The sequence below is a fragment of the Zophobas morio genome, unplaced genomic scaffold (genome assembly GCF_036711695.1).
Source record: "Zophobas morio isolate AGI-343-1 ecotype UQ-CSIRO unplaced genomic scaffold, CSIRO_AGI_Zmor_V1 ptg000014l, whole genome shotgun sequence".
Classification (NCBI taxonomy): domain Eukaryota; kingdom Metazoa; phylum Arthropoda; class Insecta; order Coleoptera; family Tenebrionidae; genus Zophobas; species Zophobas morio.
The window spans coordinates 7,466,971-7,611,149 of record NW_026972119.1 but is presented as its reverse complement, the minus strand read 5'-3'; the positions used below and the strand labels follow the sequence as shown (position 1 = coordinate 7,611,149).

Here is a 144,179-nt window from a genome sequence, read left to right as displayed (position 1 = left end):
GCAACAGTTGCACATACATCGGATGGATTAATTCAAGCCAGAAGTAACAAAAAACACATGGAGTGTATTTATATTATTAACTCTTGAACAGAGGATCTAAAAGGCACACCGGCGAAAGATTCGATCACAATTTTTATCAAAGATCTTTTTAATTGTAATATCTCAATCCAAAGTTATGTTGTCATCATTCAGACAGATATTTGCTCAATAATTTCGTTCCAAAACTTAGCTACAGTGGTGGTTCGAAGAATTTGTAATAATTAAACGTCACCCAGTTACTTCCAGTATAGGAGAGTTGCTAATTAAATTTTGAATTGTGAAGAGAATACAGGCTTTCTATAAATGTTTATAGGGTCGAAGTACGTCTTGGAAACGTGCCGCCTATCACTTTATGCGAATTTTACTGAATACCCAAGGACTCACTACAGATACCACACACCTTTGTACAACGGATTGCCTAAATGCTTCATATCTTATTAATTTGCCAGTCCGAACAAATTTGTTGATTACATCTCTATCTATGTTTGACCAAATATTCTTGCTTACAAGCGGTTGCAGAATACACGCACTCTCTGTTTATGAATGTCCCATTGCAATAATAAGACATAACAATGAAGGTTTCTTGTTCAACAGAACAAAACATTTTCACGGTCTGCGCTTCCTATCACAAAAACAAAATTTTCGTACGCAAGGACCAAGAGGTTTGAAAACTACTGTTTTATTGTTTTAAGCTTGAATCAACGAGAATTACTGCAATTCACACTTAAGAAAAACGTCAGGTATTCCTTCTAAGTGAGGCTAATAAGCTTTTCTGGGCCCACAATGAGGCCCACGTAGATCCCCTTTGACTTCTCAAAACAGGACAAAATCACAGGGTAAACAGGTAAGTCGACTGTTAAGCTTGTGGTGTGCGCGGAAGCGTTGTCGTGATGGAAAAACAGAGCACGCATCCCGTCTTGGGCAGCTTGTTTTGATTTATTCAAAGATTTCTAGAAGCTTCTGTTGACTTTATTTGGGGAAATTTCTCCTGGAATGTGACTTCTTTCGTTTAAATTTTACCAGATTTTCTTTGCACCAGATCACTTGACCATTTTTCGTACTTCCGCAAAATTCTGTAACACTCAAGGAAAGTAATTTACCTCAAACCAAGGTTTTCGAGCATAATTGCTCCCATTTCAGTATAGACTTAGAAACTCTTTCTTCAGTATGGCTGTAAATAGTCTTATTATTATTATTATTAAATTCGTACGTTGGCCAAGAGGTAAAAAAACCCAATTATAGATCAACAGAAAGAAAAATATTTAACTTTGATAACAGCTATAGATTACTGTTACTCCCAAATAGGACAAGTTAGTAATAAGAATAAGTTAGCACTGTAGCTATAAAAAATAAATAATCATTATCTGATTACAACAATAAAATGTTTTTTTTTCACTAGCAGCCATGAAATATGCAAATGTCGACTCATTTAGAGGTAGCAAATTCAACTTTTGCGACCACGGGTTCAAAAAGAAGATTGAAGTTATGTACGCAATATTTGATGTGATTATTTCTTAAAAAATGAATAAATGTGTGCTATTAACATTACTTGAGTATACGCATGGTAGTTGATAGACGGTGGGAGATAAAATAATTCATTCAGCGACAAATGTAAACGGTTTTCTTTGTGTTGAAGATTTAGAATAAGTTTGATTAGAAATCAAAACAAAATCAAGTTGCGTCAAAAAATTTAACGTTTATTTTTTCAATTTATTGTCTTATGGTTTGTACTAGTGAAAAAAATTGTATATTAACTACGGTTGCAAAGCCATTTCTAGACCTCGCGTTCAGAGCCCTCGACGTTGGGCGTCTCGAGTTCTAATTTGCGCTCGGTCTAGAATGCTTGGTTTTGCAACGTTGGTTAATAATATACTATTTTCTGTTTAGTCCGAAATATCCGCATTATTATTGACAATAAGAAATTTGGTTATCATTTGATGTGTGGGAAACATTTGCAGAATGTTAGTTCTAACGTTTTTAAGGTAAAATATATCATACTTTCTACACTTTAATGTAAATTCTCGGCAACAAAAAAGGATAATCAATACATGTATTTTCTGTTTAGTCCGAAATATCCGCATTATTATTGACAATAAGAAATTTGGTTATCATTTGATGTGTGGGAAACATTTGCAGAATGTTAGTTCTAACGTTTTTAAGGTAAAATATATCATACTTTCTACACTTTAATGTAAATTCTCGGCAACAAAAAAGGATAATCAATACATGATACTATCAACTGCTCCAAGAATTTAATTGCGAACATCCACCGTCTACTTTGTAGTGTAGGAAGTTGTAAGAACTGTAAAAGATCACAGATAGGATAACTTTTGGGAGCGTAGCTATAGCTACTCAAATTATTGTAAAATGAAAATTTTGCAAAGCATCTCTGTATATTCTTCAACGTCCAGATATGAATGTCATGTATTTGTCACCAAAAAATATTTGCGTTTTCTAATTTTGATCTCACTAGTGTTTGAAGAGAATTGTTAAGGTGTTAAGGCTATTATAGTAATTTACACAACTAGTTTTGAAAGTAATACTTTCACACTTACTTGTACAACTAACCTAGCCGAAAGTAAAAAGAATCTGTCACTGACATTTCGCGAATTTGCTGTCACTCAAAAATTGTTATTTCTGAAGTGTTTTTAACTAATTTCTCGAATCTACAAACGCCAGAATGTGAAAAATTAACTCAATCGTCTCCTTTTCGCAAAATAAATCGATTCTGCATATCGCAGATACGTCATGTGGATCAGAATCGTCAAAACAGGATGAAATATACTTGAGGCTTCATAAAATTTGATTGTTTTCTTAGTATTTTCGGGCCCGTAGAGTGCCGGAAACAGTGGAAAACACAAGATAAACCTTGAAAAGTGACATTTCTGCTATGCTATTAGATATGCTATGCTATCATTTATAAAAAAAAAAAAAAACTGGTAGGCAATAAGACTAAACGCCAGTGAGAAGTTTATTTTTATTATATCGTTAAAGAGTCTGGTAATTTGATCACTATGCAAAATATATGTATGTCTTATTCTCACCAGCGAAACCCCAGCGTAATGGCTCCTTTTACAATTCGATGAGATCTCTGTTGTGTGCTTTTTCTTGGAAATGGTGACTGGGCACGACAATCACGTTTGAGATGCCCCTGGCGCCCATACCTATAGCATCCCATGCTTTGCTTACAAGGTTCTTCCATCGTTGAAAGAGGCCACGTATTTGCTGTAACAACTTTTCTAACAGCTTCTCTATCTTTGTCTTTTTTTCTTCCTCTGTTACTGCTACGCTGACTTTGTAGCACGTTCTTGAATAACTGTACGCCGCCTCCACATCCAACGCACCAATCGAGGCATCAGATGATGTTTGATACCTTGATATTTGTAAGACCTTCTTAACTTCACGAATGCCATTTTCGCAGGTTTCTGTCGCTAGCCTCTCTTCTAAAGTGGTGCTTCGGAATATGCTAGACGTACAATTTTTTTGACATCTGCTGCAAATTCTTGTAGAGATTCTCCAACTTTCTGTGTTCTTATCCTTAATTGGGCGGCTAAAACTTGCTTCAGATGTTCATCCCCAAATCGCAGTTCTACAGCAGCAGCTAAGGCACTATATTTGCTTATATCTTCGGTTTGAAGTATCTCTACCGCTACACCTCGCAGAACTAACACCAAGCCCGTAACCTTCTGTTCTTCTTCCCACGAATTTGCTGTCGCTGCGGCTTCAAACTGCTTCTTATACGATGACCACGGTGTCTGACTATCATAAGTGGGCGGTTGAATTGTTCTGGAAGCCGACGTCACATTACATGAACCAGTGGTAGCTGTAATTTTTATTATCTTTTCAAATTTCTTCATTTTGTTTTCTATTCTATATTCTATAATTTTAAGTCGGTCTTCCATACGTTCCTGGACTGGTTTCTCGACTTCTTTTATTTTTTATTTCATTTGTGCTTTAATTTCTTCTCTTTATTCTTGTTTACTTCTACGTCAATTTTTCCATTCTTGCGCCCATTTTCGCGTCCTTTTTTTCCATTCTTGCCCTCATTTTCTCGGCTATGTCCTTGTTTCTTGCGTCCATCTGTGCGAGCATAGCATAACATCATCTGCTTTAGTTATTCATCCACTTTCGCAGCTTGAACTCCAGTTTCAACAGGCATCAATCTTCATAATTCTTGTCCAATCTTGCCGTAGATCTTCGTAAAACCAATTTATTAATCTTGAATCTCACTTCCGAGACCAGTGTTACGATTACCGGTGACTTAAATTCGGCGTGGGTAAAACTCAACAATATATTTCTATAGTAACTTAAAATTACACCACTAATTACACAGCGATTATGTTCAGAATAATTCCGACTGAAACGGATTTGTCTAGACTCTCTATTTCTCCCATTGTCTGGACTTCACCGACTGCTCCCAACGTGGTTCCCATTTAAACAGCACGCGGTCCTTCTCAAAAGGTTTTACGGTTATCGTAGGCATAGTAAATCGTTATTCAAAATTTATCTGTTTATTAGAAAATAAAAAAAAAACACTCTGTAGAGTATTAAACTTACTAAAATATTTCTAAATGTATTAATATGTATCAGCAGAGCTGCAATTAACTCTAAGTAGTATAGAATTGTGCTTATAACTTATTGGTGGATGGTTAGTGTCCGTTAGGTATCCAACGAATTTCAGGAATTTCCTTTAAACCTTTTCTGACTGATCAATATGCATCGGAATCCAAATCAAAGAACAGTATTCTAACCGTGACCTTACTAGAGAATTAAATAACGTGATTTATGAACGAACATTTGAAAAGTCGCGACAGTTTCGGTAAATGAAACCATACATCTTAGAAGCTTTCGCTATACATTTAGAAATGTGGCTTGAGAAATACAATTCGTCGTCAAAAACAAACACCCACGTCTTCGAAATGACCTAACTTGCTTAACGTATCATTTACCACTGTGGAGTGTTAAACAATGCTAACATTTTTCCGGAAATAAGTGACTATAAAACATTTAACTCTCTTTAGAGGGAGACGGTTATTTTCACTGTTCAACATTTTTCGTAGTGATAGGAATGTTCCATACAAAGGGGATAGAGGCGGATTCTTAGCCGTTACAAGAATACTAATCCACTTAAGTTAAATATTACTGATACATATGAAGCGGTTAATGATGTTAAAAATATTGATATTTTACTTGTTAAAGTCTTGTCTAATCCGTATCAATGTCTCTTCATCTGTTTTGTTTGTATTCCTCCTACTTGTGATAGCAGTAAATAGTCGACTTTTTTGATTCTGTAATGTCACTTGGTTTCTTGTATGGATGCAATCTGATATTATTAGGTGACTTCAACTTATCATATTACATCGATTGGACAAAAGGTCAATATTCTTCGGCTTTGTCTCTTTTTAGTAACTTGTCTTTTTTTCTGAATTTCTTCAGTTTGTTGCAATATAACAATGTGGTTATAATAAAAAAAGAGAGATTGTTAGATCTTGTATTTTCAAACAAAATTGCCAAATTGCTAAAGTTACTAATGTACGAGTAAATGTTAAGAAGGCTCCATATCACCCAGCTGTGAAGGTACTCTTTGATAGAGAGCACAAAAAAATGATAATGACACTTTTCTGGAATGTTTCTACTTAAAACTGTATATAGCATCTGTGATAAGTATATATTCCAAAAAAATTGCAGTCGTTAGGTTCTTATCTTCGTGATTTAATGGTCGCTCACATTATTTACTCGCTTAAGAAAAAATATAAAGTATGGACCAAATAGAAATATTGTCATCAACGAAACTTTCTTGATAAATTCAAACAACTAAGAGCTAAGCTTAAATTAAGTATAGAGTGTTCTCATAATTCCTATATACAAACCTCAAATGAGGATCTTCAATCTAACCCTAAAGCGTTCTGGAAATATATGAGTTCAATGCGAAACACAACTTCACTACTAGTCTAATGACATTATTATCACAGATCCTCAACATATAGTGGATACTTTTGCCAGTCATTTTGTCAGTGATTTTGCAGTATATACTGGGACTAGACGAGGTGTAGATAACACAATGTCTACTAATGCATTTGCATGATGTAGGGACAACTCAGTAGGGTTCCAGGGAGGAGATTTGGTACGGCTTTATAACCCCCGAAGAGGGAATGGTCGTTGCCCGAAGTTGTCACCAGACTGGGAAGGTTAATACAAAAACAGAAATAGCACGAAGAATACCTAATAGGAATACGTAATTATTACCAGCTAAAGAAGACACACCTTTTTTATTAACATAATTAGAACCAAATGATGTGGTTCGAAATTTGAATTTATCAAAAGCTCAAGGTACGCGTATCTTGGTATATTGCAATTGTCACAAAGAATTGTCGCAAAATTTCTCAACTGAATTTCTTTCTTTCTTCAATAACATTGACAATTTAATGCCCACATTAAACTAAACACACGACAGAAAAGTGAACACTGTTGTTCCTATTCGACAAAAATACAACAAAATTAGCTAGAGAAACTATAAATAGTACACCACCGTTAATTTCAAATCTAGGACTATACTGTTTACAATTTAATTACCGGAACACTATTGTTTCATTTGTAAGTGGAACAGTAGGCCAAGAGATCCTCCCCTAGCACTAGTTGGGCCTGCCATTTTTTTTTTACCACCACTGCGGATAATATTAGGTTTGGTGAAAAATTTCTTCAAAGCGATGAACAAAGGGTGTAGCTTCTAATATCTAAACAAACAAAATTCTTCTAGAACAACGAATGCAGGAAAGACGGAATTTTTATAGGACTCCAGGTTAACAAAAATGCGAGACATAAAAGCATAACAAGAAAGCCAATTCAAAAATGATTCTGTACATTGTATACAAAAAGAACGAAGACCCAGGAATAAAAATCAAAACCTACTCACCGCATATACTTAGAACAAAAAACAAACACTATTGTAGCATTTCCAACTTCACATAAACGTTACAACAAAAGTTAAGGATCTTTAGCACAAACCCCATTTATACATTGTGCAACATTTTAACTAAGTTTGCACAAAAGTACATATTATTGCACCAGCAATTTTTCCTATTTCTACCCTTTCGTTTGTACACTTGCAAGATTAAGTAATCGTGGTTAAACCTGACACAGATGGGCGTGAAAGATTTGTCATTTAGTTAATGTGGACATCCACTTCAATTAAAAGTTCGAGCTCTGCCATCCCTAGTGCTGTGAGCATTAACCGCCACTGGGCAACCGATTGATGAGACGGAAATTATACTGACCTTACCCTCGGGTCGAATTTATTTTATTGCCTTAACTAAACTAACACCAATTTCTTCGGCTAGGCGCCACCTTGCATGTACGAGATGTGCAGGGTAAAGGGTTTTAGCTATACCGAACTTGGTTTATTATTCAGAGATATATGGTTTCCGGGTAGATTTAGGGTTTGCTAACGCGGTTTAACTTACAACTTGTACGAATAAAATACATTACGAACTCAAGGTTGCAACATGGAATATTCAACATTTCATCATTAAATTAATACTGAAGCCCGTTTTTCTCGTAAGGACCTTCCCGAGTAAAGTGAATTCCATGAGCTTCAACAGGTTTACAAGTTGGATAATCCTTAAACAATTAAATATTTGAAGGGGCGTTTTGATTTACGTAGGCACTAGCATTAATTTGAAAGTGATTAATTAGCAACTCGGAACTCTCTACTTACTTAATATCTAGCTCATGTTAGGTACAACGTTACACGTATTAAAAAGGATACAACAGCATACACATACAGTAATCAAATTTTGTGTTTACCATAACATAAAACACGTTAATTAAACATACAACTTATGATACAAAAACTAGTGTTTTTTTCAAAAATTTGCAATTTTTCAAAATTTTTAATTTTGCCTATTTTTACTACACTAAACCGACCTATAACATAGCTCACATAAACACTTGAAGATATTATCATTTCCTATAAACTTTCAGCGTCTCTTTGGCAGTAAATGTAAATTTATAACTTCGTGAATTGCAGATATTTGTAAATAAAATAGCTGGTAAAATGGCACTGAAATGGAGTTACTTACAACTAAGGTATAATTTATGAAATTTATTATTTAACATGCTGTCTTGTGGGAGCTTCTAGCAGTTTAAACTTTATCGGCATAATTTGTTTTCCCGTCTTGGACAATATTTTTCGCAAAAATTCCTCCCTTTCCGTCAAAATACTCAGAGATCCGAAGTTTTTAGCGTACTTTTATAATTAGCTGCGTCTTTTTACTTAATCTGATAAAGCTAAGCTTTTAAACTAATTAATTCCAATATCAGAAAAGAAGGTAAACAAAATGAGGAAAACATGAGCCTTTGAATCAGTCTCTTGAAAATTGTGTTAATAAATTAAACAAGTAAAACGCTATCTTGACGAATATTAAATTCTCCGAAAGAACGCTAAAATAATACAAATAAACGTCCACCCAGGGTTGAGAAAGCTTCTCTACTATGACTGTATATTTACCCGAACTTAATTAATTTTTTTTATATTTGTCATTCCTCGGAGTGAATTTTAAAAGAAACTCGAATTAAGATGAAACATTTTGTAGATAAATTTTCCATTCCTGACATTCTTTAAAAATTAATGTATTATAATTAAAGACGAATTCTTAGCTGTTAAAATATTCATGGAGTAAATAAAAGATGCAAAGTTAATGTATGCGTAAGAATTAATCATAGCAGGACATCCTCACGCGTTTCCTAAGGGAAACCAATTATCCTACAACATGGTACCAACTTGGAAATCCTGCAGTCTCTCGACGACCGCGCCTTCGAGGAAGTCCTGAAAGAGAGAAGTACACGTATTTACTTATGCATAAACTTTAAATATGTCTCTCTAGCGACTTGTGTTAAAATTTTATCTTGCTACTTGAAATATTAATAAATTACGACAGTTGTTGCTTCGCACCTTTATACAGCCAACTTTTGTAGAAATGTTCGCTCCGTTCGTCGACTTCTCTGCCATTAAGTAACACAACATCTCTTCCGTTTCACCGTTTTTATTTATGAAAGTCAACTCATTCTGTGAGTTTATTGTTAATGTTTTATTTAAGTGCTCGCTTTAACTAGTTGGCCCAAAATTAGTATTTTTTTTTAATTACTGTCTTAAGATGGAGACGAAAATAAACAAATACAAACCTTGAAAAACCATCAATCTTTTATCAACCCAATGTACCAAATCTAATTTAAAGTAATGTCGAAAGTAAGTAAAACAATTGTCTAACACGTTAAAATACAAATTATTATTTTTATTATTGTTATAATAAACAGCGTCACACTAGTTAAACTGACAATATACTTAAATTAATGCAATGCGCTCACCGATCTGATATTTCTTGACTTAACATCTAGTGGGAGAGGGCATACATCTTATGAACTAATATGAAAGTGACTTTTAAATCCCACGACTTCCGATTTCGTCATATTTCACTTTCTTTCATACAAAAAGACCAATTTTTATAAGGATCATTTTTTCTCATGCTGCATAAATTCTTCTCCATCATAATAAACTTAGAGGGTTCTCGAATGTAAAACCGTACTTCACCGACATTCATATCTTTTTTTTGTACTACAAATTCGCTTCTCCGAAAACGTCACAACATAAATTGTAACTGTGTCTTAAATGCGGAATTTTTAACAGAACTTTTGCGCTAAAGCATAATAACAATAAAGAATACGTACGTGCTAAAAGATTCTCGTTAGTCATGGTTTAGTTTACAACGAAGTGCAACTGTGGAAAATAAATTACACTTAAATAGGAAATTTGACGGTTTTTAACGTAACGAAATTGCATGTCAACGCGTACCTTTTTTTAGGCGTTACAAAGTGTAAGATGAATAATTTAAAGCATATATAAAACTTTCCCACCTTTTTTAGATCCAATCACGTAAAATATTGCCGCTTACGTTTCAGGCAGATAAAATAATGAAACGAGTACATTCTCCTCCGATATAATTGATTTTTGTGAATATAAAGTCGAAACATTCTTATGAGAAACATAACAAGGTGTTGAAATTTAAATTATTATTGAACAGTAGGGATGTCTCGCTTGTCTATAAATCATATTTTTAATTCGATTTCGTTCAATCTTACATTTAAATCATTCCACATGCTTCTGTTTTGAAGTTTCTTATTATGAATATTTATATGAATATGTAAAATAAATTACATATGTTGGCGCTACCTACATGTGATACTTGTTATAAATCACCTGTCGAAAGATTTTAATTTCGTTCTTTAAAAAAATTGGAAATTTATTCCAACGTTTTACTGCTGAAATATGAGTACACTGTGTCTGAGACAGTGGTAATATATCCTTTTAGTACGCAAGTAAGTGTCAATGCTGTAATTTATCGAAGACATTTTTTCCAAATTGCGAAGCTTTGGACCGCTTTATTGAATAAGAGCTGCCAGAAACTGACTGTTCGATATGTCATTTATTTACATAAATTAAAAGTCAGAAAACTGTTTTAAGATTGCGGAATGTTCTCACTATGATAATGAACAATAATTGCTTATTTGCTTTTCGCAAGTTTTTAAGACAATCAACAGAATGTAACGAAATTTGCACAATCCGAAATTATTATTTAATGAATTTGTGAAATTTACTACGTATTTTATAATTATCCGATTTAGTCAACGCTATTTTTAACGATTACTGTAATTTCAATTTTTACTCGACGTCTAGACCATCAAAAATCAAACACTTTTATAATCTATTGATTTGCTTCTGCATTTTTTGGGTGGTTTAGTTTTCTAAAAGTGTATAACAAACCTTTTACAATCAGTTCAAAAAAAATTAGGTTTCAAGAACGAGTATATTTTATATTTACCTAACGAACACGAGGATAAATACTAAAATGAAAAATAATAATTACTTTGGAAAACGTGTTACAACAGAAAAATATTGATGAAGAATTTAAGAAATTAGTCACTAATAACAATTAAAGCTACAAAAAAAAAACAGAAATCAGGTAGGAGGTTGCTTGGAAGATATCGAATATTATTGTATTATTTACCAGTTCCATAAGACATCATACACTAAATGGTGCATGAATCTAGCTCGACCCTACTTTTTTTGTATTTCATGATATGTACATTAAAACAAAATTTATTCTTTTCACATTATGTTAAAAATTCAATTTTTTTGCTCGACGTACGTACCTAAGCTAAGTATTAATATTTTATTAGACACGTGATCTCCGAAACTACTCGACCGATTGCTTTCGAATACTGGATGTACTTTAAGATTATCGTGTAAATGTTTCACATTCCAAAATCTTTATCCGCATTCTGATCAATAATAATTTGATGTCATTGATGTTTAAATTTATATATATTAAGATATATTTCTATGGTGGTTGATACCCTATAATTTTTTCCTTAATTGTGTTGATTAAAAAAAAAATCAAAATTGTTCATTAAAATTTGAAAATTTATCACAGAAAATATAAAAGCAACTGATGTGAAATCTTGCAAACTCTTTAAGCTTATCGTAAACCTGATAAATCGTGAATTAAAATTTCATTTTTACCCCACACATACAGATTTTTGAATAACAATAAAATTTTGTAACAGAATTTTACAATTAAACTTTTGAATTGAAAAACCAAATGTTTTAAAATGTTGCAAACATTTTAAGTTTGTCAGAAACATTAATGAAAATTTATTTGTTTATACACTCCTCTCAAAATTGAAGACGTCATCTTACAATTTGACTGAATAAATGTAATTGAAATTTTATAAAATAACATACTCCTACACTTGTGATTTATGAATCCGTCTTGCGTTTTCACCCTTGATATCCAGATGTTTGGAAGAAAAATCAAAACTGTAGAACAACATTTTACAATTTAGCTTTAGAAACGAAAAATGGAATAGTTAAAGAAGAAAGTTGTAATTGTAAGGACTATACCTTAAAATTATTTTCAACTATACAGAGTGTTCTATTTTAAAGGAGTAACACATAACTTAGTTTTTTTTTATGAAACATATATATTTTTACATATTTTTATTGACCTCTTCTTAGGATTTAAAACCACAGCTTACTTTTGAAATTCCGATGCGACGTTGCCACGTTATCCCAATTTTGTTGAAATTTTTTGGTTTACTTGCAAAAAAAATCACAATAGGGGTAATTTTAAAATCTGTCTTACAGTATTTTGTGGAAGGATAAATATAAGTACGCGCTTTGTTATGGTATCAAGTAAATCAAATTTTAGTATACAGAGTGTTTATCAAAAATCTAAAATTTTGCAATTTTCAAATTTCGATGTTTCAGTTTTTTCAAATGGGAGACCGTGTATTTTATTACTGTATCTTACTCTATTTTTTATCCTTATTCTTCTAATATGTCGATGTGTCTCCCAAAAAAATAAAAAATCGCAGTGATTATCAACTTTAAATATACAAAATACTGAGCAAAAAAGAAAGAGAACAAAAAATATAATAGTAATAATATAATAATAATAAGCTTTATTGCCCAACAGTTTAAATTATTTTACAGGACAATGTAAATTATGAATATAAATAATTGACTTAAATAAAAAAAAAATAATTTTTCTACATACCTAGTGAAATTACTAAATTATAAAGACTCAAATTAAAAAAAAAAAAACAGAAAAGTTAATAATAAAATAAAAAATAAAATAAAAAAATAAGATGCAGTAATAAAATATAGACTGTTTTATTTGAGAAAACTCAAATATCAATGATTGAAGTTATGTTTTACCGTCTCTTGAACGTGTGGAATGAAAGGCAGTTTTATTGCACCATGTTTCGACTTTTTATTAATACATTAGTTATCTTCAGATATGACAAACTAAAAGAGGTTGTTAAATAACATAGGTTAAGTGTCAAAAACCCACCAAGCGTGTAAAATATGACGTGGTTTGTAGTAGTGCTAATAAAATTATTGTAAAATAGGGTTATAATGATTAAAACGCAAATTTATGTAAAGAGAGAAGCAAGAACCTGATTAGCGTGGGCGAGAGAGAAAAATGTATATTCTAGTGGTCAATATTGCCAAATTGGAGAGGCTGAATTTATTAGCACTTGCAGCATTGTAATAATTATTTTTTTTTTATAAACAGTCTGTATATAAAAATTTATTTCTATTTATACCACGACAAAGCATGTACTTTTCTTTGTATCTCCACAAAATAATATTGCTAAAAAAATTTCAAAAATATTGGAATAACCTAACAACGTCACATCGTATTTTCAAAAGTGTACTGTGGTTGTAAAGCCTAAAAAGAGGTCTATCAAAATATGTAAAAATCTATTGGGCACTTCATTTAAAAAAAAATGTGTGTAACGCTTCAAAAACATAACACTCTGTATAGTTAAAAATAATTTTTGAGTATAGTTCTCAAGGCATCCTACAACTTGGGTTCTTGACTTTTTTACATTTATAATAATTAATGAGATATCAAGAAACATGCTCTTAGTGACTCACTCTGTATATATGTACCTATACAATTTTTTCGAGGGAAGCTCTGTCCAAATAACTTTCGATCATTTTTTTATTTTTTTGTCGAAATATTGTCCTTTTCAGTACAATATTCTGACTCTTGCATCATTCTTTCCGAACAAAACCAATTTTCCAAAAATTAGTTGGTGACTTATTACAGCAGTTACAGTATGAAAAACTATAGTTTCGGTTATGATCCTTACTAGAAGTTCTAGAAATTTTGAAAATAGGGTCTTCTTTCACTAATTTGATTTATTCTTGTTCTATTGGGAACATTAACTTTCAAAATTCTTAGGCTTTGAAACTGGATTTTGTACAAAACAAATTTGAGCACAACCCTAAACGAACACAACAACTATCAATGCTATATTTACAATGAGACAGATACTAGAGGTCACCTACAGTCGTTCGACAGCATTCGCTTCGAAGACATCATTTAAATAACGAAAAATAAAATAATAAGAACTGCAGCGGTTGTACAAAAAGTTTATTGATACCAGTACAATTCAAAAATAGGAATTGATCCTCTTGTGAATGTCAGGGTCTGAACGAGATTCCGCTATTCCCCGCCATTTGCAGTTTCTCGGGGCGGGTGGAATTGCGTCACTCTCGTGCAGTCTTCTCGTCACGGATTGAAAGCAATTGCGGCCCTCTGCGCAATTCTCTCTTTGCGGAAGGCTTTGTATCACTCCGTGCGATTCTAAGGGAAGCAGTGAGGATTACATAAGTCCTGTCAAGCGCAATCCGTCGCCGAGGAGGACTGAACTAGAACGTTACCTATCTTGCTATGCCGCTGCCATAGAACTCTTGACTACAAGCTCGGTACCAAATCGTAGTAGAAAACTACTAAAATCAAACTCTCCTGCCTTTGTTTAAGCCAAAAACAAATAGACAGTACGTCAGCTAATTTAAAGGTAGACAATGTAGCACTTGCTATTTAACGTGTGTGAATAGTGTGGGGTTAACATGATGCCTGCTATCTGCTGTCAGAAATTTCGAGCCCCGGAGCAGTTCGTCCCTTACCTTCACCACTTGAAAAACCCTTCGCTGTCTCGATAATAAATAAGCTTCAACTTCGTTATCGAATATTTAGAACGGACCAAACTAAATTTAAATTAGCACCGGGAACGGTTCGATAAGGTGTATGCCCAAGAGGCGGTAAATCATAGCGAGTGACACGATCGATGGTCCTAGTGTTTTATAACTTGAACATTAATTAAAGTGGTGGCTATTGTCACACAATAATAGGCCAGCCGTAGGCATTACCAATCAATCACTATGACTGAAGTTCGGTTAGGTGACCACACCCGATCTAATTACCAGCAGTGGCACATTGCACACATGGAGGCGGTCGGCTAACTCGATACAATTTACAACGTGGATTATTCAAAATATTTATGAAAACAAATCACCTCGTGCATGATGTTTTGATTTACAACAGCCATTCCGACGTACCGAATTAGCCGCCCCCGCGTGATTTATTTCTTGCGGTGACGAGTCGTGTCGACCCATAATCATTCTCGAAACATGAATTTGCTAATTAATGGCTTAGTGAGCCACAATAACACGCTAAGTCTAAGTCTCTCAGAGTACAAAGGAAAAATAAAGTCAGAGGGTATATACATACATGGTGATGGCTTACGAGCTTTGAGTGTAAAATATATAAATATGCCACAGTGAAGTATATTTTTTATACCTTTCTGAACTCCAGTGCATCAAAACTATTAGTGAAACTCTTTACTATTGAACCTCTTAATTAATGAGTGCTTTTTAAAAAGGTTAATTATTTCAAAATTTAAAATTTATATTGATCCCAGGATTTGTTATGAGTTCTAAATGTCAAGGTGACAATATAAGGGTTGTGATTGATAATTAAAACTCGTTTGTAATCAATTATTACTTTATTTCTTGTTTCAGCCTCCGAAGTGATACTGCTTTTTTTTTAATTTCTCAATCAAATAACTGAATTTGAGTTAAGTTGAAACAAATTCGTAAGTGTTAATTTTTCATTTTATGATAATATCTTGAAGTATAAAGCTTTCATAAATAATAATTCATACATCCAACTGGACTTTTCCGACTATTTCGGACTGAATAACTGTCTCATTTGTGAAAATAGTGAATAATCTAATGGCGTAAGATCAGTCTAATAAGTATTATGTAACTGACAGCTCGTGACTGTCTGATGTGGTGAGGCGATGATAGAAGTTTGACAATAATAGTAATATTACTTGGTCTTACTAGTAAGTAATGATAGAAGTCTTGCCTGAATACCGGTCATTCCCGGCTCAGTAGTAGGTCCTAATAATAATAATAATAATAATAATAATAATAACACCCATAACACATTGAATCAACAATGTTTTTACAAGTCAAAATTTTGTTGAAAGTAGCACTTTCTTGGAGGGATTCGGGAATAGTTGTTGTGTTCTTTTCTAAACGTTTTAAGCCCATGAAATTTTTAATGTGTACTTTGGAACTTTCATGTAACTTTGCACTTCGGATGAAATTCTTTAAATCGTTATATCCCGAGATGTTATGTAAATATTACGGCAGAGCCATTTAGGTATATGTTTCGTAGGTACCAAGTTGATTTAAAAGACTTGGAGTACTGACGATTCTGTCGCTTATCAATGGCAGTTAAATAAATTAACGATTTTGACTGCTCGATATTTAGCAAAATTTGCCGACGTCCTAGCTCGGTTCTCCGTGAAAACGGCGTTTCAAGAAGCAACATGACGATGTCGTACTCGGGATTCATTTTTCACTCACCTGTACCTATGAAAGAGACAATAACACAAAACACCAACACGTGGGTTTTTATTCACGTTCATGCTAATTACCCACGCACCCCGCAACCCTTCCGTTCTGTAAAGTAAATGGAAAAATGGTTTAATGAGTATGCCGAAATTGGCCGAGAAGCACCGAAGATATCGCCTCAGTTCCGAGCGAACTCTTGTATATGAGTATAGGAGCTGAGCCATGGAAATCCGTGTCTGTGATTGGGCTTCGCTGGTTCAAGTGAACCGACGTTCTGGCCGCTTCAGTTGAAGAACGAGGGGCATAAATCGTACGGTATTCAACGGAAAATGTTAGCAGGAAGTGTAAAAAATAAAAAATCATGTACAGATTTGTCATTTCAACATATTTTTGTAACTAAAAATGCATTGAAAGCTCTTTTTTAATTATAAATTAAGTCAATCTGTTCGTAAGATATATGCTGTGAGGCGCCGCCTCACTTGCCTCATCTGACGAGCCGCCACTGGTAACTGAATGCTATACTTAATATTAAAGTTTTTCCAAAAGAATTTTGTGAGTCACGCAATCAAATGCCTTACTTAGATCAAAACTTAGTATTGAGGAGTAAGCTTTAGTCTCAAAACCTTCTAAAATACTACAACATAGAAAATTTACAGCCAGTGTTGTTGTTCCTGAAACCAAATTGTGAATTATGTAGCAATATCTAGTGGTTTCAAAGTGATCATTAAGTTGCATTTTAAGAATGCATATAATGAATATTTTACCTGTAATAATCGGCACGAGTAATAAAGGCCTGTAATTAGAAACAACAGATGATTTAGCTTCCTTATACATCGTAATAACTCTAGAAATCTTCAATTTATTAGGAAAAAGACCCTACTGAATGCATTCACTGATTTTATTTGTCAATGGTATCAATATTACATTTGTTAATGTTTTAATTACTGTTGCATTTATCTCAAGCAGGTTTCTACTTGATGTCTTTTTCATTTTACTAATGGCTGTTCTGACTTCATTGTAAGTAACTTCCCTGAATTCAAAATTGTTGACTTTAACTACTCACAAGTAGTTAGGAATTTTGTGCTACCGTGCTGGTTATTACTAGGCCTGCAGACAAATTGAAAAAATAATCTTTGAATTTTTACAAACTTAGGTATGTATAACATTTATCTGATTTTTGGTCAACCATTGTTCATTTATACAAAATATTTCTATGGGTTTAGATGTATTATATAAGAAAGCGGGACTTCATGAAGTCTGACACTATTATTGGGTTTTGTAAGTGCAGTACTCACTGAGTATATGGGTAGAAAATTTAATTCACTCCTCCTCCCTCTTCCCTCTTGGTTCTTTTGAGAAAAAAAAAACGAACAAAGTAAGTTTCCTACGGTCATTTCTTAGGGTCCATGATTTTATCCCTATTTGTAAGTTGACAGTTACATTATCCGACAGGATATTGGAAATATCTGCAGTCAACGCGCTCCGATCTGACGTGTAACTAATTTCATCAGATTGGTTTGTACCAATAACATAATATTTATTGATATTTCTGGACCTCTTTGTTTCTATTTTAGTATCACTAACTCAAAATCTTTGTCATTGTCTTTCAGTTTAGAGTGAACTTCAACTTCAACTTTTCATTGGCTTTTATTTCCAAGTTAGTATTAGCTTCTCAGATTCGTCTGAAGATTCCTCAGAATCGTTTGCTCCAGTACTACCTTACTTGTTTATATTACCGAAATCAGACGTGGAGTTCAATAAAAAGTTGTCATTTCTGTGTTGTGGTTCTTTGGTATCATTTTTCGTGATCGATAATGTTGGACTTTCGCCGCAATAACCAAAAATATTAGAATATTTTCCTCCATTTAGTTTTAATTGCAGTACCTTAGATTTCAAAGTGATAAACCATTGTTACTTCTAAGTCACAACTCGAAACACTACTGGGCACTAGTTACAGAGTACTCAGTCTTCAGGTTCCTTTCCAAACTTCAAACTTCAAACTCTTGTAGCCAGCCTAGCAAGACTGAGACATGAGTTATCAGAAATAACATTTAGTTTAGAAAATTAACTTAAATCAAATTAATAACGTGAATTTACCTGATCTTCTACCTGAGAAGTGCTAATCGCAAGTCACAGAAAAACGGAAATTCTCTTACCTTTCGAAATTCAGTCCTTAAATCACTATTATTTTAATCAATCTCGGAGGGGTTGGCCGCAAAGTCCGCAAAAAAAGAAAGTTCAACTTTCAGTTGAAAATCCGTCACTATTATTTATTTATACACACTACTTGTTAAAAAAAAAATGAAATGAACAAACGGATGACTGCTCACGGTGATATCTACAAATTTGGAAAATGAAAATTCAAACACTAAACAAAAATGAAAATTTCAACACTATGGGCAAAAATTAAAATTAAAAGTAAATTACGCGCCGAGAAGGAACGAATTGAGCACTACAAAATCCTGACCAGAGATTGACTAACACTAAGTTTTATTACTTCGCCAAAAATTGAAGAATTCACCTGGCATCAGAGAAACTGACAAAGAAAAACCAATGGGATGCAACCGCTGTGTTGCAATTAACTGCCCTCTCGTTCTCTCTCAAACCATGCCAGCAAACCGCCAAAATTGCCGTCGATTTACGTGTTCTTCTTAATAATGAGTTCCCTAACAATACCATTTACACTACAAACAAATCTATCAAACAGCCACTGGTTCGCGACTTAATTAGGATAGCCAGCCATAGATCTCAAACCTATCAAATCATCTGTTACCTGTGAATCAGTTTCCCCTAGGGCGAATCACAAATTTCATTCCACTTGCAGTAGGCTAGATCTAGGGCTGCCATTCATCCACATTTCCAACCTTTTCTTTCATCAAAACATATTTACATATTTAGAAAACGAGAAAGTCGCATCACTCCATTTTGGTAACGGGATTTCTTGAACAAAACGCTTCTCTGTGCCGTTTACTTCAAATTGAACAAAATGAGCTAGGCACGCTTGAGTCGCAATTTATTTTTTAACGAGTTCTTCGGAAAGAATGTGGTAATATGTGGAAATAGCGAGATGGGTCAAAAAGGAAATATATGGATCTGTTTGTTGGGATTTTCTCAGAAGGTTAGGAAGACGTGGCTTTTGAGAGATCGTTAACAAGAATTCGACCCATGACGGACAGCCGACACAAATCAGCTCGCGACAAAGAGTGACACTCGGAGGTCATGTGCGATAAACTTGTTACACTCTTTAAGTCTACACTCACCTCCTCCATCCACCCTTTCCGTGATCTTCCTTTCTTTTTTGAGCCTTTAAGTTTTCTTTGCAGCACCAGTATTTTTTTCGGAAGTTTTTCGATGTGTTCCAGCCATCTTTTTCCCGAGATCTGATAATTGCAGTTATGGATAGGTCTTTGTACATATCCAATATCTTCTTCTCCATCCGTTTTTTATTAGTTTTCCACCAAATATGTTCCCAACACTTTTCTTTCCCACCTTTCTAGGATCTTTTCTCCTTTTTCCTTAACGTCCGTAACTCACACGCATACTTTACTGTTGTATTTCTCTTCTATTTCCTTAGTCTTAACTCCTCCGTGCTGTTTTTCTCTTTCTGTATAGGAATTTTACCTCTTGTCTGATTTTACAGTGTGTCTTCCTATTTACTTCTGTATTATTATTTAAGATTTGTTGTCTCATTTTGCTTTTTTGTTGCACTAAATATTTAATTTCTTCATTCAACAATTCTTTCCTGCTCTGTCTTTTAGCCTGTTCTTATTATGATTTTATTATTGATTCTTCTATTTTCATCCAATTCTCCGCCCATGCTTTGCCTGTTTTAAATGTTCATTCAGTTCTTCTTTGTATTGCTAGTCTATTTTCTCTTTTTTTAGACTCTCCAAGTTGATTTTTTTCATTTTCTCTTCTATTCTCACTAGAAAATTGTCGGAATCTACAGTTGTTCTTACTTAGGTTTATAACTTTAGGGTATTTGTTTTCAATCAAGGCATAATCTTTTCGTTTACGGTCTTACCATTTGCAGACATCCATGTGTCTTTATGTATTTCTTTTGCTTGGAAAGACACTATATTTCTTTCCAGTCCAAAGATAATTAGTCTAAGTCCATTATCGTTGGTTATGTCGTGTTTGTTGCATTTTCCAATAGTTGGGAAAATATGTCTTCTTTTTGAATCATAGCACTGCAATCTTCCAATACAATTTTTCTCTCCTTTGACGGTGCATGTACATATATGAAGGTTGTATTTCTGGTTTTCGCTCTCAGTCTTAACGCGCACAGCCTGTTAGATATTGTTCTCAACTGTATTATTTTATTCATTAGGTCTGATTGTATCTTGTATCCCAATTTTCTATTTGTGCCCCCACTTTTTAGGAGGGTGATACACGCCGTTTCTATAATTTCCTTACCTAGTTTTTTAATTCCCTGTATTGCAAATACTTATATGCCTATAAATAATGCATTTTTTGTTTTTGTACACCTTTTCTTATATTTCTCCCCGCTTTGTATTGCCCAATTCATTGCCCTTTTCTCACTTTGTTGTACTTATTCGTTATGTTGGGGACGCTTACGTCGCTTATCAGTTTTTTTTTTGGGGGGGACTATCACTTCCTCCTTTGCCTGTGCGACGTCTTCGCTTTCTTTCCAACCCAAGATCTTGTCATCTTGGATTAACTTCTTGTATGTTACCTTAATCACATGTCCTTTTATACGTTTTTCTTTAGTTATCTCCCTTAACTTATTCCGTATCTTTCTTTTCATCCGTGTATAGTCGCTATTCATGTAGATGTAAATTCTTGCACCTTTTCTAGTTTTATTTCAATGTCAGCTACTCTTTGTTATAGATCCTCTTTTCCCTTTCTCCAATGTTCCCTTTCCCCTGGAGTTTCTTAGTCTGTTCCTATAGTTCTTCAGTCTTCTTCCAAATCGTCTATCCTTCTTGATTTGCCCCTTTCACTGTTTTTCTTCATCTCTTCTTTAAGATCCTGCCTCATGTTTTCATCTTTTTTAATTCTTCCATGTCTAGAGTGCCTACGGTTTCTTTTCTACTTTTAGAGTTTGTATTTGTTATTGGCCATCTTAGTGTAACTTTACTTTCCTGGAACACTTTTTCTCTGTCTCTTTTCCTTCTAGGGCTTGTTTCGCCTTTTTTGTCCTCCATCTTTGTATTCAATTGTATATTATCGTTCGCTTGCCGGTTCGACCCTTCGGAGCGAAAGTAGGTTCTTGTAAAACGAGGCTATTCTTTATCAGCGTTACGTACTTCTTTTACTAAATTCCTAACCTCGATCGAAAGGATGTAAATTACACTTTGAATTAATATAATGTCACGAGTTTAGTTTAAAAAATTCTGTTAGTGCCTCTGGCGGGAGACCGTCCTTTTGGAACACAGGATAGCTAAGATCATTCTTCATCACTCAGTCATTCATCATTATTCCTTCATTCTTCAAGCACTCAACATCACTCACTCTATATGCATTTGTGAAGCCAACGGTCATATTCTAATCCTAGAACTTAGACTTGTTGCTCATATTCAACAATTCAACAAATTCCTTGATTTAAAAAAGAAACAATTTTACTGCAAGAGGGAAAATAACAAAAACGAAGTTTCAAATTGGGTAATTATTTTGACAAATGAAGTGCTCATCGTCACTAAGAAGTAAAAAATTAACAAAATTTTTACATTTTACTGGATGTACTGGATGTATGATATATTATGACAGCCCTAGATTTGTTCTCTGTAATGAAGGATTGGATCAAGACTATTTGTAACAGATAACCGCCGGAGCTATTACTGAAACACAAAAAAAAGTGGTTTAAAGAGTTTAGGCAATACTTCCCTCGCTGTCAAGCCTGAACAGATAAAAGGAACACCCTGTATAGTACTTGTAATTTAAGACAAATACCTATAACACTTATCAATCCGTAGACGTGACGGTGAAACACAAACTAAACTAAAACATGTTTTCTACTGGATGATAATGCCGACGGTCCAGACTTTTTTATTGCTCTGATTTCCGTTTATTGAATAAAACACTACATTTTTTCGGTTTTTGGATTGTAATTCACATTTGGTTAATTATAACTTGTCTAGACGTAGGGGAGCATCCCCTAGCTTACCCCTAGCTACGGTCTTGTCTAGAAGTTATGAAATATCGAGAAAATTTTAAAGTAACAAATTGCCCAATGGATTCCATTACTGTACGTCCTTAGGTTATCCTCGATAACAAAAACAAGTGTTTATGTTTATACATCGGAAGAATGTCACGTAGAAATTAGTTTGATTTGAATGAGTTCGTCCCCTCAAAACAGAGGATCAAAACAATTGACTAGTAAGCTACAATTCTTATTAAATAAAGATGTCTGCATTTTCACATTTTCGAGAAAATGGGGTCACTCGTTCTCAATTTGATCAATAAAAAATATGAATGCTGTGTAGTCATATTTTGCACATTTTGGGTAGAATTTATTCGGCAAAATTTTGAGATAACGTCATCAATTTTTTGGAGAAATAATCAGGTTTATTTTGATTAACAATTTACCATGCTTACAATGACCTTAAAACTTCTGCAATGTTTCAAAATATTCAGTTTTGCAATTCTTGATTAAAGCAACAAAATAAATTCACGCATTCATTAATTTCTTTAAGTCACCCTGTATATGTAAATACAAAAAATATGAATGGAATAGTAAATCACAACTACAGACTCATCATATTTTGCACATTTAAGATAGCATTTGTTTAGCAAAATTTTGAGGTGAAGTCATCAATTTTTTAGGGGGGATGAGCAAATACATTTTGACTAAAAATTTACCATGCCTATGATAACTTTCTCCAAGGTGTCAAATCATTCGGTTTTGTAGTTCCTGATTAAATCAATAAAATAAATTCACGCATTCATTTTTTTTGAGTCACCCTGTATATGTAAATCCAAAAAATATGAATGGAATGATAAATCACAACTACAGACTCATCATATTTTGCACATTTAAGATAGCATTTGTTTAGCAAAATTTTGAGGTAAAGTCATCAATTTTTTAGGGGGGGATGAGCAAATACATTTTGACTAAAAATTTACCATGCCTATGATAATTTTAAAACATCTCCAAGATGTCAAATCATTCGGTTTTGTACTTCCTGATAAAATCAATAAAATAAATTCACGCATTCATTTTTTTTAGTCACCCTGTATATGTAAATCCAAAAAATATTAATGGAATGATAAATCACAACTACAGACTCATCATATTTTGCACATTTAAGATAGCATTTGTTTAGCAAAATTTTGAGGTAAAGTCATCAATTTTTTAGGGGGGGATGAGCAAATACATATTGACTAAAAATTTACCATGCCTATGATAACTTTAAAACATCTCCAAGATGTCAAATCATTCGGCTTTGTAGTTTAAATCAATAAAATAAATCCAGGCATTCATTAATTTTTTTGATTCAACCTGTATAGGCAAATCCAAAAATATGAATGGAATAATAAATCACAAGTACAGACTCATCATATTTTATACATTTTAGATCGGCAAACTTTTGAGCCGACGTCATCAATTTTGTGGAGGGGATAAGTAAATATATTTTGATCAAAAATTTTTCATGCTTATCATAACTGTAAACCATCTGGAAGATTTCAAAGCATTCGGTTTTGCAGATTCAAAATTAAATGGCAAAACCTGGACGTTTCGGGTAAAAACTCAATTCGGAGTCATAAACTAAATGTGTAGGACTATGTTATTTTATACAATTTAAAACCCATTTACTATGTACAATTTTGAGGTGACGTCGTCACATTATTGGTGGGGATGATTAGGCAAATTTTAGTTATCGTTTTACCATCTACATGATATTCTTAAATAAATAAATAAATAAATAAATAAATAAATTAAATAAATAAATAAATAAATAAATAAATACATAAATAAATAAATAAATATATAAATAAATAAATAAATAAATAAATAAATAAATATTTATTGCCCTACAGATCCAATCCAATTACAGGACAATTTACAATTAAATAAATAAACAGAATATAATATAATAGACTAAATAATAATGCGAAATACATTATGACACTGTATACCTTATAATAAACTATATAACAAACTATATTCTTAATATAAATACAAAATTTCTCAACAATCAGTCCGGTACTTTGGGAAATTATCTGTCTAATAAAAATCCGAGAGGGCAGACAGACGGACAGACGGACAGACAGACGGAAACGGGAGACCTATTTCTTCGTCCTCTAAGGGTCATGAAAGGCCGAGAAAACGTAAAAGTAGAGAGTCGACCGACGGACTCGATTATAATACTTCCTTTGCTTACGCTCGGGAAGTAAAAATCGTTAAAAATACAAATCTATTCACTTATTCTCAACTGTAATTAATTACACAAGAGCTATTCATTAATAAATATTTATTTTCAACTAAATGTATTTGTCCAGCAAGGGTCCAGAGATTTTGGAAGTTTTTCAAGTCAAATTTGCCAAAAGGCAAACTGATGGAGTTTGTAAAACAAAAATTTATCCAGATAGAAATGCTCGACTGAGAGATGAGATAATTTCATGACAGCAGATGTGAAAAACACATATAAAATTGAAAACATTTTTTTAATCAAACACAAAAAACATATTTTTAAATATTAAAAAGAAGTCATTGAAAACACTATACTATATTTATTATTACTAATATTATAAATTATTTTCGGACTTCAACAGGAACTCTTAGGGATTGTTAAAATATTATTTTGAGTTACTGATGAACTAGAGGTTTGCTTTCCGTAGATCTTGTGTTTTTTAGAATGGGACTATGTAATTACTTTTTCTATAATATTTTCATTGGAAACATTTTAACTTTAATGACATTCACACAATTAACACAATTCACACTGTGGTTGAAAAATTACCGTGATGCAAACTTGTTTCAAAGATCATTAGATTTATGAACAAAAAGATTTTATCCGATTGCAAACTGACAAAGTGTATTTACATTGGAGTGAGATTATCGTAATAAGAACACACGTAATGAGGAAAACAAAAAGGCAGCTTAATTAAGTACATGTTTCACGAAGCACAAATATATTATATAAAAATATAAAAGTTTGTTTTAAGCTCGAGAAGTTATTTAATCAGCCTTAATACCGAGGATTATGCAATGATGATGGCATAATTCAAATTTCTGTTAGCAGGCAAGAACATTAATAGTACTCACTGTTTCGTAGTCATAGTTATAAATAAAGTTTAGGGTCGTTATTGTTAACGGCAAAACTATAGGGCAACAGGTGTAATGAGAAAATTTACGAGATTGAATGTGACGACATTTTGTAAGCTTACATCGAAAAAAAGTGGCACAAGCTTAAATGGAAATATGTTTTAAAGCAACAAGTACTATTGAGATCACTAACTATGTATTATATTAATTAGATATAGCTCTGTAAATACTTAAAATACGACAATTTTCCGCACTATCTAAAATTATATAAGTATTACTCGCAACGTCGCATTTTTCCTTAGAATGTTCTGAGAGACCATTTAGTGCACGATTTCAATTTTCAGTTTCAGAGTACTGTCGTTTCAGCATGAATAAAATGAGTGGGGCAGTTTTTTTTATTACCAACAGCATATCATTTGATAGTATAAGAATTTAGCAACTATTATTTTGCGGAAATGCTATAAAATTTACGTTTGTATACGTTTCTCTAAAACTTGATAAAGAATAAATTACCGTCATCAAGTTTTCATTTTGTTGCGGAGTGTTATTAATGGTTTAATTTTTAATTAATTTGTTCCCATTTTTCAAAAGTTCTCATACACTGTTTTATTCATCATTTAAACATATAACGTATTTATTTGTACGAAAATATATATTTTTTTCAAAACAGAAGCTACACGGCAAATACGCAATATAGTTTTTATTCAATAAAAGCATTAAATATGTATACATTTTCTCCTGGGCCATTACATTACCGGCAGGCATTACTCCCTGTGACCTTTTATCTTCATGCTCCTCAAATATAATTTTAAAATATTCTGCTTTTTTAGAAGGAAAGAAAGCCTTCATTGCCATTTTAGTTTCGATTTATATAACCAGTAACCACTCAGTTAACCGTAGACTCACAAACACCACTTGCATACTATTTAATTTCAGGCTGCAACGCTTTTCAACTTGCCCGTATAGAACCGTAATAGCGTTAGTTTCAGCCATTCCTGAAACCTATTCGCGTGTGCATACATAATAGCATTGCAGTCACTGGTAAAAAATTAAACATGGGAAAGTTAAAAAAGTTAATCTATAATTCGCTCAAGAAAGATAAAACTTAAGTTATTATTTTCGCTCGGAAAAATAAGCAATTCGCGTTTATGCGGCGGCATTTATCATCTCGGCATTATTTTCTCTTGGGCCCAGAAAAACTTGTCGGGTCCTAATTTATGCCCCGGTTGCCCGCCAACGTTGTCAGTTCCACACTTCTCCGCCGATACCGTCCTTTCCCAGCAAAATCTTCAAGGGTGCCTTGGGCCGCGTCCATCTGAATATTAAATTCGGCAAAAACAAGGGTGTTACGATTTTATTCGAGCCATGATTCAGACACGATCGATCCCCAACCCCTACTTTCGAACACTGTTTGGTTTCAAACTTTCCATATCTCTTATTATTATCGATAATGCTTGCCCCCTCCGCACGTGTCCCCTGGGGTTACGTTTCCGCTTCCGCTAATTGCCAGACCGATAAGGTTAACCATTTTTGCTGGACAATTAATGATGGCTTTTACGGCACGATTCAGGTATAAATTGAGTCGACCACGTGATACCATATAGGGTGTAGCATCAATAGACATCTATCTTCTTTATAATCCTTGTCAAAACATTTAAAAGAAAATTTTTCTCTACCTATTCCAGTAAAATTATTAAGTAAAATTAAATTTGCCAAGAGCTGTAATATCAATTATCTAGAAAATCACTTATAAAGACAAAGTAACAACAAAATTGTGTAATTCACCGTGTGAACCAGCGCACATGTTTGAACAAATGAAAAAACAACAATCTATAACATCAGAAAAAAATGTCTAAATAACGCCAGTTTTCAATGTTTAGATATAATACGTTCGAAAATAACAAAAATAATAACTGACGTCGAATCAACCACAAGTTTAATGAATTCTTAAATTGGTTATTTATCTTACTATCTCAACAATTAGAGGGATTTTTTTTTTTAAATCCACTCCACTCATGATCCGAATTGCCATTCAAAAAGTGCAAGAATTCGAAAACTGAGAATTTTCGGAAAACCAAACCTTCAAGAAAAACATAATTATTTATTCAGACTTAATTTGCCTCATGCGTTTGAAAAATAATTCTACATTCTGTAATTATATTGTCAAAGATAGCTACGATTTTCAGTATTTTTATTTTGACAATTTAAAAAATAAAATAATGCATGCGTTAAATGCACACTTTAAAAACGGAACATTTGACCACTAGTGCTATTTAAAAAAAAAATCAAGTTAGCCCTAGGTCTCAAAAACAAATGAAGTATAAAATTTGAAAAAAATTACAGAAAATAGAACTAGATTTTAAGAAATACTGTTGTTTTAGATATTTATTGTGATTAGGCAAGGATGTGTGTACTTACTTATGATATCGACGATTTGTTTTAACAAATAGGTATACCTGAACTTGCAAAAACTATAACAGTGGTAGAAATGTACAATTTTGAGTAACTGATACCTAGTTTGATTGAGGCTGTTAAAATGAGCCGTTACACTCCATATTAAAAAAATCCGTTTATGGAAATCGTTTATTTTTATCTTGTACGTTTTAAGATTTGAAAGCAGGAGTTTGACCCACTTTCAGTTTGATTGGAAGTTTTAACGTAAGGCGGAACAGAATCTGGTGATGAAAACCATTTGTTGCCATATTTTACAGTCCATTCAACCGACTAGGTACAAATTAATAATAAATATTATCATTGCTGAGAGAAAAAAACTGGTCAGTCATTTTTGATGTACAACTTAGGATTTGCGACGTTAAGTTTTATTATTTTATTTATTAAATTTAGCTCCGGTCGTAACAGCTATTTAGTCCATGACAAACCCGTAAGAAACAAAATCCGATTTCATGAAGCAAGTTCGTCGAAAAGGGGAAAATGTAGATAGGAAAAGCTTTCAACCTTGGGTGCAAACAATGCGTCATCAACAGTAGCTTAAAACTCAGTAACTGATTTAGAAACAAACTACGTTTCCCTTTAGCCACTGTACAACTAATAAGGGAATGTTCTAGCTTCGCACTTAGTCGAATTTCTGTGGGCATGTAAACACAATAAAGCGGATAGTTATATTTATATACTGACCAATAGTGTCCGACATTGTTTCATTTCTAGCTACTGCATAAATGAATGTCCATACTGATTAAAAGATGACAATTAAACTAAACTAATCTAATAATTGAAATTTCATTTTTACATAATTCCCCGTTTTCTAAAAAAAAACCCACAAAAATAACTACTGAAGTCAAAGACAAAACTTCTAAAATCTGGAGCAAAGAAGAGTCGATCCAAAAACCAGTCGAAAGGTGCTGTGCGGTGATTTGAGGAAAAGGAAAGGCTAAAAATGGGAAAGTTCATTTGCCAAAACTATCGCACATCGCAATTAGCAAGACAAACACAAAAAAATTACACAAAAAAATTAGTTGAAGTTTATTTATATTATATTATAATTATAAAATTTGATTTTGCAATTCGTATTCTGTGATAACAAAAACTAGTGGCATAAATTACACCCCCGCAGCCCCTGCACCGTGGGAGCACCAATAACCAACTGGAAAAATGTCTTCTCAGCAATAATAACATGCTTAATTTCGAATGATTATGTGTATATTGAAAGAATGTGACGTAGAAATTTGTTTGATTTGAATGAGTTTATCTGCTCAAAACACAGTACTAAAATTATTAATTAAGTCATAATCGAGCAAAAATAAAGTCTCGTTCTTAAATTAATCAATAAAATATTTGTAATGCCGTCATTAACATAGATAACGCTAGTTCCAACGCAAAAAAAAGAGAAACGGTCAAATTTAGCATCGAACGTGCGACCGCCGATTCGCATGCTGACACCTAAGCTGCAAGACTATGGTTTATATTCTGAGTTAGTGGTAAAATTTTTACTGTGTTAATTTTTTTACGAAAGTTTGGGTATTTTGGGGAAAAACTCAAAACGGATTCTTACGCCACAATTATAGGAATATATTGTTGCCTAATATTTAAATCATTTAAAAATAGAATTCTTTGAAATGACGACATGGCATTGGTGAGGATGATTAGCCAAATTTTGATTAGCCTTGAACCGTATACACGCTATTCCTAATATACCTGAAAATTTGACAACAATCAATCCAGTAGTTTCGGAGATTATCTGTCTATTAAAAATCGATACAGACAGACAGACAGACGGGCAGACGGGCAGACGGATAGATGGACAGCCGGACAGATGGACAGCCGGACAGATGGACAGCTGGACAGATGGACAGACAGACAGATGGACAGACGGACAGACGGACAGAGACATACAGACACACAGACAGATGGAAACGGGAGACCATTGTTTCCTACTCTGTGGTCCATGAAACGTCGAGAAAACATGAAACTGGCAGTCGCCCGTTGGACTCGATTACTATACTTCTTTAGCCTACGCTCCAGGTAAAAACGATTTACAGATCAAAAGTAAGAGCATGTGATGTCACAAGATGAAAACTGGTTCGGAATAAGCTTGAGATGGGATTTGAAAACTAGAAATGAGAATATTCCAATTCTTGGTAAGTACGAGAAACGTACTATACGTAATTATTTTTTATTATTCTAGGAACTCTAGAAAAAACTTAATAAATTATAGCTTACATAAAAGTTTTTTTTATGGAAAATACAATAATAATATAAGTAATAAAAACAAAGTTTAAACATAAAGATTGTTCTAAAGTTATTTATATACTACTGACTTCGCACCTGCAATCAAATATTCGTAAACACATTCGATGTCTTAGAAAAAAAGACGTCAAGAGGATTGGGCCAAGCGCTTGTTGTGTGCCTAAACCAGATGTCGGTTACGTAAAACACGTGGTAAATATCGAACAAACATTTTTGTAAAGCAACTGTGATCAAAATCAAGGTTAATTCATAAACCACATGTACAGGAATATGTTATTTTATAAACTTTAAATTATATTTACTATGCAAAATTTTGAGGTAACTCCAGCAAATTGTTGGTGGGGATGATCAGACAAATTTTGGTTAGCATTTTACCATGTACACGATATTCCTAACATTCGTCTAAAAATTAACTCACACGACACTCGACACCAAACAGACGGCAGACCGGCAAACATACGGGATTTTGTTCTCCTTTGAATGTTCCGCGGAAAATAAAATCTTTTATTCTTTTAAAAATCTTGCAGGAGAAGAAATTCAAAAAGTGGGTATTGAGAAACGTAAGTTAGCTATAAAAAACTTCGGAGCGGATTCATAAAGTACAGGTATAGGAGTATGTTCTTTTATAAAATTTAAATCCTACTTACTATGAAAAATTTCACATCGTTGGTGGGGATCATGGACAATACTTCTTTAGTTTGCACTCCGGCAGTAAAAATATACCTTAAAATCAGGTATTGCCAATACTTTAGTAATGATTTTTATATCCTTATATCTTACTAAAATGAATACCCATCATCGATTTATTAAAGTAATTGAAAAAAAAAGAAATAGTTAATAAATCTTTCTTAAAAAAAATTTCTTAAAGGCAACACTGTTTGTAAAGGGTGTTTCAAAATGATTTTCATCTAGTTAGCTTTGAAATCGCTTCGACTCCTATCTTTCCCTTGATGAAAATCTGCAGCCATAGGCGACTACATGAAAATCATTTTAAAACACGTTGCATTTCAGTACTTTATTTTCCAGAATTCGTTACACAGAGATTATTGAAAGCACGTGGTAAAACAAAATCAATATATTTAACCCCACCAGTTGTTAATGACGTCATCTCAAGGAATTATTAAAAAATTCTGTATTGAAATGTTGCTATGTTTCAAATATCTACTAATTTCATAAAAACAAGGTAATTTTCATTTTCAGAAATCTAACTGCAGAACACCGCATTGTGCATTTTGTGGAGTTGAGTTCGTTTATGGCAAAATATTCAAATTCGCCTGGCAAATACATCCTCTATACGGAACACTAAAATCTTAAAATAATAATTCTTAACTTTCTGTAAAATAATATGTTATACAGAGAGATGACATAATTTGTCGATTTTTTTGTGTTTTATGTGGTAGTTGTAAATTCAGAAAAAAGCTTCCGCCCGATTCAGACTAACTTTACATCCACGAGAAGGGTGAAATCCCGAAAACCTACTCAAAGGCAAATGACAAAACAAAATAAATTTTAAGCTATTTTTTTTTTAATGTTTAAATAATAATAATATTCCCATATACCTGTTTTTGTTATTAAAAAAAATAATATTATCGAAAACTTTTGGAGTTATTATTTTTTATTTCTATATGCATATGTACTTATTTTTATTGTCTGAATATTATTCCGTATCTTGTTATTTTAACCTGGATTATCATTTAACTGCCCCACTTGCATGGTGTACTTTTGTACAAACAGGATTTTCTGCATTTATCCTAATGCTATTATATCGCTTTTTTATGATATTATCACAACCCTCCGACGACCCCATCAACACTGTTTTCATCCCAGTAATAACCTGCACGAATCCTATTCTTCAAAACCGTACTGGATAAACCCGATGAATGAATTTTATTGGCCCTGGTATGGCCTTTTGCCGATACACCCTGTACAAAAAAACGCACCCCGCCTGAAATTGATTCGGGGTGGAGACCGTATAACGAAACAATTTCGCGTTCAAGAAACGGTTGTAATTGATGTAGTTCCGAAAATTCTGGATTTATGCTCCCCGGGTTGTTCCCATGTCAATTTCGGTGGAATTTATTTCGTTACGCCCCTGCACGTGGCTGCAGACCCGTTTGCAAAACACGATCCGTTTCGCTGTGTGTCGAAAACTGTATCGGATTTGATAGAGGATGCGCCGAGAAAAATTACACCCGATCGATTGCCTTTCAGTAATTTATCATCGGTCTGTAATATGATTATTATCGCAGCTCGAGTTTTAGAAGAGGTTAATGATGTTTCGCAAAAAAAAAGAGGATTTCAATCCCGTCTGACAGGTTCTTGCGTAACACCAGGAAATTTCTGGTCAGAAACATCACGAAGCTCGCCGAAACGTCAAGAGGTTAAATTTTCGAAATTCTAGATTTAGAGATTTACGACGTCGGATTCGGGCAATGGCGTAGGGATCTGAAGTTGGAAACGAACCAGGAAAATGCAGTTCTGGAGTAACTTTGTAATGTTTACGTTGTCTTACGAGTATTGTCCGAGGAATAACAAACTGTATGCATGTGGACGTTTGAAATACGGCAAATATTATTCACCTTGATAGTTAAAGCAAAGAGAGGTACTCTAACAGAGTTATTTTGGCGAATGTCTAATTTTATTCTTTGTTGGCGTTTCCCAAGCGTTATAATATGAAAACACAAGCCTTCCGTTGGAGTTTGTCTATGGACGTTAACGATTTTAGACGTTTAAAACAACCGAAAGCATTACTTCAAAATTTTAAAAATTCTTTATGATTATCGTGAAAATGATGACGTGCTAAACAAAACTTGTCTATTCATAGCCTCTAAAAATTTGATGACGTAATCTCAAAATTATAAATTAAATATCTCACGTTAAGTGAACTACGTGATTTGCTACTTACTTGTGATTTAGCTATCTACCACTAATTTTAACATTGCATACACAGTTGTCTCAAAAAAGAATAAGTGGACCATCAAATTTTGCACCTATTGGTACAGATTTCTTGCTTAACACACAGTTTAGTTTCTCAAATGGAATATATTACATATTTTTGTATATTTTGATTGAGTTTTGCTTTATAACTACAGTTTATTTTCGAAATTCCAATGCGACATTGGCAAATATATCCAATTTTCTTGAAATTTGTTAGTAGTGGAAGGATTCACAAAAATCGCAATGTGTTTTTTTTTTAATCTGGTTGACAATTGTGTGGAGATATAAAGAAACACACGCGTTTTACTGTCATATAAGTAAAATAAAATAAATAGAAAGTGTTTATAAAAAAATAATTATAACAGTTCTCAAAAATCGATAATTCAGTTTTTCACATAGAGCACCATATCTTATTACTGCATTTTATTCTTTTTTTGTTCTCTATATTTTCTGTATTTAAAGTTCATAGTTATTGCGATTCTTTATGTTTCTGGGAGATACATCGACATTTAAGAAGAAAGAGAACAAAAAATACAGTTAAATGTGGTAGTAAAACACATTTTATAATTTGAAAATTATGAAGTTTTTCATAAACACCCTGTACATTCTTATTTAATTGATATCAGAACGAAGTGCGTACCTCTATTTATCTTCCCACAAAATATTGCAACACAGATCTTAAAAATAACGTTATTACGATTTTTTGTGGACCTTTGCACTATTAAAAGAAATTCAAAAATCTTAGAATAACGTGGCAACATCGCATTGGAATTTAAACAATAAATTATTGTTATAAAGCCTAGAAAGATGCTAACAAAAATGTGTAAAAATATATGGGGTAATCTATTAAAAAAAAAAAAAAACTAAATTGTATGATATGAAAAACAGGACACTATAATCGAAAATAATTTTAGTGTTTGCTACTCCAAAAAGCCTCTACAGTACAGTCTCTGATTTTTTTTCTGCGGTTCGTGAATCATACTGTATATTAATTTTGATGGTTAAATTACACATTCTTAGATGTAATGAGTCGATTACTAGTGTTAAGAATCCGATGTTATCAGTTTGTTTTAATAATTTTTCGACATGACGTCAACAATATTCTGAGAGCGATGAGAGACAACACATTTTGGTTAACGTTTTGTAATGTCTTATACCACTTTCAAAAGATGTTAAAATTTAAAATGAGGCTATTTCAGTACGTACGTAAATTATTTAGACAATAATATGTACACACGTTTTTTTATGGAAAGGCAATAAATTCAAAAAGTCCTCAAAAGATTGCTAAAATAATAAATTATGTGCGCATTTCGTCTCACGTAAGGAATCGAATTGTTTCATATTATAAAAATAATTTTACGATTGAAACTTTAAAAAAAAAAAAAACAAAAACAAAAAACAAGCATCACAAACTTGGTCGTAGTAATCAAGAAACTGTTTTTATTGTCTTCTAAAGGTAAGAACAGAAAGTTTATATCAGAATATACTAAGTGAATCACTAAGCGCGCGTTCCTCGATATTTCATTAATTATTATAAATATAAAAAATATACTCTAAAATTATTTCAAAGTATACAGAATGTTCTGTTTTTAAGGCGTAATACACAATTAAGTTTTTTAAATGAAACATCCTATGTATTTTTTCATATTTTAATTGACCTCTTAGTAGTGGAAGTGTTCACAAAAAAAAATCGCAGTAGGGTTATTTTTAAAATCTGCATTACAACATTGTGTGAAAAAATAAAAAACGGTAGACGATTTGTTGTAATATAAATGAGATTAAATTTTCATATACAGAGTGTTTATAAAAAATGTTGTTATTATTACAATTTTCAAATATAGATATTTCAGTTTTTCAAATAGAACACCTTATCATTCAAAATGTCAAAAGTGTCAGAATCAGTCATATCTTATAAAATGCTAACCCCGCCCACCCCTCCTCTTCTCTTTCTAACAAGTAAATTTATTTCTGTTCATTGTATATAAGATCATTCATTTTATTCAGATCGGATAAAATCAATCACTGAAAAGGAGACCGGGTGGGTGGGCGGGGCTAATTATGTTCTTCTCTCCAGGGGGAGTGGAAAAACGGTAGGAATTTCCGAAGAAACGAAGCCGAAAATGACTTCTGGGTATCGAGAAATCTACAAGATTTCAATTAATTTTCGGAAATAGTTGAAAAATGGTCGAAATTGTCAAAAGTGCCAAAATCAGTGTTATCTTATAAAGCACTAGCCCCGCCCACCCACCCTATGTTTTCTTGGAAGGTATGTAATTTGCCAAAAACAGTCCTATCTTAGCCAATACTAGCCCCGCCCACCCCTCCTCTTCTCTTTCTAACGAGTAATTTTATTTCTGTTCATTATAAGATCATTCATTTTATTCAGATCGGATAAAATCAATCACTGAAAAGGAGACAGGGTGGGTGGGCGGGGCTAATTATGTTCTGCTGTCGAGTGGAAGTGGAAAAACGGTTGGAATTTCCGAAGAAACGATGCCGAAAATTACTTCTGGATATCGAAATCTACTATAGTTCGACTACTAATTTTCGGAAATAGTTGAAAAATGGTCGAAAATGTCAAAAGTGCCAAAATCAGCCTTATCTTATCAGTGATTAGTTTTATCCGGTCTGATTATGAGCAGAAATAAAATTAGTCTTTAGAATGACAAAACTGGGGGTGGGCGGGGCTAGTTCTTGAGAAGACAAGACAGCTTTAGGCAAAATGCAAATGACATATTTTCCAAGAAATTAAGGGCGGGTGGGCGTGGCTATCATTTTATAAGATATGACTGATTTTGACACTTTTGACATTTTCAACCATTTTTCAACCATCTTCGAAAATTAACTAAACATTTTCTTGCAGATTTACACATCCAGATATCATTTTCGGCTTTGTTTCTTCGAAAATTTTTATCGTTCTTCTAAAATCATTAATATAGCAAATTTTACAGTTCCAGTAGCAAATTGTATAACAAAAAAATTACGATTAGCGCTTTTTTTACTTTTTACTTCCCGAGCGTAAGCAAAGGAAGTATCGTAATCGAGTCCGTCGGCCGACTCTCTACTTTAAAAAAAAAAAGTACTGGACCGATTGTTGAAATTTTGTACTTATATTAGGAATATCATGTAGATGGTAAAACGCTAACCAAAATTTGTCTAATCATCCCCACCACTAATGCGATGACGTCACTTCAAAATTGTACATAGTAAATTGGTTTTAAATGGTATAAAATAACATAGTCCTACACTTGTAGCTTACGACTCCGAATTGAGTTTTTAACCGAAACGTCCAGATTTTTGGAAAAAAAATCAAAATTATAAAACAACATTTTGCAATTTAATTTTAAATCTGCTAACCCGAATGTTTTGAAATGTTGCAAATGTTTTAAGGCTATAAAGAGCATCATAAATCTTTAGTCAAAATATATTTGGTTATCCCCTCCAAAAATTGATGACGTCAGTTCAAAAATTTGCCGAATAAATCCTACCTAAAACGTACAAAATATGATGAGTCTGTACTTGTGATATATCACTCCGTCCATATTTTTTGGATTTGCATATACAGGGTGACCCAAAAAAATTAATGAATGCGTAAATGTATTTTACTGATTTATTCAGGAACTACAAAACCGAATGCTTTGAAATCTTGAAGATGTTTTACAATTATCATAAGCATGGTAAATTTTTGCTTAAAATGTATTTGGTCGTCCCCCCTAAAAAAATTATGACGTCACCACAAAATTTTGCTGAATAAATCCTATCTAAAATGTACAAAATATGGTGAGTCTCTTCTTGTGATTTATCATTCCATTCAAATTTTTTCGATTTGCATGTACAGGGTGACCCAAAAAAATTAATGAATCCGTAAATGTATTTTATTGATTTAGTCAGGAACTACAGAACCGAATGTTTTGAAATCTTGCAGATGTTTTAAGGTTATAAAGAGCATAATAAAGTTTTCGTCAAAATATATTTGGTTATCTTCTCCAAAAAACTGATGACGTCAGCTCAAAAGTTTGCCGAATAAATCCTATCTAGAATAAACAAAATGTGATGAGTCTCTTCATGTGATTTATCATTCCATTCATATTTTTTGGATTTGCATACACAGGGTGACCCAAAAAAATTAATGAATGCGTAAATGTATTTTATTGATTTAATGGGGAACTACAGAACCAAATGTTTTGAAATCTTGCAGAGGTTTTAAGGTTATAAAGAGCATAATAAATTTTTAGTCAAAATATATTTGGTTATCTTCTCCAAAAAACTGATGACGTCAGCTCAAAAGTTTGCCGAATAAATCCTATCTAGAATATACAAAATGTGATGAGTCTCTTCTTGTGATTTATCATTCCATTCATATTTTTTGGATTTGCATATACAGGGTGATCCAAAAAAATTAATGAATGCGTAAATTTATTTTATTGGTTTAGTCAGGAACTACAAAACCGAATGCTTTGAAATCTACTGCGAAAAAAAACATAATAGGCATGCAGTCGTCACGTTTCCGACAGCGAGAGAAGTACTGTCTAAACTCTTTAGACCAATTTTTTCTCATCTTATTCTGTTTTTTGTTCTCTTTCTTTTTCGCTCAGGGTTTTCAGTATTTAAAGTTCACAGTTAATGCGATTTTTTACTTCTTTAAGAGACGTATCAACAGATTAGAAGAACACTCACAATATTGTAAAACTATTGTGTTTTTGTTGTGTGAACCTTTCCATTGCCAAAAATATCAAGAAAATTGTAATAACTTGGCAATGTCACATCAGAATTTCAAAAGTAAACTTATAAAGCCTAAGAAGAGGTCAATCAAAATATGTAAAAATATATAGGGTGTTTCATTAAAAAAAAACTAACTTATGTGTTATTTCTTAAAAACAGAACACTCTGCATAGCTAAAAATAAAAAAAATTCTATTTCTAATGATAATAAATTTTTTGGATTAATACAAATTAAAGATTTCACTTTACCCAAAATTGTACCTACTTCGCAAATATTCTGTTAGACAAAAAAAGGCAAACGTTATGCAGAGTGCACGATTGTTTCAATTGTTGTTTAAGTACAAATTTTAATTTGATTTGAAAGTAAACAATTATTATAGTACATTTTTTATAAAACCACACAAAATATTTGTCGACGCGTTTCGCCAACCACGTTGGCATTATGTAACTAGACTGAACTCTAGGACTGTAGATTTACGATCTTTTATTAGTCTTTGAATATCACGTTTAGTATTCGAGATGAAGTCGAGGGCAATAATCCAACAAGAAATTTACACTTTAGTCCTGAGATATTATAATACTCTTTGCTGTATTGCCGGTATAAAAATTTTGTTTTGAATTAAAATAGTTTTAAGAACTCACAGTGAGTAGCTTTGATATCAAACAATATTTAAATCGTGCAAATCACTCAAGTCAATAAAGTTTGAATTTTCAAGTAAATTTTATACATGTTTTCATGTTGTGGACCTGTTTATTATTGCTATAGTGAAATGAAGAAAAAATAAACAAAAACTCTTTGAAAATTTCAACAAATATGACAATAGAAAAACTCACAGAAAACTCAGAAATTACAGCTGCTCTCACTTTGTTCGTCACGTTCAAATACTCCCAGTGAATAAAAATACCGTCAAAAAAGAGCTGCAGTGGTGTTACAACGCCAGTTTTTAATTTTTTGTCAAGCTTTTCAACGTCCACAAATTCTCGTTTCATTTAATTTGCGTTTCGAAAGAACGCTAAATCTGCCCTTTTGTTACAAGAGAAAAATAAGCACATACAATTTATATTCAACGTTGGCATCATGATGTATTTGAAAACCATGAAACGCTTATTCAGTTCGCTAGTTTTCCTCACAAAAGGAACAGAAACATGCAACCCTCCATGAGTAAAATACAAAATAGCTCGGAGGTACACTTTTTTGACGCAAATTCGTAACTACTCACCACTCTGCGAAATATACGTCTTCACCAATTCACATTGTTTCGGATGATTACGTGACCTGAAGCACAAATGAACATTGTGCTTTGTACCACCTAGGCTTTTTTTATTATATTTTTATTCAGGCTGATAATAACTACTATTATGGTAATAAAGGAAATGAATTATGTATCATTTGTTGCTATTATACGCTGCCAACATGGAAATGAATTATTTTTCAGTGTACGACTTCAGGCATTTTAGTACATGTACGGACCTCTGTTAACGAAGGCGGAAAGGACGAGAGAGCGTATAGTATTCTCGTAGAGAAACCTCTACTATAACTTTCAACTGGTGGAAACGCTGAAAAGTTGATCGCTTATTTTATCATGTTTTTACTTGCGAATTCTATAATTTAAAACAATAATTCGCAGTAGATTTCTAAACAAATTTATCCGAAACTCTAAACCACACACAAAAACTAAACCATCAACATCTTTAAGTTTGATCATAAATAATTTTAAAAAATACTAAAAGAACATACAGGTGATTCGACCTAATGACGAACATGACTCCTAGTAGATGTTGTAGGCAACCCTAAATACATTATTCATTTATTCCTTGATTAACACTAGAATTACAAAAATATAACAAACCCACGAAGTCTGTGGTTTTAAAAATGTCAAAACAAAGTAGACAATTAGCGAAATCACGTTCCGTAGAACGTTCAGTACGCAAAACGTAGAAAAAACTGTTATATCTATGGAAACATGATATTTTTTAAATTCTTCTATGAATCAAGGAACAGAAGAAAAATGTATTTTGGGGTGCCTATTGGAACAAACAAAATCCGTCATTTACACTGAATCAGCATTCTTACTCCAAGGAATCAGCTTATACAGGTGGTCCACGAGTAATAAAGAGCCTGAATAATTTTGAAGCGCAACCCAAAATACATTTTCACCACTATCTTAGATAGTATTATAATTACAATTGGAGCATTAAACATATAATAGTAACCTCAACACTTGTCAAAAGTTTTGACAAAAACTTCAAATTGAAAGATAAACACACGTTTTATTTTTTACTAATGCAATAAATGTTCGAAGTGTTGACCCATGGCAATCTGAAAATTTGTCAATTTTTGTCATACGTATTTCGAAAGAAAATGTATCCGAATGACGACAATGTAGATATGGTACTAATTTACAGTGAATGCCAACAGAAATTATCTCAAATATCTTGTATATATGTGGCCCTGAGTCCTCTGGCCTACACACCGATCCTGAGAAAATTGCGGTGATGGCCAATTATACTGAACTTACTTGACATACACCTACTAAAACTTTTGACTTTTTATATATATATATATATATAATAATGATTTATTTAACGGTTAGACCAGTTACAAAAATGGAAAAATATGTAAATAAAAAACATAGACCAAACAAACAAACAAACAAACAAACAAAAAATTAAAAACTAGTTTACAGTGTAGTCCGAATATTGCGCTTGAAAGAAGTGAGAGACACACCACACACCCACTATATCAATATCACTATATGTTAACGATAAACGCGATATACGACCAACAGGGCTATAAAATCTATAGCAGGTACGTGAAGAAAACAGGGCAAGCAGGTGGGTATGTCTGCCCCTTCTCTCAGGCACATGCAACTTAAATAATCTCAAAATATCAGGACAAACAATTAAGGAAGACAATATTTTAAACAAATATAACGTCAAACATCTTTCTCCTTACCTCTAATTGCAATAAACCCAAGTAAGTCAGTATATCACAGTCATTCACATAAACAATACCACATTTAAAGCAAATAAATTTTACAAATCTCCTTTGAATTGACTCAAGTCTATTTATAAGAATTCTAAAATAAGGCGACCAAATGAGTGTCTAGTATTTGAGATTAGATCGTATGAAAGCATTAAACAACAACAACAATGTACGAATATTAGAGAAGTCCGAGCACATCCGTATAACAAAGCCTAACAACTTAGATGTTCTGGACACAACATTGTCAATATGGGCGTTGAAGTTTAATTTAGAATCAAATATAACACCTAGATCGGAACATAAAGATACTTTTTTTAGGTAAGTATTAGGCAAAGAATATTGATAATTAACTGAACAACGTTTTCGACTAAAAGCAATAAATTTACATTTAGGAATATTCAGTTCTAATTTATTGCACTCACACCACATTTCAAAATTGTATAAATCAGCTTGAAGAGGAAGACAATCATTTAATGACCCTATACACTTAAACATTTTTACGTCATCTGCAAAGAGAAGAATTTCACTACTATGTATTAACAACATTAACAACGTCATTAACAAATAAAGAAAACAACACGGGTCCAAGATGCGAACCCTGCGGAACACCAGAAACAGCATCTATGCATCTGGATATAATCCCATTAATTAAAACAAATTGCTTACGTTCAGACAAATATGATTTCAACCAAGACAAAAGAGGGTCATTAAATCCCAGCCAAGCAAGTTTAGCAATTAATAAACTAACATTTATCCTATCGAAAGCCTTGGACATGTCAGTGTACACACAATCAATTGAATAACCTAACTCCATGCTTTCAATAACATAGTTAGTGAAAACAAACAGATTTGTGGCAGTCGAACGACCTTTACAAAAACCGTGTTGGTTGTTACAGATAATATTTTTAACCGCAAAGATATAATATCAGTGACATAGGATTCAAATACCTTAGCTATGGGAGATCCAATACTACCAGGTCTAGAACACACCATTGTACCAATCGCCTAGCGTTGACGATATGTGGGAGTGCTTTCTTTCTAGTATTATTCAATCTACACAGTCCTGCACTTCAACATATACTGCCTTAACTAACCCTTCTAAACCATGGATTACACAAGACCTTATCCGACGTAGTAAAATTAAACGGCACCTTTGGAGAAAATTTCAACAGTCGCACCATCAAGAAGACTACCTAACCCATAGACATTTCTCCAATGCTTTATCACACGACATCCGCCAATCTAGAGCAAATTACGAAAACAGGCTACTTAGTAAAGGTCCGAAAGCCCTATATAAATATACCAAAAGCAAACTAACAAGCAAAGTTTCTAAACCCGTAGTTAAAAATAAAGACGCTGAACTATGTGCAAACGATTTCTCAACAGCGGAAGCGTTTGCGGATCACTTTGAATCAGTATATGTAAATGAACTTTGCGATAATTTTCCGGAAATATTATCACCCCGAGTTTCAGAGTCGCTAGATACTATTGAATTTCCCGAAGACATTGTTTACGAAGAGTTATGCCGTCTTGATTCTGTTTCTTCTCCCGGACCCGATAACTTGTCTCCTCACGTATTACGTAGTTGTGCTAGAACATTAAGTAAGCCTCTGTCGCACATTTTTCATCTTTCTTTTACTACTTCCCGTCTTCCCTCTCTTTGGAAAAAGGCTCATGTCACAGCAATCTTTAAGAAAGGAGAAAAAACAGAAGCAGCCAATTATCGTCCCATCAGCTTGACCTCTGTGTGCGTCAAAATTATGGAAAGAATAATTGTGAAATATTTGCTAAATTTTTTACTCGAAAATAACGTTATACCCTCTACCCAACATGGATTTTTACCTCACAAGTCCACAGTGACCTGTCTTCTTCAGTGTGTTAATCAGTGGTCCTTATCTCTTGATGAAGGCAGTCCTGTTGACATTGTCTATTTGGACTTTGCTAAAGCTTTCGATCGCGTCCCGCACAATAGATTATTTTACAAATTAGAATATATTAGAATCCGAGGTCGTTTATTAGAATGGATCGTTGCGTTTTTAACCGCTAGAACTTTTTCCGTACGCATTGGCTCTTGTGTTTCTACTGAGCGTTCCGTGTGCTCAGGAGTTCCGCAAGGATCAGTTTTAGGCCCCGCGTTATTTTTGTCCTATATTGCTGATCTTAGCTTCCAGATTACATCGGATCACATATTCTATGCTGATGATTGCAAAATTTATGCCAATCCGCTAACTGATCACAACTCCTTACAATTGGATCTGCACTCTGTGAAAAAATGGTGTCAAAATTGGCTAATCCCATTAAATCTGGATAAATGTGTCTTAATGCACTTAGGAACCAACAATCCTTTACTCACGCTTAACATTGCCAACCAACAGTTAAAAGTTGTTAAATATCACTCTGATCTTGGTATTACCATCACACCTTCCCTATCCTGGTCTCAACATATCGGTGAGATGGTGAAACGAGCTAACAGATCAATTTTCCTGTTCTCCAAGGCTTTTCGCAATCTCGATTTCCAGTCTTTCTGTTATCTGTTTAAATCATATATTCGTCCACTTCTCGAACACGCTGCCGTGATCTGGTCACCGATGCTTATAAGAGACAACAAACTAATTGAAACAGTTCAGCGTAGAGCGACAAGAATAATGTTACCATCCATTCGTAATTATTCCTATCAAGAACGACTTAAATTATTACATCTCCCAACGTTGAATCAACGTCGCCTCCGTGGAGATCTGATTTTCGCATATAAAGCTCTAAATGGTTTCTTTGACCAGAAGACGCAACATCTTTTTGTCTTAAATCAAGATAGCCGACTACGTGGACACCCCTTAAAACTGGCGAAAGAAAGGTTCAGGACCAAACAACGTCAATTCTTCTTTACAAATAGAATCTTCGATTCCTGGAACTCATTGCCTTTAGAAGTGATATCTGCTCCCTCTATTAACAGTTTTAAGAACAGATTAGACTCAATACATGAAGTTGGTTTAGACACAGTGTAACCTAAATGTAATTAATTTTGTTCTAACTGTACGTTTGAAGGTAATTGTTATTATTTTTATTTATTAATTTTTTTTTTTTAACTTCATTAGTAATTAATTTTGCTTTGTATATTTCATTTTGTAATTTATCTAGATACTTGTATATGATTATTATTTTTCACACGAATTGTATTAGGAGAGCATCACAGGCTTTGCCTCTGCTCCATTCTTATTGCATAATAATAATAATTTTCAACATCACTACGACTACCATTTTTGTGAATAGGTGTAATATATGAAATTCTCCAAACTGACGGGACTTTTGATAGGAACAATGAATTATTAAAAAGAATATGTAGAGGAAGACTCAAGCTTTCGGCACATTTTTTAACAAAGATGGAAGGTATGCCATCAGGACTCCTATTAGTTGAGGATTTCAACGCTCCTACTTTTATCAAGATGTTTTCAATCTCAATAGTAATTACATTTAAATCAACTGGATTAGGACAATTTTGATTGCATGCCCATTTGAAATTTGAGGAATTCTCATGACAATAAACTGATTCAAAATGCGTTGCAAATAAATCAGCAATAGTCTTGGGAGAATTTCCCCAAGCATTTTTTAAAAACATGTTTGCTGGTGAGGAAGATAAATCCGTCTTAGATTTAACATATTTCCAAAACGCATTAGTATCATTTACAATATTATTTTCAGTTTTACTTAAGTATCTTTTTTTGCATTCATCAAGAGCAGATTTACATTGAGATCTAAGTAAACTAAATTCTTCATAATCAGATGTAAGTTTGGAATTTTTATATTTTTTGTGTGCTAACTTTTTTTATATAATCAGAATTCTGGTGGCATTATCAATCCACTTCGGAAAATTATCATGATGTGATTTAAATAACTTATAAGGCACATACTTGATTACAACCGCATTAACAATAGAGTAAAACTGAAATATACATTCATCAATATCATTAATGTTCTTCAGAAAATCTCAACATATCTCATTAAAATGTGCATTTATTTCATCAAATGGTGCATTATTAAAGTCAAAAGCAAATTCGTAAGAATCGTCACTCATAAGTATTAGGCAAATAAATATCAGGAATGTCAATAACTAATGAGGGATGATGAACATCACAACACACAAGAGGAATGGCCTGACTGAGATTACGATTACAAAAACAAAGATCTAAAATTACATTATTACTATTTAGAATATGATTAAATTGTCCCAAATCGTTAAAACTTTAATTATCACAAATAAGCTCTTCAATTACAGATTTGACATTATTCGGAATTAGATTATCACATTGATTATCACAGATCCACTCGATATTTGGAAGCTTAAAGTCACCAGCAATAAGTATAATAGGATTAGGATAATGTTGAGATAATGTGTTTAAACAGTCAATATGACTAGCATATAACTCTATGGGCGACTTTGGAGGAAAGTAAACTATTCCTAATATTAGGCTTACGTTATTGACTAATTTGAGCTCAATCCAAATTTCTTGTCGGTGACCGACATCAAGGAAACGTAAATGTTGACATGATGATATACTTTTGTTCACTGCAATCAGCACTCCACCTCCTCTAGACGTGCAGGTAGTTTCATATGACCGATCTTGACGAAACACTACATAGCGGTTGTCAAATAACTCATTGTCACGGATGTTGTCGATAAGCCATGTTTCTGTTAGTGATATAACACTATAGTCATTACACATAACATTACTATAGAGTTCGCTTATTTTAGTTCTTAATCCACGCACATTTTGGTGGTAGATACTTATGGAGTTATCGTTTCTTTGCGAACTTGACGAAAATTTCTTTGAGGACCGGAGTCTGACCCACTGTGCTTTTGAAAAAATTTAGGTACGGACTGCCACACCAGAAGGCCAAAAAGACGGATCCATTAATTTTGAGTGAAATGATGCATCGACAGTGAGCTTGAAAGAGCTATAACTTTCAGGAAACTTAGAGAAAATAAGCTGAATTTACTACAAATGAATGATTTAATTTTTTCAGTTGATACCTTAGGATTAACTCTAGTGATATGGATATAAGCCTTTTCAACTCTTTTGGACGCCATGAATTCACATTCAATATTGTTTGAGCCATTTTCTAAAGCTATATTTTTAGCAGTACCAATTATGAGGTGGGTTTTCTGTTTTTTACGACGTTTTACTTCCTCCCAAGGAATGTCTTTTCCTGGAATATTAGAATTTTTAATTTTAATAGGATCTTCTTCCGTTTCAATGATACCGTCAATTTTACTTGAGTCTTCTTCGGAAACAATTCTTCTCTTCTCAGGTGTTTTTATCGGTGTAACATTGTCATCAAACAGATAATTTTTTTTCGCCATTAATTGATTAGAAATTTTTATAGGATAATGTGATTCTAAAAGACGAATGAGATCAATGTTTGATGCTGTTAGATCTCTCACTTGCTGCTGTAGTTCATTGACCTGATTCCTTAAGGATTGTGTTTCTTCTTCAATTGCTTTTTTCACAAGTTGCAGAAACTCATTTCTCGAAGATTCCATTTCAATGTCACCTTCACACAATGTGTCCTTTTCATGTACACAAAAAGGGTTTTTAACCATTATAGCTCTATTATAACAAGAAGGGTGAAAAACTACTTTACACTTTTTACACGTAACACGATTTTTAACTGAACTACTACAATATTCACATTTAATAACTGGATCAACGGAACCAAGAACCGTATCGCTAGCCATCATTCATTCGTTAAAGCATCATTATAAGTCAAACTAGCTATTGTAAGCTTTATAGATCCGAACCTCAAAGATAATTATTGTCCATTGTTGCCATAATGGAGCTGTAAAGTTTTACTAGGTATATGTCAACTGAGTTAAGTTATACAATAGCCAGTTTGACTTAAGCCGCTTAAGTCATGAAAGTTTTACTAAGTGTACGTCAAGTGAGTCTAGTACACCGTACTGTGCGACTGTGTCTGTTTTTATTAGACACGAAATCTCCGAAACTACTTCGTCACCTTAGAACTGGTTTGCCGCATATCCAGATCGCGTCCGAGGGATTTTCGACTCTACTGTTTGGTGCAGATTTGCCGCATGTCGCACTTGGGCGAAGCGAAACATAGTTTAGATTCAGTGCTGATTTGCCGCATGTCCAAGCAGAAATCGATACAGTACCGTTATCCGTTTTTACGTACTTCCTTGCTGTTTTGCTTTTCAGCGTTAGGTTTGGGGTTGGGAAAGAAATCGTATTCAACTTCACGCGCAGAACAATAAGAATAATGTGAAATAAATAAAAAAGAGACTTAACAATTTTGATGAATCTGAAATTAAAAAAAAGCAACTGTAATTTGTGCAACTCTTTTTCTGTTATAGATGTTACAAATATTTTCAAATTACATATTAGATTCGAAATTTTACAAATTTAAATTTCAAACAGATTTGTTGTTCGATAAACAAATAATTTAATTTTTTTCTAAACTAACATTTTTCTTTAATTTTTTCTCGGGAATGATTGAACTTATTTTCTCTAAAGTTTTAGTGAACAAGGTTTATAACGCTGCATACCAGTCAAAGAGTTCACAATTTTTTGTAGTATTCTTATTTCTAGAAACGATATTTCTACATCAATAATCACAAATAATAGATACATTTTTAATTTTTTAAATTAAAATGTTGTAAAAGTAATATGAAAATTAAAATTTCGAAGCAAAATCTGTTTAGGTGGATTTTGCTTCGGAATTTATTACTGGAACGTTTACAAAAATCAGCTTTTGGCATAAAATGCTTGCAAATTTGAAACAGAATTGGAATGTTTTTTGACAATCATGCCTAATACATTTTTGACTTGTATCTTTTAAAAAGAATTATTTCCGAATTTATAGCTATTTACAATTTACGACTTACTTCAAGAATAAATTCCGTATTAGAATTTTACCTATAATAACTAAATAGACGATGTTGTTAACTTATATAAGGTACCCTACATCGAAACGAGTAATTTGTTTTTTAATATGACATTGCCTTTCTTTATCATTCTATTTGTCTAACAATTATTGTTGTGCAATTATACGCGTGTAAATAAAAATAACTTTACAATAACTTATTTATGGGTAAATTTTTTTACCAATTAATTTAAGTGGATGGTTATATGTAATGGTAATAATAGCCGCATAAAATTCACTCACTGTTTAGGTATACCAGATATCAAAAGCTATTAAATCCAAATGTTATTGTTTATTTTATTTATGTCTCGAGCGCAAGCTAAGGAAGTATTGTAATCAGGTTCATCGGGCGACTGGCTACTTTTATGGCTTCTCAACGTTTCATGACTCCTATAATACGAAAACATAGGTCTCTCGTTTCCGGTTGATAAAACGCTGACCAACATTTGTAATCATCCTCCCCATCATATAACGTCATCTCCAACTTTTACAGCAATAAATGTTATATAAATTTTAAAAAATAACATACTTCTTCATTTGTTGTTTATTAAGTTTTTACCCTAAGCACCCAGATTGAATTGAATTACCATAACCCTAATTTCTTGAGATTTTGGAAACAGGATATACTACATAAAGAAAGTTAAAAGAATTTGAAGTAATGTAATGATACTCTTTTTACATCAACATACTATTATTTATCAATTAATTGGGCATCGTCCAAAATACTGTTCATAAATTATAAGTGCAGGAAGTTTATGCAAAAGCATGCAAATACATTTTTTGCGTATAATAATATGTATTACTTTATTATTAAATATCTACTCATTTACAAGAATTATTAAAATTAGTAAAAAAAAGTATTCAAGTCTCTGTCTAGTTTAATACCTTACCTTATTAAAATAATAAGTTTAATTTACCTTATTAAAATAATAAGTTTAATCAATTATGTAGTTAGCAAACAATGACGTTTAATTTATACTTAGTAGGGTTCACGGCATTAACTTTTCACATTGCATGTTTAATTCGGAGTTATAATTTGAGAATATAATTTACCCGTTTATTTATTTTTGTAGTTTAGTAGTACTTCAGCAAATTTAGAAAACTGTATGTTATTTAAAAATACGTGACAAATCACGAGGCCAGGCAATCTAGAGATCTGACTGCTGGTTTGCGCGGGAAATACTGCATACTTTTTAGATAAAAGGAGTCTATGATAAGCGCACGTAGGAGATGATAGACAGAGAGCTAATATATAGAGCTAATGTATTGGAAAGAAATAGGACAAGTTTACGTGCGCACACCACAGCCTCCCTTTCTTCTCTAAACAGTTTGGGATCATACCATAGTATCATAAATAATAATTGACAAAGAGTTCGCAAAGGAATCCAACGGAAATATTTATACAATTGTTTACAACTACCAGTACAAATAATTCTTTCATTTTCAACTGAAAAGCGTATAACTATATTAAGTACTAGATATTATGGAGTTAGGGGTAGTCAAATAGATTTGGGTTGCAGTCAACATAATTGTCACTGATACATAAGACATGGAAACGAATGATTTATTTCCAAATCCAAATATACTGCATTTACAGTTTTAAACAGTATCACTGCTAATTTTCTCTGGTTGCCCGACAATAGCTACTTGTAGTCAATATCCACGTAATGTAATAAAATACTGGAATCTAATTGTTTCAGACAACAACCTATTTTTACCCGAGTGTTCTTTATCAGTTTGAATATTTTATATAAAAAAATTACATATTAAGCTGCAATTTTAGTAGGACTGCAGCGAGTCAACGAGCCGCCATTACTCCGCCAATGCAAAGAAAATATCATTTTATTATCCTTTGTAAAAATAATTCCTTTCTGTAAAACACATTTAAATTTAGTACTCCGTATTTCGTTCACAATTCACCATTTAACAATGGAAATTAGCAATGCAATATTTGGATTCTACAATTTTTAGGTAAAATGAATGACTGCAATGAGTTTTATGAAATGTAGATTTTATATAAAAATAAAGAAAAATAAGTCTCTTTATTTTAAAAATATTTAGAAAAAATCGAATCAAAACATCAATAACTTAACATTCATTGTTCGTTATACTTAGTTAACTACTTCACCACGCGATTTCTAATATCGTTTCAATTTTTCATTTATTTCACATTATTAGTCCTTGGCGTATTACTTGTCCTGCGCGTGAAGTTGATTAAGAAATCTTAATCTTAATTATCTCTGAAAAATGTATCTATTATTATCTGTAATTATTGATATGGAAATATCATTTCCACAAATACGAATACAGGTATGCAGCATTATGAATTTTGTTGACTAAAATTTTAGAGAAAATGAGTTCAATCATTTCCGAGAAATCATTAAATAAAAATGTTACTGTTATTTTTTTATTTAACGAGCAACAAATCTATTTCAAATTTAAATTTGTAAAATTTCGAATCTAATAATTTGAAACACAATCTTTCTTAAAAAAAAAAAATTCGAAAATATTTGTAACATCTATAACAACAGAAAAAGAGTTGCACAAATTACAGTTGCTTTTTTTTAATTTCAGATTCATCAAAATTGTTAAGTCTCTTTTTTATTTATTTCACATTATTCTTATTGTTCTGCGCGTGAAGTTGAATACGATTTCTTTCCCAACCCCAAACCTAACGCTGAAAAGCAAAACAGCAAGGAAGTACGTAAAAACGGATAACGGTACTGTATCGATTTCAGCTTGGACATGCGGCAAATCAGCACTGAATCTAAACTATGTTTCGCTTCGCCCAAGTGCGACATGCGGCAAATCTGCACCAAACAGTAGAGTCGAAAATCCCTCGGACGCGATCTGGATATGCGGCAAACCAGTTCTAAGGTGACGACTTACTACTGGATCGATTGTTCTCAAATTTTGTATGTATGTTAAGAATATCATGTAGATGATAAAACGGTGACTAAAATTTGACTAATTATCCCCACAAACAATTTGATGACGTTCCCTCATTATATTGCAAAATTAACATTACAAAAATTGTATGAAGTAATATATTTCTGTAGTTGGGGTTTACGAATCTATCTTGATTTATATTGTTTATTCTTGTTACATGTATTCGTCTATTGTTTAATCCGATTTGTTCTTTATGGCCATAGCACGCAACCGAGTTGCAGGTGGCGTGGCGCGGTGATAATGTTCTGCTTTACGACCCAGGATCGACTGATTGAAACTCGTGGATTAGATAAAATAAATTTAATAAAATTAACCATTTGACTATGGAAATGCTATTACAAATATCATTAAGATAGATCAAAAATAGAGTGGAGCCAAGGTCCGAACTCTGAGGTACTCCATTATTTATACATTTCGATTCAAAAAGTGGAGTATTATTTAAACAAAAGTTGTAACAGATAAGTTGCTCAGCTAAGAGATTATGCAACGCAATCGAACGCTTTATATAGATCACCACACATGACAATTACATATTCACCCTTATTCATTCCATCTACAACGACATTCAATGAAGAGAATACCACATCAGTAGTAGATCTTTTCGATAGAAGTATGGTGTGTGGTAGAAAATGTTACTGCTTTCGAAGTAATCCAAAATTTGTTTATCCAATCCAATTGGCCTAAATTGATCCATACTCCTTTATGAATTCGGACAACCTTTAAGATTTTTAAAGCGTCGGGATAAACTCCAAAATTAATACTTTGATTCATCGGCCTAGTCACAGGGACCAGTACAATATTTTTGGTTAACTTTACTATAACAGACGAGATACCACAGAGATCAGATAAGTTTTTGTTTTTTAAATTGTTAATACAGCGACGTACATCATTAAAAGATAGATTAGCGAAACTAAATAAAGGAAAGCTCATGAAGAAATCCGAGGCCTTTATTTCGTATTTGTGATAAATTTTGTATGATATCATTGGCAATATTTAGAAAATAATTATTTAGATCATCAGGTTTGAAAGGGACAACTTTCGCAGTTTTCTTATTAATTTGTTGATATTCTTTGACTGCATTCCAGCATGTTTAATGTGGCATAATAGTTTTTCTTAATTTCCTCCAAAGTTTTTTTATAATCCGTCTTTAACAATTAGATTTTTTAACTCAGGATTTGAAAACTGTTACAAAATTGGCGAGTTTCACGTATTGTTTTTAATTTAGACGTAAACCAATTACATTGTTTTGGTCGCAACGTTGCACAATTTTTTCACGTAGAGAAAGACTATCTAGATTTGATAGGATAAGCCTGATTTTGGCACTTTTGAAATTTTCCATCAATTTTCAACTAAGTATATCCGAAAATTAGTTGAAGTTAGGTCAGGGGCATGAAATAAGAAATCAATTTTGTAGCAAATAGCAGGTATAACAAAAGAAAGTTACAACTAGCACTGTTTTTTACTTTTTGACATCCTAGATTCTATTATTAGTTTCCACTCTCACTCGACAGAAGAATATAATTAGCCCCGCTCACCCACCCTGTCTGCTTTTCAGTGATCGATTTCATCCGCTCTGAATGAAATGAATGATTTTATACTGAACAAAAATAAAACTAGTCGTTAAAATGAGAAGAGGGTGGGTGACAGGTCTTAGAACTTGCTAAGTTAAGAATGTTTTTGGCAAATAACATACCTTACAAGAAAATAGAGGGCGGGTGGGCGGGGCTAATATTTGCTAAAATAAGACTAGCTTTGGCAAATGACATACCCTCTAAGAAAATCGAGGGTGGGCGAGCCCGGCTAGTTTTTGATAGGATAAGGCTGATTTTGGCACTTTTGACATTTTCGATCAATTTTCAACTATATCCGAAAATTAGTTGAAGTTAGGTCAGGTGCATGAAATAAGAAATTAAATTTTAGTCAAATCAGCTTTCTAAAAAATTTGACAACAATCGCTCCAGTAGTTTCGGAGATTACTTGTCTAATAAAAATGGATAAAGACAAACAAAATCGAATAATTGCTAGCCGAAAAACTGAAAAATGAAAAATTGAAAAATTGAAAAATCGAAAAATTTTAAATGCAGAATTCAACATTTGAAAAATAAATCCAAAAAACTGAAAAACCGAAAAATTAAAAATCGACAAACTGACAACTCGAAAAATTGCAAACCGAATTGAAAAAATTTAAACTGAACATTTGAGAAACTGAAAAATCGGAAAATTAAAAACCGAGAAACTGACAAATTGAAAAAACCAGTAATTAAAGATTCGAAAAACCGTAAAATTAAAAATTGCGAATCGAAAAATTGATCAATCAAAAAGGAGAATTTAACTTTACGCTTGAGAATACAAAAAATCGAAATATCTAGAAATTCAAGATTAGAAAAAATACAAAATCGAATAATCCTAAGTCGAAGAACTGAAGAAATGAAGAAATAGTAAATTGAAAAATTCAAAAGTCAAAAAACTTGAGCACTTAAATATTGCAAACCGAGAATGTGTAATATCCAAATTGAAAAATGAGAAATCGAAAACTCAAAAAATTAACTTCAGGGAAACGGAAAAATCTAAAACTGAAAAACTAAAAATCAGAAATCTAGGGAAGTGAAAAATCGAATAATTGCAAATAGAAATAATGAAATGAAGAGCTAAAAACTCAAAAGGTGATAAATTAAAGAAAAATATTTGAGAAATTAAGAATAATCAATCAAAAGATCTGAAGAAATGAAAAATTGAAAAATTGAAAAATTGAAAATTTGAAAAATTGAAAAATCTAAAAATTAATAAGTTTTAAACTGAACACTTGAAATTTTGCAAAAAAATTGAAAAATTAAAAAATTAAAAAATGAGAAAATGAAAAATAGAAAAATTAAGCATCGGGAAACTGAAAACTCGAAAAGTGAAAAACTAAAACTGAAAATTCGAAAAATTGGAACATCGCACCGTTTAAAAACCGAAAGAATAAAATATCTAGCAACTGAAAAGTCCATAAATTGTAAAATCGAAAAATTGCAAATCGAAATTGAAGAAATGAAGAAATGAAAAGTTCAAAAGTCAAAAAATTGAAAAGTTCAAAAGTCAAAAAAAACATGATTGCAGTGATAAATTACAAGTACAGACTGATCATATTTTGTACATTTTAGGTAGGATTTATTCGGCAAAAGTTTGAGATGACGTAATCAATTTTTTGTGGTTGATAAACAGATACATTTTGATTAAAAGGCTACCATGCTTGCAAAAACTTCAAAACGTCTGCAAGATTTCAAAGTATTCAGTTTTGCAATTCTTGATTTATTCAGTAAAATAAATTCACACATTCATTAATTTTTTTGAGTCACCTTGTATAAGCAAATCCAAAAAATATGAATGGAATGGTAAATCACAAGTACAGACTCATCATATTTTGTACATTTTAGTTAGGATTTATTCGGTAAAATTTTGAGCTGACGTCATAAATTTTTTGGAGGGGATAAGCAAATATATTTTGATTAAAAATTTATCATGCTTATCATAGTTTTAATTTTGAAAAGTCGAGAATTTTTTTTCAAGAAAAGCAATCAAAGTGTATCTTAAAATGTTGTAAAATATTGTACATATTTCATATATAGGGCCATATATTGGCTTGCCTCAAGAATTTATGGTGATATTTATCATTCCGAACTACATACATCAATAACAATGACAACTACCACAATTTACTAATATGTATACGAATATGTATTAGTATGTAATCAACAGTTCGTTTTTCAATTAACATACCTAATAGAATCGAAAAGAAGTGTATTTACTGACAGTAAATTTGAAAATATGTAAATATAGTATGTTCATGTTGTTTACTAAATTTTATTAAGTTTCTGACACAGAATTTTGAATAATAAATAACTTAGATGCCTGATTAAAACGAGATAACTTAATCCCCAACTAAGAATTTGCACCATAGTTCGGTCATTATGAGGAATCAAGTAGTTACAAAATTTTGCACCACAATTTGAATACACCGCGCTCTCCGCATCTGAATACCAGAGTCTTCTAACAGTCGACAAGTTTGTCCCACAATAATTTTCTTCACTTTTTTTACCTGGTCTGGTCTAACTTTCGATGCCACTTCGCTTGACTCATTTTCATCTCGCTCCTCTGCAGGTGTTTATTCGTAAACAGAAGGGCAATAAACATTATTTGACAGAAGTTCATACTTTTGTGGTAATCCTATAGCGACTTTTAGAGATAAAATGCCCATATGCAGCCAGATTTGTCACTCCTGAAGAAGCCATTAATCAAAAAAAAGTAGACTTTGCAACAATAGTAAATAATAAATTCAAACTCAAACTTAATCATAGCTACTTTTATCAAGTTCAAGGACAACTCTATGTTTCTAATAAAAAAAGTTGCTTCTTTGTTTTTTGGACACCGAAAGGAGTTTTATACGAAGAAATTTCCAGAGACGAAACATTTTATAAAGAAAAAATGCATCAGAAATTAAAAGATTTTTTTTTCAATTTTTATCTAAAGGAATTAATTAAGGATGACCATAAAAGTTAACTTTTTATATTTGGAGGCAGAGAGAATAAGAAATTCTTTATCCTAAATTTTATGTCTGAATTATGTATTATTTGTTACAGTTATTGTTGTTTCTTTCTTCCCAAGTATAAGCTAGGAAAGTATTGTAATAGGGTCCATCGCACGAATTTCTAATTTTGTTTTCTCAACATTTCATGATTTAGGATATGCAAAATCAAATCTTTACACTTTCTCAACAAAGCTAAATATGTTACACTTTGCTTCAAGAGCGCGGTAAGTTCTGTCTAAACAAGTTCAGACCAAAGTTTAAATAAATACTATTCTAACAGTTTTATATAAGTATATGTTACACTTTGCTTCAAGAGCGCGGTAAGTTCTGTCTAAACAAGTTCAGACCAAAGTTTAAATAAATACTATTCTAACAGTTTTATATAAGTATATTCACTTTTTACTTAGATTTTTCTGAGTAATAAATGTTTTATTGTTTTTCTTTTCTGTTTTCGGTGTCTAGGAAATGTGACACTTGCAATTAGTGATGTATGTACTCTGTATTTTTAAATAATTTATTGTAATAGTTGTTTTTGTTAATTATTCTGTTAGGTACTTTTATCGATCGAATTCACTTAAATTACACAAAAATGCATAATTTAAGAAATTAAATTATAAAATTAATGTTTTGATAGATATATTATAGGGTAAATGTGTACAAGAGTGCGAATATGTATAAGAGTACGCACTGATGATTTCTGCTTATTAGTGCCATCTGGGTAAGATGAAGTTATACCATTCAGAATTTAATGCTAAACCTGAGATAAAGGTGCAAAAGTGACTTGAATATAGTTTATAGTTTGGTCATACTGACGATTTTATGTTCACACGTTGTGTGGATGTAATTTTTACCGCTCATAGTTTTAGTTTTTTGTAAGGTACGTATCAGTTCTTCTATTTTACAGTAATAATTTTCATTAGCTGTAACTTTTAAGGTGTCGTTATGCACTAACAGTTTTATACTTTCTATCCATCAAAAGCTTTTAACTTTGAAAACATTAGGTTATGTACAAATGTACAAGAGTGCGCAGCGAGGTATTGTATAAGAGTGCGCATTGCTTGCAATACGTAGTCTAATAGTCTTGGAGATACATATCATACGATAATGAATTATTTAACTCTACTACTTTGTACTGCTTCTCAAGTTGTGTGGTGGTGGTTATGGTGATTTTTTTTTTATTTTTACTTCCTGAGCGTGTTGTAATCGAGTCCGTCGACCGACTATCTATTTTTACGTTTTCTCGACTTTTTAAGACCCCTAGAGTACGAAGAAATAGGTCTCCCGTTTTATATGTAGTATGTAGTCACTTATTCCCATTTATTTTCACCTTAGAAACAAATATTTTTTCATAAAATGTAATGCGCACTCATAAGCGTTTAAATGCGCACTCTTGTGCAATGAACTGTCTACGAGTGCGCATTTACACATCTTGACAAAAATTGAAATTACTCTTAAAATATAGTGGTCTTGGGACGTACAATTAAATATATCTGATCTCTAAACATGTATATAAAGAACCCATATCATAAAATTTGTTTATCCAAAAAAATTAAAAAGTTGTTGACAGTTTTACAATAAGTGCGTACTCTTGTACACATTTACCCTAATTGTAATTTAATACTCATTGTTTTATTATAACTGGAGTACACAAAATGTTTATATTATTTATTATACTACCTCTGTTCCATAGCAAGGGTTTCATTTGCAATATTACCTATAGATGAAATTAAAAAATTCACCCTTATCATAAAAACTGTGAAAGGTTGCATTTGTGATTCACGCGGAATTTCGGATGCAGCATGCACAACACTCCACCCTCTTCCAGTGGTCCAGACCAATTTTCATTAAAACCTCGCTAAGGGTCTACCGTTATTTGGTGGGGTCGTTTTGAAAGAGCGACAACATTATACCTCCTACACGCACGGAACAACGATAGCAGTAGCAGGCGTTAAGATATTTGAAAAGTGACTAGAGAACACCAGAGAGTGTTTGGACTACGTGAAGAGTTATTTATGCTCAACTGTTGTGTGACAATTCTGAGTGATACCACCTTAAGACCGTCACTTTTGTTTGCTAGGACTTACAAGAGCCCTGCTCTACAGACCTAAAGCATGATAAACGAGCAACAAAACTGTCAGATTGTTAATTATCTAGTCCTAAAAATTTTTAAAACACTTTTAGAGCTCACTGTCAGTAACATTGATATTTTAAAGTTTTAATTTGGAATGTTAAAAAAATTAAGTATTTTTAAAGATAGATGCATGTCTACAACAGTCAATGTAGACATTTTAAAAACATCGTTTGTTCTCTGTGCCCGGTACATACTTACTTGGATAATTTCATTTAAATCGGTTTTTAATTTGTCATTCAGGTATATCATTGTGTGATAATTATTAAGTATTCATTTAACTGTTACGATCTGCATTTTAAAGCAGATTTAACGATGTCATACTGCAATGAGTGAAAGTTTTAAACAAGCAAAATTTTCTAGCAAGCACGTGTTCATCCCGGTTCTCTTGAAACTTTCAATACACCAGAAAGTTAAGTAATTTTTATCAAAACATTTAGGTCATACTATTACTTGAAACAATAGAAGTTTTTTGATGAAGAGGTTGTTTTACACAAATTTACCTGTATGTAAATTTTAGCAAACTTTTTAAATAACATTAGTAAGTTATGAAGAATGTGTCAATATATCAAATTTTGGAAATTTACTTTTATTCAAAAATAAAAACTTTTGGTTTTCTTTATATGTATATTTTTACATAAGCGGCTTAACAGCGGCAGTAAATTTTATATTTTTATTAAACAAAAACAAATCAGTCAAAATTATGTATGTACAAACACCAAAACAGGTTACAAAGTGTACATAAAACATTATAATACTTACAATAACAACATACGATAATTGTTCCTGTCCAGTTTTTAATCGATAAACATTGCACATTTAAAAGAAAATATCTCTCTAAACTAACATTTTCTCCTACATATATCACACCCATTGAACATTTAATATCACTGGATTCAAAAAAGTCAATACTCATAGGTACATTATTTAAACTTGATCTATTTACTGCTATAAATAAATTAAATGTTAAAACCAACTAACAAAATTAACAGCTACATTAATCCTGAAACGTTCCTACACCCTCACACAATCGCAGCAAAAATTCAGCGCTTTTTCTTCCCACACCCACAACTCCTTCAAATCCTTCGGCAAACCGCTCAATCCTACTTGATTGCCATTTTTAGAATCGTTCGCACAAAAACCCTTTTTTCTTCGTAGCAGTTTAACTGTGAACGATTTTGGTCTGCAGCTATACAGACCGAACCAACAATTTTCACTTAAACACACTACCGATCGCAAATATCTCGGAAAATAATCCGGCCCCAAATCGATCCATTCAATTTTAGAACTGCACTGCCATTGCTGTAAATAGTCGCTACTTCTTTTCCTTCGATGGAGCCCGTATCGCTTCTTTGCAAGGGTTACGTGGTTGTTGACGTTCCAGGCTGGCTCGGAGTCGATTTGTTCGAGAAAGTTGTCGTTGACGTAGAACTCTTCTCCGAAAGAAACACCACGTTTTCCACTACTTGCAGACTCGGTTTTGACTGGCTCTTCGACACTCATGTACCTCGGATTGAATGCAGCCCCGAGGATGTCTTCGAGCACGAACGCTGGCAGTTGTGCACATACCAACTTTTTCTCCCACGTTGTAAGAGGTACGTTATCGCTGAAATGGATAACGGACGTCAACACTATGAACACGAGTACGTAAGACATGGTGGGGTCGCAAGTACAAACTGATGGACATTTCTGACGGCACAACTGTTCGTTTATCCCTTCTCCCTAAGTGAAACGTATTTAATGCCATTTCTCGCTAATACATACCTACCTGGTTCAAAATTCTCCCATTGTACCAACGCTAATTAAGTTCAGATGTTCACTTGAAAAAGTCATCAAGATGACTTTGCTTTTTTGATAGAAAAAAATTGGTCGAAGGTTATTTCGACAGAACTTCCCTCGCCCCTGAACTACCGCGTGAAATGACTGAGTCTGTCGGCAATCCTGCATTTTTAGTTGAAATTGGTATCATGATGTTTTCTACAATTTCCGGTTGTCAGCTGTCAAGATTGACAGATTGTTGACATTTTTGCAAAATGTATCTACAACATAACCAAAATTTATCGCATGTCACGATTGACGCATCTGTCACACAATTACTTCCATTATGCCAACGTAAACCTAACGAAAGTTCACATCTTTGTATAAAAAGTACTGCCAAGAGACTCAGTTATTTCTGATCACACGGTACAGTAAAATAAATGCAGCTTTTTCGAAAAATTATAAAATTTGATTATGCGATTGTTATTTTTTTTTATGAGAATCCTTACAAGTTAAAATAAAGATATGTATGTAACGTTAAAGTAATTGCAATGAAGCGTGCTGTGCATACGTTTCAAATGAGTTTTCCCTTAACAAAATTTTGTAGTGACGTCATCAACATTTTTTCAAAGACACGTATATCACTTTGGATAGGTACAGTGCAATACTAATGATAACAGTGTTGTATTACCAAATTTTCGGGAAAATGGAGTGAGCCGTTCCAGATTTAATCAACAAAATAAATAAAATTGTCTCGTTCATTAATTTTTATGAATCACCCAGTACAAGCAGTTTAAAAACTTTTAATACAGTGATAATTCGTGTTTCTTTTATCTGATACAACCCGGTAACTTTTTTATTTTTAAAGATAAACATATAGTTCTTTGAGCAAATTTGTCTCATTTTAAAAAATCAATCTTTCCATTTATCAAAGAATACACCTAGCGTTCCATAAAAAAATAAAGTTGACGCCATTTCCGGTTCTACCCGAATTGATAATAAAAATGTGAGGTTGCCAGCACATAAATCTTTTAAAATGATACAAATTTGCTCCAAGAACTACAGGTATATCTTTAAGAATTAAAAAGTTACAGGGGTTTTATCAAATAAAAGAAACACCCTGTATATATTTCAGTTGCAATATCTACTTTTTTTGACATATTTCAATACATTTTCAGAATGTTATATGTCCATTACTAAAATACACATTCTTTTCAAATTTGAAAGATAAGCTACCACTATTCTGCCAAACACGTGACCAAGAAATTTTAAAAAATAATGTACCATTTTCTTTAAATAAAAACCACGTTTGTGCTGATTTCATCTGACCTCAATTTCGGCGAAGGAAATCAACAATGTTATAGTAGATGCAAACTAGCACCGGACAGGGAAGATCATAAAAATTAAGCAACAAAGACGACCCTAATCGGATTACAAAGTACCAAAATTTATGACACTACCTCTTTTAGCCAGTTGCCGGCTGGTTTACCTAGAAAATCCTAGAAACGATACTCAGGGCAGGACTCTATTCTATTTTGTAAATTTCTAAATACATTTCTAAATACGTGATTGTAAAGTTGTAAATAAATGTTTTATTCTTTTATACTCGTACAGTATAATATTATTTTTAAGACCCACCACTGACCCGGAAATGACCGGCATTCAGGCAAGACTTCTATCATTACGGGTACTAAGACCAAGTAATGATATGCTTTGATTAGATTAACAGAACAACTTTCGAGATTCTAGAATTACAGCATACAAATTAGTCTGCTATTATTCTCTAATCTCACCCCATCCCCAAAAGTCAAGCGTAACTACCGATCATTTATCCGCGCATCACATGAAAAGTGACCTACACTACTCTGACCTACTGGTGCTAATCTAATCTGACTGACATGATCAGACTGTTCAAGAAACTTACGAACAATATGACATGTTCCTAACAAAACAGCTTTTTGAATTTTGACAATTATTGAATCATTCAAATGCAAAGACTTTAAATTCTCAACTAAGCTATTTGGAACTACACCTACATTAGAGATAACTAGGGGTAAAATTGAAATTTTTTTAAGATTCAACATGGATTTCATTTCTATCGATAATTGTAGATATTTTGAAATCTTGGTGTGGTATGTTTGAATAATGTTGTTTGTGTTAGGAATAGCAATGTCAATGAGAATGGCTTCGTTGGTGTGTTTTCTGATAAGTATGATGTCTGGTCTGTTAGCTGTAATGTTTAAGTCTGTAAGTATTGTGCGATCCCAGTATAATTTGTATTTGTTATTTTCAAGGAATGGAGACGGAATGTAAGTGTAATAGGGTGTCGTATCTTCGATTAAGTTCATAAGTGTTGCTAATTCTTTGTGAATGATTTTGGCTGCGTTGTCGTGTCTAGCTTTGTAATCAGTTTGTGCTAGGATGCTGCAGGAAGAGATTATGTGCTGGATCGTTTCAGGTTTTGCTTTGCATAGGCGACAGCAGTCGTTTTTTATGTTCGGATCTTTGATGATGTATTTTCTATAATTCTTGGTATTGATTACTTGGTCTTGAATAGCAAACACAAATCCTTCTGTTTCGGCATACAAACTTGATTTTTTTAACCAAATCAATGACATCTTCTTATTGACATGATTTTCTTCTAAGTCTTTGTAGAATTTTCCATGTAGTTGTTTTTGTTTTAGCCCACTTATTATTTTATCTATTGTGTGGGGGGTGTGGATTTCTTCGGTGTTCGACAGATTTAAGGGTGTGTGGTTCAAATCTGCTCTTGTGATGGTGCGAAACATTTCATTTCTTTCCGCTCGTTTCAAGAAATACTTCTTCAAATCTGAGATTTGTCTCTGATATAAGTTTTCTAAGTTCTGGAAACCCCTTCCTCCATTCTGTCTTGGTAATGAGAATCTTTCAATCGATGATTTTGGGTGATGCCTTCTATACTGTGTGAAGATTTTCCTTGTTGCGATGTTTAAATTTTCAAGATCAGTTTTGGACCATTTAATGACTCCAAAAGAATATGTTAGCAGTGGAACGCAGAATGTATTTACTGCTTTCATTAAATTTTTTCCATTTAACTGTGTCTTCAATATTAATTTTAATCTCGCTACGTATTGATCTTTCAACTGTGTTTTCGTTTTGGTATGATTGATGTGGGAGGATTGACAGAAACCCAGATATTTGTATGTATCGTTTCGTTCTTGGGCTTCAATTATTTCCTTATTATTATTATTATTATTAATATTATTATTAATATTATTAAGGCTAAAATTAAAAAGCCAGTTTATATGTTTTTATCATTCGTTCAATAAAACTTGGTGAATACGGAGCTGGCGAAGCCCCAAATGCAACGTAATAGCAAAGTAGATTTTATTTATGGTACGGTCTCGGTACCTGCCGCCTTTCTTAACATCTAATTGACGTTTAACATTTAGCCACAAACGTCAAAAACTAAATCCTTTCGGAGATTTATGACTGGTAAGTCCAGGTGATTTATTCTGTGAGGACCTGGTGAGTAGGGTGTGGGCACTTTCGCTTTCAATATCATTAGATGTGTCAATTGCCAGCCGAGGTATTATTTTAAATAATTACCTAACAGGTATCGACGCGGGGGGAGGGGGGTATTTTAAAAATGCGCTCACCAATTCTACCGTTTTGTATAATTAATGTAAGTACCGAGTTTTTTACAGAAACATAAAAAAAATTACGTACGAATTAAAAAAAAAAGCTAATACTCTTTCAGTTGGAAGTACTCAATTGCACTAACTGCTCAATAATTGTGTGCTGATACCAATAAAACAGATAAAAAATTGTCATAATAAAAATTGTACCATGCTTTCAAAATGTGATGAATTTCCCTTAGTCTGACTAATCTTGGTTTATTTGTTAAAAACGTTGTATTGTTAAAATAAACTGCCGTCTTCAAATTGTATTTTAATGTTTTAATTTTTTCTGTTGATGTATAAAATTTTGCAAATATCTAATACCGTCGTTTCCAAAAAATGTCGGGCAAATGACATTGACATTGCTTTTCTCTTATCTATGAGAACCTGATTTGCTCATCTTGCCCGAATTTTTTTGGAAACGACTGTATAAAATAAATAAGTATGATCAACGAAGATATTTAATTTCCATGTAGACGGTTTGTAAACGAGGCATGGGTCAGTTGTGAACCACGGTCAGAAAAATCTGTGAGTGGTCCTAAATGCCCGGGACAGTTGCACGCAGCGGTCAGAAAGATTTGTATATAATTTTAAGGATTAATACCATAAACAGTTGTTGCTTGTTGTAGTAGTTTACGTGGGTGTTAGTTAGTCACTTTGAAATAAATAAGTACTCGGATAAATAATTGGACTTTATATTCTTACGTATTTATTAAGACCCACCACTGACCCGGAAATGACCGGCATTCAGGCAAGACTTCTATCATTACGGGTACTAAAAGACCAAGTAATGATATGCATTGATTAGATTATCAAAACAACTTTCGAGATTCTAGAATTACAGCATACAAATTAGTCTGCTATTATTCTCTAATCTCACCTCATCCCCAAAAGTCTAGCGTAACTACCGATCATTTATCCGCGCATCATTTGGAAAGTGACCTACACTACTCTGACCATGGCCGACTAGAGCTTATTTGAAACCAGAAGTACATTGAGCGGGAGGGATGAATGCGCGAAGCGCGAAAATGAGCGAAGAGTATGGACCAGTCAGTGGCGGACCATTAGTGTTGTTATTGGGGTTTGTACGTGCTCGCGTTAGTATAAGAACGTACAAAACAGGTCCAAAGAGTAAAGAAAGTTCGTTCTCGAAGCCGCTGATTCTGTGAAAGTAGTGCTCATGCGCACTGAATAGTGTTTCAAATACTCAGGGCCGGCTCTAAGGGACCAGGCGCCCCGATGCAACTTACTGTTCAACGCCCTCTAAAAAATTTTTGTAAAAAAAACAAATTAAATTTTGTAATCACATTTTTTGTGGAGAGATACTTTTTAGTAACAAACATACATGAAATTATGATGAATCAATCTTAATCTATACTTATATTATAAAGCTGAAGAAAGTTTGTTTCGTTGAACGCGCTAATCTCAGAAACTACTGCTTCGAATTCAAAAAATCTTTTTGTGTTGGATAGTCCATTTATCGTATCTACATGTAGGCTATATAACATCCCGCTACGAGCAATAGGAGCGAAGTAGCAGTGAAAAATTCGGAAAAACGGGAAAATTATTCCTCCATTGACAGCTTCCGTTGCTTAGGCTGCTTAAACGGTTAAAGTTGCGTAAAAATCATGTATGATGAAATTGTTCCCCTCTAAAAGTTCTAAAGAAAAGTCCGAGACAGTAAATGTAGACTTTTTTTGTAAACATCAAAAATTAAACGGTCAGACATAAAATTTTGTATCTAGTACGGGTATTATTTGAAGTTTATACCCTCGGGCGAACTATCAACTACTTCATAATACCTACTCTTGATACATAAGTAACTATAAACTACAGCTATTTACCAACTTTTGTGCCTTATAAACGCTAGTATAGGTATAAAAGTGTTTGTCCTTACTGCCAGACTGACTGATTCATCAACGCAAAGCCTAAACTACTGAAGCTACAAACATGAAATTTGGACAGTAGGTTCCTTTTGTGCCATAAGCACCCATTAAGAAAGGATTTTTGGAAATTCCGCCCCTACGAGGACAAAATAGGGGATGAAAATTTGTGTAGGAATCCCGCGAGTTTTTAAGTTAGACGGGTTCACTGGGGAGGGGTGAGTGAACGAGATGAAAAATGATGTGTCCTAATCACGAATTACGCGCAAGCGGAGCTGCTGGCAACAATCTTCTACATAGTATAAGTATAAAAATATTTACATTGCAAAAGTTTCTCAATTTTTAATATTGTAAACATACTATTTCAAATTTATTTTTAATTTAGACTCACCTCAATGTTAATCGAAATTTAAATTTAAAATTAATAATGACAAAGACCCACGGAATGATACACAGAACCAAATTCTGCTACAAACAGGAACAGTGAAAAATATAACAAAACTGTTGAACAACTACCACAACCAGCCGATTAGAAAATATTTTTTTTAAGTATGTGCCAACATGGAGTTTTTTGGTAAAAACAAACGTGACAAATGTTAGGAAAAACATCTGGTTTTGGTCACACCGCTGTCTCGTCAAATTTTTACCCTGATAATGCAATCATAAATCTGATGGTTATTTTTTGTCGGTATTGATCTAAAAGTCCAATCACCCAACCGAAAGGCGCACTCTTTTTCAATTATTACAGTCAGAAAGTGCCAGGAATTGATTTCTTAGGAACTATTTTGGTGAACCACTCCTCATAGTGGAATGTTAAAATGTAGCTTTTTCTGAAAAGTTTTCGATGGGCGCCTTGGTCTGTTCCTGCTATAATGTTTTGTGCAAATCTAATATTAATTTATTTTTGTCGAGTTAATATAAAAGCATAGGCGGCGCCCGGCGCCCCTTGTCACGGGCGCCCCGATGCGGTGCATCTTTCGCTTACCGTGTTGAGCCGGCCCTGCAAATACTGGTATCTGCGCTCTTTTATTGCTGTGTACTTCTGCTTTCAAATAAGCTCTAGTATAAAGATTATGGCCTGTCCAAAGGTACCATACGTGCTGCCATCTATTAATAATTCAAAAACGACAAAAGAATTATTAACACTTTTTGAAAGGCACAAAGGCATTCATACCGAAACAAACGACCATTACACGTTTTGAAGTCTCATAATGTCAAATCAAATTAAAATTTTGCTAAATTATTAAGTGTAATTATTAATAGATGGCAACACGTATGGTACCTCTTGGACAGGCCATAATCTTTATACTAGTCGACCATGCTCTGACCTACTGGTGCTAATCTAATCTGACTGACATGATCAGACTGTTCGAGAAACTTACGAACAATATGACATGTTCCTAACAAAACAGCTTTTTGAATTTTGACAATTATTGAATCATTCAAATCCAAAGACTTTAAATTCTCAACTAAGCTATTTGGGACTACACCTACATTAGAGATAACTAAGGGTAGAATTGAATTTTTTTTAAGATTCAACATGGATTTGGGCAAATTTGCGGTCCGTGAGGTATTCTTTTAGATGATTGAACAAAAAGAAGTCGCTTGGTACTAAATCTGAGCTGTACTGGAACAGGTCGTTTTGCTTTAAGGGCCTTCTTCAAGCGTTCATTCGTACTTCCATAAAGTTCACTTGTGGTCCTCTGCCATGTATTCAATAAGCAAAACGCCCTTACAGCCCAAAAAATAATAATCGCAGTTAGTTGTCCAGACGAAGACTGGGTTTTTGTCTTTTTTGGGATGGAAAGTTCCTAACTCCTTATGGACCCACTGCATTGATTCCTGTTTTGTGGGAGGGTCCCAGTGAAACACTCACGTTTCGTCACCTGTGACAATTCGCGAAAAATAACTGTCATCGTTCCCTAAAGCGTCCAAATGCTCCTGACAAATTTCTTTCCTCACCAGTTTCTGCTCCGGCGTAAGGAGTCGGGGAATCCAACGAGCAAACATTTTTTTCATGCCCAAAACTTCGTGTGAATATTGTACTTTCAGATGCTCCAGCTTCTTTTGCAAGCACTGGGATTTTCATTTGTCGATCAGACGGCAGTCAATCTTCAACAAGTCCTATTGTTTCCTCAGTTCTTGCCTCAACCGGTCTTCCTAGTCTTGAGTCGTCCTGAATCTCGACATCATGGAAATTGTTTCGACCAATATTTTACTTGAAAATAAGATGGGCCGTTAGTATCGTACACCTAGGTCATTCTTCCATGGATAACGTTCACGCCATTTCCCTCTTTAGTGAGGAACTTTATAACCGCACGATGCTTTAAATTAAGTTCACTTATTTTTCGAAACAAAAAATACTGTCAAAACTGCCCAATGTTGTAGAGCCGTACAGAATTACGTCAAAGTATTATCCGTTCACGATCTTTATGTAGTAGGGTTGCCCATGAAAATCTAGTGAGTTTGTTGGTATTCGATGCAGACGAATAAAAATTCCCTGAACCTTTTTCGTTAGGTTAAGTTTTATTAAATTAAAGGTTAAAAAATATACCAGAAATATAAACATTGTTGCCGATACTTTCAGTTTTCAGTAGCAATGACCAAGTTAACGGTATCCATTTCTTAGAAAGCATAAAACTTTACGCTATTTAAAACAGTTATTCGGCTTTTTGTTAAGTGTTTATTTCATATGTAAGGAACAAACGCTAAAATTTCACTTAAACATTATTGTTTTTATATAAATGGGGGTTCTACATACGACTATTGTCGCATGCCACATTTAGCATCTCATCTTTAATTCTCAATCATCAGTTCGTACTGCTCGCCCACTCTTCTTAGAAATGGAAATTTCGACCTTTGTGAACAGCCTATTTCCATATCTTCCAACTTCTTTTTTCACTTTTCTAAGACTACTAAAAGGCTTGGTAAAAGACAACAACCTTGTTCTAGTGCTTTGATGGGTTTAGCTCTTCTGAAACATTTTTCCGGCGTTAAATTGAATGATTTATCTATATAGCTATGACTCATGCTTACGTAAGTGCTCTTTATTTGCTTTTACTAAGTACTTCCAAACGCTTATTACTAAGAACGTTACTATACGTCTTCTCCAGGTCCATAAAGTTACAAAAAAAAATGAAAATGCTTAAAATTTGGTGCAAAGTAACAACGTGGATGATCTAACTAAAATTATACTTATTTTGTTGTACGTCAAGTAGTTTTTCACATACTACCTTGGTAAATTTAGAACGAAAGATACGTAAAAATATCACCCCCCGACAAGCTACAATTCACTCCATTTCCATTATTTCGCTATGAAATTCTGTATCATCAGCATCACCGTCATTTTCAAATTTAGATTCTGAATCAGATTCACCTAGCGAAATAATGAAAGGAGGTATAGATTAGTAAGAAAGATTTCCCATTTTTTTTCCCAATCTGCCAAAACAAGTATTCCACAATGTTTACAAAAATTTTGCCACATGCTTGGAGTACATTTAGAAAGCGCCTCAAGCCATAAATTCTCCACCCTATTTTTTAATGAAGGTTGACAATTTATATATGCTTGTTGTAATAGTTCTAACAAAATCCCCACGCCATTTCAATTGGATTATACTGACAATGGTACGGAGGCAATCTAAGAACTTCATGGCCACTTTCTCTTAATGTCTCGTCTACCAAATATCTTTTCTTTTTCTATTGTTTCTAAAGGGTTTAATTAAATCCCACAACTGTTTCTTCGAAATTTTTTTGTCAAATTCAACACTATGTTTAAAGAGCCATTCCTGCATTTCACATTTTTTACTAGAAAAAGTGGGTGGTTTATCCAACTGAACCGAATGATACGGTGCATTGTCTAAAACCACCACACATTTTTGGTTCAACTTTGCCAAAGTAGGAATGAGCTGATTAACCACCCAATTTCGAAAAATTGTCCCGTCCATCGTTTTATGATAGTCTCTATCGTTATTTTTTGAATTTAAAAAATTATTACAACCATCCAAGAACCCCGTTGAACAACCCGCGTGGAGAATAGTAAACCTTGATCCTTCATTTTTAATTTTGGTGGGATTGCTTTTTAGATCAGTATCGTGCACCCAGCGTCGAATGGACGAACCATTTTGATAGATTCATGTTTCATCCAAATACAAGAAAGTCAAATTTTCACAAGAATTTAGAAACTGTAAATACGTTCTCAAAAAAGTAATTTTGGCTGCAACGACATGTTTTTGTTCACATAGAATTTTGCGACCATTTACTTCCCTGTATTTATAACCCATTGAGTTAAGAATTTTGTATAATGTGGTTCGCCCCCCTTTAAATTCCAACTGTTCCCTAGAATATGCCAAAAGAGTATCTACAGTGAATTAGTCGTTTTTTTCAGTAAGTTGCCAAATTTGTCGTTGAAGGTCTTTCTGAAACATATAATTTGTAAATCAATCCGTTGGTTTTCGCTTGCCAGATAGTGATGTTTTTAAATTTTGGTCTCCTGTTGATAAAATTTTCGCCACAGTTGATGTTCTCAACTATGAGAAAAAAAAAATAAAAAGTATTTTACAGCGTATTTTTACATTACAGAAAATATGTTCGAGACTCTCATAGCTACTTTTTCGAAAGAAGGATCGGGCCTGTCTTTTCGAAATTGCAAAAAACATCTTTTTATTGCAATTTTTTGTTACAGTAAAACTATTTTAGGCATTTTCTTTTTAAATAATGTCGCAATGATCTGTGAATCCGTCACAATGACAAATTATTATCTATGCTAACAAAATTAAAACATTTTTTTTTGCTTGATTAAGAAATTGCGTCTGATAATTCTGGTCTAATAAATAAAGTAGAAAAGTGGCAATCCAGCTCAAAGCAAATGTCAATCAGACTACTAACAGACAAAAAAACTAAATCATCAAATCATTTTATCCAACGTAAAGAAAAAATATCAAAGCCTACTTTACTATATAAAGATCGTGAATGGATAATATTTATACACTAGCAGTTATTTGACAGCCAAGCAATTTTGTTTATGTGATGGCATTATCATAGCTAGGTAGATAATTTTAAAAAATGACCTCGTAATTTGCTGGGAACCAACAGACACCACATTGGGCATATCTGTTCACAAAAGCATTCTCAAAATTTAAAAAGACTTATGGAGGGACCTGTTCATCATAACGATAAAGAATTCTTGCTGAAAACTGGTCGCATCCTAAAAAATAATTTTCCATAATTACAGGTAATGTACCTCAACTCGCAGGCTTAGTTATAACAAACATGTATCAAATCAAGATCGAGGAGCTCCAAACTTTCTTCAGAAGCCACTGCAAAGTTAAAGAATATTCGAGACATTTCTCTAAAGTACACTTTATGGGGTGGAGCTGCGACGGTAAGCACTTAGCTTCTGAGTCATTCGACAAATCCGTCTGCATCTACACTCTAGGAAAAGATCGATTGGCGAGCCCGGTTTCTCTTAAAAAAATTCACATTCCAAGTTTCTAATTCACAGAACTTTTAAATTTTAGAACTAAGAAATCACCTTCAAAGACCACGGCGGCTCCGTCGACCAACTCTGCTGGCACCAATCTGACCCCGACCTCCTCAGTACAACCAGTGGCGACAAGTCAGTGCGCATCCAGAAATACGTCGCCATTATCAACACAAAAGGGTGAAAACATCAACATCACGTGGTCTCCCAACCGAAACGCCATAGCGGTGGGGAATAAAGAAAGAAGACCTCGCAACTTTCGTAGACGTATGAACCACAGAGGAAGTAGAGGAACAGTTCAACTTCGAAGTGAACGGGATGTCGTGGAACAACACCAGCGACTTGTTCTTTCTGACGAACAGGCAAGGTTGTGTCCACATCTTGAGTCACCCGGAGTTGAAAAGGGAACACATTTTGAAAGCCCACCTCGGGACGTGTATTTGTATAGAGTTTGACCCCATCGGGAAGTAGTTCGCGACGGGGAGCGCGGGTACCTTGGTGTTGTTGTGGGACATCAACGAACTAGCGTGCCAGATCACAAGGTGATTGTTTTATTTTTTACTAGGAGAGGAAAGGTTTCTATTTTGTGTTGCACACGATAGATTGGCCCATGAGGATGACTTCGTTTAGCGACGATCGGCAACTCCTGGCCTCCGCCTCCGAGGACCTAATGATCGACATTGGTTTCGTAGAAACGGGCGAACTTCACGGTGCCTACAACACGAAGTGGGAAGCCAAGAGTCTCAAAGTGTGGAGCTTTCTCTCAGGCTAACATGTTTAAAAAACAATTACTACAAATTTATAAGCCCATATTTTTTATATTGCCCGTTTTATATAATAATGGAAATGTTAAACTATAATACATCCATCGCGTCTTCCAGAGCATCGCTGATGACCACATCCTCGTTCTGTACTACACTTGCCACAGGCTCCTGGCTTTCGGACACACGCCTCAGAGCGGCGACTTGTTCAACCGGTTTTTGCTTTTTGTCGTCGAAGCCTCTGGGATCGATCGTTATGCTTTTCGTACAGTTAAATATTTTATAAATCCCTATCAAGTTGTCGCACCGTTCAAACATGTCCGAACGGAGGGAGATGATGATGAACTGGGCGTTTTTAGTGCGCTCTTTGATGTAGTGCCCCACTATGGACACATTTTTGAAGTCTAAAGCGGCGTCGATTTCATCCATTACGTACAAAGGAGACGGTTTGTAATAATGGAGAGCAAATACTAGAGCTAAGGACGAGAGGGTTTTTTCGCCTCCTGACAAATTCGAAATGACCTTCCAAGATTTGCGTGGAGGTCGCACACTGAAAAAAACGTTACAATTATTGGATGTTTCAGCAGCTACGCTGTCTTACTTCAACTGCACCCCGTCGGCGAAAGGGTCACACGAATCCAGAATTTCGAAATCCGCGTCGCCGCCCAGCGTTATCATCTGGTACATTTCTTTCAGTTTCATTCTGATGATGTTGTAGCCCACTAAAAATTCATCGCGTCTTTGGTCTTTCACTTTGTCGTGGAGGTTTTTCATGTCGTTTCTTTTTGTTGTTATGGTTTCGAGTTCTTTGGCTTTTTCCATGTAGTTGTTTTGACCGATTCGGTATTCCTGGAAATTTCGTGTTATTTTGTAGATTAGGACTGTCATGTAGATGGTAAAACGCTAACCAAAATTTGGCTAATCATCCCCACCACCAATGGGATGACGTCATCTCCAAAATTTACAATATGTAACTTTTTTTTAGTTCTATAAAATAACATACTACTGCATTGACGTATAAATCTGTGTTGAGTTTCCAGATTTTTGGAAAAAAAAGTCATATAATATTTGCAATTTAACTTCGAATGCTCTGAAATCCTGCAAATATAATCACGGTAAATCGTTAATCAAAATTTATTTGTCTATCCCCTCCCAAAAAACTGATGACATTTCAAAATGTTGCCTCTCTGAGAGAACTACTTATACAAGATGAAAAAATTAATGGAAAAGGAAATTTATTTTATTAATTAAATCAAGAATGTTTAAATTTTTCGATTTTGCAATTTTTGAATTTTAAATTATCTGAATTTCCGATTTCTTTTATTTTCAATATTTTGATTTTACAATACATACATATTTCGTTTTTTCGATTTTGCGCTTTTTCAATTTTTAATCTCTCTATTTTTCAATTTTTCGTTACTTCAATTTTTGAAAGTTCTTGAATTTCAATTTTTTAATTTTCCAAAGTTTTGATTTTTTTGATTATTTTTCGTTTTTTGATTATTGATTTTTCGATTTCCCAGATTTGCAATTTCTCCATTTTTTTTATTCGAAAAGCAGAAAAATCGAAAATTTAAGAAACTACAATATCGGAAAAACTTGAAAAATCGAAAAAGTGAGAAAACGAAAAATTCCAAAATCGAAAAAGCGAAAAATCGAAAAATTGCAAATCGAAGAACTAATGTAGTGTAATATTTATTAACGGTTAATATACCTTTACATATATTTAAACAAATAAACAAAAAAGAAACAAAAAACTGGAAAGAAATAAAAACGAATTGAACCGAAAAATTCGGAAACCCATTGTAAAATAGAAAAATTGAAAAACTAAATAAAATGGAATAAATGAAAAAATTCTAAAATGAAGTAATTAAAAAATGGAAGAATTCAAAAATCATAAAACTGAAACAGTGATTTTTTTATTATAATTATTATTACGTATTTAAAATAAAAACTAGAAATTTGCAAATCAAAAAAGAAGAAATGGAAAACTGAAAAATCGAGAAACTGAAATCCAAAAATTGAAAATTTTCACATTGAAAAAAGAAAAATTATAAAATCAACATTGAAAAACCGAACAATTGAAAAATTAAAGAAAATAAAAACAGAAACGATAAAATTGCGAATAGAACAAATAAAAAAGTTTTAAAATCCAATAACCAAAACAAGAAAATATTCTAAAATCCTAAAAATGAAAAAGTGAAAATTTTTAAAAATTATTATTACATATTTTAAATGAAAACTAGAAAAACTGAAAATAAAAAATTGAGGAAACGAAAATTCAAAATTTCAAAAATTTTAAAATTTCACATTGAAAAAAGAAAAATCACTAAACACTAAAGAACCAAAAAATTTAAACAATTTAGAAAATAAAAAACCGAAACGACCCAATGCAAATGGGAAAATTGAAGAATTAAACATTGCAAAATGGAATATAAACGAAAAAGTTTTAAAATGCAATAATTTAAAAATCAAAATTTCTAAACATAAAATTCAAAAAGTGATATTTTTTAAAAATAAGTATTACTACGTATTTAAAATAAAAATTAGTAAAACTGCTAATCAAAAAGGAAGAAACGAAAAATTTTAAATCGAAAAACTAAAAAATTACAAAATCAGAACATTTAAAAACGGAAAAAAAAGAAAATAAAAAACCGAAACTACAAATTGCACATTGAAAAATTGAAATACCGAAAAATTGAAAAAATTAAGAAAATAAAAAAGCGAAACGACATATTGCAAATCGAAAATCGAAGACATAAAAAAATTAAAAAGTCGAAAAATTGAAAAATCGAAAAACTCAAATCGAAAAATTACAAAATCTAAAAATTAAAAAATTCAAAAGCTAGAAAATTGACAAACTGAAAAAACAAAAAAAAACAAAAACAAATTTAAAAATAAAAAAATTCAAAATTTAAAAATTCGAAAAATTGAGAAACAGAAAAATCGAAAAACGGAAAAATCGAGAAATCGAATCATCAAAAAATTGAAAAACTGAACGAACTCAAAACTGAAACATCAAAAAAATTGAAAAATTAAAAAACTTAAAACCGAAAAATTTTAAATTTTAAATCAAAATAAACTTGAAAAAACTGAAATGTCTAAAAATTGATAAATCGATAATCGGAAAATTGAAAAAAAAAATTAAAATTTAAAATATCTCAAAACTAAAATATCTAAAAGCTGAAAAATAGAGAAATAGGGAAACTGAAACTTTCCAAAACTGAAATATCGAAAAATCGATTAATCGATAAATCGAAAATAGAAAAATTGAAAAATCGTAAAACTGACATCGAAAAATTGAGAAATGGAAAATTGAAAACTCAAAAAATTGCAAAATTTGAAAAACCAAGAAATTGAAGACTCAAAAAATTGAAAAATCCCAACACTGAAATATGAAAAAATTGAGTAATTGAAAAACTGAAATATCGAAAAATGAATATGTAAATATAAAACCGAAAAATTAAAAAAAATCTCCAAACCAAAACATCGAAATGCTGAAAAATCGAGAAATCGAAACACCCAAAATTTAGAAATGCCTAAAATTTGAAAAACCAAAAAATTGAAAAATCTATAAGTTTAAAACGGAAAAGTTTAAAAACCAAAAAATCTAAAATTAAAAAAAAACGACACATTGCAAATCGAAAATCGAAGACATAAAAAAATTAAAAAGTCGAAAAATTGAAAAATCGAAAAACTCAAATCGAAAAATTACAAAATCTAAAAATTAAAAAATTCAAAAGCTAGAAAATTGACAAACTGAAAAAACAAAAAAAAATGAAAAATTGAAGAATTGAAAAATGTAACTTTTCAGGAAACAAAAATCGCAAACAATTTTTGTGATTATTCAAAAAAGCAGAATTTTTTAATTTGATAAGAATTCCTTGGGTGTTATTTACCTGGATAACGTTGAGATTCGGTTTCGTATTAGATATACTATTTTTAGCCGCTTGGAGCTCGAGTTCAACCACTTCCGGGTTTTTCGATTGGAGTTCCTCAGGCGTCAACGTTTTCAGTTCGGAGGTATCTTCTGGGATATCGTGTAGTTTGAGTTGGGCTAACTGGAAAATTAATCAAAATTTTTTCCTTATTCATTTTATTTATTGGAACTTCGAAAAAACATACCTTTGCGGTCCACTGATGACTGGCACTGTTACATTCGTTCAACTTTTCGTTGATGGTTTTGAAAGTCTGATCCACGTCCACTTGCTTTAACAACAGCTTCTTTTCTTCAGCAGTCAGCTCCTTCACCTCATCCCTCAACTCTACGCCAATTCTTTCAATATAAGATCTCCCCCAAAACCAACCCCACTTTCCTCACCTGCATATTCCTCTTCACCATTCTCCAGCTGCTCAGCTATTTCTTCAATACATTGGAGCATTTTTCTCCCGTCCGATTCTATAGTATCTCTTTCTTCTTTCATCGCTCTTAACCTGTTCTCGGCGTCGACGATATTCTGCTCCAAAGTTGTGATCTTCTGTGCCGACTTCTTCGCATTCCTTAAAAACAAAAAAATATCCAAAGTTTTTTAAAAAATTACCCGAAACTCACCTTTCGGATGACGTTGTGGCCACCCTCAACCTCGTAATCTCCGATTTACACTTATCTATCGACTTCGACACCTCATTCAAACGCTTATCCACCACCCTCATCTTCCCGGTCGTTTTCGCTTTAATCTCCTCCGTCAATCTATCAACATTCACTTGAATTTCCTGCGCTGCGGTCGAAGCTTTCTCGAACGCGTCCTTCTTCTCCTCCACGACCACCGTCAATCTCTGAATTTGCTTTTCGTCGGATTTCGTCGCTTTCACCACGTTTTCTTGATTCTTGAACTGTTGCTGAAGTACCGGCTGCTGCTGTTTCAGAGACTGCAAAACCTCGCTGAACGTTTGTAGGTTGAGCTTCATCGTATTCAATTCCGGCAGGAGCGTGTTGACTTGGCTTTCTAAAGTAGCCTGTTTCCGGGTCAGTTCCACGAGTCGGTTTTCGCACTGTTCTAAGTCCGTTTCCATTTTCTGCATTTCTTCGGGACTGTTGTTGGTCAGGACAACGGACTGACCCATGCGGCCCCGACTTACCGTTTTCCCGCCGCCGCTCATGGTACCTGGTATCAGTTGATTTACTTATTTGTTTAAACGGTTGAAAATTATGTTGTTTGATTACCGGAAGTTTCAATGAGATCTCCTTTAAGAGTGACGACTCTGTAACGCCTGGCCCCGTACGCGATTCTGGTCGCTTGTTCTAGATCGTCGGCCACCAGGGTCTCCCGAAGAGCAAAATAAAACGCAGTACGGATGGTGTCATCTGGGATTTTGATGAGGTCGAACAGGCGGTGCACGTTTTCGGGGCTAAAATAGGTGGTATAGTGTAAAAATAGAACTTAACCACACTTTTCGACCAACTGTCATACGTCAGGTCAGGTCAAAAATCATGATGAAAGTGGGCTTTTGATTTTTGACACAAAGTGTACTTATCACTAATTTGTTCTTTAATTAAAAAAAAAAATAGTCGACGGAATTTCCCTCGCGCTTGAATTATGCGTCTTACAAATCCCACTACTTTGAAAAATGATAAAATTTGAGTTCGTGATTTTTGTTTTGTGATTAACTGATTACCTCTACAAACCAGTGGCGTAGATAACAGGGGCGCGGTCCGTCCAAGTGCGGACAATACGAAAAGCCGGGTGACTATTATTAATGATTATGAATTTTTTTTGTCAAATTGGCGCCATATTTAAAATTTTATGATTGCGTACCTGCTGTAAAATTGAAATTTTGTTTGTTAATAGTCACCCGGTATATTTGAAGCACATAACTAACAAGAAAAAATGTTTTCTAAAAAATTGAAATAACGAGGAATCGAGAAATCAAAAAATTGGAAAATTGGAATGTCGGTAAATCCAAAAATCAAAAAGTTTCAAAAATCGAAACACAAAAAAATGGAAAAATTTAAAATTTAAAAAACCTAAAAATCTAAAAACCCAGAAATGGCAAAAATTCCGAAAATTGAAATATTGGAAAATTGAGAAATCGAAAACTTGAAAAATCGAGAAATCAAAAATTCGAAAATTCCAAATATTAAAAAATAGAACAATTGAGAAAAGACATCAAAAAAATCGTAAAACCGAAAAATTGAAAAATCGAGAAACTGAAAAATTCCAAAACTGATATGATAAAAAATTGAAATCCTTAAACATCGAAAATTGGCAAATCACAAAGTTGAAAAACTTAAACATCATAAAATTGAAACATCGAGAAATCGTAACGTGAAACGAGCAAGAAATCGAGAAATCGAAAAGTTGAAAAATCGGAAACGAAATACCTAGTCCAAAAGCGAAAAATTAAGATTTGAAAAATTTTAAATCTAAAAAAATCGATACATTAAAAAATTTAAAAATCGGGAAATGAACAATCGAATAATCGAAGGGTTAAAATCTCTATAAATCGAGAATACAAAAATAAAAAAAATGAAAAACGAAAAAATCCTTAAATTTAAAAAACGAAAATTTTAAAAGCCAAAAAAAATTTAAAATTTAAAATTCGAAAAATTGAAAAATAGACTAATTGAAAATGGAGATTTTAAAACAGAAAAATCTAAAATTTTAAAAATCCCAAAATTGATAAATTCCAAAACTGAAATATCGAAAAATTGAAAATTCGGTATCTCGAAAATCTAAAAAGGGAAAAAAAAGAAAAATTGAATAATATCAAAACCGAAACATCGAACAACTGAAAAATTAAGAAAAAGAAAAATCTATAAATCGAAAATTTTAACAATCGAAAAATTGAAAAACTGAAAAATCACAAAATCGGAACATCAAAAAAATGAAAAATTAAAAAACTTCAAATCGAAATATTTAAAATTCAAAATATCGAAAAATTTAAAAATCCCCAAACTGCAATGTTGAAAAATTGATAAATTGAAAATTGGAAAATCGAAAACAAATTGAAAAATTGAAAATTCTCAATACTAAAAGATCGAGAAGCTGAAAAATCGACAAATAGAGAAATTGCAAAATCTCAGAACTGAAGTATTGAAACATTGAGTAATCGTAAAACTGGATATCAAGAAATTTAAAAACTGAAAAATTAAAAAATTGAAAACTTTCAAAACTGATATGACGAAAAATTGAGAAATTGAAAAATTGAAATCCCTGAACATCGAAAATTGGCAAATCGAAAAGTTAAAAAATCGAAACATGCAAAATTGAAACATTGAAAAATCGTAACGCGAAACTATCGAGAAATTGAGAAAACGAAAAATCGAAAAATTGAAAAATTTAAAAACGAAAAAATTTTAAAATCAATTTAAAAATCCAGAAATCGAATCACCAAAAAATTGAAAAACTGAAAATGAAAAAATCTAAAATTTAAAAATTCGATCAAAAATCTAAAAATAGAAAAAAATTGAAAAACTGAACGAACTCAAAACTAAAACATCAAAAAAACTGAAGAATTAAAAAACTTAAAATCGAAAAATTTAAAATTTTAAATCAAAAATAAACTTGAAAAATCTTCAAATTGAAATGTCTAAAAATTGATAAATCGATAATCGGAAAATTGAAAAAAAACGAAAATTTAAAAAATCTCAAAACTAAAATATCTAAAAGCTGAAAAATCGAGAAACTGATAAACTGAAAAATTCCAAAATTGAAATATTGAAAAATCGATAAATCAATAAATCGAAAATCGAAAAATTGAAAAATCGTAAAATTGACATATCGAAAAATTGAGAAATGGCAAATTGAGAACTCAAAAAATTGCAAAATTTGAAAAACCAAGAAATTGAAGACTCAAAAAATTGAAAAATCCCAACACTGAGATATGGAAAAATTGAGTAATTGAAAAACTGAATATCGAGAAACTGAAAAACTGAAATATCGAAAAATGAATATGTAAATATAAAACCGAAAAATTAAAAAAAATCTCCAAACCAAAACATCGAAATGCTGAAAAATCGAGAAATCGAAACATCCAAAATTTAGAAATGCCTAAAATTTGAAAAACCAAAAAATTGAAAAATTATAAGTTTAAAACGGAAAAGTTTAAAAACCAAAAAATCTAAAATTAAAAAATTCGAGAAATTGAAACAAAAATCTTAGAACGGAAAAATCGAGAAACCGAAAGATCAAAAAATCGAAAATTTGAAAAACTGAAAATCGAAAAATCTAAATTTTAAAAAATCGAAAAATTGGAACATTCCAAACAAAACTGAAATATCGAAAAATCGAAAATTCCATAAATCGAAAATCTAAAAATGTAAAAAATTTGGATAATTAAACAAACTCAAAATTGAAACATGAAAAAAATTGAAAAATTTAAAACTTAAAATCGAAAATTTTTAAATTTTTAATTAAAAACAAAATTTAAAACTTCCCGAACTGAAATGTTGAAAAATTGATAAATCAAAAATCAGAAAATTGAAAAATCTCAAAACCAAAAGATCTAAAACCTAAAAAATCGAGAAATAGAGAAATTGAAAATTACAAAACTGAAATATCGAAAACCTGATAAATCGATAAATCGCAAATCGAAAAATTGAAAAATAGTAAAACTGAAACATCGAAAATTTAAGAAATGGTAAATGGTAAATTGCAAAATTTGAAAAACCAAGAAATTGAAGACACAAAAAATTGAAAATTTCAAAACTGAAATATCGAAAAATTTAGTAATTGAAAGAGTGAATATCAAGAAATTGAAAAACTTAAAAATTCCAAAACTGAAATATCGAAAAACTGATAAATGTAAAATCTAAAAATAAACAAAAAATAACAATCTCAAGACCGAAACACCGAAATGCTGAAAAACCGAGAAATCGAAATACCGAAAATTTAGTAACTGAAAAATCGGAAAATTGAGAAATCGAAAAATAAGAAACTTTGAAAAACCAAAAAATTGATGAATCGAAAAATTGAAAGATCCCAAAACTGAAATATCTAAAAATTGAAAAATCGGAAGTTGAAAAATCGAAAATTCGAAAAATTGGGAAATCGAAAAATTGCAACATTTTAATTTTTTCCCAAAAATCCCGATGTCTAGGATAAAAATTCAACACGGATTCATAAACCACAAGTGGAGTACTTTATTAACTTCTACTATTGTAAAAGTTGGAGACGACGTCATTGCATTGTTGGTACGGACGATCAGACAAATTTCATCATTAGCCTTTTATCATTTACATACATACAAAAGTTGACAACAATCGGTCCGGTAATTTCGAATATTATTTGTCCAATAAAAATCGACACAGAGGCGGACAGATAGACAGACAGACCGAAACGGGAGACTTATTTTTTAATACTTTAGGTGTCATGAAAGATCACTCTGAAGTTAAAAATTGGTCGTTATTTAGACAGATAATTTTTATTCTTTTGGTAGGAACTCACGTCTGTATCCGAGTGCTTGCCAGCCCCCTCAAATATTCCTGCTTTTCCAGCGCAATAAACGTGGCCCTCCCTATCCCATGCTGCTTCAAAAACTCGATGCACCACTGCGCCGTATCTGCACAATCGACAACGATATTATCCAAAGGACCGCAGGCCGTGGACACAGCCACGTCATATTTTTGATCAATGCCCCCCAAATCCCCCTAAAACACAATTTCAATTCAAACTCAAACTCCAGAATGCGATCTTACAAGACGCCCGTAAAGTCCAAGACAATTCCCTTCCCGTTTTTGTTGCATCAGAGAGTCCAGAATTTTCCCACGAGACTTCGACATTTGCATGGAATCTTTCCTCTCTTGCAAACTCATCCGTTTCTGTCCAACCTCCCGCGAGACTCGAACTTCTTCGCGCTTAATATTGTCCAGTTCTCTTTGAGCATCATCTAGTGATTTCTCCGTCAGAGGAATTTTTCGTCGCAGTTGTGCCACCTCTTCAGTTCTTTGTGTTATCTTTTCTGCTATGTCTGTTATCATCTCGCGGAGTTGTTGCAATCTGTTTCGTTCGTTTTCTTCTTGGCTTTGAGCTAGTTTTAGTTCTGCGTTGGCTAAATCGTACTAGAAAAATAATAGAAATAATAAATGTAAAAATACGAAATGATGATAAATCTACCGCCGATTTTGTTTCGTGTACGGCCTTCTTGAGTTGGCCCAAATCGATCTCAAGTCTTTCTTTTTCTGTCTGAAGGTCTTCAGTTTCAACCCGAATATTGGCAAGAAGTTTTGTCTTTTGCGCTTCGAGTTTTTCTTTTTCTGACGTCAGTTGCACTTCCTTCGTTTCGCATTCAACGATGGTCTACAAAAATCGCAAAATATATTTTGACTTTTTTACTAAAGTCTTTTCACTTTTATATTTTCTTCAGGGACGTTCTGTAGTTGGGCGAGTTTTTTCCATTCGTCTTCTAGTTGCTGTTTGTAGTTTTTTCGGTTGTTGTTGGTCTGGACCATTTCTGCTTGCAGTTGCACGTCTTTTTTGTCGGCGGCGTTGAAAGCCTCTTTTAGTTCGTCCTTTTTACGGGTAAGTTTGTCGTATTTTCTAGAATATTTGTGCTAGGAAATTGAGAAGATTGTTTCAAAGTACTCACAATGATTCGTGTTTAAGGGTTTCTTCTTTCTCGCTTTTTTGTTTGGCGATTTCTTTCAGTGTTTCAATGATGTTGTTGCGACTTTGGGTGATTTGTTCTTTGTCTTCTTCAATTTCTTTAACTTTTTCTTCCAATTCAAAACTACAACATTAAATATTATCAAACTACCAACAATATAATGGATGCAAGAACTTACACGTTCCTCTGGTACAAAAAACTCTTGCACATCGCAATCGTGTTCTCCGTTTTCAAAAACATAATCGCCTCGTCCATCGGTCCTTTCAGTTCCTCCAACTTCTTCTCGATCAACGTAAGCCTATTCAACTTTTCTGTCCTCAAAACGGACAAGTTTTCTATCCTCTCATTCAATTCTACTAGCGGTTTCTAAAAAAAAAAACACAAAATAAAAACCAACAACGCCCCCACAAACCCACCTTGTAGCGACCAGTCCCAATGATATCCTCCAAATACTCCAACATCCCAGTTTCATTCTCATTAGCTCCTTTGCTCTTCATCATCGCGATTTCTTCAACCTCGCCCTACAAACCTTCTTGAGACAAAATAAACCAAACAACACACAAACCTGCAAAATAAGAAACCGGTTATGGTCCAAATCGATCCCATGGTGCCTCAACAATTTAGCGATTTCTTTAAAGTGCACACGCCGCCCGTTCAACTCGTAGTATGAACTGTTGTCTTTATTGGCAGTCCTGGTTACTACAAATTCACTGTTAGGCACAACCTCGTATTCGTTCCCTGGCTAAAACAAGCATGTTGTTACGACTCCTAATCACACATCTACCTACTTTATCTATTATTTGACAAAAGTGCACAGCGACGGTACATGAAGATACATTCCTGTACTTCTCTGAGTTGTGAAGGAGTACTGAGAGTTTCTTGCATCTGATCCTCGTGGCTCTGTACCCAAACACAAACAACATGGAATCGATAACGTTGCTCTTGCCGCTGCCGTTGGGGCCAACGATGGCGTTAAAACACTACAACAGAGCTCTAAATCACCGAATTCGTGTTGCACAAACCTACCACCGAGAAGGGTCCCAGATCTGTATCCTCTGCATAGCTCTTGAAGAAGTTGTTCGAGATCTTCCGGATGATTAGACGTGCGCTGGAGGTGGTTGAAACGTTACTTTTTGCCGGCGCGGGGATGTAAATACCATCAACTACAGTACCTTCTTCGTCGGACCAGCTTAATTCATCGTCGGGTTCGACGGGGGCGGCTTCCATAGCCTCTCCTCCACTATGATTCGTCGCATACATACCAAACACGTTGATTCTAACTCAGCGTATAAAATAGTTAAAGTAATATAAAATTGTAAACGATCAAAGTGTTTGAGGACTGTTTGTAGGGCACGTGTGGAATTTTTAACAGTTATTTGTAAGCCTGCGACGTGAGGTTCACTTTTTGTTTAATTTTTTTAACAAAAAAGTTTCGTGACGTTAAGATAACCGAATCATAGGGGTGTTCCATGCAGAGCTCATTATGGAGTCATAGACTACACACCGAAATTACATGTAATTAGTAAATTAGCCCTTTAGACAAAAAAATTGTCGTCAAATAGGACTGCAATTAAAAAGTGCGTTGTACTTCATTGGTACTTAGAACTTAAAAATCCACTGACAGTACACTGCAAACTTTGTGTTACTAATTTCCTGGTGACCAAAAAACACCACATGGAGTGGCATATCTGTCCACAAAAGCAAATATTCTGCTAAATAAATTAAAAAATCCGATTTTGAACTAGTTTCTGGAGATATACTGTAATCAAAAGATTCCGCACCGTTGAACATTGGGAACATACTATTTGGACCCGATTTATTCTAATACAATAATTGACCAAATTCACGAGCAGTTAAAAGATTAATAGATTACGTATTTAAAAGCTGAAAAATCGAGAAACTGATAAACTGAAAAATTCCAAAATTGAAATATTGAAAAATCGATAAATCAATAAATCGAAAATCGAAAAATTGAAAAATCGTAAAATTGACATATCGAAAAATTGAGAAATGGCAAATTGAGAACTCAAAAAATTGCAAAATTTGAAAAACCAAGAAATTGAAGACTCAAAAAATTGAAAAATCCCAACACTGAGATATGGAAAAATTGAGTAATTGAAAAACTGAATATCGAGAAACTGAAAAACTGAAATATCGAAAAATGAATATGTAAATATAAAACCGAAAAATTAAAAAAAATCTCCAAACCAAAACATCGAAATGCTGAAAAATCGAGAAATCGAAACATCCAAAATTTAGAAATGCCTAAAATTTGAAAAACCAAAAAATTGAAAAATTATAAGTTTAAAACGGAAAAGTCATAGACTACACACCGAAATTACATGTAATTAGTAAATTAGCCCTTTAGACAAAAAAATTGTCGTCAAATAGGACTGCAATTAAAAAGTGCGTTGTACTTCATTGGTACTTAGAACTTAAAAATCCACTGACAGTACACTGCAAACTTTGTGTTACTAATTTCCTGGTGACCAAAAAACACCACATGGAGTGGCATATCTGTCCACAAAAGCAAATATTCTGCTAAATAAATTAAAAAATCCGATTTTGAACTAGTTTCTGGAGATATACTGTAATCAAAAGATTCCGCACCGTTGAACATTGGGAACATACTATTTGGACCCGATTTATTCTAATACAATAATTGACCAAATTCACGAGCAGTTAAAAGATTAATAGATACGTATGGGTCAGTGTGGATGAAACTACCGGGAGCATGCAAAGAGGTGTTGGAAATGTAGTGGTTGGTGCATTAAAATCCAACGATCATTTCCTCCATATATAATATAGAAAAATTGATAATAAGCAAGATGGCCGACGTTACTTCACAAACTGAAAGAGTGCTCTGTTTTGTTTATGGATCAGCTGTTACAACAAGAAAAAGTGCTGTGACATAAGGTCTTCAGTTACGACAGAATATTTCTCTACAAATAATGACGACCACAAATCAGAGCAAAATAACTCATTAATTCAACAGACCCTGCTATGGGAAAATTCGACACTAAATGATACAACAAAGGATCAGAAAAACTCAATTGAAGATTTGTGTTTGCCATTGATCTAATAAAGGAGTGGATGGAGCCTTGTATACGTTTCCATACGCGAGCGAGTGTAATCAACACAAGAAAGAAATAGCAAGAGTTGTTATGCATCAGAGGAAAAAGGACGGCTGACCACATAGCACGTGCTGGGTGGCAAAAAACGCTTCATTTGAACGGGAATTAATACGTTTTCTTACGAATTTGTTCAAAGAATTAAGTATAACAAACGTTTGTTAATGAAAATTATATTTTTACAGTTTACATTAAAATTATTTATAATATGAAACAACAAAAATCATGTAAGTGGTGGAGATAGTCTTTAATAAAATGAAATGTATACAGAATCGACAATATATTACGAATTCAGTTAATACAATAATCTTTTACAAGTTAACTAATCTTGTAGTGTATGTTCATTGGTAAATCTGAAATTTTTAAGATAAAATTAATTAAACTTTCGATAAAAGTGACAGGGTGCCTAATTAAATTAAACATATTAAATTGTGTGGAATTTTCTAGTAAAACCTATTTTCTAAATCCACGTACAAATAACTAAAACTATAATCATTAGATATAAAATTCCCTCTTTTTGTAGCAACAATCCATTTTTTTCGTAACTCGGAATGTTTAGGGAATCTAACAAAATTTTTAAATTATAATTACGAAATCCTTCGTCTCTATATGTGATTATTACCTATGAAATTAAACAGGGTTGCTTTCTTTGCACGTTCTTTGCAATTATACGCACAACACGATTTCACGATGTTTAACAAATAGTCCGATAAAATACAACTTAAGAAGACTGAAGTCATTTAAATAAGGTAACTTGAGCCTAAAAAACGTAAATTTGCAAAAATACACCTTTAAATACCATGCGATAGCACGAAAGAAACCGCCAGAAACACAGTGCTCTGCAGTTTCGCGTCAATGTTTTGCCACCCAGAGAGCCCTATCTCTGTCGCACTGTGTTGGTAACGCGCGTCTCTCTCTAAGTTACTTCCATATAATATTATTTCTATGGTGTTTGCTAATAAAGGACCTGCTTACAAGAAACTGGAGCTTAGAAAAAAACTTCATGAGCAAATGAAAGAGGCGGTAAACGGTAAAGTGATACACTGATACAAGAACAGAGATCGTCACGTAATCTCTAATTTATAGACCAATTAGCATTTTACCTAGTACGAGTGTATCAAAAATCTTTGAACATGTGATAAACAACAATCTTCTGTAATTTTTAAATAAATACGAAATAATTGATCCCTCCCAACATGGTTTTACAAAAGGCAAAAGCTTAGACACTGTATTGGCAGATTACCTTGGTCAAATATCGCAATGTATGAACAAAAATATAAGTAAGTCATGAATTACTGCTTCGTAAATTAGAACGCTATGGGATAAGGGGTACAGCCTTACAGTGGTTCCAATCATATCTATCAGACAGAATTGAAAAAGTGTTTGTAAATAGCACTCTTTCTACAGAATCGACTGTCACTGTCACTATCTGGCTACCTCAAGGATCAATTTTTGGACCGACTCTGTTCATAATTTTTATTATTAAATGATTTATTAAAATTGGCAAAGAAGGCGTCAAATTGCACTGTTATGTCCTACGCTGACGATGCCAACTGCATTATTACTGGTACAGACGTTGATATTATTAGAAACAAAGAAAAACTTGCATTTGCAATTTTTACTAAAATGACAAACTTTCAGGATGTTACGCTGAATTTAAATACAGCGCTTGTTAAGTGTTTCGACCCCATCAAACTATTAGGAGTCGTTTTTGACAACCATTTATAATTGAATCTTATAATATGATTCATTTATTTAAATGTACAAAACATCAACAAAATTAATCAACATTCAGATACTATTTTCTATCTGTCAACCTTTATCTAATCAGCCCACTCTTCTTGTTTCAAAACTATTAAAGGGGTTCCGTTACAATCTTTAAATACGAGTAGATCAATTATGCTCCGAATTATCTTCGGTTTGTTATGGACTGAAGAATCTAGCGAGACAGTGCAATTATTCTACAGTAAAACAACTATACTTTGCTTGCTTTCAAAGTCTTCTAACATACGGCATCATTCACTGGGGGCACTCTCCTGACTTTCAACGAGTACTTATTTATTTTACAGAAATGGGCAATTAGAATCTTAGCCGGAATAAAAAGTATACACTCTTTTAGGTCCGCAAAAAAACAGCACGGAATCTTAGCATTACCACATACATATAAAAATATTAACAAGTTCGTGCCGTTTTTCGGAGTGTCAGTGGATTTTGTTTTGGTCTTGAATTGGTGACTGGACAAGCAATTTTCCCAATTTTTGCAACTTGCTGATCTTCTTTTCTTGTCATCATGCTTTTGGCCGTTATGCGTTTGTTGTTTCTTTTTTCTTCTTTTATTATATTACCGGACAAGATTCACCCAAATTCTGTGTTTTGATCCATGAAACCATTGTTTGTTGTTTTGGATACCTACCGTTGAATATGATGTTGCGGTATTCTCCCGAGCCCAGTAATACATCAACTGGGCCCTCTTTTTGGAAGACTGAATCTGCAATTATGTGATTCTGCCACCAACAGTTCTGTTGTGAGTGTAAAATCACTTAAAGATCGTGGAGCGCACTTTACTGTAATTCTGGAGTTTGATTTGTTCGGTATTCTCTCTTCAACCCCAGTTATATCGGCTTGAATGTGTTTTCTCGGTAGTGACAAGTGTATTGTTGCTTTTTCTGTTACGAGCGTTGCCTGTGAACCTGGATCAATAAGATCTCGTAAATATTCGTAGGTTCCGCTTACTGTCGGTACCCTTAATATTAGCGCTGTGGCGAGAAGTACTTGTTTATTTTCAGTTCCAACATGGCTCTGAATTTTCTTCGTTGTGTTCTCTTCAGAGTTTGGAGATTGTTTGTTTGTTGAGTTGAATGTTTTGTGTTGCTTAACCTTTGGGTCACTTCTTTGGTCGTTGTGTAATAATGTATGGTGTCTTATTTTACATTTGTACCATGATCTGTGCTGAAGAATTGTTGGCTTGCATCGTGGTTTAAGCAATTTGTACACAGCTTTTCATTTTCTATGACTTTTCATCTGTCTTCTGGCGATTCGGCTTGGAATTGGGGACATTCGTAGATTGAATGAATATTTCGGCAGTATTTGCAAAATTTATTGTTGGAAATTGTTTCCACTTTGTCAATCTGGGCATTTTCTTTCTTGTTTGCGGTAATTATTTCGAGAGACAGAAGTGTTGTCTGCAGAAAATCCATCATTTTTTCGAATTCTTGCATATCGTTGGCTGTTTAATGATTGTTCGTACAGCCTGTTTGTTTCTGTGTCCCATTTTTGCGAGATTATTCTGGTAAGCATTGGTTCCCATGTTTCAGTCTGAATGTCTAAATTGTTTAATGCTTCTAGACATTCTTTTCGTTGTGTCATGTAATTCCTTCATCTTCTCTACTGACTCTTCTTTGTACTTGGTTGATCAAAAATCCTGTCTAATAACTTACTTACGGTAAGCCTTGTGTTGCTAAATCTTTTAGCCAACAGCTCCCATGCTGTTTCGTAATTATTTTCAATTATCTGGAGATGTTAAATGATTCTGCTGGGTTCATCTCTGATATAGATTTTCAGATTCTGCATCTTTTCAGTCTTGGAGAGCGATGTGTTGTTGTGGATGACTTTCTTGAATAAATCGTGGAAAGTGGGCCAATTTAATTTGGGATAGTTGTATGTTCGGTTTCTCATGTTGATGGGCGGACGGTGACAAGATTTGTTCTTTCAATTTTCCAACCACAGCCTCGTACTTCTCTACAGCTTTCTCGAACATCTCGTCGGCAAAATATTTTTCTTCGAAATCAGTTTCATGGACATAGATTTCTTCATGCAGTTCTACGATGCTTTTCCACTGACCTTGGATTTTTTCGGATAGAAGTTCATAGGTACTCTGTTGTAGTCTTAAGCTAAATTGTTGTTTATTTTGGTCATTTCGGCAGAAATTTTTTATAGTCTGAACAACTGACGTCGTATGCGGGTTTCTTGGTCCGGGTCGACGTCGGCGGACGGCTGAAGTGACCCGAGGTATTTCTTTACATCTTCGTGCAACACTTTCAATTGATCGAAATATTTCACTTGAGGTACTTGTGGGTTGTTCTGAGGGTGGGCCCCAGTATCTTCAGTTAAACTTCTTGTAAGGATGCAATTTCACAGCCCGAAATTGTAAACTTGGAAATGGTACCGGATTAATGAATCGCAGTCTCACAACCCGAAAATTGTAGACTTGGAAATGGTGTTCTAGTAAAAAAAGAGTGGTGCCACCGAACTGCAGTTTCACAGCCCGAGGTTGTAGACTTGGAGGGTGGCACCAGATAGAAAGGAATAGATACCACCGAACCCCAGTTTCACGGTCCGAAAAATTGTAGATTTGGAAACTGACACCTGGTTCAGTAATGGGTCGAAGGACCATGGACAATTCTGGGGTAGAATTGTGTGGAGTGAGTAAAAAGCCAATGAAGCTTAATACTAATTTATTCAGAACAACCTAACTTATTTATACAAAACTACATATTTAGGTACATTATATGAGTATTTCTAAACTAATGGTAATATTGGATACGAAAATATATGGCATCCCAGTTTCTTGTGTTTTCTTTTGTTCTACTACCGCTTTCTTCGTAAAGCTGACGATGGTGCTGATATTTTTTAGGTTTGCTTATACCTATAGGTACAGTTGGCTAAAAAATAATAATGAATGAGTCAGTTTATTTTATTAATTAAATTAGGAACGGCCCACTCCATTTTCCTGAAAATTTGGAAATACAATATTGTTATTATTAGTGTTAAACTGCCCGAATCAAAGTTGATATACGTATCCTTACAAAAATATGATGACGTCATCACAAAATTTTGTAAAGTAAAAACTCATTTGAAACATACACGTAGCACGCTTATTGTTATTTACTTTAACATTACATACATATATTTGTTCAACTTATAGGTATAGGGGTTCTCAATGAAATTTTATAATTTTTCAAAAATGCTGGATATGTTTCATTGCACTTCAGGGGCAAGAGAAGTTCTATCGAAACAATTTTCGGTTTATTTTTTCCTTATTACAAAACTTCAATTCCAACACTACGCTGTTGTCGATTGTATTTTCAAAATACAATGCGGTGTTGGTTGTTTTTTTTATTTTTGCGTTTATTTGTCTTCTTTTTTTTTTGGTAATTTATACATCATGTGTCAGTAGTGAATGGTTCTTTAATAAAATAACAATCACTAGTTAAATTAATAATAATTTTTAAAGTTTGATTTTGCGAAATTTTTCAGGGTGGCAACATTGTTAAAATTGTAATTGATTACCATTGATTACTATTACAAAATGCAGTAAATTACTTTGTGTAACCAGTCACTGTATTGCAATTTAACCAACTTTGAGATTTAATGTTTTCCATGCAAACAAGAATCCTACTAGTTCCTTAATAGTATTTATTTCTGACGGAATATATATTTGTATTTCAACTGATCTTATGGAATAATATTTTAATTTTAATGTTACGAAACACTTTTAAACTAACATTTTTATTTCGGTAATTATTTCAAAAACACCGAGCTAATCCGTTCCATAGCATTTTGAACTAGTGCGCCAAATCTCTGGCCAAATCATCGACCAATGGCAACTGTCATTCAACTTAACAGAAAACCACACAAGATAGAAAAAGATAGAAAATTGAAAACATGTTTATTTAACACATGTTTTTCTCAAACCTATGCCCAAAGATATTGGAAATAAAAAAATGTACCTTCTTTCATTACCAAATCTGGGACAACCGTCTGCTAGAAAAAAATATATACGACATTTAATCTAAAACTTTTGTGACTACACACGATGGAAAGAGAACTACTCATGAGTGTAAGTAGTTCAAATAAGTAGTTTGGAAAGTAATATAAAGTGCAAACTGCAAAATGCGACTATTGTTTAACTAGCAACTAAAAAACAGGCATTTAAATGTAACTATGTAAACTATATTATTTCACACAATTGTGTAGGAACAAAAATGATTCTTTTGTTGCTGTTTTGTTTTTTGATCCATCAAAGTTATGAGGTTACAGAAAACACCCCTTTTAATCCACGGGGACCCCTTGTGAAATGTTCCTTTTTGCCATGGGAGTTTATTACGTGTAAAGAACCAGTGGATCATCGAGGTAACAGAACAGCCAAAGAAGAAATGGGACACGGTTGTGTTAAATTTGGTGGTATGAGATACGAAGACGTAGAACGAACCAAAGTTGAGTGTACAGTTTTGGAGGATATAGAATGTTACGGAAATAAGACTTTCTTTAAAGAGGGCGTGGCATGTGTTAAATATTCAAACCAGTACTTTACAACAACTTTATTGTATAGCATCCTTCTTGGTTTCCTGGGAATGGACCGTTTCTGCTTGGGTCAAACAGGAACGGCAGTTGGAAAGTTACTAACTTTGGGTGGAGTTGGTATTTGGTGGATTGTCGATATTGTTTTACTTGTTACTAATAATTTAGGACCAGAAGATGGTAGTAATTGGAATCCATATGTGTAACATAATTTATTAAGACTAGTGTAAGATAAATAAAAATTTACTTTTCACAGTAGGGTTTTATTTAAAGCAACATCATAGTATAGTTGCAATACAAAAAGTATTAACTTAAGTTAGAGAATTTATGATGCTCCGGCATTTGAGTTAGGTCCACGACGACGTCCAAAGGTTGCTACAACATTCACAAATCTCCTGTTGTACTGAATACGCCTTTTTGCCCTGCCGGTCTTCTTTTTCTTCTTCTCTTGTTTCTCTACTTTTGGTGTCTGACCCTTAACTTTTCCTAAACAAGAAAAAAAAATGAATGCATTTCTAAATAACATTCAATGTTTAAAAAATGTCTGATACTTTTTATAGCAGTTTTATACTTCATAAAGCTGCCTCAAACAGTTCATTATTATTTTGCAAGTTTCAGGAAGACTATTATTTACGAAAAACAATAATAATCTGCTGTTACTTGCTAGTTAACTTTTTTGTGAAACTGTCTTACCTGCACGGGCTAGTGAACCATGCACTTTACCACCCAACAAGCCAACTGTCAATTCAATGTCTGTGCTTTCGAACGTCGAAACCAGACTATCATCTGAAACGGGGACACCACTGGCATAGAGACTAATTTCGTTAGCTTTTAAGTTTTCCAAGGAGGCAATGCGATCCTACAACCACCAACATGAACAACATAACCAAACTTTGTATTCAATATTACCTTGATTTCAGCAATAGTTTCATTGCTCTCGCACTCAAGCACGTGAGTTGATAATCCACGAAAACACAACTGCATTTTGTTGTAATCTGGAAATTGAATAAAGATTTATAAGATACACCACATGGTTTGCATCAGCATTACAATATTTAAATGCTTCACAAATCAAAAACTTGATGTTAAATGAATGACAATAAAATATATATATGTGAATATTTTGAAATAATCAAATTAAAAAAGAAAATAATGGAAAACTTTTGGTTATTTGTCTGAAAACATACCTTTCGGGAACACTAATTCATCAGAAAGAACTCAAGACCAAGATGGCTGCTCTAAAGGAAACGGAAACTTACCAGTGATCATAACTAAAGTCCCTAAATTAAAGGCGGCACTTTCAAAATAAAAATTACACGTTGTTTTTATATTAATTTAATTTCCAAAAATTAACATTATTCTTACACTCTAGAAATTCATAATACTTATAACACTTGTCCCATCCACACCTCAATCCAATTCGCTAAGTTTCTATAACCTCACTTTCTTAATTAACTGATTGGTATGTACTTGTCACCAAATTTTAAAACCTTTGTTGGAAATTTTGTTGCTGCTGAGATCCACTGTTGTACATCATCTGTTGCTGATGGAATTCTTGTTGCTGCGATATAGGAATAGCCTAGACAAAATCAATATAATTATAATTACAAAAAATTCAAAAATATGTATTTGTGGATTAACCTGGCCAGGATGTGTAGTTCCCGATAACCGGACCCTTTTTGCAGGATTACCGTGATTGTCCCCATTCGATGCCTGTTGCTGCTGCTGCTGATTTTGTTGCTGTTGCTGTTGTTGCTGCTGCTGCTGTTGTTGTTGTGATTGCTGTTGTTGTTGCTGCTGCTGTTGTTGTTGCTGTTGCTGCTGCTGTTGGTTTTGTCGTTGTTTATTTTCTGCTTTTTCTTCCTGATCGTCATCAGTTAAAAATTCACGTTTTGGGTATGGAATGGGACAGCCTGTAACAACGCAATTAATTTGCAATGGTATGAAGTAATATATTAGTTACCTGCAAAAACATCCTGCGTTGGTAAAGGATCTTCTGAAAAATATGCATCCTGCATTGCTTGTTCTGACGTAATTCTCTTATTGGGATCCATTAAAAGTAATTTTTGTAGAAGATGAAATGCTTTACTATCTGGTTTGATTTTGTGCCTATCCATATATTTTACTAATGAACAGTTCATATAGCTACAATAAAAAAGAAATGGTTAAAATGTTAATCTAAGAAACTTCTTGACTTGTTGAAATTAAATAAATTCCAGTATGTTGTGAGTGTTCTATTTTATGACAAAATAATAAAAATTAGTACCTATTCTTTTTAAAGTCCTTCATTAATGTGGGATGTTCTGGCATTTTTTTAATATCTTCCCAATCTTTTTCTAAAGGAAAGCCCATAACATTAAATATTCTGTCTAATTGATCATGGTGGTAAGGATTGCTGGTTTTTATATCTTCTTGGCGGCAGTGGAAGATTGGTTCTGAGGTCAATAGTTCAGCAAAAATGCAACCAATGGCCCAAATATCTTTAAACATTTTTTTAAACACATGTTAAAAATTGCGACAAATGTTTACCTATTGCTTTTGTATAATGACGAGCACCTAACAATAATTCAGGTGCTCTGTACCAAAAAGTGACCACAACTGGATCTAAATCGGCTAGAGGTTTCAAAGGTGCATTGAAAAGCCTCGCAAACCCCATATCAGCTATTTTCACACGCCCTCTCTCTGGTCCTTCACCCATAACAAGAATATTTGCGGGTTTTAAATCCCGATGTAACACCCAATTGGAATGTAAATAATGTATACCATCCAAGATCTGATATAAGAGAGATTTTACCATTCCCTTGGGCACCATAACAGGCTTTTTATTAGCTTTAGCAGCTCTGTGAAATTTAATGATATGCCATAAATCATGTTCGGCAAAATCAAATAAAAGCCATACTTTTCTATCGTTGTGGGACAAGAATACTCTAATTAGGTTAATGACATTGGGATGCTTCAGTTCTCTCAAAAGCTGTAATAAACACATCAAGTTGAAATTTGATTACGCACATCAACTAATATTTACCGCTATTTCTCTACAGGCAGACATTGATAAACCTGTGCCCTCGATTTGCTTTAGAGCATAATCTCGACTATCCGAGCCGTCTTTGCGTCGGCCTTTATACACATGACCGTACGTCCCTCTACCAACTTTGCAACCCTCATAGTCAAATAAATCTTCCACCTTAACTCTCTCATTCTGAGTTTTCATTTTAAATTCGTAGTCCATCATGAGACTTGTCATAATACAGTAGCGGGCAATTATGAGAAGCACTTCCAAAGAAGTGCTGCAGAACTCCGTTTGTTATATCTGCTCACTAATGAAATTTGGTGCTTTGGTTGTCTAAAAATATTCTTCAATCTTAATATAAAACGCTTAGATTTCAGTATTTGTAAATATAACCAAAAATTGTTGTTGTTCACAGTGACATACGTCAATTGTGTCAACAAATGATCGGCTTTTAATGCGCATGCTTGACATGCGCAGTTATTTTGGTGTAGTGGCAATTTGAAATTGAAGTCATTTCAAATTATACATTTTTTCTTTTTTTTATAATATCGTGGTGAAAAGAAAATAAAAAGTTAAACACCTTGGAAAGTTATTTGATTCTGTTTTATTGATGAAGTGGCTTTGAATGGTGATATTTGTTTGAATGAGGTTGTCAGGGCCGCCAACGTCGCCGACCCAAAAGTTTCCAAATTCATTTTATATGTGGGAAATTCCGGTCGGAAAGTTGGAAAATCGTACGGTTCTTTTCGAATTTCCTTTTGCGAAGGACTTGTAACTGCCAATTTTGTTTTCATGATTCCGTTTGTTTAGGAATGTAAGGTGTCGGTGTGTTTTTTTTTGTCGAATTAACGAAATCGCTGGGACGTGAATTTCTAGTTATAACCAGTTAAAGTGGTTAAGTTACCTGCATAACCAGTGAAAAGTGACTCAATCAAGTAGTTCGTCGGCATTGGAGACCGCGCCATTTTGCATCGGGCCACATTTTTCACATTTTTAGTCTTTCCGGAAATTTGCAGAAATGTCAGGCGAAGAAACTTCAGCAGATCGCAACGTAGAAATATGGAAAATCAAGAAACTTATTAAAAGTCTGGAATTGGCTAGAGGGTAAGTGCAACGTGGTTGGAATTCCATACATTGAACATATGCCCACGAGTAAAAGAATGCAGTTTTTTTGACAAAGAGGTCTAATTTTAAATTGTGTTTCGCAGGAACGGCACCAGCATGATTTCGTTAATTATCCCACCCAAGGATCAAATCTCTCGGGTTAGCAAAATGTTGGCCGATGAATTCGGCACAGCCTCCAACATCAAGTCTAGAGTTAATAGATTGTCAGTACTAGGTGCAATTACTTCAGTCCAGCATCGCCTCAAATTATACACTAAAGGTATGTAACAGCTGTTTCAGATGGACAAATAGAAAGTTTTCGTTACATGTGAACTTATGCAGGTCTTATCATTGTGACTCAGAAAGTACATAGTTTATTACACACTTGTAAATTTCATTCCAACATGACATATCAGACACGTAAAGAAATTTTGGATTCTTCAACAATCACCCGTTTCCATAAGACCTTGAATTTTTATCAAAATGAATTGTGGGAACCTTGGGATAAAATCGAGGACAATTGTCTTAGTAGTGCAAATTGAACAAAAACGCAATTATTGTAATTTGATAGTCTTCGTTAACAAGTTCGGTTAATTTAGTTCATTCCTTGGTACATTGTACCATGCATTTATGAAATCCTGAAAGTCTGTATTAAAATCCAACTCTTTATAAAGAGCAAGAGTTATATGTTTCACTATTGTTCAATGTAATTATTAATTTACGTTTTAACGTTGGAATTTTTTTTGATAACCTGATTTTCTTTGTGTTAATTGAAACAAATTCTCATCATGGGTCAGGGATTGATGGCCATAATGTAGTTTAGTGAATAACTGACATACAGACAACAGGGTGTAATAATAATTCCAACAAAAAACGTGGTGGGGGTAGGCAATAGCTTGTCTGGTATATTGGGAGGTGGTCACATGTTTAAACATTTCCAATTCTGCTGTCAGATATTACTGTGTGCAAAATTTATATAAAAAATAAATAACCAAATGAACGAATAAGAAATTGCAGAGGAAGAAATAAACAAAGCTTAAAAATATTTCCCAGAAAAAAATGTCACATAGAAATAATACAAATAATACTGCGCTTTATATGTGGTTATAATTTTTTTTGTGAATTAATGTCATTAGTGGACTTGAAAAAAATTCGGCGACAAGATTAAAATTCAAGTTATCAGTACGCTGTCATCATAATTTGGAATTTTATTTACGTTTACCCAGTTTTTGATAGCACTCTATATTTTATTGAGTCATTTTAATTTTCATTTTCCACGTATTCACAAAGATACGACTCGCGTGTCATGTTTGAATCGTATTCTGCAAGGTTTGAGCAATAAAAAGTTTTATTTTCATTTACATACTTTGCTAAAAAGTAGTAATAGTGTGTGTACAAAGTATACTCGAATATTTTTAAATAATGTTTTGTTATCCACCCCTGGAGTACTGTCCAGCAAATACAGCTTCTTCGAAAAATGATAACATTTGATTTTGCGATTTTTATTTTTTTCATAACCCCTATAAATTATAAATAATCGAGGCGGATTCCACACACCACAAGTTTAGAATTGTTATTTTATAAAATTTAAGTAGCATTTTTAGAATGCAAAATTTTTTGGCCACGTCATCAAATTGTTGGGAGAGATAATCAGTAGAGAGCGGATTTCTGTCGGGCTAGACAAGGCCAAACTCGGTACGGCTCGTACGGGATGGGAATTTATTGCAGTTACCGGCTGCACTTCGTTTATTTGAGATTAGAATAACGCTGCTTCGTTGCACTCTGCTGTTAATTCCAGTTCTCATTTACTTAGCCGTTTGATTAATAAATCGTTAATTGTATTTATGGAATCAAGTGAGAATTAAATTCAGTGATTACCTATCACCCGCTACTGAGTCCCGGCGATGCAGCGCGTCCCCACCTATATCGTGACGTAGCCCGACAGAAATCCGCTGTCTAATAATCAGACAAATTTTGGTTATCGTTTTATCGTCTACACGATATTCTTACTATGCAAATAAAATTTTGTAAGATTAGTAGTTTTGGACACTGGCTAATAAAATAGACGGGAAACGATAGGCAAACAGATGAAACGGGGAAATTGGCGTTTTATTTTGTAAGAAATATTTTATTATAATCTGCGTTCAATTTATTTTGATTTAAACTCCATTCGAAAAGGCCGCAATATGAAAAAAAAAAAAAAACACGAATATCTTAAACCAGTGATTTTTTTTAAGTATATCGCGATCTTCACGAGTACTGAAACACAGTCGCGACCAAAAAATCTTGGACATCATTTTTCTGTCATTTTGAAAATTTTGATGTAGAATATGCTTTATTATCGCTATGACGTTTGAAGTTTAAAAGTTTTGTCACGTCGCATTTAGTATTAGCATGCCCGTAATGTCAAAAATGACAACTAAAAAAATTAAGTTACGATATTTAAAGGTGTTTTACACTTTGTGACGGTGGAATTACATTGAGGTCCAAGGTTTTCTGACCGCGACTGTATAGAAAGTAAATAGGTCGCGAGCTCTTACGCTATAGAAACCATTATCATTCTCTATTTTAACTGTGAGGTCCATTGGGCGACTACTTTTATGTTTCCTCGACGTTTCATGACCCGTAGAGTACGAAAAATTGGTTTCCTTGTTTCCGTGAGTCGTTTGTCGATTTTTATTAGACAGAAATTTGCGTAACTACCGGACCAATTGTCGTCAAATTCTATGTATACAGGGTGTCCCAGAATTCGCGCCATTCCCGTGAATGACATGTTCCCTGTCCCGAACTGTGCCGTAATTCGCAAAAAGAATTGTCCAGGCTTTAACCGTGTGAGAACTGGAAGGCGATTAAGTTGACCAATAGAGAGGCTACTTTTATATCCGAAGGTTTCTATGTTCAAAGTTACCTATGCCAAAAACAAAAAATCGGGTAATACTAAAGTTGAATGAATTTTTTCCGAATCCCCCTCCGTCAACAAAAGGAAACAGAAGTGTGGTTATAAATTTAATCATTTTGACAATTGTTTGTCATAAACTGTCACGAAGTTCATCACTGACCTGAAGAGACGCTTCTGCGCCAAAGATGACTGATTAATGTACACAGAGACGTCAAGGTTTACTTTAAGGCAAGTAGCATGGGACAGAAGTTATTTCTGCTGCCATTCTAGTTAAATTGTGTTTAACTGGGCTGTACATTTCATAAGAGAAGCTGTTTCATTTCATCGTAGGCAAATAATACATTTATTACTATTCTACATAGCGTAGATACCGAAGAGCAGGTATTAGAAGTCATTTTCTTAGAGCCTCGGGAATAATGTGTTGTTCTTTTTAACGAAAATTAGTACATTTTTAGAATTCACTATGCAGCATATCCCTGATATTAAGTTTATCGTTATTTCTAAAAAAGAGTACCACACGTCCATTCAAAGAACGTTATTAAGTTTACTAAAACATAAATATCGCTTTTGATTAATCGGTGCTTATGATTTTCAATAAACAGTATCAATTTTTACTGAACAGCTTTGTTGCTGATACCTAATCTAAGCAACGAAAAAACAGACGAGACTCCACTTCTCTGGTGTATTGAGATCATAGGTATCTGCTGTGGTGTCAATCATGTGGGGGAGATAATGAAAACAGAGACTTATTCAAGAATAATATTGATGTTGCATATGATTTAAAACAGTTTCTTTAAAGTTGTGCTGAAACCATATATTCCGCCGTACATTCAAAGGAACGTCTTCCAACAACGTCGGAAGCTCTAGTCGTAGAAACTTAGCATATACCTCCCCATTAAGGTAATCAGGTAACACAAACGGCCCCACCGAAATAAACAGGAACGGAGTTTAGTGATAATTTTATCAGATGCATTAAAATTTGTACCACACTAGTACCAATGATTCCAGCCCATAGATTAATAGTAAATCGCTCCTGATATGCTCTCACCCTAGTGAGATGTGAATTTTCGTGTGCCCAGAAATGCCAATTGTGTGCATTAAACATTTCTTCTCGGGAAAATGAACATTCGTCGGTGAAAAGAATGCGCCGTGAAAAATCAGGATTTAGTTCATTTTGTCGCAGTAACCATTGAGCAAAATGTACTCGTTGCGGGTAGTCGGCTGGTCGCAGATGCTGCACCCTCGTGTAATGGTAAGGATGCAGTCTTCTCTCTTGTAGGATACGATGAGTGGTCGATCTTGAGCATCCACTCATTTGCGCTACGCAGCGGACATTTCTCCTAGGATCCGCTTCCATGTTTTCTAACACTTGCTCTTCAGCACCTACACGTACATTCCGTGGAAGCCCAGCACGGCCTTTCCGACTAGGCTGAAAAGATCCATCTTCTCTTTAGTACACTTAATAACGTTCTTTGAATGGACATGTGGTACTCTTTTTTAGAAATAACGATAAACTTAATATCAGGGATATGATGCATAGTGAATTCTGAAAATGTACTAATTTTCGTTAAAAAGAACAACACATTATTCACGGGGCTCTAAGAAAATGACTTCTAATACCTGCTCTTCGGTATCCACACTATGTAGAATAGTAATAAATGTATTATTTGCCTACGATGAAATGAAACAGCTTCTCTTATGACATGTACAGCCCAGTTAAACACAATTTAACTAGAATGGCCGCAGAAATAACTTCTGTCCCATGCTACTGGCCTTAAAGTAAACCTTGACGTCTCTGTGTACATTAATCAGTCATCTTTGGCGCAGAAGCGTCTCTTCAGGTCAGTGATGAACTTCGTGACAGTTTATGACAAACAATTGTCAAAATGATTAAATTTATAACCACACTTCTGTTTCCTTTTATTGACGGAGGGGGATTCGGAAAAAATTCATTCAACTTTAGTATTACCCAATTTTTTGTTCTTGGCATACGTAACTTTGAACATAGAAACGTTCGGATATAAAAGCAGCCTCTCTATTGGTCAACTTAATCGCCTTCCAGTTCTCACACGGTTAAAGCCTGGACAATTCTTTTTGCGAATTACGGCACAGTTCGGGACAGGGAACATGTCATTCACGGGAATGGCGCGAATTCTGGGACACCCTGTATAAAACTTCTATCCCATTATCCCATCCCCACCAATAATTTGGTGACGTACGCTCATTATGTTGCGTAATTAAGGTTATCTAAATGTCCTGAAATAATATATTTCTGCGTAGTTATACTCGTGGTTTATGAATCCTCCATGACTTTTACAATTACTTTACAACAATTTTTTGTGCAAGCTTTCCACGTGTTTAAAGTAGCCAATATCTCGCTTCCACATCACCACTTCGTCGAGCATGGAGATCGGTAGGAAATATTAGGACTTGTGGTTTGACCCGTCAGGGTTCGAATCCCATCATTACCGGATTTTTTTTTTTTTTTCATTGTGGCTGGTATTTTCTATTTCTTTTTACGTTTAAAAAAATGTTCCTTGTTATTTTCAATATTTTTAAAATTTGAATTTTCTTTTGATCGTTTCTATAATTTGTGAGAGGAAATCCCATTCATTTACAATCACTGTCACTATTATTTAGTTCATTTACGTTTTTCCCAAATATCGTATGAACAAAAGTTTTAGGTAAGAATAAAGTGTATTCTTCTATCTTGTTTAAATTAAAAAAAAAAACCTAAATTTACTTATTACCAAATTTTCAACATTTGTTCTGTTTCAGCGCCAAAGTGCAAAGAAATAATTTTAAAAATGTTTTTTTTATTCCTTTTATCATTTCTATTCTCATAACCTGATGTTTGTCATATCTAAAACATTTCAATTTGTTTTTTTTTTTTTTTTTTAATAGAATAATTGATTACCTAAAATTTCGATAATATTAATTGCTAATCGGCGACTTTTTTTGGGAGACATCGATTTAGAATTAGGAATTATCGGAAGTGAATGAGATTAACCTGAAACTGTCTTGACATAGATAGGACGGATTTAGATATGATAAGCAGAAATCAACAGAAAGTGGTTTAAACTAAATTTCTAAAATATAAAACGTTTGAAAAAACTACCGATAAATTGCAGTAGCTTCGAAATTACAGGATCCACAACCAATAAAACCGAACGAATGCTGATAATGGTAGTCAAGAAAACATAAAAATGTGAAATTAAAAGGGTATTAAAACTTTACTAATTTACCAAATCATAATCCCAACAATAAAAAATAAAGCTGATTGCATTTTCAAATCATGATTTACGAGATGTCGTGGTTCTATGGAAAATTTAAGAGCAGAAACAAAATCCTGAACTTGCTAGGAGGTTCATGATTCTGGGTGGTTTTTCTAAAATTATTATTTCATAGTGTGTTTCCCATTTTTTTAATGTGAAATTTGAAGTTCATGATAAAGGTTACATATTTAAATAATGCAGCACCTGAATTTAATTTCGAAAATAAGACTGTTTAACAAGAACGACGAAATATATGAGTGACTCCAATTTTATCAAGCATTGAAAAAAAAAACATCCAAACTAGACGCTTATATCCGTAATTTCGTTTCTAGGAAAGAAAGTACAAAGTTCTCATTTGTCTGCCATTTTGAATTCTATTTTATAAAGCAACATACTTATCATCTCATTTTTTTAATCGTATCAATCAACTGAACGAAATAAATTGTTGTAATGTTGCAACACATGGTATAAGGTGCTATCGTTTGATTTTTTTGGTGACTCACTCCACTTGGAATAACTCAGATTTAATATTACCAGTATTTTTAACTTTAGAAATGAAACGTTTAGCGATACCGTGTGCTGTGCGAATAAAAAAATTATTAGGTGATTCAAAAGTCTTAGAGGTCATTTTCCACGCCCACATTTTTCACCAACTGAACGTACAAGACAAAGACAAACACGAGACGTCCTCCAAGTTCAGTTTAAAAGTCAAACATGTTTGTCAGTTGACAGTAATTTACAATAAAGTATATATAAACAGGAATTACATTAAGCTTTTAAAATTTTTGAGCATTAATATCTGACATTAACGTCTTAAAATTCATGAACGTGGCGCCAACATCGAGTTGACTTCGCGTATCATAGCTCTCCCAAATTTATTCGTCATAACGTCTTGCAGTAATTTTAAATGAATATGTTCAAGAGTAGTGAAAAAATAACATAAAACCGACCAAAATTTGTATGTTTTCATACAGAAAACCTTATTTGTAGCAAGTATTAATAACTTGTTGTCATAAACACGTTTAATTTTTTCTTTTATCATTATTTTACTGTTAATTGGTATCATGAAGCGGTACGTATGTTACCATCCTTGACAAAGGTATATATTTTAATAATGCGTCAATCATAGTTATACATATTAAATCTAAGCACGATATTGCTTTTAGTTCATAAGTAAAGTATGCCGAATACAAAAAACCATGGCATTGACGACAGAAATCTTTCGTAGTCTAAAACGAGATAAAAGGAAGATCAGCAAAAATATATCAACACGGTCATTTAGTCTGACACTGTTGTCTTTTAATACCTCATTCTATTTGTTGCTAGATTTAGTCATATAGTATAAGACGAATTTATTTTTCTAATTTTGTTCCAAATTTTCTAAAGCTAACATATTACATGAAGTTATCCAGATGGTCTTCTACGTGCACTTTTTTAGTCCCAATGAGTTACTAAATGCTTGAGGAATTTAATCATATTACTTACTCCCCGGCATGCAAAAAGTATGCTTCAAATGTTTACTGTCATTACATTAAGCATCTGGCGGAGTGTTTTATGTTGCAACTGTTTACTGGAAATTAATTAGTTTTATATGATGCTGCAATAAAATGAAAAAAAACTAAGACATTTTTAACATGAAAAAATCTAAACACATCAGTTAATCAAAAAAGTAATAAGTATTATATAATTTAAAAATTTTAAATTTTGTATGCCCTATGCTTACTAAAATCGCCCGACAGGTCAATGATCACGCGAAAGTCGCATAAACAGCCCTATTGAATCCATCAAGCTTGTCGATACATGATTGTCTATCAATAGGAATTTAGGTTCGTTGTTCACGCGCTGATCACACAATATTTACATCATCTGTTTGACCAGTCTAGTATAAATTTATGAAAAACATTATGTTAATTAAGATAAATCAGAAAATTTAGTGACAGTATTTTTAGTACAAGAAGAATGTTTGAATTAATATAAATTTGATAGCGTTTTGGGGTGTAAAAACTAAAAAAATATCTCCTATCAAACTTGTAGAATTAACATCTCTTATTGTTAGTTTATAAGATAATCGGACTATTGTTCAAAGGTTCGCTAATAAACAGGTAGGCGATTTAATTTCCCACATGATGGCTTTTCGTACCACATATAATTGTTTCTTCTTTATTTTCAGTGCCGCCGAACGGGCTAGTGATCTACTGTGGAACAATCGTAACCGACGAAGGTAAAGAGAAGAAAGTAAACATCGACTTTGAGCCATTCAAACCTATTAATACCTCTCTGTACTTATGCGACAATAAGTTCCACACGGAAGCATTAACGGCCTTACTGGCAGACGACAACAAATTCGGATTTATCGTGATGGACGGTAACGGAGCTCTATTTGGTACGTTGCAAGGCAACACCCGAGAGGTACTCCACAAGTTCACGGTGGATTTACCGAAGAAACACGGCAGAGGTGGGCAGTCCGCTTTACGTTTCGCTCGTTTGAGAATGGAAAAAAGACACAACTATGTTCGAAAAGTGGCCGAAGTTGCCACACAACTCTTCATTACTAACGACAAACCGAATATTGCTGGACTGATTCTGGCTGGTAGTGCTGATTTTAAGACTGAACTTAGCCAATCTGATATGTTTGATCCTGTAAGTTTTTTTTTTTTTTTTTTGAAGGTGGCATATGGTGTAAGCAAAGAAAATTGCGTAAGGCAAAAAAGGCACGATGCACAATTTCTGAGTCATAAACTATAATTTTATAAATACGTTTGTAGTTTGTATGTGTGATCTAAATGCATGAAGAACTGTCATCAAATATTTATTCATCTTTTATATTGAGTTCGTAATTTCGGCTTTAATCGTATTATGATTTTTTTATTTCCATTAGTAGTTAGTTATACAGGAACTGTGGTCTCACTTTTCGTCAAAAATTTGCATGAACTGTTTTAGACATATATATCACAGAAAACGCTTATTTCTTTACCTATTTTTTACCGCTAGCTTCTTTTATTGTACATTATTTTTTTGCAATTTATATTATTATTATTAATCCTTTTCTTCAAACATGAACAACTTAACGGGCAGTATTTATGAGAATTCAATGCCTCTCAGACTTGATATTTTTAGACATGAGTTTGGTGGCAATGTAGATAAAATAAGATTTAAAAAATAATAATAAGAAGAAAAACCTAAAATATTTTTCTCGGAAGTTACTTAAAACACGATAAAAGGATAGGTTAATGTGTGAACTATTTTATTTTATCAGTTTTCTCAGAATAATTTGATTTAGAAATATGATCGGTTTATCATTGTTCTTATCAGAATTAACAAAAGCTAAAAAAAAAAATCTCAGACTTGCTACAAAAGATTTTAGAATGAAACAACTACATAGATTTGTAGGCGCAAGTAAGTGTGTTGATAATTTCACAAACAGCCGTTTTGGCACAAAAATGAACTAATTTTTACCACAATTTCCCTTGTCCCTGAAATACAGTCCAGCACATACAGCTTCTTCAAAAGGTTATAAAATTTGATTTTGGGAATTTTTGTATAGTTTAGTTTATATATATAATTTACAATTTTAGCTCACATTAAGTTAGTCTAAAATTATTTTGACAGAAGGACAATCCAACAAATAAGTTTAGTTTCCTATATTGTATAATAAAAGTAGGAGTGGTTTATTAAACTACAGGTAAAGTGACATCTATTCTGTATATGTCAAGTTAGATTATCATAATAAATTTTGTGGTGACGTCATCAACTTTTTAATACAGATAGATTTATCAACTTTTGTACGTACAGTTGAATATTAATAACAACAGTACTATGCTTACATAATTTTATGACAATTAAATAACGACTTCTTGATTTAATATTATTGCCTAATTCCTAATTTTTGGAGACTTCCTGTATAAACAATTATTAAAAACAGGATACATTATGAAACCATAAATAAAGAAGCTTGTCACACTACAAATTTAAAGCGAGATTTATTTGACAAAATTAGAAATGAAATATTGAAGCATATTATTTTGCACATTTTAAAATATTTTGCCATGACGCAAACAAATTTTTGGTGGTTATAATTATACAAATTTAGGTTTGTGTTTTACTAGTTACAAGAAATTCTTAAAGTACCTAACTTTCGCCCGTGAAGTAAAAATTGTTAAAAAAGGTAATTTATTGAAAAATACTCTTGTGATTACACAATAAAAACGTCTGTATTTAATACACTCGTAACGTAAACGAAACGTGGACTGTTTTTGACGCCAAAATAAACACCATTTAAGATTTAACAATGTAAGCAATGATTATTTTAGTGAACTACCTGCAGTGTTGAAACCCCAAATTTATTTATCGAATCACGTTAAAATTTTCAAATTCCAATGTGCGTGTTGTTAATTATTTTGCGATTTAATTTGGTGTCAGGACGAAAACTCCAAATTTACTTGTCTTTACTGGTTGCAAATGTACGACTTTTGAGTATACATACTACAAATTGTGTAATATAAAGGTATTTAATTATGTACATTTATTTTCCTCGGAAATTTAGCAATTTTCCCCTAAATTGTAGAACCTTATTCAACATTATAATAATAATAAAATTAATGGTAATAATTGTAGATTAATTGCCCCATGTGTTGGTAGTTCTTTTGAAAATTTGAAAGACAGTATAAAATTTATCCAATGCACAATTTTTGCTTTATGCTGCTACATTTTTTCTGCCAACAATTCACCAAGCGCAAATAAAATTGAACGTATTTTACAGAGATTACAAACAAAAGTAATTAAACTCGTGGACGTATCGTACGGTGGAGAGAACGGCTTCAATCAAGCCATCGAGTTGGCAGCTGAATCACTGCAGAACGTCAAATTCATCCAAGAAAAGAAACTGATTGGTCGTTACTTTGACGAAATCAGCCAGGACACGGGAAAATACTGCTTCGGTGTCGAGGACACACTCAGAGGTCTCGAATTGGGAGCCGTCGAAACGCTGATCTGTTGGGAAAATCTCGATATTCAAAGATACGTTTTAAAAAATCATACGACGGGATCCGAAAACGTTCTCCATTTAACGCCGGAACAAGAAAAAGATAAATCACATTTCACGGACAAAGACGTATGTATTTTTCTTTGTTTTTTGCTCCATAATTTTACCCTTGTTTACTGTAGAGTGGAGTTGAATTGGAATTGGTGGAGTGCCAACCATTGCTTGAATGGCTTGCAAACAACTATAAGAATTTTGGTGCTACCTTAGAAATTATTACAGACAAATCACAGGAGGGGTCGCAGTTTGTTCGAGGGTTTGGTGGTATTGGAGGTCAGTATCTTGATTTTATTTATTGTATAAATGTATATTTAAAAATAGTTGTACTAACTTATAACAAAATTTTACGCTGCTTACTGGATAGGCATTCTACGTTACAAAGTGGATTTTCAGTCTCTGCAAGCCGACGAGCCTTTGGATGATGTAGATCTTGATGATTATTAAAGGTTTACATTCATCAAGGCTCCTACATTAAGGTATATTGTAGCCAGTTGTGTGGTTATTTGATGTAGATTCAGTTTATTTCCCATAAATGTATACACAGTTGACAGTTACACGTTGTAAATATGTTATTCACCGTTCATACCCTAGCCGAATATCCCAATCAAAAATACGAAAGTATTCAGGTAAGACCAAGACTGACTCAATTGTGGCTGTAGAATAAGGTGTGAAAGTGTCACAACCTAGGGTTATTAATGTGTTCTCTTAATGCAAAATTTCAACAAGAAGAACGCACAATTTTACTCGTTACGAGTAAATAATTAATTTTTAACAGAAAATTTTTCCATGAATGATAAATTAATAGCTTTAGATTGTAACATTCGTCCTTAGTTATACATGACCGCATTGGTGTTAATCTTGGTTTTTCCCGAATTCCTAGTTTTGAAAATCGTAGGAAACGTGAAGGTATATTCTAATTTGGTGTTGGGAGAAACCAGTTTTGAAAGAATGTTGTGGAGGCAGTATGAATGGAAGAAACTAAACCTTTGATCCTAGTAGAACCCAAGGAAAACTCTTCTACTATTTTTATTTTTGTTTCCCAAGTAACCATTTTCCGTTCTGCTTTAAGTGGCAATAAAGACCATATTTTTAAACCATTTTTTCTCCTTTCATGCTCCTCCATGTAGAATACACTTCACGAAATTCACTCTGAGCAGCATGAGCATCCCACGGTAGGTTTGATGCAGCGTGACATGATGTAACACCCATAATAAATGTCTTACATGTTTTGGTGACTATCTTTTAACGACCGGAAAGAGTATTTTTGTACCGCCTGTTTAATTAATGTTTCTAATAAATAGGTTGTAATTTGCAGAATTGGCATACACAAAAATGTTATAAATAGAAAGTACTCGCAAAATAGTGGCTAGTATTTTCTGCTTGTAACACTTTTTTGTACAGGAAAATTAACGCTTTTGCCACGTTTTTGTCTACCCAGTGGCACGGGCACATTAAGACAAGAGAATTGATGAAAACCAAAACATTTTGTTCCATTTTTACCAAAACGCTAATTTCGTTGTTTTTTATTTACAGGATTGTTAAGATACAAAGTGGATTTCCAGAGTTTGCAATTAGAGGATCTAGAAAATGGAGAGGAATTTGATCTAGATGATTATTAATTCCTTGTAAGGACTATTAAAACAGCATTTTGTAGGAGTGGTGCCGTTTACATAATGTGCAGTGGCTGTATTTTGCTCATACAAACAATGTGTTGTTAAGAATTGATATAAATAATTTTTGCATATACATACGTTTTTAGTAAAAAAATAATTATTATTTAAAAACATGTTTATAGTTTATTTATATGAATTTTTCATGATAATAGGTAACGTTTTAAAAGAAATTGTTCTCTATTACTTCAATTAAACGCAACTTTGTACTGTATTGTACAGTAAAACGGATTTGAAAATGAATTGAAATAGTAACTTATTTATTTGCGTTAACTGAGAAGTAACTACTTTAGTGAAGTTAATTGAATTTTTCCCTGGGAACACTTGTATGTTTGCATGATCTGTGTATTGAATTTTTAAACACTTTTTTTATTTTATCGATCTATCATTGGAATTGTTTATGATATTAAATATAAAGGTTTTTTTTTTTTCATTTTATTTGTGAGCTTGTTCCTTTTTGTAGTTCCTCGACCTCCATCTCAGTTACTGTAACTTTGAAAAATCTACATTCCCATGAATCTATTAAAGGCAACTACTTCTATGAAAGCTTCATTCTTTTTAAATTGAATTACGTCTCTTGCAATTTGTAGTAAAACATTCATGATTGCGACATGACGACCTTCAGTCTGCTTGTATTCAAATCATATCGCAAACATGTACATTTTTACGTATGAATTGTATAAAACTACGAAAATAAATTTTTTACGTAATATCCACTTATTGTACTTTTTTAAAAATAAGGATCCTGTGCAACGATAAACTACATATCCAGATTAGTCCCCTCGGGCTAACTGCAGAGGACCCTTAATTTGGTCGTTGACCTATCACCACATTAATGTACTTTATTTACGTTTTGTTTGTATAATTTATAGTCAATAAATAACAAAATATAACAATCCAGTTCTAATATTAGAAACGGCAATTTAACCTATGCACCTGAATTTTAAATTGCAGTTTCTAACATGTATAGTTTATTTAAATGGGATCCATACAAATTATAAAGCTTCTTGCACTGACACGTTTGCGCTGGGTACTTTAGGTAAATCGGAAATATCCAACTTGGCCAACTGTTCATCCAAGTCTGAACTGATACCACTTTCAGATTTATCTTCAGTTTTCATGAGTTCCTCCAATTCTTCTTCCAAGTCTTCATCTTCTGCAATAACTGGTTTTGAAATGGAAGTCTGGATATCTTCATGGATGTCCAATATCTGCAAAAAAACAATTGTATATATTGTTATTACTCATCAAATTTTTTACCTCTCCTAATTTAAGCATGGTGTCTTCAATTGCATCTTCAGACAATCCTGTTTCTTTGATATTGGTATTAAATGCAGAGAGAGCTTGTTTGTAAGACTGCCACACTTCAGCATCAGTCTGGGCATCTTTAATTCTTTCCAACAAAACTTGGACATTATGTAACGCGTTTGTTTTATGTGTTAAACGTTTTTGAATTTCATGTTTCTTCTTCAGGCAAGTTTTTGCAAGTAGTCGATGCCCTTTCAACAAATGTGCTTTAACTTCCTTGATGCAGTACATAACTTCATCTTCTAGATCTTCAACGTGTCTGGTTAAAACTATTTCATTTTGTTGCAACACATATAACGAAACATCAGTTTCAGAAATTGGAGTTATTACTTTGTCTTGATAGCCAATTTTTACCAGCAAAGACTCAGCATCTCCATCTTTTTGAACATTCTTCAAATCGGCCTTCTTTTCCTGAATAAGATAGTGTAACAAGAGCTTAACATCTTCACCTTGACTCTCGTTTCTAGCAATCAGTTTTAAAAACTCTGAGAAGTTCATAACCTTGTTTCTGTGTTTACCAGGAATAGTTGTTAAGATTTTCTGCGCTTCGCTATGAACAACACCTATATTTACATAAATTCTATCTGGGTTGATATGACTGGAAAACAGTGACTTCTTTACGGTGTTAAAAGACCATGATAATGGTTTTGTGACTAGTAAATTGGTGGCCCAACCACTCCATGTTTTTGGCGACTCTTTAGTAAAATCTTCGAAGTACTGTAAATCGCCCTGTTTGACAAGTTCTTCGAGAACTGTATCAAAACAACTTGGGGGCCTCCCATTTCGGACAAATAACTTTTTTAACTGAACTAAACTAAAACTGTACACTTGATTGTTAACACAATACAATGAAATCAAATGCTTCCAAGACGATATTTTAGTGTCCCAGTCTCTGGGATTAACAGTACGGCTTCTAAATGGCGAATATAAAGAATCCAGTCGAGCTTCATCTTTAAATTCTTGGGGTAGTTTATCGTCAGGAATATTTAACATGTTCGTACATGACAGTTTTGACATAACCTAAGAATTTGTTTACATGCATTCTGGCCGATACTCACTTGATAAATAGTAGAGGGCGCTCGTCGCCGCGATCAATTAAAATTTGTGCATACATTAATTCTTTCAAAAGAAAATTTAAACCCGTGTTATGTTTATTTATACTATAGGTATTTAATTCTGAAACTTATGTATTTATGGTGACGTGATTATTATTAGATGTGGTGCACTTACAGATAGCTGTAATAAATCCTAGCATCTGTCAATGAAACGTCATTTTTTATGAACGTCAGGAAATAGTTTGTATGTCATGACTTGGCGTGTGGGTATTCGCAAGTTATTTCGCGATTTTTTGCATGTAAGAAGTAATTAGCAACGTGCCTTCTTTTTCTAAATGACACGTAATAATATTTTTGTGAAACACTCCAAAAATACTTATTTCACTGTTAAGTGTAGTGTTATGTTCGAATTCTACAAAATCCAAAACGATATCAAAATGTTTAAAGGTAATGGGTCTTAACACCTCATGGAAATTACATAACTTGTGGAAGAGCCATGTCCAGAAATGTACCGTGTCACTTGCATACACCTTCATTTTTGAACTTTATAATTTATGTAAAGTTTTATGCTGATATATTCAGGGGTCAAGGGCATGGGCTTTGGTATGATCACCCGAAGCAGCGTGCTCATTTTTACTGACATTCACCGGGTTCATGTGCATAACATTAATAAAAACATTTAATATTTAATTAGAAGCGGTTCGTACAAATGTTCATTTTGCTTTCAGAAGTCGGAGCTTGCAATGGCGCCACACAGTTGTAAGCTGTGTCTGAGTGATATTTTTGCTATAATGGCAGAAGGCGAGAAAAAGTTAGCAAGAGAAGTTAATGGAGTGACGGAAAATGGCTTCTCAGATAGTCCATGTAAGTATACATATTCAGATTTGTCTAGCACAATTTAGGTCATATTCAAAAGAGCAATCCACTATAAGTACATCTTTATGTAAGCCAACAAAGTTAATCTACAAGAATTATCAATGCTAATTTATTCTGCGTCGTTCTACATTGTTTTGTAAATCAGTCCAAACGTTTCCATTGTTTTTTGTAGGAACTAAATTGCTTTCCTGTAAATGTATTCAAAAGCGATTTTTAACTAAATTTTTTATCGCGTTGACTAAATGTATTTTTTTATGTTTTTATGTAATCACTTTTTTTTTAATAGCGTAGCCTTATGAGTCACTATTTTACGCCATTAAAATTTGTAATTTTTTTTAACACAATAGTCCATTTGAACCGCCTTCTATCGATTTGCTTCAAGTATTTTCGAATTCCCAAAACTGTAATTTAGAACTGACTTGGCGCATAGCTAATCTGGAAAGTGTCGTCAAAATTTTACAAAAATGTGCGGTCAACTGATGAAATTAAAACAGTGAATCCTAATTGGTAAGTTGCAATTATGTATGTTTATACGTACACCTCGAATTTTCTTTTCAAACAATAATTTCATTATTAGTTGAATTATTACATAAATTGAATTTTACATAAAAATTAAATCAAAAATATGGCGGTCATTATTTATCTAAAAATGAAACTAAGTTCTTTTTTGTGGAAGACCAAACGTATTTTTTTTAATATGAACTGTTAAATGTATCATACATTTTTTCAATTGTTACCGTTAAGTGAATACGTCGACGCAAAACAATTGAAATTTTAATCCAGTATAAGTATCACCAACTTGTTTACACCAAGGTCTGCAGTCACATGTATAATTAAACATTCGAATGTAAAAAAGACCAAGGAAATCACCATTTATTTGTATTTGGTTTTTTAGAATCACATGTACAAACATTAGTAGATACATTTTTTCAGTTGATATTTTGTGTCGGGTCCGACAAACTACGGTAAAACGTTTGTCTTTTTTTTTTTTTTCTAGTTGTAACGGTGTTATGCTGTGATCACGCCACAAATACATAACATCACAAAAAATACAGGTAATTACCATAACCTGAATATCTTTTTTTGTGTGCATAGTTGCGAAAAATTACGAACTATAGTTTTGTATTTTCTAAAACTGTTATTAGAGTATACTTTAGTTCGTCACAAAAAAAAATTGTGAAGGGTTTTACACAAAAATGTCCTCGCCTTGGAAGCACAACAATACCAAATTAGTCAAGACTTTTTCCCTTTTTTTTACGAAATTTTTACAGTGTGACACTTACAGATGTTAATGAATAAAAAACGCTTTGTTTTAATTATTTTTTTTAATTACCTTTTTCAGTGTTTGACTCGACTGAAGTCAGTTTTTGTAAGAAAGTGCAGAAATTTTGAAATTTTAGAACAGTATACAAAGTAATCAAACAAATTAATTTTTTTATGACAACAAAAAAACAAAAACAAAATAAACGAATCAATTTAAAAAAAACGATTTTATAACATCTCCAGTGACACTAATACCGGGTGACTATTAATTTTTGAAGCAAATTGTTGTATTGGAAATTCTGAATTATTGACATCCAAGCTAGTACGTCAGTTCACAGTTGTCAATTTTGACATGAGGGCGCCTAACAAACGTGTTGATTGGTCCAGACGACGGCACTTTTACAATCAGGTATGCCATCATTTTAAACAGATTGCCAACCCGACACAAAAAATCACTACCATTAATAGTCACTCGATATTATATTTAATCACGGTGGTTATTTAACTGTGTTTCCGGAATTTCAGCAAAAGTTAGGTGAACTATTTTTTAAACAATCAGTAATCGATTCACATATATTTTTTTTATATAAACTAGATTAATCAAACCAGAAAAATTCAATGACAGACAGACATGTGAAAACGGGGGCCTGACTTTTTCTAACTCTAAAAGTTAGACATTCGCCATGACGTCATTAATTACACTAGTTTACAAATTTAAACTTTTTTTCGTATCCAAAAATAAAAAAAATATTTTTTACTTCTAAATTACTTACTGATAACAAATCCAAAAACGGATAATCCTTATCACGTCAGGTTTTTTCATAAATCCAAAATAATGAACTTTGCTTTACCTTCACGTTTGTGTTAAACTGATTCATGTTAACGCACAATTGTCGCATAAAAAATGTCTTCGAGATCGTGGAAAGTAAGTGCAAATCAGTTTTGTTACATTTGTGGTAAAATTATAGTACCTAAAGCGGGAAGAGCTGTTCAAATTTGCTTAAAATGAAGGTATAAAGGTTTTTGGGATGAAAATGTGTTACTGTTGGTCTATTATAAGGGAAACTGACAGTACTGCCAATAAAAGAACGTTAGTGTTAACCATTTTTAATTTTCAGTCATAATGTTTATAATATATACTGGGTATTGCTTTTATTTGATACAACCCCTGTAACTTCTTTATTCTTATAGATAAACCTGTATTTCTTTGAGCTAATTTGTATCATTTTAAAAGATCTTTGTGAGGTCAACCTCACATTTTTATTATCACTTCCCGTAGATAAGTCAAAAGCAACCAATTATTCTAAAATCAATACTTGAAAAATTTTAAATAACACATTGATGACAATCTAGTAGCTTGAAAAATTGACACTCATGTTATTTATTTACCTAAATGGTCTTTTAAAATGATACAAATTTGCTTAAAGAACCATATGTTCATGTATATTTAAAAATAAAAAAGTTATAAGAGTTGTATAAAAGAAAAAAAATCCGGGGTATATTTATATAAATATCTCAAAAACCTGACGTGATGGATTTTTTCTGCTTTCAGATTTGAATTTCCCGAACCCAAATCCTTCCGATTCAACTATTTTTGTCTTTGGATATAAAACCTTGTAAACTAGTGTTATTTGATCGGTACAAATGTATTAATTATGATGTGTACAACATAACGTTGCTGTCTTACCAGAATTTTACAGAAAATAGAAATGTAAGCATGTACATATATTGAAAATATAAATTTGTTTATACATTCATTTATTTACACCGTTCACTCTAATAAATTTTAAAAATGAAAAAACAGTTTTTTGAATAAACATAAAACGTTTTTTTGAAGTGAGTTTGCGGGGAATGAGAAAATATATATTTTTTAATATTCTACATGTACTGTGTTGTACATTTTCAACTATTGATATAAGTTTATTTTATTCTAAACTGCTGCTTCAGTAAACTATTCTTAATTTATTTTAAAAACCCTATCACTTCAAAATACATATATGTTTTTGGACGCAGGTTAATCTGAACTTTTCTTCTTATTTTCATGCGCGGAAAACGCCATTAAATTTTTCGTATATATTAATAATCACCTGTATAGCTTCTAAGAGCATTTATAAATTATATTATAAAAAACTGGTCTAAGTTAATAGACAGAATTTCATTTTTCTATGAATTTGTTTATAACAACCTCTATAAGTTAAAACAAAGAACTGTCAAAGAATAGATAAAAAATCGAGGGAGTTTTTCTATAAGAACATTTTGTGATGACTTTATCAACATTTTAACAGACACGTGTATCAATTTGAGTAGGTACAGTGTAATACTACATATATGATCGAAAAAAAACTATTCTAATAGACCGTGAAATTTATTTTTAAAATAATATGTTGGCAACACCAACGCGTTTGTTGTTCAGTTTGATAGTTACGGTCAAATCACTGTCAAATAAAGAACAGTTAGTCCAACATGTATATTTTAAAAATAAATTGCACGACCTACTAAAAGATTTTTTTATCGTAATAACACTACTACATCTTAAAATTTTCGGACAAATGCGGTAAATCATTCTTAATTTAGTCAATAAAATAAATTGCTTCATTCATTAATTTTCTTGAGTCGCCCTGCATCAGTAGTTCTAAATTAAAAGTAGGGCCTCAGAATTTACGAAATTTCTATAATAAAAATTAAAACTACGACTTTCGTCGTTTACAAAGGCCGTTATTTACAAATTGCGGTATTCAAACAGTATAAATTACGGCATTCGTACGCAGTGACAATATAAAACTGAAACTACGTTACCCTAGGGAAATAAATTTATTTTATAAATTGCAACTTACACAATTTACAAAGTACGGTGTCGGTCGTTCATAAAGTAGAGCCATAAATGTGTTTTTACAGCCTATATATTTTTTTGTTTTTCTACGACATCCAGTTTTTTAAATGACACTACATATTTTTTAACAGATTTTTGTAGAGCTTGTTTTTCTAAATCCATGAATGTATTTTACTTTACTCACCCGCCACTATCTGATTCGAACGCATTATGTTACGAAAACACACTTGTTTATATGTGTCCAGAGTGGCTTTGTCGTCAACCCATGACAGGAAACGGATTAACAACGCTTTTCGATTAACATTATTTCAGCATGGACACGTATGTCAATTCCGACACGTGCAGTATAATACTAATAATAAAACACTGGGATGTATCGACCTTGAGATTTGATCAATAAAAAAATTTAAATATAATAGATAACAGCAGCAACAATAGTGTAAAAATTGGTCGAAGGTTATTTCGACAAAACTTCCCTCACATCTAAAGTATAGTCGAACAAATAAAGTTCCGAAAAATTTTAAAATTTAACTTGAAATAATTTTTTTTTATGATCAGCTAAAATTAATGTGTGGATTGATAAAGTACAGGTAAAGAAGCATCGTCTGCATATGTTTCTAGTGAATTTTTCCGTATAAAAATTTATTGATGAAGTTCTCAAGATTTTAGCAAGGACACGGATATCACTTTGAATAGGTGCAGTGTAATTCTATTAATAACAGTACTGTATCCTCAAATTTTCGGGAAAATGGTGTGGGTAATAAAATATGTCGTCTCAGTCTATTTTTTTTTTTTTAATCAGCTTGTATAAGCAATTCTAAAAAATATGAATACATCAATAAACCACAAGGATGGACTGTTATTAATATTGTGTGTATTTTAGAATTATTCGGTAAAATTTTGAGATGACGTCATCAACTTTTTTGGGAGGGGATCAACAGATAAATTTTAATTACATGTCTTGGGTAATTACTTAAAAAAGATTCATAAATCACACATTCAGTACAATGCCAATAAAATTTTCCTAATTTTTGAGATGACTTAATTTTTTTTTCTGGAAGAGATAAATGAATTTTAGTCACAAAATGCAAAATTTCATTAATATAGTAATTATAATACTTCCTTTAGCTTAATTCGAGAACATTCAAAAGTAAAAAGCTTTTCACGTTATTTTTACTTCCCGTATTCTAAGGAAGTATTGTAGCAGGGTCCATCCGGCGAATGGTTTTTCGACGTTTCATGACCCCTAAAATGTGAAAAAATTAGGTCTTCCGTTTCCATCTGTCTGTCATCTGTGTCGATTTTTATTAGACAATCTTCGAAAATACTGGGCCTATTGTTGTTAAATTATAATTGTAAATATGTATATAAAATGTAATGCAATATAGTTATTATTATACTATTGCACTGCACGTATTCAAATTGATATACGTGTTCTTACTAAAATGCTGACGACGTTATCACAAAATTTTATTACAGAAAAACTCACTTAAAACAGCATAGCATGCTTCTTTAATATAAGTTATAGGTGTTATATCAAATTTTATAATTTTTCGAAAAAGCCGAATCCGTTGTACTGTATTTCAGGGACGGGGAAAGTTCTGCCTAAGTAACCTTCGACCATTTTTTTATTGGTCATATATCTTCACTATCACCACAACTTCCCGGTATTATTTTATTTGAGCTTAAAGAATAAACAAAATTTGAAATATCTGTATGTACTTAGTTATTAAATATGTAAGGAGTATAAAATCTCCAAATGTCTTTCGAAAATCCTTGACTATAAGTAAAAGGTTATTGATAAAGGAAATGAGTTTCTGCTTTATTTGCAAAAGTTGCTATATATATAAATGGCAAATTCAGCATTACCCTGAAAATGTTGGTTTAGCAGTTTTCGTAGAAATTTGTTGTTCAAAACGGGAAAATTGAGTTTAAAAAGCAGCGAGAAAAGAATTTCCATTTGTTTTACAATGTTCGATATCTGTGAATGCTTGGAAGTGTATATTTGGAATTATAAGCTACACATGTCGTGGACACGTGTAGATTCACGCTTTAAATATTCTGGTCAAGTTTCATATAATGTAGGAGTATAAAATTGCATCCTTAATAAATTTAAAATAATCTAAAAGCATCAAATTATTTTATTTAATTATAGAATAAAGTATATCAAGAAGCAGTGAAACTGTTAACTACTAATGATTAGGTATAACACAATAAATTTTCGTTGTTTTTAAATAAACAATTACCATTTGAATGCCGTGACACACCTTAAAAACAATACAATTTCTCGAATCGCTACAATTAAAAATGCACGTGCTTAAGTATGTCGTTTTTATGTGAGGAAAATGATAAGTTCCACTTGTTTATTTTAAAGCATTTCAAGTTAATCAGCATAAATTATTGCAACAAAACAGTGGCAACGGATGAAAGTCGAAACATGAACACTAAAATAATTTTATCGAAATAATCTACTCTTATAGAAATCACTAATAAAAGAAAAGCCGATAATATAGAGGACATTATCATTCCGATACACGAATTTGTGATAAAAACAGGTGTCTCGTATTTGAAAAATCCTTGTTTGAGTTTGTGAAAATGTTCTCCACAATGGACGAATTGGACATATTAGGTAACACTTTCCTTACACCGGGTAAAAATGTCTTGTTTTTTTTTTCAGCAATGCCATGGTTCGGCATGGACATAGGGGGAAGCCTATGCAAATTAGTTTATTTTGAACCAAAGGACACTACCAAAGACGAGGTAGACTCAGAAGTGGAAACATTACGCAACATCAGACGCTATTTGACAAAAAATTCGGCTTACGGAAAAACCGGACATCGAGACACACATTTGCAGGTAATTTTTCTAAATATGTAAGCGATAATAGTTGTAATAGTCGCAGAAATTAAATATAGTGTTTCAAGGACTAGTAAAACAATTAAATAAATTAAAGTATAGTTTATCAATAATTGCTATACTTACTACAAGTAGGCTGTTCAACGTGCGAATCATGTCAATTTGTGACGTACAGATGCACGTTTTTCAGGGCCGACTAGAAAGCTGTATTTTGAACTGTACCGTGTAGTGGTTATCTACAAAAGGTGATAAGATAAAAGTACTAACATACACAAACGTGTTTTTGCTCGATAAGTACACCGTATTTTTTGCGATTTGTTAGAAATTAGAATTTGTACAGTCAATAGGAAGCACTGATACCCTCGATCTACATGAGTTTAACCTTTTTGAACATGTACAAATTAGACTTAACTATCTGACACTACGATAGTGACAAAACGGTGGCCTCTGTTGCAGAACTTTTCAAAATTGTGAGAATTATTTGATGTAATTATCACCAAGAATGGTACCAACTGCTTCGGTTATGCCAATGTAGTGTAGCAGGTGTACATTTTATGATATATTTTTGAGGATTTAGGTTGTTTGAATGAAAAATATTTTATGAACTTTCTTCATAGCAACTGTAAGTAGTGCAAATTAATGAAAACAAGGCAATTTAATTTTATCCGTGCACTTAACTCCGACAGTAATCACTTAAATTAATATAACTTGAAAAAAGTGTACTTCTAATTTAGTTTAGAGGAGCTATATCGAAATGGTTTCAAAACTAAAAAACAGACTCCGAAGCCAAACATCGAAATAATAATAAAATAACAATTTCGTAGACTTTGTACTATGTTATCACTTGGAAACTTTTAGCTTGGAACTTTGTTAATTTCGGTATTATTGACGTTTTTTCATGTTTACTTGTATAAATATAATAAAAATATTAACCTCTTTTGATGTGTTAATTGTTAACCGACAGGTCGTCACGTATGTTTACTTTCTGCAAATATTTTTTATTTAAACAATTTAAATCAACATGCTTGGTGGACTTCGATACACAAACAGATTAATTTTTTTCAATAGTTACCCTACGAGAAGGACTGTGGTAATAAGATCGTTGCAATTTTAGATGAACGATGTTCATATACGGGGTAGAAGAGGAACCTTGCATTTTATTCGATTTCCTTCGAGCGAAATGGTTAATTTTTTGGCCTTGGCTAAATCAAAGGGGATGGCCAACTTAGTAACGACAGTTTGTGCGACCGGTGGAGGTGCCTTTAAATTTGAAGAAGACTTTAGAAGGGTGAGTATAACAAATTAAGAATCTTTAAAACAAGTGTAACTTTGAAATACGTGGCAGATAATTTGAGTACCGCAAAAGTTCTTTGTTCCGAAAACAAATATTAATTGTTTTTGTCGCTTATCTGATATTTTTATATTTTATTTTTATTAGTTCGTAAAATAAAACTTTAATTGCACACGCCTGCAGTAAACAAATATTTGAGGATCATGTAATTTTAAGAGAATTACGTGGTACTTTACGTGGGGACAATTTTTTTACAAATCAAACAACAAATCGGCGTCTTGTGAATTTTATGACCGGTAAAGCAGATACTTTTGTAAAAATTACTTTGCCAAATAGGTAAAATATTGTCAATAAAAACTTCATTTTAAGACGTTCTTGTCTACTGTTCATTTTAAGGCTTTAAAAAATCTTTGAAGTTATTTCCAGTACATTTCTGTGTATTATAAAAGAAATAAAACAATTATGAAATTTTAAAATACGAGTAAATGGGTACTGGATTTTGGAATTTTATTTTTTGTCGATAATAAATGCGTTTTCTTTTTAATTGGTGTGAACAAAAAAAAATAGTAAACTTTTTAAAACTGTTATGAATTGTAATGAAATTTATTACACCAATTAAAGACAACATTAAAAATAAATTGTACCTTGTGGGTGCCCCAGAATTCAATACCACATATCTTTTGTTAAATTCCTTTTGTTAGAATAATAAAATTTGATTTTGCGATTTTTTTTTGTGATGACCTCTATAAAGTGAAAAAAGTACCATTCTGTTTTCCGCTTCCATAATTAAATTGTAATATTTTTTCCAAAAATTGGGATGTCTAGGTTAAAAAGTCAACATGGATTCGTAAATCACACATGTGGGGGTATATTATTTTTTAAAATCTATTTTAATTAACGATTTATCTTGCTTACGATAACCTTAAAAGTTTGTAAGATTTCATAGCAGCAAAAACCTAGATGTCAAGCGTAAAAAGCCAAGACGGATTCAAAAACCACAAGTATAGTAGCCTTATTAGTTTATAAAATTTAAATAATATTAACATACAAACTTTGAAAACTAGCGGTCCAGTAATTTCGAAGATTATCTAAATTAAGTGGGATTTATAAACTTGCTGTTGACGTTGAAGTTCCCGTTGCAGTTGTCGTTGATAGTAACTTTGATGTTCAACTTCTGCCGTATTTAAAGGGGTTGTAGAAGAAAAGTGAGGATTTAAGTTGATTGCTACAAAAATTGACCATTTTAGACATGTGTTAAATTTTTTGTTGTTGAAATAAGTCAAAACATATTAAGAAAAAAAATGCAAAATGTAGCCCTGCCCACCCGCCCTATCTCAATTGTGATGATTTTTTAATATTCGCCGTGATTCAAGGGGGCGGAGCTTAATTGCAAAATACTTATTTCTTTACGAGAAATTAAAACCATGTTTTTGAGTATCGTGTTGTTCAAAGAATACTATGTATATTAAGAAACCAAAGATTAGTCTCCGCCCATACCCGCTCCAATCTCAATTCTCAATTGTGATGAATTTTTCGTTCGTTGTCAGATCGAGGGGCGGGGCTTAATTACAAGATTTGTCTGCAAAAATTTACCATTTTAAACATTGTTCTGAAAATGTGGCTATCTATATTAAGAAAAAAAAAAAAAGGCAAAATATAAGCCCCGCCCACCCGCCCTATCTCAATTGTCATGATTTGATTTTAAATCGTCGAGAGCCAAAGGAGCGGAATTTAATTGCAAAATCCGTATTTCTCTACAAGAAATTACCATGTAAGACAAGTTTTTGAGTATCGTGTTATTCAAAGAATACTATGTATATTAAGAAAAAATTACAGCCAAAGATTAAGCTCCACCCACACCTGTCCTTTGGACTTATTTTCTGGTTCGTTGTCTCAATTCCGATATTCTTGCACCGACATAGTTTTTAAGTAAATGATTGTGTTATAAGACTGTAATGTATTGTTGTTCTACGGGTCCTTTAAAGAGCCTTGTGCTCGCTGGGCAAATATACTTTATTATTATTATTATTATTATTATTATTATTATCTAAATAGTAATGAAGTTTTCATTCGTTGGCAGACCCAAGGGCGGAGCCTAATTGCAAAATCCATATTTCCTTACAAAAACTTACCATTCTCAACGTGTTTCAAGTTTCTAAGAATAAAACAAATAATCACAAATGAGATAGGGTGGGTGGGCGGAGTTTATTTTGCCTTTTTTCTTAATATACATAGTATTCATTGAACATCACGATACTCTAAAACATGTTTTTAATTTCTTGTAAAGAAATAAGTATTTTGCAGTTAAGCTCAAATCATTAACAATCAAATAAAAAAAATCATCACAATTGATACAGGGCGGATGGGCGGACTTACGTTGCCCCGCCCACCCGTTCTATCACAATTTGATGATCTTTTTTATTCGTCGTAAGCCGAGGGGCGGAGCTTAATTGTAAAATCCTTATAAATGTCAGCGACAAGTTTATAAATCGACCTTTAAAAATTAAACTTTTAGGGAGTGTTTTACATAAAATTTTCACAACACTAATTAAAGAAACTTTAAAATAGGGACCAAATTTTAAAAAACATTGGCAATAAGACTGGCAAAATACTAGTTTTTTGTACTCAACCAAAGTTTTTTATATGTTGGAAAACTATGGAAAAATCCAAATTTACACAGAACTTCTCTCTCCCTTGAAGTAACGTAATGACTTGATTGCAATTCACCAAGTTCAATTTTTTGAATGAATTATAAAATTTAATTCTACAAGTTTAGTTTCTTGATATCTTATACAGTTATGGACAAAACATGGTATATTTTGAAATTTTACAAAGATATGAGGAAGTTCGTGACTTCTTTTTTTAAAAGTAATCCACAATCCAAAATGCTGAATTGTGTTTACATTTCTTTTCAGGAAGTCAACATGAAACTAGAAAAATTCGATGAATTCGATTCGCTTCTAAAAGGGTTGCAATTTGCGGACGCACAGAACCCATCAGAATGTTATTACTGGGCCAACCCCACTGACGACACCACTTGTGCTAAAGTTCCATACGATTTCTCCAATCCGTACCCCTTCCTAATAGTAAACATCGGTTCCGGTGTTAGCGTCCTGGCCGTTTACTCAGCCACAGATTACAAACGGATATCAGGAACAAGGTATCATTGTACACCACACGCACAAACTTTATTTCTAAAACTTGTTTTGGTGCAGTTTAGGAGGTGGCACGTTTTTGGGGCTTTGTTGTTTGCTGACTGGATGTAATACTTTTGAAGATGCCATCCAATTAGCCGCGGAAGGTGACAATACAAATGTCGATAAATTGGTGCGTGATATATATGGCGGAGACTACGAGCGGTTCGGTTTACCGGGAGATTTAGTTGCGAGCAGGTAAGGATAAAATTACTTTGGCTGTAACATTCTTTCTTTGCTTGTCGTTTCTCATCTTGTTCGAGCGTCGCTTTTCTTTATTTTGTATAATTTCCTGCACGTTTGTTCTGTTTTGTTTCGTTGGCATTGAAGTTTCTCCGCCTTGTGTAGTTTTGGACAAATGAACTGTCGGGAGAGGCGCAGTAAAGTGAGTCGACAGGATCTAGCGAGGGCAACACTGGTTACTATTACTAACAATATCGGATCAATTGCAAGGATGTGTGCCACGCAGGAAAAGATAGACAGGGTTAGTACTCGATTTTATTTGTTTATTTTTTGGTACAGAAACGGTTATTATGTATAATTATCTTATCAAACGAAAAAATGCATATAAATGATATAATAGCAATAATAATAATGATTACATATAATTATAAAAATGCCCAGACATAACTACGAATGATAATCGTTATCGTCGGCTGCACTTTGGTGTTTTTTTTTGTTTTATGATTTATATTTAAAAAAATTGATTAATTTCATTACCAAATACGCAGATTGCTCACATTTTATAAACCATTTAATTGTTAAACTAACTAAAATTCCAAGTCCCACATTAATGTATGACTTTTGAAAATGGGACTCCTAGGTACACAGATATTTTTGGTCTACAATTCACTTCTCTAGTTCGTGAGATGTAAAGTCTCTACGGACACATAACAGACAAAGTTTTGATTTTCGATTCTCAACGTCGACCCAAAAAACGTGACGAGAAATTACAAGATGCTGAACTCAGCAATGTAAGCAATAAAAAGGAGAGAACTAGAACGGATGGATGGATCCCTTGGGGTCATCACTCGAAACACTGGTAGAACCACTAAAATCGTTACCTACTTTTACCTTGAGGTCACGACATTGTTAATTCTTTTTAACCTACGCCAAAACTTCAGTTTTTCATAATAAGTTTAAGATGCTATTAATTATCCATGTTTTTTATGAAAATTTTAGTGTAACCATCTTGTAATTCCAAAGTCAACTCATGAAATGTTCGTTGAAAAAGATCTCAGAAAATTTTGACAATGTCGAATTTACATTGTTTAGATCCTTGAAATCCTGATGATGTCAGAGTTCTTTTACTTAAGCATTAGTAAATTAGCTTGCAGAACTAGATGATCTGACTTCACCATCAAGTTCAAATGTTGTAGATGGACTACCAAATTTTCGCTACTAGAACCAGTGAGTCTTTAAAAATAAATCATCCAAGGTATTTATCAACCACTCTGCTTAATATCAAGATCGGATTAAAAAACAATTATATTGGAGTCGTCAGTTGGTGAGAAATTCAGAAGTTTGTAGACACAACCCAAAACAAAAGAGAGTGATCTGTTTGAAAATTTTTAAAAGGAAGAATTAAGAATTAATTGCTTGTGTATCAGTGGTCTTGATTACTATACTTCCTTAGCTGACGCCCAATAAGTAAAAATGGCTTCTCAGCAATAATGACAACTTGAAGTGTTCATGTTTATATATCGGAAGAATGTCACGTAGAAATTAGTTTGAATAAGTTTGTCGCCTCAAAACAGAGGACTAAAATTATTAATTAAGCCACAATCAAACAAAATCTTGTAAATATTATTATTATAATTCTTATTTTATCATTATTTTATTATTATAAGGACGTGCGCATTTTCACATTTTTGAGACTGATAATTTGATCCAGTGGCGGCTCGTGACTTTTTGAAAAGGGGGCACACAATTTGATTGATGATTTAAATATGAAAATATAAAACAGGTTGTTATTACCAATTAATAGTCGAAATTGTGTGACGGAAATAAATACAAAAATACATTCAATAAAAATAAAAAAGAATTTCTCCACATACCTTTTTGCCTTTGGTCAAAATTTTACGTTCATGGTATCTAAAATTTTGGACAGTTTTAGACGTTCTTTTAAAAACCATTGCTTCTTTCAAATGATCTGATAAAGTCCAATTCAGCCATAAAATCAATCAGACCTCGAAATATACCTGGAGTTTGTGATTCCCTACTTTCGTAATGTCCACGTAAAGCAAATTTAAACACTCCACAAAATTTTATGCACATTATCAATCGGCTAAGAAAAGACCAATTTTGGCAAATGACATACCCTCTAAGAAAATAGAGGGTGGGCGGGGCTAGTACTTGCTAAGGTAAAACTGAACAATATTAAGAGTAGTCCCTGGAATGAAGAGGGGGTCGGTGGGCGGGGCTACGACTTGCTTATAAGTTATAAGACTGTTTATAAAAGAGCTAAATTCACTTCTGCCCACCCCTTTTCCCTATTTAACTTGCTTATTTTATTTGCTATAAAATAGGAATTGAAATCTGTTTAGAGCAAAGTAAAACGTGGCCCCTTTCACCCACCCCTCCTCCGTTTGGATTATTCATTCTTATTGGCTACCAAGAATTAATTTCACGAGTCGTCAGTATTTAATTACTCAATTTGTCGATTTTTCAATTTTTGACGTCTTCAATTTTTCGAATTGCAATGTTTCATTTTTACTTCCCGAGCGTAAGCTAAGCCTAATACTTGCCAAGTTAAGACTAATTTTGGCAGATGATAAACTTTCTAATAAAATAGAGGGCGGGTGGGCGGGCCTAGTAATTGCTAAGATAAGACTGAACAATATTAAGCCTTTTTTCTATTTCATTGACTTATTTTATTTACTGTAAAATCCGTAGAAACTAAAATTTAAAGCAAAGTAAAAAGTGGCCCCGCCCTCCCACCCATACTCCGTTTTAATCATTCATTCTTTTTTTTCGAAAAAGAATTTCAGTTTTTAGATTTTTCAATTTTTAATTTACAATTATTATAGTTTTCATTTTAAATATGTAATTATAATATTTTTTAAATATTACAGTTTTTCAATTTTATTTTATTAAGAGTAGTCACTGGAATTAAGAGGGGGTAGGGGCCACTGCTTGCTTATAAGGCTCTCTAGAAAAAAGTTAAACTTAGCTCCGCCCACCTCTCTATTTCACTGATTTCGTTTATTTACTTTAAAACGGGAATTGAAATCTGTTTTAACATGCGCTGGAAGTACTTTTTATTGTGCCTCCCACCCACCCTTATTCCGTTTTGATCATTCATTCTTATTGGCTCTGAGGAAAGAATTTTTCACGAGTTTTCAATTTTTAAAAGTCGGTTTTTGGATTTATCAATTTCAAAGGAAATGTGCAAATGAAACATTCTGATATAAAACCAAGAAAATGAAAATTAAAAAATCGGGAAAATGGAAAATTGTAATATCGATAAATTGAAAAATTGAAAATAAAAAAACGAAAAACTGATATGGAAGATTTTAAATCGAAGGAAAAATGAAAACATTATAATATCTGATTTTGCCAATTGAAATATCGCAATTTTTAAAAATAACAAAAAATTAGAATTTCACTCCGAATATTTCGAAAATATTGCTCTGTGACTCTAAAGACGCTATATTTTTGGAATCAGCACGTCAAGATTTATAACACTGAATTTATTGAAAATTTTTGGACGACTTTTTCAAAAATGAAATTTTCTCTAATGCAAATTTAGAGCCATTTTCGACGATTTTCGAAATTTAACTAAACACATTTTGTAGATTTCAGGCCGCAAAAGACACTCCCGGGCTCATTGTTTCGATAACTGCAACCGTTTTTCCAGAATCGCCTATTTGGCAGTTTTTAAAAATTTCAAAAAATTCGATTTTCACTCGGAATATTTCGAAAATATTGCTCCATTATGATAAACACGTTATATTTTTGGAATGAGCACGTCGAGATCTATATCCCTGAAATTTTTCAGAATTTTCAGATAAGTTTTTGAAAAGTGAAATTTTTGTATATGGCGATTTTTGTCGACCTTTGGGTTATGTGCCCAAGTATTATTAATATAAGCGGTGTGTAGTTGTTTCCGAATGTCTGTATTACCGAGAAGATTATCCAAGAATATTCATCATACGTATTCGCGCAGAATGAAAATTAAAACCCGCGATAGTAACTCAATCCTCCCGAGCACGGTCAGAACGGGACCACAGTTTAGTGGTATCAGGTGCATATCAGGCGACTACGACGTGTGGTTTACATGGCAACGGTGTAAACAAAACATCTAAATCAGCCATGATTCGGTCTCTGTGCCCGGTTTTTATCAGCATTTCATCAGAAATAACATAACATATATCCAAGACACATCTTTAGATGTAAGTGGAAGTAAATTTTTGATACATTTTATACAAGTGGGGCAAAATAAAAAAAATTAGTTTTGATAATTATGACACAAATTTCCGGATAATTTTTTAAATATTGAAAATTATCAGTGTGTTTGTAGACGTTGTAATTTGGGGGGGGGGGGGCACGTGCCCTTGTGCCCCCCGGCACCAGCCGCCCCTGATTTGATCAATACAATGTCTGCGAAAACCTTGGAACGTCTGCACATTTCAAAGCATTCGATTTTCAGTTCCTGATTTATATTCTATAATGATGAGCCATTCATCAATTTTTTTGAGTTCCCCTGTATAAGAAATTCTAAAATAAAGTGGTAAATTTGTTGTGTAGTTTTTCGAAATCACTAAGTGTTATTGTTAAGCACAGCTGGGGTTTGTTGAGGACCCAACTAGACAAAAAAAGTCATAAAAATTCCTTCATTATTCTCGGTTAACGGATGAACTTACCTTAAAACGCTTCCTACTAACATTATTATTGTATTGTTGATGAAAATCCCGCCACGTGTTAAATTGAGAAAAAAACAGAAAACTGTCCGCGTTGATCCCTTTATACATGTTCCCGATGTTCTTATGATTAAATGAATCAAATTCCCACAACACAGAGAATGTCCAAATTTCAACTTAAAAGCGTGTACAAAAATGACACTAAATATAAGACAAAATAATAAAATACCCCTCGCATTCCGAATCCAGGATGATATTAATTTAACTGATAATAATTTTCAAAGTTCTTTCTCTCTAATGTAAGAAGTCTCTTACGATGTTCTCCAATAGTTTATTATGGTTTTCTAATCTGAAAGGTGTAAAACTTCGACTATTCCTCAGCACGTGCTATGTTTGTTTTATTTTAAATTCACAGCTCACCTTAAGACTTTCATGTGTTCATGGTTTAATACAATTTAACACCGATTATGTAGATGTTCCTATAAAAACACGTGACGGAAATTCACTTTTTAGAACCCATTTGTTATAATGATCTATCTAAAAGTTGTGGATGTTTTTATTTTAGTTTTAGTTCATTTATGTAATTTAAACTAATATTAAACGTTAATTCATTTTGAGAGAAAGGACCTTGAAAATTATCATCAGTTAAATTAATATCATCGTGGACTGGAAAGTGGAAATGTGAAGTGTATTTTATGTTATTATTTTTGACACAGTTTTAATTTGAGCATTTATTCTCAAATTATTTATTATTTTAACATTGACCACATTTAATTTATGACAATTACGATGTTAATATGGTATCAGAGGTTCCTGTAATGATAAGAATGAAACTCTATCCAGTTCTGTAACGAATTGTTATCATAAATTATCTTGATTATATGCGTAAGGAACAGACAGTCGCCAGACAAAAAATATATTTAATCATTTACTTGAAAAAACATCAACTGTCGACAGAAAGCAATAAATATATCTTAATTAATCTCCCTTATTTTTTTGAGATAATATCGTATAATCTTGAAAGTTTTATTGAAATCAAATGAGCTGTTTTTGTGATATTTCATTAAAATGGTTGTCATCAACGTTAATTTTTTTACGATAGGTAAAACTACAACATGATCAGCTTTTAGTGATTATCACGCGACTAATTTTGATCTGTCATCCTATGCACAAAGATAAAATAGGCGGATTATTAAACTTTATATAAAGGAAAGATTACATACTTATTGAGCATTATACTTAATATTTTGAGGTAACGTCACCAAGTTTTTGGAGAGAATAAATTGTTTTTATTACATTATGTTACAAGGGAATATAAAACTTCAGTGTACTTCTTCAAGAATATTCTTGAAGAAGTTAAAAAAGAAATTATTACTAATATCCAGAGTTAAGCAAAGCCGAAGTGATGGTGAATCAATCACACAAATATTAAATACGACGGCGCGATGTCAGGCGATAAATTTGGCTGGCCGACTGTGCAGTCTCAACCTCAGTGGCGTTTGATGCAATTCAGGGTTTATCTGATCAAGATCATCACGAAAATTGTGATGTTGAACAGTCATTTTTAATTTTTAAAGCATTTTAACGTCTAGGAGAACTCGTATAACTGAAGAAAACCTAGAAAAAGTAGTCATTGTTATTAAGATCCACGATCGGACGGCAATGAGCATCACTGCCGCGATGCCGAAGTCTGCTGATATCATATGGTAATAATCTGATAATGTAATTTCATAAATATTTTAGAGAAATTAAACACGTAAAAATCATTGACAAAATTTCAAAAAATCAGACCATCAAACACCTTTCTAAATAGGATACGTTGTGGGAACAAATTTGAACATTTTTGTTTGTCGCTACAAGAGTTATGATTGTAGGGACATTTTTTAAATGGAAACTTCTTTTGCATCCTGACCAAAAACTGAAGGAAGCGTAACAAATAATTAATGTTTTCACGACGTTTTACAATTTGTAGAATATTAGAAGATATTTACCCGTTTTTGCCTTGTGGCGATTTTAATTGACGTCATCTCACAATTTTGTGTAGTACATGCTACTTGAAATTTATAGCCTGCATGTTCCTTTGCGTGTGGATTAATAATAATTTAAACGTATTTTTAACCTTAGGCGTGGGTCATCTTAAAAAAGATTTAAAAGTGACACAGAATTTGTTTTGGAATCTGCGTTACGCACTTCTTTCACATTTTACTAAAGATAAATATTTCTTAGACATTAGTTTAATCTTGTACGCAGTGACTTTGTACTCGATTTAGCATTTAGTAATTAAAAATGAGACGATGCATTTAGAGTAACAATTATCTCTTTTGTGTATATTTTGTGACTAATGATTTTTTTTGCCGTGTAGGTAGTTTTCATCGGTAATTTTCTCCGAGTGAACCCCATCGCTATGAAGCTCCTAGCGTACGCCATGGATTATTGGTCAAAGGGAACAATGAAAGCCCTCTTCTTAGAACACGAAGGTTATTTTGGTGCAATTGGCTGTTTACTTCAATTTCATGACGCTAGAAGTTGAATGCATCTGAACCTTTACGTTATGAACATTCCAGTGAAGGTGTCGGATTTTAGTACAAAATAAAATAATGTTGGACATTTTAGCGAAAATGGTTAATAAAAACCATACTATTGGCGTTTTATTGTAGATTTTGTACACTGCTTTTATATATTTAAAAAATAGTGACGTTTGAAGGTGTAGAGGTTTTTAACTATGTTTTTCTATGTTAAAATTTTATACATTTTTTAATAAATCTTCATAAACAAGAATTTCAAGGTGTTGGCCAAATACTGGTACGCGAATGACGCACATGTTTTTTGTTTGTTATGTTTCGTTGTAAATGTAAATTATATGGCACAGAATCAATCATCTGTAATTAATTATAATTTTATTAATAATAATTTATCTGTGGAAATGAAAATCAGTTTACTTATGTAAAATATATTATTTTACTTACATCAGACTTTTATTAGTTTACCAAATAAATTACTATAATCTTTAGGGGTCCCATTAAAAACTGAAAAATCTAAGACGTTGACGTGCTGGTCGGTAACGGTGAACAAAAAGTCTGCATCGTACGACAGACTGTAAATCGGCGAACTCTTCCCAGGTCTTCTGCAACTCTCCATAAAATACATCTAGATTCATAAAAAAAAACGTTAATTCGCACATACAAAAAAAAATTGACGTCAACAACTCACCTGAACATAATTATCTTGTCGCGTATCCCATAAAACTACTCTTCCGTGACTGTTAGTGCCACTAATAATAGAATTGACGTGGTCATACTGGAAGCAGTAAACAGTCGCAAAATTTGGGTCACCTAGAGCCTGTTCACATTTGCCTGTTCTCAAATCCCATCTTCTCAAATAACTATCATAACCGCATGACCACAAAACTGATGCGCTTTCCCACTTCAGATCCAGGACACCAGCGCCCAGTATATCTCCAAATATGTCAGGATAATAATGCGCAAAAAAACTCTGCCTGAGGAGATTTCATTTAAATGTAAAATTATAAATTAAAATTTCGTGCGTACTTATTCATATCAAAGATGTGAACTGTAGACATGTGGTCAATTCCGTCGGTTCCAATTGCTAGTAACGATTTATTTTCTTCCGACAGTGCTACTGACCAAACCCTGCCTTGTAAATCAATCTGATGAAAAAAGGCTTCATTGTCGTCCGGTTTATGGCGAATTTTTACATAGTTATCTCTTGAACCGGACACTATAATGTTATCACAGATATCTACTGAATTAATATCTGCGTCGTGGTAACTTTTTAAATCGAAGACAAAATTGTGATCGTCCGTGGACCATAGCCATAAACTACCATCCCTACGAATTTAAAAAAGTATATTAGATGGATTCAGCAATGTATGAAAGCGCTGAAGAGATAAAAATTATTAAACCCAACGTTAAGTTATAAGTGGCAAAATGAGCAGTTTTTAGAGTCACTGCTTCTTTTCTATCAAAGAGGATGCCAAATGGTTGGCGAAACGCGTCACCACACTTGCCACTTTTTTGTTTTAAATATCGGGAAAAATACAACGATCAAATTTTATTTAGTGTTTAAACTAATAGTCACCTAAATGGGACACCCCATTTTTGACATAACTTATAGTTATCTTCTTCCAATAATGATAATAATAATAAATTAAACTCTGCTCTTTTTAAAGATTAAGCTTTTGTCTTAAAGTAAGTCATTTCTTTTTAATTATGGAAAAAACATGTTTATAATTTATTTTACTTCAGGTTTACCAACTCACTTGATCAGTTTTCATAACTGTGTATCTATGAAAAACAGCAAATAATTTAAACAGGATGTAAATCAAAATACAAAACAGTAGACTTTTATATTTTACAACTTACTATTATTTTTTATCTAATTATTATCATTAATTTGTAAAATCAGCTTCAGTAAAATATGCACATGAAAAACAAGTTAAATAAGTGAAAAAAAATGGACAAAATAAGTTTAAGACTTACATAAATAAGGTTAGGAAATACTTATGATCTCCCTTCAACGACATCATTATATTTAAACAATAATTAATAATTTTCACCTTGCATAAACCCTTTACTAAGCCTACTACTTACATCTGACCACTCAATATGTAATTACTTTTTTTGACAAAGCGGCACACATCAGCATTTTTGCTTCCTTTGATGGTGTACACTACATTTCTTGTATTAATACCTTTACTACTACGTTTGTAGGCTTGAATACAACGTCCTCTACTAATCCATAACAGATTTTTTTCTAGTTGTAACCAAGGAATATACTTTATCTTACTATAAAGCAGCATACGTTCTTTGTACAAGCCCAACTTCCAGTTTCTGGATACTCTGAGTCGTTCAAATGATGATAAAATGCGGCCTGATCTACAATGCATTATGTTAAACAAAATTCATTATGTATTACAAAACATTACCGATTGATGATGGCCGGATGGACTTGATTTGTAATAAGGGGCACAACATTTTTATTTAGCAAACTGCCCCACTGTTCTATTACTTCGTTAAATCGTCTACACGTCTGTTTAAGTCTACACAAATCATAAATATCTAAGGATTTGAATATTTTTAATAAAAGTTCGGTGGATAATGAATCCAAAGATAAAACCATTTTTTTGTGAAACAACACACAGGTAAGCTGAAATTAGTTATTCCTTTCACATTAACTTCCATTATTTAGTTATTGCAATTCATTATGAAATGGGTACGACAATTACACTTTATTTATTTTATAACATAACCTCAATTATTTTAATGAATTTATTTTCACGTCATGTCATCTGTGTCACGTGTCTGAATGCATAAGTTAAAGAAGCGGTTACATGATTTTTAAACAGAATCCAATAAAATAAAACAGTCTGCAATTTGAACACTAAATACTTGAATTACACTGAAGTTCTATTCTCTTTTTCCAAATACTGTGATTATTGTAACTTATAGAATGATGTTCAAAAGAGTTTTATTGTATCTGGTATTCTGGTAAAAATTAAATATAACAGTTGCTGCCTAAAACCTACGAACCTACTATATATAAAAGCTTCTCCTAGTTCTCTTTCATTTTACTTCTATCTAGATTTTGAAAACTGAACAGAAGAAAAATGTTAAGTTCAAATCGAGTTTAAGTAGATATCACAGATTAAATGTAAATAAATGTCATACCAATGACTATAGACTTTGAATTAATAATTTCTACATCGCTGGTTATACCAGTGATACTAATTATAGCTAATTATACCTAAGGAATTATTTACAATGTCATTTCTTAGTGATTTATTTTAAATTCTTGTACCTCACAATACACAGAAAAGTTTAGTGTGTTGGAATATTTTCTGTTGGCATAATCGCATAATTACATGTCCCTAATAAATATACTTCGGACATTTACAGAAATTGCATAAACTGAGCGTAGGTAAGGTTCCTTTCAAAGAGTGTGAAAAAAGAGATCTCCCGTTTTTGTCTATTTGTCGTATTCTCTTCTGCGGTCTGTCATTTGTGATAGATATTGGGGATTTTATTAAATAGATATCTCTGAACCAACTGAACTGACTTTATAAAATTTTATAATATATTTTAGAAATAAAGTGCAAATGGTAACCAAAATTTGCCTGATCAATAATCATCCTCAGCAACAAATTGATGACGTCATCTCAAAATTTTGCATAGTAAATGCTATTTAAATTTCATAAAATAACATATTTGTGCATATATTTGAAGGTAAGCAGAGAAAAATGTGCCTCGGTGGGAGTCGAACCCACGTCTTTGCTTTGCGGGCAAGTATCTTTACCACTGGACCACTAGGACACTTATCTTTCTCTGCTTACCGACGTGTTATTGTACCGCCACATATGGTTCTATAAATCCAAATTTTTGAAGAAAATCTAAATTGTATCACAACATTTTACAATTTAACTTATGAGCTGCAATACCGAATGGTTTCAAACCTTGCAGGTTACTAAAAAAAATTAAAGAATGGAGAAATTTATTTTATTGATCAAAGTAAGAATGGCTCACCCCTTTTTCCAAAATCTAGCTGTACAGCATTATTATTAGTACTAAACTATGCTTGAAAATTGATGCATGTGTTGTGTTGTGGTGTCTTGAATTTGAAATTTAAATTTCGCTCTGAGAGAAAAAAACACTACGCCTGCGAAACCACATTTGAAAATTTAAAAATAAGAAAATGTATATAAAACATTTTTTTATTTATATACAGTGGCGGCCAAAATAAAGTAGGACACTTTTCTTTCCCTTCTGGAACTTTCAAATTTGTATTGACGTTTAAGTGTCATTTTTAATGGATACGTTTTCAATTGAGTCCAATTTACATGTTTACGCATACTCTTCTTCTAGAGGTTTCGTGATCGGCCATCCTGACACCGCACGATGAGTCATCATCGCCGTACATACTAGAACTAGAACCCATAGGCGTTATAGCGGGGCGGCGTATGGGTTTCTTTCGCAACACTGCCCCCCTCCTTAGTTCTGCTCGTCCCGATCAGAAACGTCAACGGTATCACTGTTGTACTTCACGGGGCGGTCTAAATGAACAATCTTCATTTTCGTTTTCGGCCCTCGTCGAATTCTGTAAACAACATCGTTGATTTTTGTCACGGCAATGTATGGACCTTCCCGGTCTGGTGACAACTTCGGGCAACAACTTTTTCTTCTTCGGGGATTATAAAGTCATATCAAATCCTCAGTTACCCTTAAGGTCCTAGCGTGTTGTCATTCTGTCACTCGCCACCCGAATCTTGTGGCGCACCGTTTCGTGAACGCTCAGCAACTTCTTCTTCAAGTCATCGACGTACTCTATGACCTCCTTTGGTTTTTCACTCGAAGAGCCGAACAAGATGTCACTAGGCAGAGGAAGTTCTCTTCCGAAAACTATGCGCGTCGGTGTTTGACCCGTCGTGTCATGGACAGCAGAACTCTAAGCCAGTAGGAAGGTGTCGGTGTCGATCCCAATCTTTCTGATGTTCGGTCACCACCTTCGAAAGATGCTCTTCCATAGTACGATTGAACCGTTCTACCATCCCATCTGACTGTGGGTGCAACAACACAGTCCGTGTCTTCCTAGGACTTCAGTAACCTTTTGGAATAAGTTTGACTCGAAGTTTCTGCCTTGGTCTGAATATAATTCTATTGGGACCCCAAACCTGCAGATTCAATTATCAATCAGCATTTTTGCAAACGTCGTGGCTTCGTGATTCGGTGTGGCATAAGCTTCTGGCCATTTGCTGAAATAATCGCTGACGACCATTATGTACTTATTCCCGTCCTCGGTCACCGGGAAAGGGCCTGCTATATCCACCGCAATTCTTTCGAAAGGCGAACCTACGTTGTATTTTTGCGTCGGCCCTCTCGCTCTATATTCTCGAAGTACTTCCTTGGTTATAATCGTCGGAACCACCAACTGCATGGTGGTGTTTCCCATGCGGATTCTCCCAAGCTCGCTTAAGCAATTCATTCTCGACACGCAGGTTCCACTGAGCCCATACGCCTTAAAAGAGGGTAACTCGTCTGATATTTCCGACCAAGCTGGCCGTTCTGCCCCATCTTCTTTCCATTTGAGCAAGGACCTGATGTCAACGTCCTCCTCTTGGTCTTTTCTAAGCTGTGCTGTAGTCCATTCTTCATCTTTTACGACTGCTGTCCTTCCACAGTTGAACGACGTTTCACGCTGATCCACATTATTGTGAAACTTACCAGCCCTGTGTCGAATTCTGAAGTGATACTGTCGGAGTCGTTCAAGCCATCTAGCTCCTTGTCCTTCGGGATTCTTCATCTGAAGGAGCAATGTAAGCGCTGCGTGATCGGTTCTAATCAGAAATTCGCGTCTCTTTCCTAGTGGCACAGTAGTTCTTCTCGGGTCTCGAAAATACGCTGCTGACGTACTCAATGACTTTTTCTTCTTTGTCCTGCACCTGTGACAATACAGCACCTATTCCAATATTGCTCGCGTCTGTGTCCACGATGAACATTCCCGATGACTGAGGATAGGACAAAATAGGACTAGAGCATAGTGTATTCTTCAATCTTTTGAAGGCTGCCTCACTTTCAGCAGTCCAATTAAATTGAGACTTCAAATCTGTTAGCCTGTACAGAGGAGCAGCAAACCCGTTGACAAATCTTCTGTAGTACGTGCACAATTCCAAGAAACTCCGAACTTCGTGCTTATCTCTTGGTGTTGCCCAATCGCGAATTGCACTGATCTTCGTTTCCGTAGTGTTGATCCCGTTTTCCGAAATAGTATGCCCCAGAAATTCTACTTCTTTTTGGAAGAGGAGGCAACTTCTTCGGATTCAACTTCAAATTTGCCTCCTTCATTCGGCTAAATACTTCTTCAAGGTTGGTCAAGTGCTCCTCAAATGTCTTTCCCATTACCATGATGTCGTCCAAATAAACCAAACATGTTTTCCATGTTAGCCTCCGCAATTCCATCTCCATTAGTCTCTCAAAAGCCGAAAGTAGCCGGAGCATTATACAGTTCAAAAGGCATTACGGTAAATTGACTGGATTCAATACCGGAAACCCTTCATTGCCAAGATGTAGGACTTTCTCTACTGGATCGACCGTCAATCCATGGCGGCTAATCAAATCCATTCCCAGAATGAAGTCGTCTTCAATGTTAGCTACGAGAGCCCGATGTTTTATCTTCAGTTGACCAATGTAGATTTCTATCTCTGCTTCACCCATGATTGGCGTCGACTCTCCAGTTACGGTCTTCAATCTGATTGTTTCAGGAATAGTCCTTAGATCTTTAGCTCCCAAGAGTCCTCTACGTAGGATTGAGACTTCAGTTCCAGTATCAATCGTCATTGCCACGCAATTCCCATTAATCTTCTCCGGTATAGTTGGACTACTGCCTTCGGTGAAACTGCCTATTTTCACTTCCCTGGGGTCCTTATTCTTACCAACCAGCACATTCTCCAAAATCCTAGCTCTCTTTAGTTTTCTTGCACATTTCGTTGAGGAGATCTGTGTTCTGTGCTTCTCCTTGGAACACGACAATCGCGTTTGAGATGTCGCTGGCGCCCACATCTATAACACTCCATGCTTGTCTTAGGAGGCGCACTGATCTTTCGTCCTTGAGCTAGGCCATTTATTATTTGCTGTGAGAATTTTTCCAACATCTTTTCGAACTTGTCGTTTTCTTCCATCTCTAATTCTGTCAATCTGACTTTGTGGTACGTTCTTGAAGGATTGTACTTCGCTTCCACTTCCAGCGCACGAATCAAGGCCTCAGATGATGTCTGATACCTTGCTAGTTGTAGGACCTTCTTAACTTCACCGTCGCGAATGCCATTTACGAAGGTTTCTATCGCAAGCGTGTCCTGAAAAGTTGGTGGTGCGTCCGAGTATGCAAGCCGTACCAGTCTCTTGACGGCTGTTCCAAATTCTTAAAGGGATTCTCCAACTTTCTGGGTTCTTGTCTTCACTGGGGCTGCAAAAACCTGTTTCAGATATTCACCCCAAATCGAAGTTCTAGGGCAGCAATTAGGGCACTGTACCTGTTCCTATTTTCCTCGGACAGAGTTTGGAGTATCTCTAGCCCTGCACCTTGCAAAGCTATTACCAAGGCTGTAGCTTTCTGTTTTTCTCCCCAAAGGTTCGCCGTCGCTGTAGCATCAAACTGCTTCTTGTAAGATGACCAAGGTGTCTGACCATCCTAGGTGGGTGGTTGAATCGTCACATAACATGAACCACTGGTTGGTGCATTTTTGATAGTTTTTTCAAATTTCTGCATTCAATTTTCTATAGTTTTCATTCGACCTTCCATTTTGTTCTCCATTCGATCTTCTATACATTCCACTGATTTTTCTAACTCAATTTTCAACGACATTAAGATTTTCCATAACTTTCATTTGTTCTTTAATTTCCTCTATTTCATTCTTCTTTGCTTCTATGTTCATTTGTAATTTTTCAGTTAGTGTGATCTAGATGATTATGACATCTTTTTGCTTGTCTATTTATGCGTCCATCATTTCCGTTTTTTCGTTCATTCTTTCGTCTCGTGCGTCCATCTTCTCATCCATTGCCTTGTTTCTTGCGTCCATTTTTTCCATTCTTGCATCCATTTTTTCGTCCATTTTTTTATTGCTTGCGCCATTTTTTCCATTCCTGCGCTTATTTCGTCTTTCATTTTTTTTTCTTGCGTCCATGTGTGCGAGCATAAATCATCTGGTTTCCTTGTTCCTCCATTTTCGCAGCTCGAGCTCTAGTCTAGATAGGCATAAATTCTTCAGAATTCGTGTCCAATCTGTCCGGAAGTCGTAAAACTAGTTATTAATCTCATATCTCACTTCCGACATCACACATCAGTATTACGTTGAACGGATGATTAAAATCGGCGTGGGTTAAACTCAACAATTTATTTCTTAGTAACTTGGATTTACACGACTAATTATACGGCGATTATGTACAAAATAATTCCGGCGCAACTTAACTGGGTTTTCTCGACACTCGTTCCGGCAGGTGGCCTCTATTTAAACGCATACTCTCCTTCTAGAGGTTTCATGATCGAGGTCTTTCTGAAATCCATCGCGACTTCCGCTTCCAGGCCTTTCTTTAGCGACCGCCGGTCGGCCATCCTGACACCGCACGATGAGTCATCATCGCTGTACATTCTAGAACCCATAGGCGTCGTACCGGGGCGGCGTATGGGTTTCTTACGTAACAGTATTTAAATTTGTAATATTCAAATATTTCTTTTCATTTCTAATAATTAATTCCATTTCTGAAAGCTAGAGTGATTTTTTTGTAATTGTTTCTTCTCTAGTATGAAGTAATAAACAATTTGCTCTCCACATCTTGCATTTTGGTTTAGAGGCACTTTTCCAACCTTGGGGTTTACCACTTTGCATTTGAAAATTAAAAAAACACAACGTAAGGTTCCATTTTGTTGACAATTCAAGGCCAATTTTTTTCATTCTAGCAAAAAAATGTTGAATACGTCTTTACATTTTTTTTTAATGAAAAACTACCTAAAACATTCGGATAGCAAGCTTCTCTACCTGTAGTTTAACAGTCCACACATATCTTTGTTTTAACTCACAGGGGTTCCTATAAAAAATAAAATTCGCAAAATCAAAGACAAAACTAAAAGTCTAAAGTTACAAAAATTGTTTTACATTTTGTAACAGTGGAAAGTCACTGACGTCCATGAGTTTCAGGCCGCGACTATATTTAACACAAAAAACGATTCTAGTGAAGAAAGTTGTGTATACATAGAAACTACAACTACAGATTTAGTTAAATAAAATGAACATTTTTTTGAAATATAATAGAGTAATTATTAAAAAAAAATCAAGGGACTTTCGATAATATTATTGACAGACGAGAGCTTAATGATGAAAAGTAAAAAACTGCCATTGTTTTACATCGTACGTAGCTATAGCAATCTGTAGACAAAATGACAGTTGATTTTCGGAAACATGGTTTTGACGCACCGTTCAAATTTATGTCACCTTCTGCATAAGTTTTTGTCGGGTAGATTTGCGGGTGTTTATTAAAAGGAATAAATTACCAGTTGTCGATATGTTAAAAATATGTCATGGAATAATTGTAGAAAATGTGTATTTCTGCCCCGTTCAAATTTCACCAGTGCCATCTTTAAAGTACTACTAACATTAAAACTTCTTCATGGCAGTCGTTCAGGAATCAAAGGATCCACTCTGGAAGACATCGCAATGCACATGATGAAGTATTACCCACTGGATGGAGACATCAAAAGCCAGGTCTTAGCATCCCTCAAATACGGCGTTAAAATGCACTTTATCCAAAAAAGGAAGGAGAAATTTGCTTTGATAATCCCAGCCTCATCAGTCCAGCTAGCACCATGCAAATTCAAAAACGAAGAAATCGAGCGCATCAACTGCATTTTTCCACCTGTTTGGCACAGTAACTCGTGCCCCGACTCCGTTTGCGGCCACGGTGACCAGTCATGTTGTGGAAGACGCAAAAGAGCTGTTCCGTCCGTGTGTTGCGAAGAATCCGATGGTGAAGATGAAGCTCCCCGAGGCCGCGGAGCGGTTTGCGACACCTGCGCTCCTTGCAAGACTAAGCGTTCAAAATCTTCTTGCAAACAGTCTGCTCGTTCACAAGATAGTTGTGAATGCGGCGGCCCTCCAGCCCGAAAGAAATCTAAATATCTAGCACCATGTCCTAAAGCCAAACCTGCTGTGTGCAGCCGAAAACGTGGGAAAAGTACTCGCTCCAAGAGTGGTTTCGATGATGATTATTGTCATTTGTGTGCACATTCAAATCCTGACGATATGGAATGCGATCCGTCATATAAATATGAGGCATACAAAAATTGTTCTTGCTGTAATAAATAAACCGATCAAGATTTTATTTGTTTACAATTATTATTCAAAATATGGATAGCACTATCCTTCACAACTGTCGGCGTTTCCCTATTTCGCTTCTTCAAACCTGCCTATTGGACACATCGTCATCTCGATATGTATAGCATATTTGATATTTTAGTTCCAAGATCTTCTTGACCTGTCCCTTTTTCTTCTGTTCGATGGATTCCATTTGAAAACGCGTTTCAATCATCGATCTTGAAGCATTGCTTGCATCCTGCTTCTAATTTCGTATTTCTGATTTTGTCGATCTTTGATATTCTGATACTTCGTCTACAATGGCCTGTTTCTTTCGCTGATAACACTGGTCAACAGCTAAACTCTAACTTTTATTATAACAGCCAATTATTATTTAATTCACAATTTTAAATGATATTATAAACGGCTAAATCCAAACTTAGCTCTCATTTAAAAGTAATCTTCAATATTATCCTTTGAAAAATACAAAAATCGTACTATTAAGTAATAGGAAACTTTCTATAAGGTGTATTTTTTTGTGATCAAATTGCTACAAACTTCTTGGGAAACAATAAGAAAACTACGTTTAGTAAGTAGAAAACATATTATCATCATATAAAAAATTTAAAATTAACATATTCTTAAAAGTGCATTTTATGTATTCGCATCTTGATTTTTTCCCCAAAAATTATGACGACGTGAGTGACGGACGTAGAGAACGCTTCCATCTGGGCATTTTGTGGATACAAAAACGTTACCAAGATCGATGGAACACCTAAATGCTCGCAGAATACTGCGGGACCATCAAGCGAGAGATCTCCAATGAAATCTATAGGAGGCAACCGAAAAAACGTCGATCTTAGCTGTTTCTTTTGTTTTTTTCGTTTTTTAAACTACAATCGTTGTTTTTTTTCTTAATTATGGTTGTTCTTTTGTTAATACATCACTTTTTGCCGTTAAATATACAAAAATTAAATTATTTTACCTGCTTTTTTGTTTTTAACATCAAATATGCATTTTTATTTTTAATTGAGCTAAGTTGTAAGGTTTATGCCCTTTGTTACAAACACAGAGACAAATTAAACGAAAACATTACAATTATGTCAAAGTTAGAGAGAAAAAATTGAATTTTGTTGACCAGTGTAATTAATCTGCTTTCATTTCTTTTTTCTTCATGGAAAATTGTTTCATAAAATGTAATCAGGTAAAACCTAAAACTTATAAAAAGTATTCTCACACAATATTTTTCCGTCAGATTATTTATTGTTTCTTTTCTGAAAAGATATAATCTGAAGACCACACATCGATACAAATATTTATGTATATATCACAAATTTAAACACACAAAGAAAAAGGAAATAATGATTAAAATAACTCAAGTTATGACGATGATGTCGAAGCTAATTCAAACTATGGCAGTCGAAAAATGAGAAAACATGGAATTTAAGTCACCTTCCTTGATAATTTTACTCACTCGATAGCTATAATACACATCACATCTCCATGCCAGAAAAACCTGCTGCATATTATACTCTATACCCAACAACCAGCTATTGGGCCAAGGTGCGTATTTCACCCGAATGGAGATCTGCCCATGAAGTTTATAATTAAAAATTCATTGGGCAAATAAAAAAACCGTCAGTTTTGACTAGAAACCTTGTGTTCCGTTTTCGCCACGCATCTTATCCCTTTTTCACTTAAACATTTAAAAAAACTAATTTTTGTCGCACCTACAACTATAACTGAATGAGCATTAGAATTGCAAGACATGGAGGAAGCAACATTTAATTATGCTACATTCTTTCAATAATTTCGAACAGCAAGACTTTATATGACGTTAAATGATGCATTAATTCAAGTTAATGATTAAAGCAGATTATATCGTCGTGGACGGAAAGTAAACCCTAAATTACATAAAACAAACCACTTGTGGAAATAAACAGAAGGCAAATGTTAAAACGATCAGAATCAGGAGGATTTGGTACGATCTGCTATTACTTTGACTGATGACAATTTTCAAATATCTCAAGACAATTTTCAATCTCCCAAAATGCATCGATGTTTAAGATTAGTATAAATGCCAAAAACGAACTACTATAAATCCCGAGAAGTTATGCAATATCTTCCAGCTCTTAGACATTGTTACGAAGCAAACCCATACACCGTCCCGGTACGACGCCTATGGGTTCTAAGCATGTACGTCCCCGATGACTCATTGTCCGTAGCGACGGCCGAAGAAGAGCCTGGAAGCGGAAGTCTCGAATGGGTGCTCCTGAGAAGTCTAGAAGCAGTGACGTAGGCATTTCGAGAAGGACCGCGTGCTGTTTAAATGGGAACCACCGTCGGGAGTAGTTGGTGTAGTCCAGACAACGAGAGCTGAATTTAGTTAACGAGTCGAGTCCAACGAGTGTCGAGAAAACCCAGTGAATGTCGCACCGGAATTATTTTGTATCCAATCGCTCTGTAATTAGTCGTGTATATCCGAGTTATTAAGAAATAAACTGTTGAGTTTAACCCACGCCGATTTTAAATTCACCAATCAACGTAACAATATCTTTATTAATTGAAATGAGTCGAACGTGAATAAATAAATTTCCACCCGTATTTTACAAGAACATTTTTCATTACTGTTGTTAAATTGTATTAGAAACATGAAGTGTAAATTTACAAACATTAAACACAAAAATTACATGTGTTTATGGACTAGTCAAATTTTACACATTTTAAATTTGAAAATCATTAATAAACTGACATTACACTAATTACACTCGTTGAGGTGGACTGCGATGTCGAATGTGATTAATTTATTAAAGCAATTTTTTAATTAAGTTTAACAGGTATTTTCAATTCACTCACTAAACAAGGTGACGCTGACGCACAAAAAGAGGACGTGAGAACTTTTTGAATTCTACCGGCATTCTATTTGCCCTACCCCTACCCAAAGCCAAGAGGTTTACAATTTATGTTTCGCGGCGGTGTTTTTTTTTTGTTATCTTAGAACGAAATTTAAATTTCAAATCCACGACACCACAATACGATGAGTAAATCGGTGAAAGCAAGATTTGGTTCTGTAGGAAGTAAATTAGACCGATGCACCTGATTTGTCACTAGGTCTGCTCAACTAAAACGCTAACCAAAATTTTTATAATCATCCCCATCAACAACGTGATGACAACCCTTCAAAATTTTTCAGAGTAATAAATAGGATTTAAATTTTATAAAATAACATACTCCTGTACTTGTTCTTTATGAATCCGTCTTTTTTTATTATTAGTATTACACTGCAAGTCGAAATTGACAGAAATAATGTTGATCGGAACAGAAATATTTTCAAATGGGAAAACTCACTATCACAGGCATAAGGATCAATTTTGTTACTTCGAAAATTTGCAATTTAACACCCTTTAAATTTAACAAGTTTTTGCAGAATTGCACCTATAGACTCTACCTTTATCAACGCAGTCATATTTTTGGAGCACTTATTAATCCGTTTTCTGTCATGGCCACTCCAGACGAAATATAAACAAGTTCGTTTTCGTAACATAATGCGTTCGAATGCGAAATGGCGGGGTATGGGTAATTAAAGTAGAATACATTAATGAATTCAGAACAAAAATCTGAAAAAAAATATGTAGAGTATCATTAAAAAAAAAACGTAGGTTTTAGATAAACAAAAAAACTGGTCTAAAGGGTTTAGACAGTACTTCCCTCGCTTTCGGAAATGTGACGACTGCATGCCTATTATGCTTTATTTTCGCAGTAGATTTCAAAGCATTCATTTTTTTTTTGAGTCACCCGGTATATGCAAATTCA

At 33.3% G+C, this 144,179-nt stretch overlaps 9 protein-coding genes and 1 pseudogene across 16 annotated transcripts; 4 read left to right on the top strand and 6 right to left on the bottom strand.

Moving 5' to 3' along the window:
* Positions 1–58,469: 58,469 nt before the first annotated feature.
* Positions 58,470–59,297, bottom strand: LOC135129260 (protein trunk-like). The gene has a single exon (XM_064056420.1). It carries the CDS (start codon positions 59,120–59,122, stop codon positions 58,481–58,483), a length of 642 nt encoding a protein of 213 aa, XP_063912490.1. The 5' UTR covers positions 59,123–59,297; the 3' UTR covers positions 58,470–58,480.
* A 10,737-nt stretch (positions 59,298–70,034) lies between these two features.
* On the top strand, positions 70,035–71,017 carry LOC135128798 (THO complex subunit 3-like; annotated as a pseudogene).
* Positions 71,018–71,043: 26 nt separating this feature from the next.
* Positions 71,044–82,811, bottom strand: LOC135128796 (structural maintenance of chromosomes protein 4-like). Its single transcript, XM_064055875.1, has 17 exons — positions 82,578–82,811; positions 82,340–82,531; positions 82,117–82,293; positions 81,968–82,072; positions 81,730–81,917; positions 81,534–81,674; positions 81,295–81,484; positions 81,062–81,244; positions 80,644–81,006; positions 80,393–80,595; positions 76,171–76,355; positions 75,559–76,111; positions 75,328–75,506; positions 75,132–75,271; positions 74,906–75,067; positions 71,608–71,855; positions 71,044–71,556 (listed from the first exon to the last, which is right to left on the bottom strand). Exons 1-17 carry the CDS (start codon positions 82,809–82,811, stop codon positions 71,100–71,102), a joined length of 3,900 nt encoding a protein of 1,299 aa, XP_063911945.1. The 3' UTR covers positions 71,044–71,099.
* A 7,548-nt stretch (positions 82,812–90,359) lies between these two features.
* On the top strand, positions 90,360–91,235 carry LOC135129258 (TM2 domain-containing protein CG11103). Its single transcript, XM_064056418.1, has one exon. The coding sequence runs from the start codon at positions 90,667–90,669 to the stop codon at positions 91,186–91,188; it is 522 nt and encodes a 173-aa protein (XP_063912488.1). The 5' UTR covers positions 90,360–90,666; the 3' UTR covers positions 91,189–91,235.
* LOC135129259 (ubiquitin-like FUBI-ribosomal protein eS30 fusion protein) lies at positions 91,225–92,237 on the bottom strand. Its single transcript, XM_064056419.1, has 4 exons — positions 92,170–92,237; positions 91,892–91,977; positions 91,676–91,841; positions 91,225–91,468 (listed from the first exon to the last, which is right to left on the bottom strand). Exons 2-4 carry the CDS (start codon positions 91,964–91,966, stop codon positions 91,308–91,310), a joined length of 402 nt encoding a protein of 133 aa, XP_063912489.1. The 5' UTR covers positions 91,967–91,977; positions 92,170–92,237; the 3' UTR covers positions 91,225–91,307.
* A 64-nt stretch (positions 92,238–92,301) lies between these two features.
* LOC135129252 (cyclin-dependent kinase 8) lies at positions 92,302–118,348 on the bottom strand. Of its 3 annotated transcripts, none has more exons than XM_064056407.1 (7): positions 118,293–118,348; positions 94,008–94,325; positions 93,512–93,953; positions 93,249–93,462; positions 92,946–93,127; positions 92,624–92,895; positions 92,302–92,561 (listed from the first exon to the last, which is right to left on the bottom strand). In XM_064056407.1, exons 2-7 carry the CDS (start codon positions 94,224–94,226, stop codon positions 92,466–92,468), a joined length of 1,425 nt encoding a protein of 474 aa, XP_063912477.1. In that variant the 5' UTR covers positions 94,227–94,325; positions 118,293–118,348; the 3' UTR covers positions 92,302–92,465. The 3 variants fall into 3 exon arrangements, with proteins under 3 accessions (XP_063912477.1, XP_063912476.1, XP_063912475.1); XM_064056406.1 differs by lacking the exon at positions 118,293–118,348 and adding an exon at positions 94,386–94,455; XM_064056405.1 differs by lacking the exon at positions 118,293–118,348 and having other exon boundaries at positions 94,008–94,434.
* Positions 94,679–108,874, top strand: LOC135129253 (eukaryotic peptide chain release factor subunit 1). Of its 2 annotated transcripts, XM_064056409.1 has the most exons (7): positions 94,679–95,096; positions 95,201–95,376; positions 103,441–103,910; positions 106,030–106,380; positions 106,434–106,581; positions 106,673–106,784; positions 107,842–107,931. In XM_064056409.1, exons 1-6 carry the CDS (start codon positions 95,011–95,013, stop codon positions 106,750–106,752), a joined length of 1,311 nt encoding a protein of 436 aa, XP_063912479.1. In that variant the 5' UTR covers positions 94,679–95,010; the 3' UTR covers positions 106,753–106,784; positions 107,842–107,931. The 2 variants fall into 2 exon arrangements, with proteins under 2 accessions (XP_063912479.1, XP_063912478.1); XM_064056408.1 differs by lacking the exon at positions 106,673–106,784 and having other exon boundaries at positions 94,681–95,096; positions 107,842–108,874.
* On the bottom strand, positions 108,869–110,506 carry LOC135129255 (charged multivesicular body protein 7). The gene is made up of 2 exons (XM_064056410.1): positions 109,239–110,506; positions 108,869–109,189 (listed from the first exon to the last, which is right to left on the bottom strand). Exons 1-2 carry the CDS (start codon positions 110,301–110,303, stop codon positions 108,974–108,976), a joined length of 1,281 nt encoding a protein of 426 aa, XP_063912480.1. The 5' UTR covers positions 110,304–110,506; the 3' UTR covers positions 108,869–108,973.
* LOC135129257 (pantothenate kinase 3) lies at positions 110,434–130,478 on the top strand. 5 transcript variants are annotated; one of them, XM_064056413.1, is made up of 8 exons: positions 110,434–110,452; positions 111,070–111,205; positions 117,988–118,166; positions 119,281–119,454; positions 122,373–122,617; positions 122,673–122,849; positions 122,982–123,135; positions 129,876–130,478. In XM_064056413.1, the coding sequence occupies exons 2-8, from the start codon at positions 111,085–111,087 to the stop codon at positions 130,041–130,043; spliced, it is 1,218 nt and encodes a 405-aa protein (XP_063912483.1). In that variant the 5' UTR covers positions 110,434–110,452; positions 111,070–111,084; the 3' UTR covers positions 130,044–130,478. The 5 variants fall into 5 exon arrangements, with proteins under 5 accessions (XP_063912483.1, XP_063912485.1, XP_063912482.1 ...); XM_064056415.1 differs by lacking the exon at positions 110,434–110,452 and adding an exon at positions 110,618–110,788 and having other exon boundaries at positions 123,000–123,135; XM_064056412.1 differs by lacking the exon at positions 110,434–110,452 and adding an exon at positions 110,618–110,788.
* Positions 130,448–132,818, bottom strand: LOC135129256 (uncharacterized protein). The gene is made up of 5 exons (XM_064056411.1): positions 132,459–132,818; positions 132,124–132,408; positions 131,062–131,361; positions 130,724–131,009; positions 130,448–130,660 (listed from the first exon to the last, which is right to left on the bottom strand). Exons 1-5 carry the CDS (start codon positions 132,650–132,652, stop codon positions 130,481–130,483), a joined length of 1,245 nt encoding a protein of 414 aa, XP_063912481.1. The 5' UTR covers positions 132,653–132,818; the 3' UTR covers positions 130,448–130,480.
* Positions 132,819–144,179: the final 11,361 nt, after the last annotated feature.

What these genes read in the sequence shown, in the direction of transcription:
- LOC135129260 (XM_064056420.1), bottom strand. Translation starts at nt 59,122, where the DNA reads ATGTCTTACGTACTCGTGTTCATAGTGTTGACGTCCGTTATCCATTTC.
- LOC135128796 (XM_064055875.1), bottom strand. Translation starts at nt 82,811, where the DNA reads ATGTATGCGACGAATCATAGTGGAGGAGAGGCTATGGAAGCCGCCCCC. An exon ending in TTTTTGTACCAGAGGAACGT is followed by an intron (nt 81,675 to 81,729) that starts GTAAGTTCTTGC and finishes TTAATGTTGTAG; the next exon opens with TTTTGAATTGGAAGAAAAAG. An exon ending in GCAAGCACTCGGATACAGAC is followed by an intron (nt 76,356 to 80,392) that starts GTGAGTTCCTAC and finishes CACCTATTTTAG; the next exon opens with CCCCGAAAACGTGCACCGCC.
- LOC135129258 (XM_064056418.1), top strand. Translation starts at nt 90,667, where the DNA reads ATGATTCTTTTGTTGCTGTTTTGTTTTTTGATCCATCAAAGTTATGAG.
- LOC135129259 (XM_064056419.1), bottom strand. Translation starts at nt 91,966, where the DNA reads ATGCAGTTGTGTTTTCGTGGATTATCAACTCACGTGCTTGAGTGCGAG. An exon ending in AAACTATTGCTGAAATCAAG is followed by an intron (nt 91,842 to 91,891) that starts GTAATATTGAAT and finishes TGGTGGTTGTAG; the next exon opens with GATCGCATTGCCTCCTTGGA. An exon ending in TGGTTCACTAGCCCGTGCAG is followed by an intron (nt 91,469 to 91,675) that starts GTAAGACAGTTT and finishes TTTCTTGTTTAG; the next exon opens with GAAAAGTTAAGGGTCAGACA.
- LOC135129252 (XM_064056407.1), bottom strand. Translation starts at nt 94,226, where the DNA reads ATGACAAGTCTCATGATGGACTACGAATTTAAAATGAAAACTCAGAAT. An exon ending in TCATTATACAAAAGCAATAG is followed by an intron (nt 93,463 to 93,511) that starts GTAAACATTTGT and finishes AAATGTTTAAAG; the next exon opens with ATATTTGGGCCATTGGTTGC. An exon ending in GAACTACACATCCTGGCCAG is followed by an intron (nt 92,562 to 92,623) that starts GTTAATCCACAA and finishes GATTTTGTCTAG; the next exon opens with GCTATTCCTATATCGCAGCA.
- LOC135129253 (XM_064056408.1), top strand. Translation starts at nt 95,011, where the DNA reads ATGTCAGGCGAAGAAACTTCAGCAGATCGCAACGTAGAAATATGGAAA. An exon ending in CCTCAAATTATACACTAAAG is followed by an intron (nt 95,377 to 103,440) that starts GTATGTAACAGC and finishes CTTTATTTTCAG; the next exon opens with TGCCGCCGAACGGGCTAGTG. An exon ending in AATCTGATATGTTTGATCCT is followed by an intron (nt 103,911 to 106,029) that starts GTAAGTTTTTTT and finishes CGTATTTTACAG; the next exon opens with AGATTACAAACAAAAGTAAT.
- LOC135129255 (XM_064056410.1), bottom strand. Translation starts at nt 110,303, where the DNA reads ATGTCAAAACTGTCATGTACGAACATGTTAAATATTCCTGACGATAAA. An exon ending in CCATGCTTAAATTAGGAGAG is followed by an intron (nt 109,190 to 109,238) that starts GTAAAAAATTTG and finishes GTTTTTTTGCAG; the next exon opens with ATATTGGACATCCATGAAGA.
- LOC135129257 (XM_064056413.1), top strand. Translation starts at nt 111,085, where the DNA reads ATGGCGCCACACAGTTGTAAGCTGTGTCTGAGTGATATTTTTGCTATA. An exon ending in ATCGAGACACACATTTGCAG is followed by an intron (nt 118,167 to 119,280) that starts GTAATTTTTCTA and finishes TTGCAATTTTAG; the next exon opens with ATGAACGATGTTCATATACG. An exon ending in CGCAGGAAAAGATAGACAGG is followed by an intron (nt 123,136 to 129,875) that starts GTTAGTACTCGA and finishes TTTGCCGTGTAG; the next exon opens with GTAGTTTTCATCGGTAATTT.
- LOC135129256 (XM_064056411.1), bottom strand. Translation starts at nt 132,652, where the DNA reads ATGGTTTTATCTTTGGATTCATTATCCACCGAACTTTTATTAAAAATA. An exon ending in CATCCGGCCATCATCAATCG is followed by an intron (nt 132,409 to 132,458) that starts GTAATGTTTTGT and finishes AATGCATTGTAG; the next exon opens with ATCAGGCCGCATTTTATCAT. An exon ending in GACAAGATAATTATGTTCAG is followed by an intron (nt 130,661 to 130,723) that starts GTGAGTTGTTGA and finishes TTATGAATCTAG; the next exon opens with ATGTATTTTATGGAGAGTTG.